General features: G+C 38.2%; 2 protein-coding genes across 8 annotated transcripts; both read left to right on the plus strand.

The window, feature by feature from the left end:
* Positions 1–25,215: 25,215 nt before the first annotated feature.
* Positions 25,216–42,741, plus strand: PSMA5 (proteasome 20S subunit alpha 5). Of its 2 annotated transcripts, none has more exons than XM_051993147.1 (9): positions 25,216–25,397; positions 28,279–28,345; positions 30,514–30,640; positions 32,396–32,463; positions 33,352–33,459; positions 33,569–33,627; positions 35,174–35,276; positions 36,922–37,008; positions 42,486–42,741. In XM_051993147.1, the coding sequence occupies exons 3-9, from the start codon at positions 30,592–30,594 to the stop codon at positions 42,561–42,563; spliced, it is 552 nt and encodes a 183-aa protein (XP_051849107.1). In that variant the 5' UTR covers positions 25,216–25,397; positions 28,279–28,345; positions 30,514–30,591; the 3' UTR covers positions 42,564–42,741. The 2 variants fall into 2 exon arrangements, with proteins under 2 accessions (XP_051849107.1, XP_051849106.1); XM_051993146.1 differs by lacking the exon at positions 25,216–25,397 and adding an exon at positions 25,721–25,853.
* A 4,479-nt stretch (positions 42,742–47,220) lies between these two features.
* Positions 47,221–119,957, plus strand: SORT1 (sortilin 1). Of its 6 annotated transcripts, none has more exons than XM_051993148.1 (20): positions 47,221–47,587; positions 80,871–80,930; positions 82,117–82,190; positions 87,081–87,183; positions 87,838–88,002; positions 91,138–91,211; positions 96,458–96,507; positions 98,682–98,812; positions 103,112–103,256; positions 103,781–103,936; positions 106,732–106,841; positions 108,190–108,292; positions 108,579–108,747; positions 109,423–109,613; positions 110,924–111,113; positions 112,352–112,468; positions 112,938–113,058; positions 114,683–114,789; positions 115,194–115,317; positions 115,537–119,957. In XM_051993148.1, the coding sequence occupies exons 1-20, from the start codon at positions 47,270–47,272 to the stop codon at positions 115,549–115,551; spliced, it is 2,523 nt and encodes an 840-aa protein (XP_051849108.1). In that variant the 5' UTR covers positions 47,221–47,269; the 3' UTR covers positions 115,552–119,957. The 6 variants fall into 6 exon arrangements, with proteins under 6 accessions (XP_051849108.1, XP_051849110.1, XP_051849109.1 ...); XM_051993150.1 differs by having other exon boundaries at positions 98,685–98,812; XM_051993149.1 differs by having other exon boundaries at positions 47,222–47,587; positions 106,735–106,841.
* The last annotated feature ends 13,203 nt before the right edge of the window (positions 119,958–133,160 follow it).

Below are 133,160 nucleotides of genomic sequence, written 5' to 3' on the forward strand. Positions count from 1 at the left end.
GCAATTGGGGTTAAGTGACTTGCCTAGGGTCACACAGCTAGGAAGTATTAAGAGTCTGAGACCAGATTTGAACTCAGGTCCTCCTGACTTCAGGGCTAGTGCTCTATCCACTGCACCAATTAGCTGCCCCCTCTTCCTCATTTTCATATACAATCAATGATTAAACGCTCTCTATTTCTCATCTGCAATGTCTCCTGTCCTCTCTGTGCCCATTCCTACTGCCCTAGAACAGGCTTTCAGTACCACCTGCCCAGACTATTACAGTTGGCTGCTAATTGGCTTTCCTGCCTCCACTCACTCTTTGCTCCAATCCATCAAGCATACTGTTGCTAGAATAAGCTTCCTTACGCACAGATATAGTAATGTCAAGCCTGTACTCAAATATCTTCAGTGATTCCCTATTGCCTACTGAGTAAAATTCAAACTCCTTTGCCTGGTATTAAGGTATCCTTCACAATCTGGCACTGGTCTAACTTTCCAGTTTTATTTCCAGCTTTACTGCCTAGCTAAATTGGACTATTTTCTGCTCCTGAACACACCCCTTGCTTGGTTACCTCCATGCCTTGCTTTACACACTATTTTCTATACTGGAACATACAACTTCCCCATTTATGTCTGTTGAATTCTTACCCATTATTTAAAGCCAAAGTCAAATGTTTCTTCATTGAAATCTTCCCTGGTTTCCTTGGTCGATACTGATTCTTGCCCTCAGAGCACTTTCTTTTGCAATTCTTTATTTCACCTATATATAATAAATATAATTATGTATACCATAAACATATGTATTTATATCTTATATATGTAGTAACCTATATTTCTATTAGAGGAAGAACTGTGTTTAAGATAAACTTATGTCACTGAGGAGAGCTATTCTGTATACAGTAGATGACTAACAAATGTTTGAAGACTAACTGATAAAAGCAGGGACTGTCATATCTAAACTTTATACCTCTTTCAAAACATTAGAGGAACTAGGGGTATTTAGCAGGGAGAAGAGAAGACTTGAGAAGACTTGGCAGGTGTCTTCAAGCATCTAAAGGGCTGTCACGTGAAAGGGGGATTATATTTGTTCTGGTTGGCCCCAGACGTCAGACCTAGGACAGATGGGTGGAAGCAGCAGGAAAATATATGCTCAAAGTAAGCATAAACTTCCAACAATGAGAGCTATCTCAAAGCAGAATGGGCAGCTTCACGAAGGGAAAGGTTCCCATTCATTAGATGTTTTCAAGCATAAGTCAGATGACCACTTAATGGAGATATTTTTTAGTATGGTATGGGCTACATAAGGATTGAGGTATCTTCCAAATCTAAAATTCTGTGATCCCGTGATTTAACACAATGCTTTGTATGTGTTATAGACCTGTTTGTTAGGAGGAGCCAGTAGAAAGGGAAGACTAGAAGAATCATAAGAAAGAAGAAATTTCTGGTGAGGTGGAGGACCCTCTTTCCTTCTGAGTCTGAAGGGAAAGAGTTAAAAACATAGACAGCATAGAGAAGGGGGAATTTGAAAAAGTTTACATCAATTTGGCCTCATTTTACTTAAAGAAGCTGCCTCTCTTTTTTGACACTCCCCAAAAGATCAGCCATCTTTTTCTTCTTCATCCTTGAAACATTTTCTAAGCCTATTTTTCACTTTTGGAAAATTTTACCTAACTACTTTATACAAAAAAATTCAAGCTTGGTGAACAATTATATTCATTTCAATAGGACTCACTCTTTGATTCTTCACAGAACTTTGATTTTACTGTCCCATATGGCATTCCCTTGATAATAGATTTTAAGGATTTTGTGGTCATGAGTGCTGTGGCTAAAAAAAGTCCATCTTTTTTGGCCATCATCTGGAGATGACATGGCATAAATATAAATAACTATAATACAAAACCACATATGTGCAGTATGTAAAGTAAGCCACAAAATGTTATGTGAGATCAAAAGGGGAAAGTCATTAATGCCTGGGGTGAAGGGTAAAGGGAAATTAAGAAGATTTCATAAAGAAAATGGCATTTGAGTTTAGCCTTAATGGATGAGTAGAAACTCAACAGGTAAAGAAAGGAGAAACTGATATTCAAGGTATCGAGAATAGTATGAAGAAAACCATAGAAAATAGATAAGGACAGAAGATAGTTTACTTACAAGTCATAGAATGGAGTAAAGACTCAGATCTGGGGTTCACAAACTCCCAAGAGGGTCAGTAGATAGATTTCAAGGGTTCCATGAACTTGGATAAAAACCAAATTATATCTTTATTTTCATTAATCTCTAACTGATTTTAGTATTTCCTTTGCCTATTGTTATTTTTTGAAAAATAGAATTCTTCTGAGAAAAGGTCCAAAGGAGTCTACAACAATAAAAAAGATAAAGAATTCCTGGCACAGAGTATGTGTACATATGACTAAAGATGGCATTCTGATACCAAATTATGAGAAACCCTAAATTTGAACTTTTACTTGGCAGGCAATAGGAAGACACAGAAGATTTTTGAAACTGTAAAGAGCCTCATAGAAGATCCTATGTTAAATAGTGATAGACTAATATGTGTTTATTAAATTGTCATGGTATTTAGTGGGGGAAGACAGAGAGATCTTTTTCAGCTATGCTCTGGGTCATTGAAGCTGTTAGATATGACCTCCATACAAGTAAAGTGTTATTGGAATCTGATATCAAAGAGGAATATGAGCTAAAAATGGAGAGAGAGCTAAAAATTACAACTGCAGGTGCATCATTGACAGGTGGCCTGGCTTCCCTTTTAAAATAATACAGATCATTGAGGGCTGGCCATAATCAAAGCTGTTCCATAACCTCATAACTCATTCTCCCAACTGATTAAATAAGATCTGAATCATTTACTATTTTCCAAGGGAATTTTCAAAGTTGCTCAAATCTTTTAAAATACTTAAGAATAACATCTTATGATTCTTTAACTTTGTTTCATCTTCAAATGGTTATCTCTTAAGCTCAAGGAAATTCTATAAAGCCTCTCAGCTGTATTTCATTTTTTTCCTTTTTCTGTTGAGACAATTGGGATTAAGTGACTTGTCCACACAGCTATTAAGTAATAAGTATCTCTTTAACATATTTAACATGTATTGGTCAACCTGCCATCTGGGGGAAGGGGTGGGGGGAAGGAGGGAAAAAGTTGAAACAAAAGGATTTGCAACTGTCAATGCTGAAAAATTACCTATGCATATATTTGTAAATAAAAAGCTATTTTAAAAAAGGAATAAGTATCTGAGAGCTCATCTGAGCTCAGGTTTTCCTGTCTCCAGAACAGTGCTCTATCCATTGTGCCATCTAGCCACCCCCTCTCTGTTGTATATCATGTTGTTTCATGCCATTCTTATGGACAGAACAGATAGATGTGGGTGATGATAGTAATAACAATTTATTTGTATAATGCTTTGAGATTTGCAAAGCATTTTTTTTGGATCTTCACAACAATCCTGTGAGTTATTATTGTCCCCATTTTACAGATGAAGAAACCAAGGCTCAGAATAATCAAATGATTTATTCATCACCATGCAGCTAGTAAATGCCTGAAACAGGATTCATACCCAGTTCTTCCTCACTTCATGTTCAGTGCCCTAGCTACTGTGTCATGGTTCTGGTTAAGTCTATTGGAAACAGGTTGAAAAAAAAAATAAAACCCAAGAAATAATGATTAATAGTTGAAGCCAGCCTAAAGAAGTTTCTAGTAGAGTGCTTTAAGGATCTATTATAGTTGAGTCTGGATCCATCTCATATCCATTAAATAATGAAAGAAATAGCATTTCACTTAATTGCAATAGTTACAATAAGCATGTGCAAAAAAGACCATCAGGGATATATAATTGCAGCCTCCACACCATCATCTATTGTTAATTATAAAGATATAGAGAAATTCTAAGAAGAACCCAATAAAACATCCAAATTAAATCAACTTACATGTTAATGTTTGGTGATTTCAAAACAACAGTGACAAGAAAAGAATGGCAAAAGAGAAATGATGGTTCAAGAGAAAGAAACAGAGAGAGACAGAGACAGAGAAAGAGACAGAGAGAGACAAAGACTGACAGACAGATAAAGGTCAAAGCTGTGCACACTATGTAGAAAATGAACTCTTTTCTTAAGAAAAGCATTGACATACTAGATATGACAAATACCAAATAATATCACAAGTAACAAAACTGAGCATATTCTAAGTGACAGAAAATTGTAGTGACACAAGACTAATTTCTAAATCAACCTACCTGTTTACATCCAGACCACTGACTTATTAGAAGAAAGCTCAAAAGCGATATCAAATCAGAAGAACAAAACATAAAGAGAATTTAATGGCTTCTAAATGACCAGCTCCAACCTAACTTAATTAAGCAAGCTATTGATACAAAAACAAAACAAAAGAAAAAAATTAGAATAAGTATAAGACTAGACATAAAAACAGACTAATCATTATTTCCTAAAAAAGTTTAACTGATATAATTATATTGTCACAATAAAGAGATAAAAACCAACTAGTAAACTTGATCTTCTTGCTAAGTGAAGAGGTATAAATAACAATAAAATACAACATTAGTTTAGAATTTGTTGATAAAATCTTACAGAGAATGATGGTGGCATATTATAAGCAATAATATTTCTTTATAAAAGATTCTTTATAAAATAATATATAAATATTCTTTATATTTTATTAAATTATTATAAATAAATAAATATATGCTTCACATGTATATATATATTTAACCTTAGACTTTTGAAGCATACTCTTCCTAAATGAAGGCAGAGGAAGGAGGCTCAACGTAGCTCAGTTCTTACACAGCATTGGTCCTTCAAAGTCCAAAGATGGCATCCCCATTTAATGAATCCTGATCTTGGCTTCCATTCAGCAGAGAACCTGAAGGTCTGTCCAAAGATCAATCCTTGCTCCCTGGAGAATAAATATTGGATTGGCTGAGAAACTATGACTCATAGATTTCTTTGGCTTAGTCTCCCAACCTTATGAAATTCCTAAATTTTGAGATTCCACCCCTTTCATCAGAATCATAAGTCGAGGAATCACCAAGATCTCCCAGAAGCAAACGAGGCAAAGAGATGTTGGCCTTTTTTGGATATTTTCTCAGCCAAATAAAATGTTTAACATGTAATTAGTAGACTGAAACCAGTAATAGAATGTTTATCCATATTCAAAAGTCTCTTTCTCCAAGGGACTTTCATTTCACATCTTCACAAGGCTCCTAGAATCAGCTTTCTAGCAACCTCATTGGAGAGACATCATTATAGGACAGAAACTCATTACACTGAAAAGAAGCAGCAGAGAGCAAAAGAAGTTTACAGAGAGACCAAATGAAAGTATGTAATCCTGAGAGCACTTAGGGTAGAAACTGAAAACAGGACAGCAGATTAAATGATTTCTTTAACTACTTTCCCCATCGATGATGCAGTGGAAAGACTTCTCTTTTTTTTGGATCCAGGAAATCCTATATTCTTCTTTTTTTTTTTTTTTTTAAGTGAAAATGCTATGTTGTGATTCACAGTCCCCATAGTTCCCTCTTTGGACGCAGATGACTTTCTCTATCATAAGACCATTGGAACTGGCCTGAAATCACCTCACCTTTGAAAAGAGCCACATCCATCAGAATTGATCATCACATAATCTTCTTGTTGCTGTGTACAATGTTCTCCTGATTCTATTCGTGTCACTTAGCATCAGTTCATAAAAGTCTCTCCAAGCCTTTCTGAAATCATCCTGCTGATCATTTTTTATAGAACAATAATATTCTATAAAATTCATATACCACAGTTTATTCAGCCATTCCCCAAATGATGGGCATGCACTCCGTTTCCAGTTCCTTGCCGCTACAAAAAGGGCTGCCACAAACATTTTTGCACATGTGGGTCCTTTTCCCTTTTTTATGATCTCTTTCAGATACAAGTCCAGTAAAGATATTGCTGAGTTAAAGGGTATGTGCAGTTTTGTAGCCCTTTGGGCATAATTCCATATTGCTCTCCAGAATCAGAATCTCTCAGTTCACAACTCCACCAACAATATATTAGTGTCCCAGTTTTCCCACATCCCTTCCTACATTTGTCATTATCTTTTCCTGTCATCTTAGCCAATCTTAGAGATGTGTAGTGGTACGTAAAAGTTGTCTTAATTTGCATTTCTCTGATCAATAGTAATTTAGAGCATTTTTCATATGACTGGAAATGGGAAAATCCTAGATTCAAACACTGACTTTGTCATTACCTGTTTGATTGAGTGCAAATTATTTAACCTTCCAGGGCTTGAGTATCCTCATCTATCACAAGTGAATTGGATCATGATAATAAAACCATTTTGACTTTAACATCATATTACCCAATTTCTATATGAAGTGGAAATGACATTAAATAGAACAAAACTGGTCAGTCTACAAGCACATATTAAACTTTTATGTTTGAGATACTATGCTAAGCTAGCTGTGTGACCCTGGGCAATTCACTTAATCCCAATTGCCTCAGGGGAAAAAAAGATACTATGTTAAGTACTATGCTAAGTCCCTGATCTCGAGAAGCTTGAATTCTAATGGGGAAGATAACAAGCAACCAAGGGAAAATCCTAATAGTGGGCAGAGACCAGAAAAAATTTTTGTAGTTGTAGTGTTTAACTGAGTCTTCAAGGAAACTGAAAGAGCCAGGAAGCTGAGTTGAGGAAGGAGAGCATCCTAGGCATGGAGAATAGTGTGCAAAAGGTACAGAGTCAGGAAATAGAATCTTATGTACCAAGAACAAGGAAGTCAAAGTCACTGGGTTATAGATAAGTGAAGTAATATATGATATAGGAAGGAACCATATTATGAAGGGCTTTAAAATCCAAGCAAAAGATATTATCTTTGATCCTGTAGTTTGATAAGGATTTGATAAAGAGCCTCTGGAGTTTACTGAATAGGGTCAGACCTTCTTTTCAGAAAGATCACTTTAGTAGCTATGAGGAGGATGGACTGCAGTGGGAAAAGATCTGAAGCAGGCTATTGCAATAGTCTCGGTGTGAGGTGGTGAGAGTTATGTGAATGGATAGGAAAAGACAAATATGAGAGGTGTTAGGAAGGTAGAGACAACAGGACTTGGTTATAGATTAGATCTGGGAGATGAGCATGGATGAAGAATGAACCTGTACTTCGAGTTTCAGTGACTGGAAGGATGATGGTACCTTAGACAGTTAGGGAAGTTTGGAAAGGGGGGAGAGTTTGAAGGAAGAAAATAAATGCTGTTTTGGTCATACTGAGTTTAAGATGTCTACAGAACAGTTGGCTGTGTAAGACTAGAGATCAGCAGAAAGGTTAGGGTTAGATGAATAGATCTGAGCGAGCGAAGTGGTGCAGTGAATAGAAGCAGATCTGAAGTCAGGAAGACCTGAGTTCAAATCCAACTTTATATACTTATTGGCAATATGATTCTAGGCAAGTCGTTTAACCTCTATCTTAATAACCTCAGTTTCCCCAACTGTAAAATGGGGATAATAGTAGCATTTACTTCACAGAATTGTTGTGAGAATCAATGTGATAATATTTAATTCCCCCTTCAATTACATGCAGAAACAATTTTAACATTCCTTTTTTTAATTTCAGATTTCAAATTCTCTTCCTCTCTCTTTCCCTTCCTTCTTCCCTTCCTGAGATGATGAGAAATTTGGTGTAGGTTATACTCATGCAAAACATATTTCCATATTACTCATGTAAAAGAAAACACTGACCAAAAAACCATGGGAAGAATAGAGAAAATAAAAAAACAATATGCTTCAATACATATTCAGACTCCATCAGTTCTTTCTCTGGAGTTGGATAGTATTGATCATAAGCAAGCCCTTCAGGATTTTCTTTAATCTTTGTATTGCTGAGAATGCTAAAATCATTTGTCATTGATCATCATACAATATTGTTTTTACCATACATTATTATCCTGGTTCTGTTCTCTTCACTTTCTATCAGTTCATGCAAGTTCTTCCAGATTTTTCTGAAAGCATCATTCAGTGAGATAATATTTGTAAAACACTTAACATAACGCCTAGCACATGGTAGCCTTTATATAAATGTTCATTTTCATCCCTTTCCTAAGAATCATCCACATAATAATGATAATGAATGCATGAGAACTGATAAGATTACTGAGTGAGATAGGACTGAGGGAAAAGAGAAGAAGATGATGGACAGAACCATGGGAGAAATCCAAACTTAATGGATATGACCAAGTTAAAGATCCAGCAAAGGAGAATGACAACAATTAACAGATAGCAGAGCCAGGGAAGAAAGTGTCAGGAAAATTTAAGAGGCTAGAGTATCCAAGAAAAAGAATTATTAATAATAAATATCAAAGGCTGAAGAGAGGTCAAAAAAGTTGAAGACTGAAAAAAGCCCATTAGATTTGACAATTAAAAGATCATTGATAGCTTCGGAGAGAGCAGTCTCAGTTGAATAATGGAGATGAAAGCCAGAATGCAGAGGAACAGGAAGCTCAAGTATACAAAAGAAGATCTATGTTAGAAATGATGAAATTTTGAGGGCATGGAGATATTGATTTTCAATATCTGAAAAAGGGGAGGATATATGCTTGGGGGAAAAAAAGCCACAGACCTAATTATTACTGATATTCATTGGATGAATATCAATAACTACCACTTAACATACCTTTTTTCCATCTTCATGAAATCTTTAAAAATTATTAACAACCATCAACAAAGACAAACTCTGAAACATACAAAGAACAAAAAAAAAAAACTATATATGAAGCTGTGGACTTTTGTTATATACATGTAATGGCTCCTCTGTACCATTCCTCCAAATATGTACAAAGGGCAACCATTCCAGAGATAACCCTATAGAGCTCTAGAGAGCTGGACTTTTAATACTACTTTTTCTCTTTAAGAGTCTACCAAAATGTTTTTCATTAACAGTCAATCAATAAGGTTAATGTATAAGAATAGATAGCTCTCAAAGGAAAAAATTAAGCTATCAACAGAATTTTGAAAAATTATACAAATTACTAACAACTATAGAATGCAAATGAAAACACTCTGATGTTCTATCTCACATCAGCAAATGTGAGACAAGCAAAAATTACCCAAAAGGTAGGCTACAGGAAGACAGGCATACAAATACATTTTTGATAGAGTTTTGAATGGGTACCGCCATTCTGGAAAGCAATTTTGAAGTATACTGAAAATATAACTGAACTGTGCATACCCTGTATGACCTAGAGATACCACGTGTAGGCCTAAAGCTCAAAGGGATCAAAAAGGAAAAAAAAAAAAAACCCATATGTACAAAGATATTTATAGCAGTTCTTTATATAGTGGCAAAGAACTGGAAACTAAGAGAATACCCATCTGCTGTGGAATGGTTGAATGAGTTATGGTATATAAATTAATGGAATATTATTGCACCATAAAAATGGCAAAAGGGATAGTTTCAGACAGGTGTGAGATATAAACTCATACTAAGTGAAATCAACAGAACCAGAAGGACAATTTATGCATTAACAATCACAACCCTATAAAGAAAAACAATGTTGGAAGAATTAAGACCTCTGATCAGTGCAATGACCAAATGTGGTTCCAAAAATCTGATGTTAAAAAAATTCCCAAAATCAATCACATAATGAGCTCGAGGTGCAGAATGAAACATTATGGGAATTTGTCCCACTTGACTATACCTATTTGATAGAAAGGTTTTGCCTTTATTTCAATTTGGAGGAATGGAGAAAGTGAGTTGGAGGAAAGAGGGGTAAAAAAAGGAGAAAAATAAGAGAAGAAAGTCATTGAAATTTTTTCAAAAGAATAGAAAGGTTAGTAGTAGGAAACACAAATCAGTAGGACAGCTTTGAAAATAATGTGTTAAATTTGTTTATACTTAGAGGGACAGCAGACTTTCATGCCAATCTTTTTTTTTTTTTTAATCTTGTCTTGTACATGGAAATTCTCATCTTCTTTGATAGTTATTAAGTTCACAATTTTTAAATAGATTTAGCTTGGGCAAAGGCATTTACTAAGAATAATTGGTACAAAGTATTTTTCTATAAACCTGTGGTTTACTCTCTTCTAATACACAGTGTCTGTACAAAGAGTGGGCTCAAACTTAGAGTACAAAAGTAGTGAGATGTACATGTGAAGAATAAATATGGCACTGGCATAACTCTCCATTTCTGCTCTTTCTTCCTTCATAGAGTCCTTCCTCCCCTTCTTATGCATGTCTCTCTGTTGGGTAGGCCTTTCATCTGGTATTTCTCTCTTTTAAAGGTAGAAATATTTCCTAACTTCCCTTTATGACAGTCTTCACATATGTCTTTCCTTAATGTGTACTTCTCCGTTTTTGATACAGATGCTTCCCCTGCTGGGGGATACTATAACTGCTGCTGCCTTGCAGAACTCTCAGAATCTTTGAACCTTTTAGAACTCAAAAGATTGCCTGGAAACTCTGCTTTAAGATTCTTATTCACATAAAGTCAAGAAAAAACAAACACAAAGGGACAGAAATGGGCATTTACTCGACTGTTCTGGCTGAACAGGGAAGTAGGACCAGTTGTCTCTCTCCCCCCTACCCCTTGGGAGGTAGCTCAAACCAGAACTACCTTCCTTTTCTCCTCTCCCCTTTAACCAGGAGCAGAGGGAACAGTTGCCATTTTTGTACATTTACTAAGTTCGGGATCAGAAGCCAATTAGGGAACTCTATTATCACGCAGTACAAGTCCCTATGCATGGCCAGAAATAGGGTCCCGTCCAAGAAATATGGAAGGAACAACTGTGCATGCTCCAAGGGCTGCCCCCAGAAGCCAATCTACCCCCACTGCAGTTTCTTTCTCTTTTCTTTCTTTCTTTTTTAAAAATCTCTACTACTTCCCACTAATTCACCATCCACACCCAAAGAGAAGTCTTTCTATAATAGCAGTTTCTTTCTCTTTTCTTTCTTTTTAAAAAATCTCTATTACTTCTCACTAATTCACCATCCACACCCAAAGAGAAGCCTTTCTATAATAAGTACAGTCTAGCAAAATAAATCAAAACATTGGCTGTGTCTAAAAATGTATGTCTCATCAAACACTTCTAGTCCATCACCTCTGCCAAGAGGCAGCAGACATGCTTCTCATCATCAGTCTTCTGAAATAATGATTGGTCACAGCATTGATCTATTCTCAATTTTTCAAAATGGGTTTTCTTTTTCTTTTCCTACATAAATCTTTGTTAAGAATAGCCTTCGCAAGTATTGAGTGCATGGTTAATGAAGGTATAAAAAGGGAACTCTTAGGATTTCTCAAATAGTATTCTATAGCAAATCACATCTTTATAGATAGAATGAAAGGTACAAAGAACAGAGTCCCAGAATGCTTATCATTTGCTGGCTACAAAAAAAAATTTTTTTTGATTTAATAGAGTAGAATGTCTTATTAAAGCTTCTTTTTCAACAAGGTACCTTTCATGCACATTATAAAATATAGAAGAGTATTTGAAAGATATGACTACAGAGATAAGTTTATTTGGTAACTCTAATCAATATCAAGCAAGACATAAGATAAGGACATGTATACTTGCCAAAAGTGTTTGCCCCTGTTATGAAAAATGTCTAGCATATACCTTAAATTAAAGAGCGATTCCCTGATAATGGAATAATCCTCCATGGCAAGTGACATGGCAAATCTTCTTCAATGAGATATATAAATACAGAGTTTGGTTTTGAAAACCAGAGGATTTTTAAAATAATATTTTCCTTGTCTTTTAAAAAGTATTATAATCGCTTTTTTATTTTCAAAATACATGTAAAGATAGTTTTCAACATTCACCCTTATAAAAATTTTTCTCCCTCTCTTCTTCCCACTCCTCCCCTAGACAGCAAGTAATACAATATAGGTTAAACATATGCAATTCTTCTAAACATATTTCCATATTTATCATCACACACAAGAAAAATCAGATCAAAAAGGAAAAACATTTAGAAAATAAGGCAAGCAAACTACAACAGCAACAAAAAAGGTAAAAATACTATGTTGTGACAATTTTCAGATGAAGAAATTGAAACCATTTCTAACCATATGAAAATGTGCTCTATATCACTATTGATCAGAGAAATGCAAATTAAGACAACTCTGAGGTACCACTACGTACCTCTCAGATTGGCTAAGATGACAGGAAAAGATAATGATGAATGTTGGAGGGGATGTGGGAAAACTGGAACCCTAATGCATTATTGGTGGAACTGTGAACAGATTCAACCATTCTGGAGAGCAATTTGGAACTATGCTCAAAAGGTCATCAAACTGTGCATACCCTTTGATCTAATAGTGTTTCTACTAGATTTATATAGAGATCTTAAAGAAAGGAAAGGGACCCACATGTGCAAAAATATTTGTGGCAAGAAGTTGTAGTGGCAAGAAACTGGAAACTGAGTGGATGCCCGTCAGTTGGAGAATAGTTGAATAAGTTATGGTATATGAATAATTATGGAATATTATTGTTCTTTAAGAAACAATCAGCAAGATGATTTCAGAGAGGCCTGGAGTTACATGAATTGATGCTAAATGAAATGAGCAGAATCAGGAGATCACTTATACATGGCAATAGCAAGACTATGTAATGATCAATTCTGATAGATGTGGCTCTTCTCAACAATGAGACAATTCAGGCCATTTCCAGTGCTCTTGTGATGATGAGAGCCATTTACACCCAGAGAGAGGACAGTGGGAACTGAGTGTGGATCACAACATATATTTTCACTCTTTTTGTTGTTTGCTTGCATTTCGTTTTCTTTCTCATTTTCTTCTTTTTTGATCTGATTTTTCTTGTGCAACATGATAATTGTGAAACTATGGATGGAAGAATTGCACATATTTAACATATTTAACATGTATTGGATTGCTTGCTATCTAGGTGAAAGAGTAGGAGGAAGGGAGGGAGAAAAATTTGGAACACAAGATTTTGCAAGGGTGAATGTTGAAAATTATGCATATGTTTTGAAAATTAATATCTTTAATAATAAAAAAGAAAGATATCCTCAGCCCTGTGCTGTTTAAAAAATTTTTTAGCAAGAATATGAATGAAGGAGTAAAGGAAATGTTTAACAAAGCTGCAAATGATACAAAATCAAGAGGGATAGTTAACAAATTTGGTGATACCCAGTGAAAGAACTCTGAGAAATGACTATGAACCACTACATAGAATTCCCAATCCCTATATTTTTATCCACCTGATTTTTAATTTCCTCCATATGCTAATTGTACACTATTTCAAAGTCCAATTCTTTTTTTATGGCAAAATAACTGTTTGGACATGTATACTTATATTGTATTTAATTTATACTTTAACATATTTAACATGTATTGGTCAACCTGCCATCTGAAGGAGGGAGTGGGGGGGGGGAAGGAGGGGAAAAATTGGAAAAAAAGGTTTGGCAATTGTCAATGCTGTAAAATTACCTATGCATATAACTTGTAAATCAAAAACTATAATAAAAAAAATTTTGGTGATAGTAACCCAAAATATTTTAACAGACTAGAATGATAAGCCAAATCTATTAAGATAAAAAAATTAATACATGTAACTACAAAGTCCTATATTTTGGTTCAAAAAATTTGATTAACTAGATTAGAAGGAAAGCAAAAATCTGGGAAATATTTTTTGCAGCAAATAAAATTTTTGCAGCTGATAAAAGCATAATTTCTTAAATATATAGAGAATTGAGTTTAATTTACAAGAATACAAGTCATTGGCCAATTGACAAATGGTCAAAGGATATGAACAGGAAGTTTTCAGATGAAATCAAAACTATCTATAGCCATATAAAAATGGTTTAAATCACTATTGATTAGAGAAATGTAAATTAAAACAACTATGAGGTACTATCTCATACCTATCAGATTGGCTATCATGATGAAAAAGAAAAATTATAAATATTTGAGTTGTGGGAAAACTGCGGAAACTAAAGCATTGTTGTTGGAGAAAGGAAAAGGACCTACACATACCAAAAATATGTATAGCAGCTCTTTTGGGGAGTGGCAAAGAATTAGAAATTGAGAGGATGATCATCAGTTGGGGAATGGCTGGACAAGTTGTAGTATATGAATGTAATAAAATGTTACTATACTATAACAAAGAATGGGCAGATATATTTCAGAAAAACCTGGAAAGACTTGCACGAGATGGAGTGAAGTGAGCAGAATTGACAACATTGTGCAATGATCAATTATGATTGATTTACTCTTCTTAGCAATACAATGATCCAAGACAGTATCAAAGGACTCATGATAGAAAATGCTATCCACATCCTGAGAAAAAAACTAATAGAGACTATAGATCGATCAAAGCATATTTTTTTTCACTTTGCTTTTTTCCCTTTTGTTCTATATTTTCACAATATGGCTAAAATAGAAATATGTTTTACATGATTGTACAAACATAATATATCAAATTGCTTACCATATTAGGGAAGGGAAGGAGGGAGAAAGGGAGAAAATTTGGAACTCAACATTTTACATTAAAAAGGAATAATTAAAATTGTCTTTATATGTACTTGGGAAAATAAAATACTATTAGAAAGAAGAAAATTCAGCATGAAAATAAAAAATTTGGGCAAAAAGATAGATAAGTGGGTAGATAGAAGGATATATTAAGTGCTCTTTAAGTTCCAGGCCTTGTGCTAAATATTGGGAGTACAAATATAAGCCAACAAGGAGCTGTCCTCTAGTTTACATTCTAATGACAGAAGATAAGCAATAAATGGGAACTGGAAAGTAGGACAACAGTGAGGTTGCATAGGCATGATATAGAAATTACCAAGATTATTGACCTTCATTCTCAAAGAAGACCAAAATGATATCACTATGTCAGGGTTATGGTACAAGGTGTCCAATTGTGACTCATCACAAACTCAGAAGGTTCCACTAAGGTCAGATACAAATAGTCTATATAAATATTAGGAGTGGAAATGTCTTTAAATTTACACATCTCACGGGTTTTTTTTTTTTTTGAGCTACTCTAATTTTGCTTTGCTCCTAAAGCACAACACTATGTTGGACGATCCTGTGCCAGTGTCTCCCATTGTCTCACAATCAACTCAAAGTTCTTCACAGAAACCTTGAAAGTTGTTGTTGTATTACTTCTGACCTCCATGTGAGTGCTTGCCTTATAAGAATTCTTTACAAAATAGTCTGAGCATTGAAACAACAGGTCCAGCCCATCTGAACTGTGTTCTTTGCAGCAGAGTTCGAGTGCATGACCATTCAGCCTGAGAAAGTACTTCAGTGTCCAGTATCTTATCTTGCCAGTTGATCTTGAGAATCTTCCTAAGACAATACAAATGGAAGTGATTAAGGAGAACTTTGGCCAGGAATCTTGCCAATAATGACTAAGAGAGAGGATTCCAAGTCATAAAGCAGGATAACCTACTTTCCTTTCCTTTATAGACATGGATGATGGAAGCATCCTTGAACTTCAGGGGGATAACATCCTTTTGCCACATGATCTGGAAAATCTCAGCCAGTTTTTGTGTGAGAAGCGGACCCTCTGCCTTGTAAATCTCAGCTAAAACAGAATCAGCTCAGACATTTTGCCACATAAGAGGAGCCTAATAGCATTCAAAACCTCTTATTCAGTTGGGAATTTGACAGGAGATTGACTTCAACCTGAGGTATATAATCATTAGCTACATTATGATGATGATCTGTTGAGAAACTACAGAAGTGTTTAGCCCAGGATCAGGTCCTTATCACTGATCAATGTGGTTCCATCAGAATTGAGTAGCTGAGTTGCACTATAGGTCTTTGGCCCATAAATAACCTTCACAGCATCACAAAAGTGATTTTGGATGATTACTAACAATGGAAAACTGAACTTCATCTGCCTTTCAGCTGAGCCAAGAATCCTGTCTCTAAGTTTCATGTGTATTTTACTTTTCATGAAGTTAAATGCTGCCTTCTTAGAGACAGATGGACTACCCTGTGAAGCTCTCATTTTTCATTTAGCAACATCTGATTTTCACATCATTTTCATCAACCCAAACTTGACATTTGCAAGTATAAAAGTCCAGATGAGTAAATCCAATGCTGTGCACCACATCCCTGAAAGCTGCCCACTCCTTTTCTGCTCTATTTTTGTCAACCCTGTGTTGACTTAGCTTTCCCTCCAAGTTAGCAATGAACTGTTCACCTTTAGAGAAGTGCTCTAATCTGTTGATATTGAGACCTCTGGAACTCTTCTGCCTTGGACCAGCTGTTTTTATTAAATCTGAATATTTAGCTTGGAGAGAATGTCTTAAAATCGGCCCAGCACTCTGCATTACATATCACTTTATCATTCTCCCATCTTTTCTCCTTATAATGATGTAGTCTATTAAATGCCAGTGTTCACTGCAAAAGTGCATCCATGAAGTTTAATTGCATTTAGGTAAAGCGAAGACTGTTGTTGATTTCATGAGACACACACATTTTCAGACTAAGTGACCATTGTGGTAGTCATTTCTCCTATTCGTCCCCAGGACTTAACTGTGCCTTCTCTGCAATTTAAGTCACCCAGAATTATAACTTTTTGACTTTTGTTTCCTTTTTTTCTTTTTTTCCCCCTCTTGATCTGGGCTGTTTTTGTTTTTGTTTTTTGGGTTTTGCACAGGGTAACAAATATGGAAATGTGTTTAGAATAATTGCCCCTATTTAACTTCCTTTGGCATATTGATGAGTTTCCGAATCTTCATAAATTGTTTTCTTTGAAACTTATCAGGGCTTATCGTGGTGGGAGCATGCATACATACACGCTGATGGTGATTGTGTGGCCCTTTGCTGCAAGGGGCAATCACACTGTCATGAATCTGTGCTTCGCTCCTTCTGGGAGGCATACAAGCTTGTTGAATAGCTTCTGCGGAACCCAGGCCAGCTGAGTTCATAAGCTGGCTTTCATTTGCCAGCCTTGCTTCACTGCGGGCTACCACTTGTGTGCGACACCTTCGGAGTACTCTTGCAGCAAGAGTATCTTTCGAGTCTCCTGAATTTTGTGCTGTCCACAGTTGTGCATCCATTCCATGCACCGATGGCAAATGAAATCTTCACAACTTGTGTGTTCCCACCTCCCACAGCAAGCAGGCCCGGCGATTTTTTTTTCCTAGCCCCTTCCTTATACTAGGAGATGAACAATGCAGTCCTTCAAAAAGGCTGTTTAGACAATCTAAGGGTTGCTAAATCCCACTTTTTTTAATTCAGGGAGATCACCCTCTTGTCCGGCCCACCTGTGTGCACCATAATTCCCAATGTATCCACACTTGATACTCTGTCACTTACTTGTTGTCACAGGACTTTGAAAAAGGTAAAAAATGGCAAAATGGTATGGTTGGTGTCTTTTGTCCCAGGCATAACTTGGATTTGGGTAGAATTGGGAGAAGCTGTTGATTTCATTATCTTTCAGAATCATTAAGTCCAATGGTAAGACAAAAGTCAAGATGACTGGTGACAGTTCAGGATGCAGTGGGTTACCTTGGTATTTTAATGTCTAGCCAAATTAACTGTGTCTAGTTCCTGTTTCAGCTGCCTTCATGGCTGTTCTCATTTGTTCATTCTGCTGGAGGATGTGGCTCATTGATGGGCTTGAGACCCTTTGGTTACCCCCTACCTCATTTAGCTTCCTGTAGCCACAGGTGGGAGTTGAGTGAGTGAGGCAGACACCAAAGATAGTAAGCAGCCATGAAAAGGGCAGCCCTCCTATCAGAGGTACTAGTCTTTCCTGAACACTCTATACCCAAAGATATGTGTAAATGGGGTCTGTGAAAAAAAGTCTGGAATTTTTGGTGGGCTACAAGATTAATATGAATCGAAATATGAAATGACAGTGAAAAGGGCTGCTTTGATCCTAAGTGTCATTAATAAGGCATAATATCTAGAACAAGTGAGGTGAGAATTTCGCTTTTAAGTTACACTGTTTCATGGTATTTCACAACCTATTGTAATTCACATTGCAATCTTTAGGACTTTTTAAACATGTTCCTTGGTTGGGCTGATTTTTTCTTCTTGTTTGTATTTAAAAACTATATGTCATTTCTTTTTGAGGGATAGAGGGGGAAAGGATGCTGGGATTTTGTACTCTGCCATACTCTCTCTTAGGTTAGATCAGATCTGAAGTACTCTTGTTTTTTTCTTTCCTGACCACCACATTTTAGAGGGATGTTGTTAAACTAGAGTGAATCCAGAAAAGAACAATTCAAAATGGCTGGAGAACTGGAAACTCTGCCAAATGAGAAATGTTTGAATGAACAGAAGGTATTTAACCTAGAAAAGGTTAGACTCAAGTTGTATATTGGACATATGTGTTTGCAGAAAGGTACAACATAAAAGTGTCCTTGACAGACTTTCAGATAGTTTTGTTCCATAATTACAGTGACCAAGAATCTTGGTCATAGGAAGAAGGGTTGAAAAAATATACCCACCTCCCTTCTTTGCAGAGAAAGAACTCTATGGATGTAGAATGCTGCATGTACTTTTAGATTCGGTTATAAGGTTATAGGATCATAAATCTACAACTAGAGGCCAACTAGTTCCTTTTTCTTGTTTTACAGATAAGGAAACTGAGGCAATAAAAAAATTAAACAAAAAGTTTAGTTTTTTGCCCAAGGTCATATAGTCAACGTCAGAGGAAGGATTTGTTAATTGGTTTTGCTGAATTAATTCTCTCTTTTCCCATCATTCCCCTTTATTACAAGAAAAGACTACTCAGTGGGTAGGGAGATGAAGAAAGAGACATCTGAAAGTTAAAGTGATATAAAAACAAAAAAAATCAACATTTAAAAAATAAGTTTTCATAACAGTAAGACCAAAATAAGATAGCATAAAGCAACCCAGTGAAATTGAAAACATTCAGTTTATATAACCAATAACTCAAAATCTCCAGATATAAGTCTGAACAGATGGATTTGGGAAACACAAGATCCAGGAATAACCAGTAGACCTAGACTTATAGACAACATCTTGTGTATGGCTTTATTCTTTAATTGACTATCTAGACAGCCTGCCATAGAGGTTATTACAAGTGACATAAATGGTAAATCTCAGTATTCATAGGATTTTTTTTGGATTATTAAGATATCCAAATTGTTCTGTTTCTGAGTTTCCTCCAACTCTAACAGTCTATTATTTTATAAGTCAAATTTTGAAAATTCAATAGTTATTTTGCATAGGAACTCTAAAATCAAAATCAATCAATAAAAATGGCAAGGTAGACAATTTTTAGTTGGAAAAATGTTATAGTTCATTGTAATAATAGATAAAACCTCTATGCTTTCTCTCTAAAGTAGCTATGGCAACTCTATGCTGAAACTAATGTTTCCATTTTTTTGCAAGACTCTCAAAAAATTACATTAAATTATAGCATAATAATTAAGAGTCTCAGCTCTTAATGTAGAACTAATTTTAATGCCAGTTTGTTCTTTCCTTTCCAACTATTTGCCTAAAGGGATTATAAAGCATTAGAAATAGTAAAGTTTTAAGTCTGTATTGTCAAATAATAATAATTTAAATATATATTTATATCTTTTGAAATAATAAAACTAATAACTAGAAAGTTTACATAATGCTTCACAGAGATCTCTTTTGGGCTTTATCACAAGTACTACCATTATTATTTCTATTTTGCAATAAACAGACTCAGAGGTTAAGTCCTTGATCCCAGAGCTTGTAAATATCAGAGATAGGATTTAAACCCAGGTTTTTCTGAATTATCCATTGTACTATGCTGCAGCTAGCTGTTAATTATCAAGATTGGGAATCTGAGCTCCTGGGTTTTCTGCTGACTTCTCCCAATTGCCAGTAATTATTTTTTTATTTTTCATCTGTGTGGCTAACCACATACCAGCCACACAATAAAACCTGTTGATAGTTTTATCTGCAAACTAGGAGGTTCTCACTTTCCCCTCTCAAAAAGGCACCATGAGGCTTCCTAAATTAGATTTGTGGTTCAGTATACAGGGAAGTACAGCAGCTGTTTGATAGCTAGTTTGCTTGCCTTTACTGCCACCACTCAAAGTCCAGAGGGCTCCCTTGTGGTGACAGCTTTGGGAATGTAGCCCATCCCATATCTTCTTTGCCGTTCTGTACAGTAATCATCAGGCCAGTAACTTCCACATGGGGCACTCTTCTTGAACATAGTAACTATTATTTTATGACAGGCAGTGAGACTAATACAAAGACAGACTAAAGGGTCTAACCATGACAATGCAGAGAAGGGGATCAAGCTCCTAGAAGAGATCTTAGAGATTATCGGATCCAAATTCCATATTTTACAGAGAAATTGAAGTGCAAAGATAAGGAATGATTTGGCCAAAATCAAATAAACATTAAGAGATAGAGACAAGTTAGGCATACGGGTCCTTTTAACTCCAAATCCCAGCAACTTTAGCTCTAAAGAAATACTTCATACTGCCCTTAATTGGTCTAGATAACACTTTCTCTAGAACTATTCTGATCCTTCCATCTCTAAGTACAGCATATACAGAGAGGGAAAAAAACCTTTATAACAAATATGTTTAGTTAAGCAAAACAAATTCCTACATTGATCATGTCTAAAATATGTTTCTCAGGCTGCAGATGGGATGTTTGTTGTATATTATTGGTTTGGGAATTTGATTTGCTTGACAACATATTTGTTTTATTTATTTATTTTTTTAATTATAGCTTTTTATTTACAAGATATATGCATGAGTGATTTTTCAGCATTGACCCTTGCAAAACCTTCTGTTCCAACTTTTCCCCTCCTTCCCCCCACCTCCTCCCCTAGATGGCAGGTAGACCCATATATGTTAAATATGCTAAAGTATATGTTAAATACAATATATGTTTACATAGCCATATAGTTATTTTGTTGCATAAGAAAAATCGGACTAAGACATAAGGTAAAAATAACCTGAGGAGGAAATAAAAAATGCAAGCAGGCAAAAACAGATACATATTTGTTTTAAAAGGGCTTTTCCCCCCTTTTTAATGGAAGGGGAGAGGAAAGAAAACTGATTATTAGTCATTGGAAAAAATAAAACTTAATTTTTTAACTAAAATGAAAAAAATTTATCTTTTGTGAATCTTGAGTCCATTACTTCTTTGTCAGGAAGTAATAGTCATCATTATCAGAATTCTGAAGTCTCAAAAAATGTTAGTGTAAATTGTTCTCTTTCTATTCAGTTCACTTAATCAATTCTTGTCAGGTTTCCCAAGTTACCCTGAAATCATCCCTTTCATTATTTCTTATGGCACAGTAGAAATCTATAATATTTATGTGTCATAATCTGCTTAATCCTCTCAAAGTTGATGGGTATACCCTTGATTTCCAGTTTTTTACAATCAGAAAAAGCTGCTCTGAATTTTTCTACATATGGGTTCTTTATCTTTTATCTTTTCGGGGTTAAAAGCCCTAACAATAGTATCCCTGGCTCAAAGGGTATGTGTAGTTTAGTAACTTTGGAGGCAGACCAATTCACAGCTCCACCAAGCAGCAACACTATTTTCTGCAACCCTTTTAACTTATGTCATTTTCTTTTTTTGTCAACTTTGCCAATCTGATGGATGTGAAGTGATAGTTTATTCTTAATCTAGGATTCTTTAGGCTAGCTCTTCAAGACATTTATAGTCTATCAGTGTCTGTGTCTGATTTTGTTGGCTTGTAAAGAAATCTACAAATCAACCCCTTCCCAATCTTCTTTTGGGGATCAAATGAAATATGTAAAATCCTTAGGCTTCTATAGAAAGGTATAATAATTGCAGTAATCATCATCACCATCATTAAAACTATCTCACTATCTTACTTTTTTCTCTTTTCTTAGGGATATATGTGGCTCTTCTGTTCTTTATTTCATTTTGGGGAGGAGGGAGAAGGCATGAAAGGGAGGGGAAGCAATCGGAGTTAAATGACTTGCCCAAGGTCATACAACAAGTGTCAAGTGTCTTTCCATGGCACACTAATACTTACCCCCAGCCTCCTTTGGAAGCAATATCCTCTATTCAGTAATGAACTCTTCCACCTCATCTTAGCCATAAAGATAGTAATTAACCATTAACCACAACTGCACCAGCTCTACATTCAAGAACTCTGAAATCCCCATAACCAATCATAATCAGATGAAACTTTTCACCTCTCCCTCTCCCTTTTCTTACAGAAACCTCCTTTTTATCTGCCCTGTGATCTCTATGCTTCTATTCCACCATTCTCTCCTAGATCATTTTCCAATCTTCATCCCTTGGTGAATCAATTCCCTGTTCCTGAATTGCTAGCCCCTTATTTCATTGATATATCTTGACAAATCTTAGCTTTCATCACTCCCACCATTTTCCTCTTTACTCTTACTACACTTGTTGCTAAACAAGGGTGAAGAAAATCACATAACCATTCTGATTGGGTCCACTACAAATTTAAGTTACACAATTTCAACTGGGTCCTCATTTCCAGGTAATCCTTCAAGACCTACCTTATCTACTCACTGTTTTAACTTTTTTTTTTTTTTTTTTTTTTGCTTAGGCAATTGGGGTTAAGTGACTTGCCCAGGATCATACAGCTAGAATGTGTTAAGTGTCTGAAATCAAATTTGAACTCAGGTTCTCCTGACTTCAGGGCTGGTGCTCTATCCACTGAGCCACCTAGCTGCCCCACTATTTTATTCTTTACAAATCTTTTCATTTCTTCTCAAATCTTGAATGGCTCCCCTTTTCTCCTCTCCTCTCAGTGGGAATATCTAGCAGGGAAATTTGTAAGAGAGATTGTGTAAGAGGAAGAAATATAAAATAAGGCTGGAAACATAAGAGGGAGCCTAGCTGTGAAGACATTTAAATGCCAGTCTGAGGACTGTGTTTATCATAAAAGCATTAGCGAATCACTGAAGATTTTTTTAGTTGAGGGGTGGAAGTGGGATTAGATCTATGTTTTAGGCATATTAACTTTTCTGCCTTTTGAAGGATGGGTGGGGAGACACTGAAAAGGGACCAGTTAAAAAGCTACTGCTAGAGTCTCAGTGAGAGATGATGAAGAACTAAAACTAGGAGAGGTTGCATGGGTGGAAAGACAATGACAGTTGTGAACAATATTGCAGAGAGAACTGGCAAATCTTGACAATTGATTGGGTGAAAAAAAAGTGAAGAGTGATTCCAATGTTGTGAAATTAGACAGTTGGAAGAATGATGATCCCTTCAATAGAAAAAGGGAAATTTGGAAGGGGGATGAGTGCTATAAAAAATGGATTCTTTTTCGAATATAAATTTGGGAATTGACATCCAAGAGGAGATGCTATGAAGCATTTGATAATTCGGGACTAGAGGTCAAGGGAGATTAAAGATAAAAAGACTAGCTGTTACTATATATGTACTGTGTACTATGCACTATGATGATAACTCAATCCTTGGGATCACCAAGGTAAGTACAGATATTATAATCTAAGTCACAGCTTTCGGGAGATATCTATACATACTAGGGAGAAGTATGATGGTGATCCAGTAATAGAGATTGAGGAGCAATACAATAGGCAGGAAACCAAGGTATAGTACTTCTACAAAAGTCAAGTAAGGAGAGAATAACTAGAGATAGCCAAGTATCAAGAAGAATGTGGCCTGAGAAAAGACTAATGGATTTAGTAGTTTAGAGACTGTTGGTAACCCTGAAGAAGTTGAATATTACTTGAATGTTATGGTTAGAGAATAGATTGCAAGCTATTAAGAAGTGAATGGGAGGTGAGTCATTGGAGGCAAAGAGTATAGACAACCTTCCACAAGTTTGGTTGTGAAAATTGGAAAAATAGGATAATCGTTTGAGGGAATGTCAGAGTAAAGTGAAGTAAAATGAAGAGTAAAGTTTTTAAAGGTAGGGAAGATCTGGGTGTATTTGTTAGCACCAGGGAAGGATCCAGTAGATAAAGGAATGATTGAAGTTGGGGGGGAGGGACAAAGAAAGGCAATTATTGAAGCTACTGAAGGAAATTTGATCAAGAAGACCTGTGGGCATTAGAAAAATCCAGTTCTTAACCAAAGACTTGAGTAAAGAAGGGGAGAATTGGGATGGGATGGGCTACAATAGACAACTCCAAATGGATGATTTCTATCTTCTCAGTAAAATATGAGGCAAAATTCCCTAAGATATAAGGGAAAGGGTGGCTTAGAAGGTCTGAATGGAGAGAAATTTTGGAATAATATCTCAAAGGCTCAATAGAGCTAATCATGAAAGAATAAAAAGATGTTACACATGACTGTGGGGCTTATCAAGATTAGATCACATGAATTTATAGTGACATGATGGGTTACTGGTTTTTTCCCAGGAGGGTTCAGAAACACATGAATAGTACCAGAGGAGATGGATGCTGGGGGTAACCAAAATTAGGACTTTGGCAAGGCTTGATTACTGATAAAACAAGAGATTCAGGGGTAAATGATGGCATGTGATCAGATTGGTCTGCCATAGCACCAAGATTATAGAGAGAAGGGAGATTAGAACAGGAGTGATAGACTGACTAGGAGAGCAAGAATGGCTGGCAGGACTGGAGGTCATTGTGAGAATAGATTTAGGAGGGTTGAATATGACAGTGGTAGATTAAAATAAGGGTCACAGAAATTACTTATAATAATTATTATTAACCAGGCTGCTGGAGTATAGGACTCTGAGAAGGGATATCCACACAAGACATTGGTGCAATGGTCTAAACCTCATCTATTACATTTTTAAAAACTTCATATCCGGTAATTTAAATTTTTTACAGTATTCTTAGAGGGTTGTGATGCTATTTTTCTCTTTTTTTTCAGATGGGGTAAATGGAACAAGAAGCACTTATTAAGTACATAGCTATATTGGTATCTTTAAAATGTGCTTATATGTTATATATGTGTGTGCGCACACATATACATACGTATACATATATATGAAATAAAGTATCTTTATAATGTACTCATAGCACCTAACTGCAATCTGAAATCAGGGAAAGAAATTGAGGAAGCCAGATTGTCAGAATTGGTTTTATCTTAGTATAGTGGGAAAAAGATCAGGATTTACTGATCCACTACTTGGATTTGGGTTTAAGCTCTGCTACGTATTGGGGCGGGGAAACCTTGACCAAACTACTTCTTGTCCCTATCTCAGTTTCCCCATCTGTAAAATGAGCCACGACAGCACAAGCTTTGTTTGGGCTCAGGCACCCACGGGGCCCCAGCGCATGCGCCATGAGTCAGGCTGGGAGTAACGGGACTCGCCAGACTTTAGCTGCAGAGCCGGGCGTCCGAGTCCGTAACGGCCCACAGCCAGCCCGGTGCCCTTTATCGTCGTTCCTCACTGAGCCTCGTAGCCGGGAGGACCAAGGAGCCGCGGCTCGGGGAGCCTATTCCGGGGTTCGCCGTCCAGGCCTCGTTCTATATTCCAGGGCCTGAGGAGGTGCTCCCGGAGCAGCAGAAAGAAGTCGGGTCCTTCCCAGGTAAGGGAGCGGCAGAAAAACCATGGGGCCAGCAGGTGCGTGGCACTTCGCTTCTTTCTAAGACGAGGATGATGATCCATCTTGGGCTTCTCTACAGGACAGGAATCCTTCACATTCTTCCCAGGCCGGGGTGCCCCTAGCAACCATCCGCTTTTCCAAGCGGAAAAACGGTGCTTGACCCGCCCCTCGCCTGCGCGCCCTAAGCCAATCGGAGCCATGCCGGGAAGACTTGGACCCAATCTCCTCGGGAAGAACCATGTTCAGCCAATGAGAGGCCGGAATCAGAGGGCGGGATGTAGGGGTCGCAGGCGCCTGCGCTGTTTGGGCCCAGGGCGCTCCGTAGGGGATTTTTCTGTACGTCCGGGGCCGGTGGAGGCACGTTGGGCCTGAAGAGTGTCTCTGTGGCCGCTGATTCCTGCTCCTCACCATGTTCCTCACCCGGTCCGAGTATGACAGGTTCGTGCGGGCGGAGGAGTCCCAGGGGGCAGACGGGTGGAGAGAGAAACCCGCAGAAAGGCAGGCCACGAGCCTTAGCCTCGGTTCTGCCTTGTCATGAGGCTCTCCCGGAGCCGGCTCGGCGCGGGCTCGGAGACTTACAGGCCGCCGACCTCGGACTCGGGGCTCGGTCCGTACTTCATGCTTTCGGTCTCTGCTGAGTCATCGTAAGCGGGGCGGAAGCGAAAAGACCCGACTTGGGCTCTGGCAAGGGGGCAGAGGGCCCGAACTTTAGCCTGTGCTCCGGAGGAGGGCAACAGGAAGTCCTCTCGAGCGCTCCCGGCCCAGCGGGTCGAGCTGTGGAAGTCGAAGTGAAAATGAATGAGAACTCCGTGGAGTGCGGTGGGACCCCCAAATTCCCCCTTCTGTGGCGTTTTTCTTTTCTCTTAGGGCTAAATGAGCCCCTCGAGCTGCACAAGTGCACTGTGGGATTTGTAGTCTTTGCAAGTTCCAAGCACAGTCTCTTAGCCGATTGCTTTAATCGGAGAAGCAGGAGTTTATTTACATGGTTTTTATTTTACTGGTGATTCCCTTTGCAGTCTCTATGAGTGGATATCATTTTTAAAAGCCACTTTTATTTTCTATAGGAAAAGTTAGGCCAGATTATAGATATTAAGTATTACAGCTTCACAACCCGCATATTTAGAATTTCATTTGCTGGGCCTCAGGAGGACGCCAGAAATGTAACATTTATGCCACGGACGTTTTTTCTTTCAGTTTCTGATTTTATCAGTTTCGTTTTGGCATCCCAAGTGTCCATTCCTGCTTTTGAAGCTTTTTGACTGTAGAGTTGGACATTTTCCTTCTACAAGTCTGAACGATAATAAAGTTGAGAACCAAGTTTGATATAAAATATATTTCCTGTCCCTCAGTCCCATTAAAGGAGGGTAATTTTCCTTCCCCTTCCAATTCAATGAAAGATATGTGTAAATATATAAATCTGAAATTTCACCTTTAAGTCCAAGCTTACATCTTTTTTCCCCAGGGCATTGAGAATGACTGTCTCTGTGTTACAACATAAGAGAGTTAGATGAGCGTATTTTAGAAAGTCGTCATCTGCACTGACCTTTATTAAATTCCTATTTGCAAATCATAGAATCTTTTGTTTTACTACTTTACATTGAGGAGAATGCAATGGTAAAATAATCTAAATATAAGAGTAGTAAGAACAAGGTGCCCCTACAATTCAAAGGGAAAGAAACCATTTGGCTGAGAGAAAGTTTTGTTTAAAAATGTAGCATTTGATTTAGGCTTTTAAGGATGTACGTGATTTGGCTAGATGGAAATGGGAAAGGCTTTATTTAGGGAACAAGATAGTAAGAATATAGGTTAGATTAAGAGAGTAATGTTTGATAAAGGTTAATAAGGTATTTTTGAGGTCCACTCATGGAATGCTTTCAAAACAGAGTTAAGTTCAGATTTTGTTTGGTAAGCAATGGAGAACCACTGAAAGTTTTTGAGCAGGAGAATGACATGATGACAGTTGTGCTTTAGGACAATTAATCTCTGATGTGATGGATTGGGATAGAAAGAGACTGAAATCAGGAAGATGATTTAGAAGATTGTCAGTATACAGGTGAAATGGAAATAAAAAGTAAGGACCTAAACTGGGATATTGGATGTAGAAATCTACTGTGGTAGACGGATTAGAACTGAATACATTTAGGAAGCATTTTTGTGTAGCATGGTAAAATAGGGCACTGTTAGAGTCAGGAATGCTGATTTTTAGCTTGACTGTCTATTTCTCTAACTCCTTCAAGTACTTCATCTGTAAAATGGGGAGAAAAGTACATGTACTTTACTTCCATGGGGCTGTGTGAGAAAAGCACTTTGTAATTTGAACTTTTACAAGAATACTAGATTTAGAATTAGAAGATCTAGATTTAAATCTGAATTATGCTATTTACTATCTCTGTGACCCTTTAGGTAAGTTATCATTTCTCTGGACTTCAGTGAAGGGGATTATTCAGGTCTTTTCTAGAGACATATAATCTAAAACAGATAACATGATTGAGGCAAATAGGTAAAAAGAATAACTAAAAAGCAACAATACATATCTATAAGGAGTAATTACAGCTTAGGAGGGCAAGAATAAAGTCATAATCTTGGGATACTGCCTAGAAAGACATGAGGCATAGAACAACCCAAAGAATTCTTTTTCCAGTTAAGGCTAAGCAGTGGAAATCATTGATTCAGTCTGGAAAGAGTCTTCTCTGCTCATAGGTCCCATTCTTTTGAGAGTGTTATTTAACATGTAGTGAATTTGCTGTCTAGTAATATGGAAAAGAAAGTAATACCACCCTGATTGTGCAAGTGGTATAAAAAACTCAGCTTCATTGTTTGGTGACATTTATTGATTTATTTAATGACTTATTTTTCACTACAGGGGTGTGAATACTTTTTCTCCTGAGGGAAGATTATTCCAGGTGGAATATGCCATTGAAGCCATCAAGGTATGATAACAATCAACCTATTCAAAACATCTCTTGGTAATTATATTGCAAAATACTTTGAAATTGTTCTTTGCCCAAGATCTTTTCAAAAGTTCAGCTTCATGACTCAGTCCCCTTATTTGGAAGGAAGAGCATTTGGGATTTGCTGGAGAATCATAACAGCAGCAAATCTTTATATAAATCTTTATGTCTGTTTGCCGCAATACTTTCTCAGAATTTAGTGTCCTTTATAAGTGCTTTGGGCAACAATTTGTGGAAAAAAAATTTGTAACCATTTCAACTCTTTGTTTTTTAGATCAGATGGGAGTAACTTCATAATTACATTAACATGTTCTTTGTAATATTTTGATATGGGACCAGGATAGATACAAGATATTAATATTTTTGGCATTGTTCTATTAGTTTGATACCTGGAGATTAGTCATTAGGGTGAGGAAAAATACAGTTTTCCCTAGAGAGAAATAATGAATGAAGAAGAGAGAAATATCAGAATGAAGATAAGAATGTTCTTGAACTTGGACAGGATATTTTGTACAAAGCAAGTATTTTGTATCTATTTTTGGAGCTACCTAAGAATTGTGACATTTGTTGAAAAGAAAAACTAGTGAAGGAATGCTATTTAGATTTTTGGTATTTGGAAAACAAAAAGCCAGTCCTATACATTGATTTTGAGAGAAGAAATTCAGTAGCCAATACTTGTGAGGATTTATAATCCCAGCACTGTGCTGTTACACGCTTTCAGTGGGGTGGGGGAAATAAAAGGAACATAAGATACCTATAACCTTAAAACTTATTTGGGATAATTAATATACATTATACAGGGAAAGGAGATGGGGAGGGAGGGTGTTAGTATTCGTTAAGCATCTACTATCTGCCAGACAGGTTGCTAAGCTACTTGGATACTAAACTTATGATGAAGATTTTTAAGTGCACTTAGATTTGAGAAGGGGGATAGTAAAGTCAGGAAAGCCTTAATTAAGAAGGTTGGACTTGAACTGGCCTTTGAAGTATGAGCACGATTTGGATAAAGCAGTAGAATTTCCCCAGAAGGGAAGCAATTTTTTGGGAAATCATTGGTATGTTCAAGACACTGAGGAAATGGCTTAGATTGGAGTTGAGCTTTTGTATTGGGAAAGAGGGAAAGTTTGGGCATGATACCAGAGGGAATTGAGAGTCATTGTTGATGTTTCAGGTAGGAAAGAATATAAAGAAAACAGTATTTTAGGATGAGTAGAACATCAATATGCAAGATTGATTGAAATGAAGAAAAACTGGAAGGGAAATAGGCTATTACAGCAATCTATTCAAGAGGTGGCAAGGATCTGGACTAGTAGTGGCAGTTAGAATGGGAAGAAGAAGAAATCTGAAAATTTAGAAGAAAAAATTCATGTCCTTCAAGTTACTATGTTTTGTTGTTTTTATCAGGTTTAAAAATCCAGTTTTAAGCAAAAAGAATTGTGTTGCTATGCGCACAAACCTGGTTAATAGTATTGGATCAGAATAGCAATAGCAGAGGGCAAAAGACTGTCTTAGGGAAACAGTGCAGAGTTTGTCTGAGCTTTCTCATTTGGGCTGTTTAAAACCTGTTTCTAAATCTAGGGCTGGAATCTTCCAGTTTATTTTTTAACTTAGAATTTCCCCTTAATTATTAGCCTTAAAGTTGATCGCTTTTTTAATTTTCTACATCTTAGACATATTAAAATAACTATTAATAGTAGCTAATAATAACATACCCCTTCAGAGTTTACAAAGAGCTTTCATGTATCACTTGTTGGATTCTTACAACAGCCCTGTAAAAGAAATGGTTTTGGTATTCTTCCCATTTTAGAGATGAAACTAACTCAGTATAAATTTAGTAGTATTCTTTTCATTTTACACATCTACTTGATTTACAAAGGTCGTTTCTTGCCCAAGACCTGGGATCTTGTACATGGCAGGGCCAGAACTCAGACCTCTGATTCTGAAGTTCTCTTTTCGTGAGACTCTATAGCAAGTATGACTCACGCCAATATAGACCTTTCCTGGGAGCTCTGGTTCCTCTTGATGAAGAAGTGTACTTGGTTGAAGTGTCAGTCTTAGCAAACCCTGTATGTTGCTTTATGCCAGCAGGTATATTACCCTGTTTTCCTGTTTATTGCGGTCTATAATGAGAGTTTCTCTGTCCTTAGCTTGGCTCCACAGCTATTGGGATCCAGACGTCAGAGGGCGTGTGCCTCGCTGTGGAGAAGAGAATTACCTCCCCACTCATGGAGCCCAGCAGCATTGAGAAAATTGTAGAGATCGATGCTCATATAGGTAAGTGGGAAGGATCCGTCCTGTGAGATCCGGCCAGGCATAGTCTTCCAAGATGCTCCAAGGCAAATTCGTGAAATGGGAGTTCATCAGGGTAGACCCTAGAAGTATGGAAACTCTCCTCTCAGAAGGTACTGGCTTGTGATAGCTGGTTTTCCAGGCATCAGGCCAATGGGGCATAACTGCAGGAGCAGGAAGCAGCAGCTGCAGCACTCATTTGTATTTAACTTACTCCCCAAAGTGCCCTTCCCCCACAAATTTAGACTTGGCAGACCAAAGAGTTGTTGAAATGTGTAAAGGATTGGTCATGGGCCAGCTCCCTACGGTGGCTGTGTCTTCATTGGTGCATAATGTTAGCCCTGGAAGGGGGCCACCTGCTCTAAATGGAGATGATCAGATATAGCAGGCCACGGTTGTCCCCTAGGAAAAATGAGGGCTCTAACAACAGATCTTCTAAGTGACAAAGGTTAAAAGGAGTATGAGTAGAACAGGTCCTTCCACTGAATGTGGCTTTCCTCCCTTTTCTGGTGGTTTCTCTTATTTTACCTTGTCCCTGTTACTACAGCCTTTTTTCTGTAGCTGTTGGCATCCATGTGGCATTGCGGGGTGAACAGTTGTACTTATTTATAGCATGGCATTTGAATTCATTATCCAAAGGCAATTTTGTGATGACCTCTCTATTTCTTGGACTAATGTCTCTCAGGTAAAATAGTTTGGTTGCCTTGCCTGGGTGGTTTTCAGACCACAGAATTGGATTTTCACTTGAAAAAGCTCCTCTTAAGAGCTTGATATTAAGTGGTATTTATAGAGAGGAAAACTGAGTCCCCAAGAGGATAGGACCATTCAAGGTCATTCCAGCTCTGAGCTAAAAATTGTGTGCCCTTTTTATGTGGTTACCTATTCTATGGAGGTAGCTAGTGGTCACCCTTGCCTGTGGTCTCCTTTTAGAGCCTCGGCTCATCATTTGGGAACTGTTCACTTCTAATATAAACCCCTGGTCTGAATTTGGGACTGAGAAGTGTATAGGGCCTTTGCGGTAGCTATGGGCAGGATTGTTTGACATTGGTGTTGGGAGAGAAATGGTAATTAACTCCTCGTAAGTAAGTGTATTGATATCCTCAGAGTAAAAGAGCTGAAGAAATTGCTCAGGAGTGTTGTTGTATATGGGAACTCTTTCCTGTTGTATTTGGTCAGTGCTCTGGCATAGTGGCATAGTGGATAGGTGTTCTGCTGCACTTGAGAGTCAGGAAGACTTGGGTCTAAATCTAGCCACTGACGTGTAATAGGGGTATGACTATAGGCAAGTCATTTTAATTTTTCTGAGCCTCAGTTTTCTTATTTGTAAATTAAGGCTAAATAGTAATTAGAGGGATGTTGGAAGACTTGAATGAAATGTCTGCAAAGCTTTTTGCAAGTCCTTAAAGCAGTTGAGCCACTTAGTAATCCTTTAAGGTAGATAATATAAATATTATCTATTTATTTTCAGTGTGTTATATAAATATCAACTTGACAGCTGGGCTTCCAGTTCTATTTCTGCTATAGGTTTTTCCCCCCATTTTTTGAAACATGATTTCACTTGTATATAAAGTGGATCACTTATTCCCTCTGTTGGGTAGTACATCCTGAGGGTCATTGAACAGCTGCCATTGTTCCACTCCAGAAATTACAACATTTCATTAGTAAGTGAGATGTTATGAAGCATCCAAGAGGGAAACTGGAGAGATTTACCAGTGGGTCACTGTTGCTTCTGCATTGCAGGTTGTGCCATGAGTGGGTTAATTGCTGATGCAAAGACTTTGATTGATAAAGCCAGAGTGGAAACACAGGTAATGAATGCTTCTAGACATCTCTTCTCTTTAGCATATAGTCAACATACTTTCCCTAATGGTGACATAACCACCCCAGACTGCATTGTACTTGTTTGTGTCAGTGTCAAATACTGAATGGGAATTTTGGGGGGCTGAACCCACAGTTTTCACTTGCCTGAGGCTCAGAGCCTAGTTAGTCAAACCTCCTAGATGAAAGGATGCCCATTTTTTTGTTACAAATAACCCTTTGCTTATGGTGAATAATGATTTGTGTTGAGTGTCTGATCCAGAAATACTGATTTTAATGGGATCTTTTTGGTTGTGCTTTTACTCTTAGTGCCTGCTTGAATCAAATGAAATAATTATGTAAAATGCTTTATAGATCTTAAAGTGATATAGGTCAGTTGCCATTATTATTGTTGTTGTTATCTGAAGGAAAGGCTAGTAAGAAAAAAAGTCATGAACTCAAAAATTCTTTGAACTTATTTATAAGGTCGCTTCCAGTACCTTTGTAATTAAAGGTAAATTTTGATTTTAATACAAAAAAAAGGGTTATATGAGGACCTTGTGGGAAGTGCTTGCATTTATTCTCTAAAAAGATGCATGTTTAGTTTTCTGAGATTAGCCCTTTGTATATAGATTGGGGTTAACCATCACTTATTGTTTAGAGCCTTGAGACAGCTTCTTAAACTGTACTAAGGTTTTTGGGACATTTTTGTATTGAAGGGTTATTTCCAGAATAATTTTCTTCATTTTCACTAAGTCCCAAAAACTTGAGGTCATATATGTTGAGCTTTCTATTCCTGGTTCCATCAGCCAAAGGTACTTAAGCCTTCTGTTTACAACTGTAGCTGTACAGCAGTATGGTTAAAACAAAAGTTGTGTTATATTTTGCCATTCCCTTAGAACCACTGGTTCACCTACAATGAGACAATGACAGTGGAGAGCGTGACCCAGGCTGTTTCCAACCTGGCTTTGCAGTTTGGAGAAGAGGATGCAGATCCTGGTGCTATGGTAAGTATATTGTTAGTGTTGAGTTTTCTTAATTCCTTATGTGACTTAGGACTCTGTTAACAATCAACAATTTCTTACTTCTGTCATACCTCCTGCTTTCTCTTTCTAGTCTCGTCCATTTGGAGTGGCATTGTTATTTGGAGGAGTTGATGAAAAAGGACCACAGCTGTAAGTAGGTTTTTTTGTTTTTTGTTTTCCGCCTTTTAAGGGATTCTTTTTGTTTGGCAAAATAGCAGTAGCTTTCAGTCACTAGGAGAAGATATTCTTTAAGCCTCTATAGAAATTGTTCTATAATTGTTGGTAGAGGTCTTCTCAGAACAGAAGAAACTGTTTTTGCTTTTTACCATGTCTTTCTTCTCAGGACTTAAAATTAGTTATAAGAAAAATCTCACTCTATTAAGAAGTCAGTGAGAAAGTTAGGAATTAATTAAATTATTGTCCAGGAAGAAAGTCTGTGCAGTGGGGTCATTTTAAACTTAGGAAAACATCTATAGATTTTTTTTTCTTTCATTAGTTAATAACCTCTGTGGCCCTCAGAAGGGTTTGGCCTGGTTTATATCTCCCTTTCTCTGTCTCCCCCCATTCCTTTTTACACACACACACACACACACACCTCAGAATATATATATATACACACACACACACACATACACACACACATTAAAAAGAGAGAGAATTGAGAAGGCTTTTGTGCAGCTCACTTACTGGGACAAATTCTGTTTGAAAAATAGGTTATATTTCAATTTGGTTGTAGTTTTGTGTTTCTAGACATAATGATGCAGTGCTTAGAGAGCCAAATTCTTGCTCTCAAAAAAGAGAGTTTTGTGTCCAGTGGGTTTCACATGTATTCTTTGGAATATTTGCACAGTATGATGCTTAGGCAATTGGCTCTCCCTCAGAAGGTAACCAAAGCTCCTTGCAGGAAGGTTTTCACAAGAGAACTAGAAACCAGGACTAGTTGGAGGCAAATCCCACCTCCACTTCATACTATAATTCCAATCAAGTCATATCCCCTCTCAGTGCTTAAAAGTCACCATACCCTACATAAGAATCTTATAGGCCATATTGATTTAGAAAACCACATATTAGTATTATCTATGTTTTATTATATTTTTAGTCTGGTTTTATACTTGGGAGTGTAATAGGCTGCATATTTCACTCCTCAGTTCCAAACAACTCCATAAGACTATTCTAAGTGGCAGAGAAGGTACTAAACTGAATTGGTAGAGACTTTCCTCTACAGATGAAATCAGAGGTATATTCCCTCCCGCTTTTTCTTTATTTCTTGAAGATACAAACTTCAGAATTTTTTTTTTTTTAATGACTGCATTTGCAGTGGTTCTGTGACTGCAATGATTCTATGACTTTAGGGTAAGTCATTTCATATGGCCCCGTATTTTCATGTGAAAAATAAGAGTATTGGACTAGACCATCTCTAAGATCCTTTTTCTTAATCCTATGATTAGATATTTCCTGAGCATCCTCAAATGTTATACATAAATGAAGATTTCTTTCTTCTAAATCCCAGCTGCTGTCTGTTTTCTTAAGCACCCTAACTAGCTTTGTTCTCTTAACTGTATCTGTGTCCAACTGTGTTTCCCTTTATTACTTGACTGGGTACTTAAGAAATTGTGCTTGAATCTCATAGACTTGTGTGATATCAAATGCTTATTCAGATGATATATTTTAATTCTCATCTTTTTACAACTGGTAGGTTTCATATGGACCCTTCAGGAACCTTTGTACAGTGTGATGCTCGAGCAATTGGCTCTGCTTCAGAAGGTGCCCAGAGCTCCTTACAGGAAGTTTATCACAAGGTATTCAGATTCAGTCAAAGTGTTTTGTGTGTAGGCTGTGGCTGCTTCTTAAAACAGTTGGTTATTCAACTGAAACACTCAAGAGTTATAGGATTATTTGAGATTTCTCAGTCTCAAAGCTAAAAAAACTAACTAAATTAAAAGCCTTAAACAACAAGAAAGAAACACTTTTAATGTCCATGCTTCTTTTTTTCTCCTCTTTAATAGTCAAAAGGGTAAGGGCAGTGGTCATCTCACATAATCCCCAATAATATCCCTGAATTACTTGAGTGTCAAGTAGACTTTATTTTATGGTTGGACAAATTTAGGTTTCAGAGATAGATCACAGCAAAGTAGAGAATACACTTTGTGTTCTGGTTATGAGCCTCCTTCTTTGACCTAATAGACATAGCCTATTGAAATTCACCAAGAGTACATAACTTTTTTTTTTGATTGCAGTATTAAATTATTGTTCCAATTACATGTAAAGATCATTTCCAACATTCGTTTTTGTAAGATCTTGAGTTCCAAATATTTTTCTCCCTTTTCTTGTTTCTCCCCTCCCCAAGACATCAGGGAATCTGATATAGGTTTTTACATGTACAGATATTTTAAACATATTTCCATATTAGTCATATGAAAGAAAAATCAGAACAAAAGGGGAAAACCACAAGAAAAAAAAGCAAACCCCCCCAAAAAAGTGAAAATAATATGCTTCAATCCACATTCATTGCCCATAGTTCTCTCTCTAAATGCAGATGGCATTTTCTAATTCAAGTCTATTGGAATTATTTTGGGCTCCTGTACATAATTTTCTTTTTAAAGTAAACTTAAGTAACTAAAGAAAAAAAGTACTTTTCTAAAAATATCTCTCCAAGATAAAGAACCATAGAAGAATTATCCATAATTCTTTTGTCTTAGATCAAAGCCCCATTTTGTGAATCTCTATATATTCAAATATACTTTAATACAATTCTCCAATCATCCTCTCAAGGTTTAGAATTTGAGTGGATAGTTGATTTTTGTTGTTGCTTTTCTTAAAGATAGAATGAACTTTTAAAACAAATATTCCTCTTGATTCATTAGAGGTTGTTTTTTTTTTTTTTTTTATCATTTTCACTTCCAAATTTCTATCCCTTGTCCATAATAGAATCCTTTTTTGTGAAAAGACATAAAAGCTATACAAAATGGGCTAACATTTATGTTCCTCTAATAATCTCCCCCAAGAGGAGAGGGAGATGTTTTTCTATCCTCCAGTATCAGGACCGCATTGGTCTAAATTTCTTTATCTTTTAGTGTTGTTTGCCTTTAAACTAAAGTGGTGGCTCTGTTCTTTTAGCCTTACATGTATCAGTTCAAATAAACGTTACTAAGCACCTATGAATTCCATATATTTTGTCATTTATATGATACACTTTTATCCTATTACATTCAAAAACCACTATTTGTCCATTTTCCCACTGATGAGTACCCACTTTCTGTTTTTTTTATCATGGTGTTGTTGCCATGCTATGTTTATATACATAGGATCTTTCGTACACATGCAACTTCCACAGCAGGTAGGCCAATTCACAGTTTAGGACAACCTTTTTAAAGGGAGGGTGATTTGCTTTCTATGTATTACTTTATCCAAACTCTTCTTCTTCCTTCCCCTTTTTTCCTCCAGGCTATGACCCTGAAAGAAGCAATCAAGTCATCACTCATAATTCTCAAGCAGGTGATGGAAGAAAAGCTGAATGCAACTAACATAGAGGTACCTTGAGGGTGCATTTCTTTTTCTTCCTGTATTATATCTCTATAGGCCCATATTAAGGACTTGAGGAATATTGTAGGCAGACCCTGCTTTTTACCTCTACATTCTACTCATTTAACATGTGTAATTTAACAAAGCTTCAAATATGGGAATGATGAACTCCTGATCAGGAATGGATTATATCTACTAAAGGCTTATAAGAATGTATTTGTTTAAAGTCTTTCAATCAAAGAGTGTTTAAGTTGAAGGAGAGGGGAGGCGTCCAGCCACAAGGAGCTCCTACATCCCTGACAAGCTAGATAGAAAATAGTTACAGTGTATGAAGAATGACCCCATCTTCGCAGATAAGATCCAAGAAAAGAGCCAAGCACAAACCATGTGTAACAAATAAAGGTACCTTGTGATATAATGCAAGGAGGTAAATTTGACTTCCGGGGCACAGGATGTAATGGGAAAAGTCCCATGACTGAAATCTGACTCTTGAACAGTGTACTTTATTTAAAAAACAAAACAAAACAAAACAGTACAGGTTAAATCAGGAGGGTCAATGTGGGTGAGGAAGACAATCATTTATCAGATGCCTGCTGTATGCCAGGCTTGGAGGAATCAATAGGAAACATTCAGGTGAAGACCAACAACCAAAAAAGAAAGAATATTGTCATTGGCATCTCCTTCAGACCATTTGGAAAAAAAAAAAAGAAACAGATGAGGAATTCTGGGAATAGATCATGAACCCAACCCCCAAATGTGTTCTAGCAGCAAGGGGGTCTGAGGTGATTCACATGTCTGTACAAATCCTGTCACTGTTCAAAACATCCTCCTTAGTAAAGTACATGGCTTAGATGGGTACTGGCCCTGGAATCTGGAGGATCCATGTTCAAATCTGGCCTCAGATATGGACTAACTCTTAGCCTGAGCAGTTCTTTTAATCCTGTTTACCTGTTTCCTTATGTATAAAATGAGTTAGAGAAAGAAATGGCAAAACACTCTAGTATCCTTGCCAAGCAAACTCCAAATGGGCTCACAGAGTCGGATACAACTAAAATGGTTCAATAATAACAAAAGAAAATCTTGCCTTCCAGAGACTAGAGGAGCTAATAACACTGGCAGTTTCTCTTCTGGTTCTGATTCTCACCAAATGCTTCAGGAAAGATCACAGGATCATAAAATGGCCTCAGAAGGCTAAAAAGTTGTCAGGAATGAATAGTGACGTAGAGAGGAGGAGCAATGAGGGAAGTTATCTGAGAGAGAAAGACAGAATTTATTGACCATCTGAAAGTTTATTTAAAAATACCTGTATAAAAAGTAGAAGCAAAGACAGTAACAAAGAAGAAATGCAAAAACAAAGCGTTGACCTGTGATATTAAGAATGCCAAAGCTCGGAATAAACTGATACTGATGAGAAAGATTAGTGTGAAAAATGTTGGGTTTTGGATTTTTAGCTCCATTGAGGGCAAAGAGTTTCAAAGAAGGGATGGGACCGCTTTGGGCACATACAGAACAGTAGCATGAAGAGAAGGCAAGAGAAACTTCATCTCTTTTCATATTGATTGCCTCTTAAAGGAAAGTGATTTTTGGACTAAAAAGATAATAAAAATGATTAGTAGCACGTTGATAACTAAGATAAGTAGAGAGATATAGCATATCTAGTTTCCTTGAATCAGATTACCAGGCCCAGATGAACTACATCCCAAGATACTGAAAGAACTGGCAGACGTGATTGCTCAGTCAGTCAGTCATCTTTAGAAGACTGTGGATAAGATGGGAGAAAAATAAATGTTCCTGTTTTCAAAAAAGGAAAGAGAATGAAGTCCACCAATGGTAAGCTGGTGAGCTTGAGAGTGTCTTATTAGAGGGGTATAAGTAGTGACGTAAAATCCATACAGTGTCATCAAGCACAGATCATTCTAGGTAACAGCCTGGTAGGTTAGGGGAACACTGTATATAGCTAGATTTTAGCAAAGGTTCTTGATACATTTTTACATTGTATTTGTAGGAAAAATGAATGTTTGTAGCCAAAGAAAGATCATTAATTATTTAATATTAGTTTGAAAGGAGGGCTCTAGTGGATGGCCACACTCAAAATAGTTATTAATGTTTCAGTATCAACAAGACAAGAACTCTCTAGGGTTTTCTGCCTTTTTTTTTTTTTTTTTTTTTTTTTTTTTTTTTTTTTTTTTAGAAAAAATTTTTTATCAGTGACTTAGATAAAGTATAGATTGGAGGCTTATCAAATTTATAGATAACAAAAATAAACATAATGGGGAGAGGGTAACTAATATACAGGATAATCTTTGTCCTTCATTCTAGAAAAGGACCATGGCATCAGGGAAGTGATATCATGGATAATAGTCAATATCCAAAAGAATTTTGGTAGGCTAAAATATTGGGCTGACCCTTATAAGACAGAATTCATCAGGGATAAATATAAGGCCTTGCCCTTGGATACCAAAAAAATCTTTTCCACTAATGTCAGATGGAAGCAGCATAAGAAAAGTATCTGGGGCTTTTGGCGGCTTGCAAACTTGAAACATCATTTGTGATAATCCCAGTGCCCCTTGTCCTTGTCATACATGGCCTGGAGTTTGTGTTTGATTCTGGGCATCCCAGTTTAAGAAAGATATTGATAAACTAGAGGAGGACACCGAGAATGGTGAAGAGCTTTAAGTTCATGACATGGACATTGTTTGAAAGAAGTAGGCATTTTTAGTCATTTTGGAGAAAAGGAAGACAAGATGTGGTTAAGGGTGGAAGAGTGATTAAGCCCATTCTGTCAGTCTTCACCAGGTCATACCTGGAGCAGCAGGTGTGTTATGGAGGGGACTGCCAATCAGGTCTAGTAGGTGGTAGTGGGGACTCTTACAATTCTAAAAGTCTGATTTCTGTGAGTATTGAGCAAAGAGAGAGATTTGAAAGTACTTTGAAAAAAGTTTATTATTCAACACAAATGTGACAATGCAACATTTGTTGCATTCATGTCTGTTTATAATCAATGTTACATTTTTAGCACACAAAAGTAAAGAATAACTGTTTTTACCAATTCATATTCAATTTAACAAACATAAGCATTGACATGAGCAGAACATAGTGCTCAGCTCTGGAGAAGGTACAAAGGATAGATAAGACACGATCCCTGCCCTTGTGGAGCTTACAGTCAAATATGGGGAGGTGATGTGTAGAGTAGTAAGCATATCACAGTACCAGAGTAGATATTTGATTTCATTTAGGTATGCACTCCCTCCAACAATGCAGAATGCAATCCATCTATGAGTGCCCACTCTTTGCAAGTCTTGTCTATGTGGCTATTCCTGAATAACTATAATATGATAGGAAATAAAAGATGATGATGATACCAGTAATAGTATATTTGTGGTCCAAGGGAATGGTTTGCCTAAAGGATGATATCTTTGCCAGGAATATTATTTGCAATTTTATGATATTTTTGACAGCCTTTATTTTGCAGGCCGACTTTGTAACTTAGCTTTCTCTGGTGCTTTCCTGTCTCATCCACTTACCAGTTCCTCTTCCTATCTATTTAGTACAATAATTTCCAGGTCATCTTAAGTGGACTATTATTAAAAGTTTCTGGTGGATTTGATTATCTCTCTTTCCCCAGCCTTCCTCTTTTCTTTTCTACTGGTCCTATGTGATATCATTCATTGAGACAGGAAAGATAAAGTGGGGAAAACACAATGAAGTTTTAGGGAGAGTAATAAATAGTATTTTGTAATTATTTGAGAAGAGAATTCACAGCTTATGTGGAATTTTTATATTATATACAATTTATATACAAATATTTTGCAATTGAGAGGGGCAGGATGTGACATCATAGACAAAGAGCTGGCCTTGAAACCAGGAAAACTTAGGAGCCAGTTCCACTGATGAAACACACTATGGCCCTGAACAAGTCGCCTAACTCATAATGCTCTAGGCCAATAGTTTTCAAACTTCCACTCATAAAAATTATTGAGAATGCCCCAAATAGCTTTTGTTATATAGCTTATATCTATTTCTGTCTACTATATTCAAATTTAAATATCTTAGATTATTATGACAATTATGAAAGTTGTTTTGATCTCTGGTTCTCCCCTTGAAAGAATGTAGGGAATCTTCAGAAGTCTTCATACCCTTTGAGAACCACTGCCATAAGCAAATTTCTAAGACTCTTAAATTGCAGAGAAGTGGCTGACCTGCATGAGTAGAAGGAAATTCTTACCTGGGGAGTTCCCTGTAATGATGAAGTGCTAAGTGAAAGTCCCATCCCTTATTCCTGTTTTTTAGACATATTGGTGCTTTTCTTATATCCAGGCACTAGTTGTGGCCTTTGAGACTGTAGTGGAGACTGGGATGAGAGTGAGGGGAACACTTCTTTTCTTAATTTAATACAAAGCAAAATCTTCAACTCTCCATGATATTCAATTCCAGCTTTCTCAAAACTTTCAGTACAGATGAAATAGAGACAGATCCAGTGAGAATATAGTTGGAGCATAGATTTGGAGTTGGAAGATAATCAATCCCAACTTTATCATTTTTCAGGACAGGAACCAAATACCTAGAGTAGTGAAGTGACTATTCCACAGTCATAAAGGTAGCAAGTCACAGTTCAGGCCAGTCACCTGAATGCCTTTGGTTCCTCATTGTAACAATTATAAAACTTACTAAGTAGCTGGATTGCTCACTTTTCAAATAATACAGGGACATATTTATAGAGAAGCCATTTAATTTAAAATTTTAAAAGTTGTGTACTATGATTTAAATGGAATGACTTTAAAAACCAAATGTAGTAGCAGGTTGGACTACTTTCAGCTAAACATTGAGATGATGCTAATGCATGTGTCCCTAGCTATCAAAGTGTAAATTAATGATTTTGAAACTAAGGAAGAAATGCTGAAAACTCTATAGTCTTAGCTAGAAGAATATCCTGCCTTCCTCACTTTATATCTTGATGGTCAGAAGGGTCAGAATTGTTCATTATCACTGATTTCCTGTTTCATTGGTCAAATATCTTTTTATTATTTGTGTGTTTTTTTTAATATGTAAATGTTAACACTAGTGAAATTGCCACATGGTTTTCATAATCTTCAATAGAAGTTCTGTATGCAAATATGTGAACATTCTTAAACCTACCAACCATTCCTTCATGCTGCTAGCTTTTGGGTATTTTTCTTATTGTGGGTCCAAGACTCTCCTTGTACAATCTCCTAGTCAGCCAGCAAGTGGTAAATCCATTTTAAAGGAAGAGATTTGGTCAACAAAAGTTTTATTTTAGAGACCTAGAGCTATTTTAGTGACCTGCAGAGCTCTGGTCCGCCTGGAAAAGTTATCCTTAGGACAGCAGATCCTTTAGCCCCTAATGAACAGCTGCACTCCCAGTGGGCACCCCCTCCCCCATCAAACAGGACATGCCCTGCGTTTTGCCCTGTGCCCGGCAGGATGACTAGCCCAGCTCTCTAAGCCCTGCCTTTTTTCTCTTCTAGCTGGCCACTGTGGAGCCCGGCCTGAAATTCCATATGTTCACAAAGGAGGAACTCGAGGAGGTTATCAAGGATATCTGAAGGAAGAAGGACTGCAGAGTTTGGCCATGGCTCTCTTTAACTTTCAACTTTCCTGATTGCAATTTTTATTTCCGCTCTCTACTCCTGGGAAGACTTTCCCATGGTAGTTGATGTGTGTGTGTTTTTTACAATTTATGTACATAAAGGAAGACTGAAATAAAGAGAAACTGAAAACTAATTTGTTGTACTGTCGTGTGTGTGTGTGTGTGCGTGTGTGTGTGTGTGTGTGTGTGTGTGTAAGTATGAGGTGCTTATATTGGGAGGCAAAAGAAAAGATGACCTATGCTGTGCTTTCCTTAAGGTAGGGTGCTCTCTCAAGTCTCTTGAGTCTTCTGGCACTTAGAATAACTTTGGAGGCTCATCCATGGAGCCCTTGGAGTTTGTGAGTGAATTCCAGCTAGTGAAACTCCCCCCTGTGGCCTAGAAGGTTCAGTGCCACAGAACATCCTTGTCAATCCAACAACTTCTATTTAATGGATCTTAGAAAGATGATAGCACTGATCTCCCGGTCACTTCTCCTCCATACCCCCAATTAATCTAAATAATCATGAAGGAGAATGATAAGCCATGTACTACTTTAAGGCTTGTTTTCCCAAGTGACCAACAACACAAGATGGCTCTAGTGAAAGAGTATAATCTGGTCAACTTTCTGTGAAATACTAATTAACTCCTGATAAAATTCATGATTCCAATCTTGTTAGCATTAGAATTTAATCAAATTATGAAGAATAGAACTAGGTCATTCTTCAAATCTTAACTATCCATAGAGCAAAGCCAGGTATATCCAAAAGTTACTGGGAGGGACCTTTGCATTTAGTATAAAATAGGGTGAAAAGAAAAATTAACCTGAATAATTGTGGATAAAGAAGAGTTGATTTTGTAATTCACTTCCAGGAACCTCAGAATTATTTCCTTGGCTCTGAAATCTGTATTGATATTTAAAGAAGAAAACATCAATGAAAAATGTTAGACCAGTTCTAATTTTTGGAAGTAGGAGTATGGTATATTGAATTAAAGAGTTGGTCCTGCCTCTAACATATACTGGTTTTGTGACTTTGTCACAAAAACTTGTGACACTTGTCACTTGAATTCAGTGTCCTAAGCTACTCTTAAGACTAAAATAATTAAACGTTTGTTGCTCTGCATTGACAGTCAAAGTTTTCTCACTGAGGAATAGTGTACACTGATGAAATCATACCCATGAGGGAAAGAATCAGTGAATAAACTTTGGTTCTGACTGTTGGAAGAAACTAAATCTGAATCTAATTTTTAGCATAAAATTAGAATAGGTTACAGAAAGGCCCTTGGAGATAATTCAGTTTAGGAAAAGTGGGGAAAGTAGGAAAATGGGGCCTATGGAGATTCATTTGCCCAACTTCATACAATTAATGAAAATCAAATTGTTACATACAGGGACAATTTTTATTATATTTGGAAACCAAAGGATTTAAAGTAATTTGGAATTGAATTCTAAAGAGATACTTTAATATACTGTCAAATTTACCTTCTGGATTAATTTCATGTTCATCTTCATTTCTAGGTAAATGATAAAAGCTGGAACTTTAAATTATCTTTACATTCTTTTCCCTCTTTGGTTGGGAATTTATGGCTTACAGTTCAATAATTAATTATGCAAATGTTTATTGAATGATGTTCTGTCAAAGAACCCAAAGTTTCTAGCTTTAAGCTCTACAAGGGCAGGAATCCTGTTCTTTTAACTAGGGCCTACTTAGGTAAATATATTTGATGAATGAATCCATCCCAGTTATAGTTGTGTGATAACACAGATGAATGAAAACCAGGATAGAAATTATCATTCATCTCACTCTGAGGAGAGATGAGAAATTTTTAGAGTGTCTGATCTTGTGCTTTAATTTGGGAAGAAAAATAGCTAGGAGTAACACTTAGCCCATAGCTCTAAACAATATGTAGCTCATGTTTTATGAGTTCCCTTTGAATACCTGATGCTTCATTTTTAGTAAGAGTACAACCATTAAAACCAAAATGAACTTTGTATCTTAAATAATTACATGGTTTTGAATAGGCAAACTTGGATGTATTGTCAATTTCAGATTTAAGATTTTCTCTTAGGTAGATTTTGGAACTATTAAGGTGACAGTTATTTAATTTCCATTAGCTTTCAGTATTTTAAGGTTGTTATCCACATCCATTCATTCACCTGGCAAAATTTTCTTGGATAAAATATAAAAGTTTAAATAGAAAATATTTGTATATCTTTTGACTGGGCAAATGAAATGGAATTTAGAGTAAACTAGATAAAATCAATTAATTCCAGCTTTTGTATTGAATAAATTTAATACATTGACAAAATTGAATATATTGAATAAAAAACAGAACAAATAAAAAAAGGAAAATGTAATATAGAAATATTTACAAATTATTACAAAAATATAGTAATGTAAGGCATTGTGGAAAAAGATAAGATGATACTCTTGCCCTTGAATTTAAACTATAGCTGAAGGGATAAGTCACATACTATTATTGTTACAAAGCTTCATATATTGAATCATATATGTAAAACTGGCAAGGATTCCAGAGGTTTTCTAGTTGAACCTTTTGTTTATAATTTATAATTATATTTATTTTAATGTTTATAATAAATATAATTATAAATTATAACTGAGGAGAGTAAGTGACTTGGTCAAAGTTAAAGCATCCGCAGGGGCAGGATTTAAAACGTTTCCGTAGCCTGTTTATCCTTAAACCCTCTCTTCCTCTCTCCTTCCCTCTCTTTTCCTTCCTTTTTTTCCCTTTCTTTCCTTCTCTTCTCTTCTATTTCTCTTTCCATTGTACCAGTCTTTCTGGTAAATGCGAAATAAAGATAATTGTAAGATAGTTGAATTTTTAAAAGCAAATACTTAGGACTAAATTTGTGCAGAACAAACGAGTTCCCGACTAAAATAATCTTTAATCAAAGGTAAGCATGTACTTTGGTGATCTTTCCAGGAGGTGGCGCTGTCTTTTCCCCCAAGTCAGACAATAGCCCATTCATCCCTGAGTGTCACCCAAACAAAGAAATAATCCTTTATACCCTCCATTAATCACATGGCTACTACTAGCACTGTCTTGTGATCTGTTTTATAGTTGGTACAGATTAAAAGTGGTAGATGGGGGAACAAGAAATAGTCAATCATACCGGTGTTGTGGAAAGGGACAAAGTGTTCTGTTTTTCAGGGAGTCTCTTGTCAACAGGCATTATCTTTTTGTGCCTTAGCAACTGGAGACTTTGATTCAATTTTCTTCAGTTATCGGCTTGAAAGTATATCTTCACATTAATGTTCCATTCTGTTATTTTGGGAAATTCCTGTGCACAATGTTTGCTTTCTGATTAAATTACTGCCAAAGAATCTTGATGTAAACATCAAGATAACGCATTATGTGTTTTCTAATTTGTTCATATTTTTTCTCATTTAGATTTACTGCTAAATCTGGGGGGGGGGGAAGGGGAGGCGGAGAATCACCTTTCGCCCACAAATTAGCTTTTCCTGGATGAAAGTTTCTATAATTGCTATGCTTTTGCACGTTTTCCATCATGGTGCACGTTTCTTCTTGGGGTTCTTTACACCGTGAAAGAAGGGAGGCACGCAAAAACTTTCTCACAGTAAGGGCGGAGTCGGTATACAGAATGCCCGAGAACTGGTTCTACCTGAGGTGCATCTCTGAGCATCTTGCTCAAGTGGGCAATTCCTGAGTTGAGGGAAGCAGTGCGGCTTTTTTGGTTGTTGTTCTGCAGTGTCCTAGAAATCAAACGTGGACACTGAACTACAGAATGGATGGCGCGTCCTGTTTGTAAGCGTGTGTGAGCTTGAAGTTATTCACGCAGAAGTGAAAAATGCAGGCGATCCCCTTTCCACAGTTGTACCCCGAAGCACCTTCCTACTTCAGTAGGGCCAGAGTTTGGGCTTCCTCCCGCCTCCCTGCAGGGAAGGAAAGCCACCATGGAGTCTCGAGGCTTGCTCTGCTGTCGGGGATGTTCTGATCGCTATCTAGCTGGGCAGGTAGGCTCAGGCCTACGCGGCGCCCCTCTACCCCTTAGGCAGCCCGGGCTGCAGCCCAGCAGCAACCCTGGGCTGGGGTTCAAGTGTGCGGGAGTGGAACCCGAGGCACAAGTCATGAGCCCGCCGCCCCCTCCAGCCCATAGCGGGCTACTCGATTCCCCTGGGAGGGTTTTGTTGGTTGATTTAACAGCCTTCTACATTCGCCAGACTTTGCCTCGAATGGAAGTTTGGGATAATCCGGGAAAGTCGGGGGCTTGGCTTTCAGATTTGAGGGGGCGAGGGGAGGGGGAAGGGCCACTACGGCAAAGTGGCGGAACGAGGACAGCAGCCTCCCCGGGGTCTCCCCCAGCACTAACTCGAGGAGCTTAGCCACGAAGACGCGGGGCAGGGGGAACGATGACCTCAGCCCCTTTCGACCAATCAAAAAAGCCACTGGAAAAGCCTCTCCTCTTGGCCAATCGGTTCCGTGCCTGGGCGTCCGAATCGAAGACGCCCGAAGCTGGAGGCGACGCCGGCCAATAGGGAGTGGCACCGGCGAGACGGACTTGCAGGCTAACCTAAGGGGCCGGAGAGGCCCGGCAGGCAGCAGCCAATGAGGACGAGGATCAGTGGAGGGGGTGTGGCGGACCGCCGAAGAGGGGAGCGGGCGTTTGAGGTTGCAGGTGTCGGCATCGGCGTCTGACAGCGATGGAGCCGCCCCGGGGAGCTGCTGCAGCCGCCGTCGGTGGTCTCTCGCTTTGGCTCCGTGGTCTCGGCCTCCTCCTGCTGTTGCCCGCGGTCCCGGCCGGCCCCGGTTGGGACCTGCTGGACGCTCCGCAGCCGCTGGCGGCCGGGACTCGGACTACACTGCTGGCCGGCCAGCCGGGCCCCTCGCTGGGGAGCCCTCTGTGGGAAGCCGAGGTCAGGCCCGGCGGCGGCCGGCAGCGGCGGAGCCTGAGCGGGGAGGACGAGGGCTGCAGCCCGCTACAGGGCTTCGAGGCCAATCTGGTCAACAACACGCACCAGGTGAGGCCACCCCCCAGCCCGGACCCCTGGCCTTCTCTTCTACCGCCCCTGCGACGCCTCCCACCGGCTGAGGCGGAGGTGGGCTGGGACGCTTGACGTGTCAGCTTGGGGCCCTCCCTGCCGCTCCCCGGGTTGGGAAGCCCCGGGCCTTTAAACTCCCTCTTCTATTCCCCCTCCACCCCCACCCCCACCGCTCTCCCGTCCCCCAATCCCAAGATTTCGGGGGAGGGAGCATCAGATTCTGGAGACTTTCTTCTTTCTTCCTCCTGCCCCAGCACCCCCAGACGTGCTGTCGGGCCTCCCACGATGGTACCCACCCCTTGCTGCGGTGCACCGCCGAACCTCGAACTGGGCATTACCGGGGTGGGGGCAAGGGGGTACGAGCAGTTTCTGGTTTCGTTGGTTTTGTATTTCGCCATTGGGGTGTTATCTTGTGTCTTTATTTTCTCATGTGACCTTTTGGTAATTTGTGCGGGATGGGGAGCATAGTTTTTCTCTCCTTCTGTTGCCCCCTCCCGTCCCTCTCCATCCTCCGAGAAACTGAAGCCTTAGAGTAAGGCACTTCAGCACCTTTCCCCAGTTAGCAACCAGTATCAACCTCCCACTCCCTCACCTCCCCCAAATTGAGCGTTTAATAGTTACTCTTTAAGTACTGGATCCTAGGGGGAAAGAGCTGCAGGGAAACAGAACTGTTTTGTTAGTTTGCTGGTATTATTTTTGTGTTAGTTCTTCTGAGTGCCTTTATTTGGGCATTCAGAAGTTGAAGAGTAAGTCTTTTGAACTTATTTTAAAACAAAAACAAAAATCAGAGGAACAAAGTTACTTAGAAGAGAAAGGATGGGGTCTTAACTCTGTTCCATGATATCTGATCTCCCAAAATACTAGGAGCTTTGACCAAAATGTCCAGAGCCGGGTTGAAAATCTTTGATATAATTTTGCAAATAAGATACATTCAAAACAGCCATTCCTCCTACACTGGGCCAGTTACTGTATTCAGGAGGCAAGGATTATACAATTTTGATCAACTCCATTTATGTAGAGTTTTATAATTTACAAAGCCATTTTCCTCACAACTCCGCTAAGTGAGTGGTTACAGATAAGAAAACTCGGCTGAGAACTTGACTAGTCACACACTAGGGGCAGAAGAACTCACCTCCAGGTCCTCTGGTTCCAAGATCTGTGTATTTGCTACCATGCCATGCTATCCCTCCATAGGAATAAGCTACAGATCAGTTTCTCTTTGGTAATCCAATCATTATCTGGCCCTTGCCTACTTTTGTTTAATTCTATACAACATAGACATCCTTAGCCTGTGTTGTTAAAAAAAAAAATTAATGAAGTCTTATTTTTATTTATTTTCTTGTCTGTCTTTGGTATATTTTATTATCTTATTCCCTGATATCATTTTCACTCATCTTGGAGAAAAACTCATGTTCACTACTACTTTCTTTCTTCTATCTATATCCATCTTGCATATATCCAGATCCCCAAATCAGAATCCAGAATATACTCTCTCAATGTGGTGCTAGTTATCTAACCATTTACATACCATTTGGCTCACTATTTTCCTGTGTAATAGGTAGGTGAAGAGGAAACTGAAGGTCAGAGAGGTTAAGGGATTTGTCTCACTCTAATAAGGGTCAGAAGCAGAACTCAGTTATAATAACCATGCTTTTCCATTATGTCATGTTGCCCTCACATGTCTTACTGAGCTAGAAGACTCAGAGCATTCACAAATTTTACATGTAGAAACAGTCTGACTTAATATACAGTCTGTGGTTGTTTCAAGGTATCTAAATTGAGTTTTTAAGAAGGCAGTTGATCATAGATTTGGGAGTGGGTGACAGTAGGATGATATTAACAGTAATATCATCCTACTGTTGAAGATGTGGAAAGTCTCTGTAGACAAAAAAAAAAAAATTGTTTTAAGTCATCCCTTTCCTGTTTAGGGTCTGCTAAGAACTAAGGTTTACATCTTCTCCATTTTTCCCCTTCACAGCTTCTTTCCTTGGGTCAGCTAGTCTTTTGCATTCCTAGTTCACATTCCTAATTCCTCCCTTGGTGGTTACCCCGCCTTTAGGGCTGCTACAGTTGCTGCTGTTGGATATACTCCTTCCAGTGAGAGATTTCCCTTTTCCAAACCACAGTATCTGTAAATATGTCTGGCCTAAGCAGTTTTTTGTTTGTTCATGCTTATTTGCCCTCTGTAAAGGCAACTTTTTATTTGTTCACGCTTATTTGCCCATGGTGAAAGGACCATTTTATCAACATTATCCTTTAAAGCAACAGGTTAAGAATTAAGAAAGCTGGTCTGAAAGAGTCTGGAATCTCTTATACCAAATTAATTGAAAAGAAGATGTAAGATTGTGAGGAGAGGAAATGCATTTTTTTAAGTTCATCTATTAACATAATATTCCTTCAGCTTTTAATTTGATTATTATAGTCTTACTGTGATCTTGTCCCTTCCCAATATCTTTATAATTGTTTTACACTTCAAGGATCTTTTCTTCAATTTATTTCACATTAATATGCTCTAATAAAAAAACCGGGTTTTTTTAGTCTGATGCTACTTTAAACTTAGGATATTTTGATCAGGGCAGCTAACTTAGTAACCAAAAGTTGCTCTTTAATAATCATTCCTTTTCTATCTTTTAGTAGTTCTAGATTTCAGTGTTTGGACATCATTGTAATAGCAGCTGTAAAATAAAAATATTATTGTAGTGCTAAAGCAGAAGTGTCAAACTCCTGCAGAAGCAAAACTGGCAAAATTCTAAGTGAGAATACAGCCCAAACCAGATTAAAATGTACTTTGGTAATGTTTAACAATAAATAGCAATTCACTATAACATAGGTAAAGTGAATTTAAGATAATGTACAGCTCCAGGGATATGTTCCTTTTTGAGTTTGACGCTGCTGAGCTAGAGCAATTTTGAATTGTATCCCCAGTTACAAAGGTGAAAGAGGACTGAGAAAATTTTTCTTGTCTAAGATCAAATTGATTCCTTGGTAAAAATGGGGAATGGAATCACAGTATTTTAGAACCTGGAGCAGTCAGTCTTAGAGATCATCTAGTCCCTCCCCATTCTTTTGCAGAAAACTGAAGCCCAATATTAATGTCTGGGTCACATCAGTAGTCAGTTTTGGTGCCATGTTTCAAGTTCAGGTCATTTGGCAACAAAACCACTGCTCTTTCCACTATCGGAAATGTCTGGATTCTATTATCTAACTTGGATTGGTACTTCTTATGATTTCTTGCTGTTTACCATAAAAAAGAGCAAAATACTACAGAAAAAAAATTTTAAACCCCAGAGGTCTTACCAAGTTATATGTCTATATAAACTTTTTTTTCTTAATGGCTACTATTAATGGTACTATATATCATAACACTGATCTTGCTTTTTAGAATACTGGTCTCCAATCTTCCATAAAAGAAAAATCAAATGAAATATTGCAATATATTTAAAAGAATGATATTTAGTATTCCAGATTTTTAAAAGACTTGTAGATACAGTTTATAACTTGACTTTCTAGTCATTTCTTTTTGGGGAAAATTTTCCTGTATTTTTACTCCTGTATTTTACTGTATTTATTTTAAAATTTTTCAAAATAATAATAGCTTTTTATTTTTCAAAATATATGCTTTCACGATTCACCCTTGCTAAACTTTGTGTTCCAAATTTTTCTCTCTCCTCTCCTTCCTCTTCCCTTAGACAGTAAGAAATCCAATATAGGTTAAAAATATTTAACTGTTCTTCTAGGAGAACAGGGCAGTTCTTCTAAGCATATTTCCATATTTATCAAATATATTTTGGTTAATTGGAATTAGTATTTATCTTTTTCATGGAGGAATCGTTCATTATAAGTTTCTTGTGTAGAGAAATAAAGCGATTGAGTCCTACTAAGAACAAAGGGAGAATTGCCAAAAACCAAGTAGAAACGATTTCTAAAATTCCTTAACTGAAAAGAAAAAAAATTACTACCTGAAATATTGGAATTCTGTTCTTTCCATGCTGTTTTCCTGGGTCTATTACTTGTTTTCATACTATGCTCTTAAGTGATACTCTTGAACAAATTGTAGTATTTGATTTTGATGGAGTACCATTGTGCTATAAGAAAGACAAGCACAAGGAATGGTTTCAGAAAAGCAGAGAAAGAGTTATATAAATTGATGCAAAGTAAAGTGAACAGAGCCAGGAGAACATTGTACATAATAACAGAAATTTTGTGCCATGATCAACTGTGAATGACTTAGCTGTTTTGATCGATGTAATGATCCAAGATAGTTCTGAAGGACTTATGATGAAAAATGCCATCCACTTCCAGAGAAAGAACTGATGGAGTCTGAATGCAGATTGAAGAATACTTTTTAAATTTTATTTTTATTATTTTCGACATGATGATATGTTTTGTATATTTCTTGCTTTCATTAATGGGTGGGGGAAGGAAGAGAATTTGAAACTCAATTTTTTTAAATGAATGATAAAAAATATACATATACATACACATATATAAAATGACTGATAGGAGCAAAAGTTACATTCATGGCATGGATAACGTTTTGTATATATGAAAGAAAATTTGATTAAGTTCCAGATAACTTATTAATATCTGTTGCTTAAGTTGTGTTGCTTCAAAACATTCCTTCTTTAAGAACACCTTTGGGGACAAGTATTCATCCCGTTTTAAAGCAGTGTCTTGTCTAAAGCCAGAACATTATCTAAGTTGCATTTTCTTAATTTCTGAATCTACATTCAGATCATTCGACAATTTTTATCATATTTTCTGAACCCCTGATTCACATAGCTATGAATTGTTCCTTTAAAAAAAAAAAACTACTCCCCCTGTTTCTATCACTAACTTCTTTACACATAACTCCACAACTTCTACAAAAACATCAAAGCATTTGGTTTCTTAAATAAACAGACTCCGGAGAGAGGCTGTGTTGTGTGGGGCGTCAGCACAGAGAAGAATGTGTGTGTTTGTTTGCTGGTGCTGGCAGGGCCGAGGCCCAGCCCTTTCAGGGACTGAAGGTGCCTGTTGGAGACTTCTGGGATCCTCAGCACTAAGCCTTTTATCCTGGATCACCAGACTGCCTTCCGGGCTGGGAAGCCTGAAGGTCTTTGCCATCTTGATTTCTTTTGGTTTCCAAATAAGTAGTGTTTAAACTTTTTGTAGTAGAAAAACTATTTTAAATAAACCTTTCGGGTAACCTTGTAGTAAACTCTTTGAAATTTGAAATTGGTCCTGTATAAGATAGGAATACTTTTTAAGCTTTGTTTGTTTCATAGCAATTTTTATTCAAAATAGTGGGGTTTGGTGGCAAAAGTACTAACTGGAGACAAAGGACTGAGGTCTAAATCCTGCCTCTGACATATTATCTACTTTCTACCTTTAACTCTTTGATCAAATTACTTAACCTCCCCAAGCTTTTATTTCCTCCTAAAATGAGGGGGTTGGGCTCTTTAACAGTTCTAGCTCCAAGATCCTATGGAAATTTGACAATATTAGAAACAAAACTTAACAAAGTGTTATGTCCCCACTATTAATAACATTTTTATAATTGGGAACAACTTTGTATGTGTTAGATCACCTAGTAAAACAATTTACAATCTTTTTCATTTTTCCTTTATATAAACACATCTTTTAGAGAATTATTTCCAAAAAAAAAAATCACATTTTTCCCTTATGAATTATTGTTTCTAAATTTACTTTTCTGAAGGTAAACTTTGCTAGAACTTTAAGAAAAGTTTGTGACAATGTATATTCCATATCAGAATCACTAGAAATAAATCCACATTACAGTGAACTGTCATGTTTGCATTTCTTTTGTATTTGTGATTTTGTTACTTGTTTCATCATTAAGTGTCCAGTGTTAATAATAACACTTTTTTTGCCTCGTCATACTTTTTTATTTTATCCACTTCATTTCAATGGGCACTAATATGAAAATTTTAGTAATAAAATTAAGAATGTAAATGGATGCCTATTAACTTTACATGTATCCTGATAAGAATTGTTCCTCCATCATACACTATTGGAACTGTCTGTGACCTAAGCCAATTTTTGGTGCCATGGATTTAAATCAATTTGTGATCAATCCCTACAAGACTGAAAGTGTTTTGTATTGAGTTTTCACATTGTCTTTTCATTTTTTTTTCTTTCACAACACTATGACTGTTTTTGCAGAACATTGCAGGGATCTGTGCAACATAAATTGAGAAAGCTTGGCCTAAATTAGAGAAATGCACAGCCTCTCTTCTCTTAAGGCTCTTATCTTGAGAGGTGCTTCCTCTACTAATCATTTAGCAGAGTAGAGTTCATACAGAACCAATGATCATATTTCCTTATTGAGCGTAGCAATCCCTGATTGACCCATCTTTATGACTTCCCAAACCTTTGCTAAGTGTCATCCTCTCTAAGCAATTATCCTTACCATGATTCTAACTGTACGATTTTAATGGCACCAGAGTGACTTATGTAGGGATGAAGCTTCAATAGACTGCAGAAGTAATAAGTAGTTTATTTGAGAAAAGAAAGTTTTAACAAAGAAATGGGGAAGGGGGGACTGGGACCGAGGATTTAGAGGTACAATTTAGCACTACCTAATGCTACAATAATTACTATAAATTTGTGTTTTGGGATTATTGGCTTGGTTTTGGGGGATTTGTTTTGTTTTCGGCAACTCAGACTATCAGTTTTGTACATGATCATTTTGACAGTTTGATAAGCCCCTGAGTATGGATTTACAAGCATTTTTATATTTCAGAAATTCTATTGTGATGATTGACCTGTTCATAAAGTGCAATCCTTATCCACTTTTGTATTCTGGGATTACAATCTCTGTGCCCTGTTCTCCTCCCTCCCCCCAAGGTAGCAAAATGATTTTCATGTTTTGCTAATTCTGCTCTAACCCACTAGGTTCTTGATGGGAGTCTATAGGAATTTTTTTGCTGCCTAACTTGGTTTTCTGTTTGCTTCTGCTGTAAAATCCAGGGTTAAGTTGGCCAGATCAGGAGGGTAACTTTCTCTGGTTAAAATATTTCTACTCTACTTTTTAGTAAAGAAAACCTGATAAATTGCATTTCCCATTGACTTAACATGATCAAGAGTTAATATCAGAGTAGGTAAAACCTCCTCTCTTGATATGTAATTAAACTCAAGATACAACAAAGATAGAGCTTTGTCTGAAAACATCTGGGCCTCTTGCTGCTGATGTCAGCACCGAGAGGACTGAGCTGGAAGAATGGAGAATTACCGGCCAGTGAGATTCTGGTCCTGAGGAGCTTTTATGTGTTATTCTCCAGTACTCTTTCTGTCCTTACATGAAATAGCTCAGTATTTAGCCTTTTTGTTGTATCTCCCTTCTAGCACAGTGACAGCTTCTTGTAGGTAGTCGTGGGGGTGGAGTGAGGTGGTGGTCTCTAGGTAGTTCTCAGGCTTTTGGCCCTCGAGCAAGGAGGTTCTTCACCTGGGTGTCTCCAAAGTTGTTGGCTGCTACTGTTTTTGTTTTGAAAACTCTTTCAATATAATTGGTTTCCTTTGTAATCTTATATATTTTATTTTGTGCCTTCTTTTGAGAAGGGATTCATAAGCTTCACCATCTTCTTTAGGGGACCATGATACAACAAATAAGAACTCTAGAGTCCAGGAATAAATGACCAGTTTGATTAGTTCTTGACAGTTTTGTCAATGCATCTATTACTACATTTGTTGCCAGATATTTAGATGCACTGTGGCTTAAAGCTGGGTTGAGTGCTTCAACACGATAAATACTTCATACCCATAAAGGATTACTAAAGGTGAATATTGGAAACGTGACTTTTTAAAGTTTGAGATTTGGAGTTTTCTCTTTTTTTCCAAGAAACTTACAGTAAACACCAAATCCTTGCATTCATGCTTGTTTTGTTCAACTAGAAAAGTTATTTTTTGTGTGTGAATTTTATTTTGCTTTCTATTATCCTTGCGAAAAAAAAAAAGAAAGGAAGAAACCAAAGGCTACTATCACAAATGTTTAATGGCTGATCTGGCATTAGAAGGAAATCGAAGCTGGTCTGCTTTCCAAGTTGCTGAACTTGAACCTAGTACAGATTTTCACATCTGGGTGTAATTTGTTGCCACCTCCTGATCTTGCTTCAGTGAAATGTGACTCTTTAAAAAAAAACCAGAAATATTCCTTTCATTGTACACTAAAAAATGTAGATGATTCTTCAATCATTTCTGTATAAAATAAATTTAATACTACTAATAAAAGCTATTAGATTTAGCTGTCCAAAAGCTTCACACTCTTAGTATAAGTAGCAGTATGTTTTGGGGGTTGTTGTTTTTTTTTTTTTCCTTTTCATACAGACTTCTGCCAAAACTGAGAATCTTTTCTTCCTGGCTGGCTGTGTGTCTGAAAATAGGATGATGAACACATACTGTTAGTGTGTAGTAGCATCTGTAGCCTCTTACTAGGACTGACTTGTAAACTAATTGGCTCAGTTTATTTTCATGGGAAAAACATTTTATGCTTTCTCCCTTTCCAAGGTTTAAGATTACTATTGTATCTGGTTTTGGGTTTTGTTGATAGCTTAATTTTTTTCTTTACTTCTCTGAAAATTAACATAAAAAGGGAAAGAGACCAGAAGGATCTGAGCATTTACCAAGTTTGCCTATTCTGTTCCAGGCATGGTGCTATATGTGTATTTTTTACCAATATTATTTCATGATCCTCACCACAACCCTGGAGATAGGTGCTAATATTAGGGAAATAAATGAAGTTATATTTTGTTTAGCTGATATTTAGCAAAAAAAGATAAAGTTTTTTGACTAAGCACCTATTTTGCAGGAAGTATTGGAGTGGATAGAAGTGTAGGAGACTGTGCCTCGTAAGTAATTTTTAAATTGAGATTCCTATAATTTTAAAGTTAGAGAGGACCTTAAAGATAGTTTGTTTCATCCCCCTCATTTTACATATAAGGAATCCTGGGCAGAGAAAGTGAAATGACTGCCTAAAGTCACACAGGGAACAAAAGTGAATTCAAATTCAGGTCCTCAAATTTAAAATCCTGTGTATTTTCTAATATATGACACTGACTCTGAGTGCCATTATTTTAAGAAGCAGCATGGTATGATGGATAGAGTGCTTGGAATCACCAAGTTTTAGGTGCAAATCCTGCCTTGGACAATTACTGGCTACACGGGACTACAGGCAAATCACTTGATTTGGCTAAATCCCAGATTCCTCACCTATACTATGTGGCTAATTATTCCTATATACCTATCTCACAAAGTTGTTTTGAAGATCAAATGAGATTATATATGTCAAACCTTTTGTAAAATGTATAGACAGAACAAATCTACTCCTTTTCCACATGATAGTTACCATGTCTGCCCCAAAATTTTCTTATTTTCAGACTAAACATCCCTAGTTTCTTCAACTATTCCTCTTACAGCACCGTGTCCTGGTCCATCATTTCTTGAATCTCAGAGACTTTTCAGGGCTCACAACTAACTGAACACTATTCTTTACATGTGACCTGACCTCAGGGTATAGTCCAGTGGCTCATCATCTCTCTCTCTCTCTGTGTCTCTTTTCTTTTCTTTTCTGTTTCTTTTTTATTTTTTTTTAGACTATACATGTACACTAATTTAGTTGTTTTACAAATTTCCACATGAGTTATGTTGGGAGAGAAAAATTATAGCAAAAGAGGAAAAACCACAGAAAAGAAAAAAAGGATAAAAATGATGAAAGCAATATGCTTTGATCTATATTCAGTCTTCACAGTTCTCTCTCTGGCTTGTGGATGGCATTTTCTTTACAAAGTTATTGGAATTTTCCAGCCTTAGATTGCTCAATTACATAGAAGAGCTATCAGTTGATCATCACATAATCTTGCTATTGCCATGTAGAATATTTTGCTGGTTCTGCTCACTTCACTCAGTATCAGTTCATAATAAATCTTTCCAGGTTTTTCTGAAATTAGCCCATGTGTCATTTCTTATAAAACAATAATATTCCATTACTTTCACATACCATAACTTATTCAGTCATTCCCCAAGTGATGGGCATTCACTCAGTTTCCAATTCTTTGCCACCACAAAAAGGGCTGCCACAAACATTTTTTGCACATGTTGGTCCTTTTCTCTTTTTGATGATCTCTTTGGGATACAGACCCAGTAATGGCACTGCTGGATCAAAGGGTATGCACAGTTTGATGGCCCTTTGGGAACAGTTCCAAACTGCTCTCCAGAATGATTAGATCCATTCACAGTTCCACCAACAATGTATTAGTGTCCCAGTTTTCCCACATCCCCTCCAACATTCATCATTATCTTTTCCTTTCATCTTAGCTAATCTGAGAAGTCTAAGATGGTACCTCAGAGTTGTCTTAATATGCATTCCTCTAATCAATAGTTCATCATCTCTTTTTAGGACTATTAGAATACCTAGTTTCCCAGTGTCCAGGCTCTTTCCATCCCTTTGTGAAATACTTCTCTTTGCACAATTCTGACCATCTCGGTCCTCCACTGAAAAACCTTTGATGCTTCCTATTGCCTGTGGGATGAAATGCAAACTCCTTTGCCCTGCCTTTCTAGCCTTATTTTCCAGCTCTATAATAGCTGGACTAGGGTACTACTTTTTTCCATATTATTCTGCTTCCTTTCTTCCCCGTGTCTCTGAACCAGCCTTCCCCATATCTGCTAACCCCCTTTATTTAGGGCTCTGTTCAGTCATTGGCTCCTCTCTGATGCCTCCAGTTAAAAATACTCTTTCCTCAGAAGTTCCTATTGATTCTTTATCTGTCTGTATCATAGTCTACCTTCTGTTATATGTAACTTCTTGGCAAGCTATAAGTTCCTTGAGGCCAAGGAATTTCATCCTTGTATTCCCTATGCTGAGCATGAGGCCACTTGTGCTTAGCCCTTTTCAGTCAAGCCAGTTTTTTCACTATTCTTTCCCATTCATACTCAGGTCTCTGATTCTTTTTCTCATCTGGAATTTATTTTTATAGCTGTCCAAATCCTACCCCTCTTTGAGGACCTAGCTCAAGATCTGCCTCATTTATAAAGACTCTTAATTATTCTGACTATGAGTGATCTATTTTCCTTCCATCTCAACTCCTTCTGGCTCTTCTGCATCCTGACATCCGGCACTCTGGTGATAACCTTGTTTTATTTCTGTTTTCAGATGTAGACATTTTAGTTCTCCCAGTCAGGATATTAGACTACTTCTGTGTTCCTCTGGTGCTCGTTAAATACTTGATTGAGTTATAGATCTTTAATAGAACTCTAAGGCAAGCTGAAACCAGTCACTTCTCTAAATTTCTAAGGTCATAGAGGGACTTCGGAAGTTGGCTAGTCCAACTTCTTCATATTACATATGAAGAAACTGAAGTCAATGGAACTTAAATGTATTTGCCCAAGGTTACATAGGTAATAATCATCAGAGATGGAATATGAACCCAACTTCTATTTGCAGAGCCAGTGTTTTTTCCATTGTCATTAGAGTGTTTCTTATTTTCCCTCTCATAAAATAAAATTAAGATGCAAAAGCTAAAGGCAATATATCATTTCAAGACTAAAATGATTAAAAAACAGAATACTACAGTTCCCTTTTATATAACATTGTAGGTAACTTTTGCTACTAATAACTTAGAAGTATTTATGATAACAGAAATAAAGCCTTTTAAGTGCTCAAACTTATAATTTACTTTAACCATTTTTATTCAAATCTTCTAAAATCATGACTTCCCAACTTGTTAGGCAATATACTGAACAATTTATTCTGCACACCATTTAACCTATTCTTGATAACTTCTAGTCATTAATTTTAACATTCAGCATTTATTAAGATCCTAAGGTGTCCATCTGTATGATACTAAATGCTTGGGTAATTAACATAGATAATATTACGAGATCTTCAGTAAATTTTGGTCTAAGGAATATTATGCATATATAAATATAGTTCTCTGTAATGTTACTTTCTAGAGAGAGAGTTTAAAAGTGCTATTTATTAGGTCTGGGATGGGAGAGGAGGGTTGTTACCAAGAAGGACGTAGGAAAAAGCTTCATAGAAGAAGTAGCATTTGAATTGAGCTTTAAAGGTTCATTGGGAACTCAACAAATAAGGAAGGGGATATAAACTACATTGAGACTAAAGGTGTGGGCAGAAAAACATGGAATGTGTTCAGAGGAATGAATCGTCCATATTTGCTAAAGCAAAGAGTTCATGAAGAAGTAATAGGAGAAAATTATGGGAGAAAAACTCAAAATGTTTATAGATTGAAGACCTTGAATGCCATGTAAAAGAGTTTGAATTTTGTTTTGTTATACATAATTACTAAAGGATTAATAAGTTCAGCCATCCGTCCAAGTGGAGATATAATGTAAGCTGTTGGTATCCTAAAGTCATAGGATTTAAACCTTAGCATTAAATCAAACTCTAGACATGGGCAGTGAGTTTCTTAAGGTTACTCTTCCATATGTACAATGGGGAAATGGAGACCTAAAGAAGCTAATTAACTGACTTGTTCAATGTCACATAGGTAATATAGCAGAAACAGAATTTGAACCCAGGTCCTGTGACTTTAAACCTAGACCCCAATCTCAATTTAGAAACCATACTAGGCTCTCTAATTCCAAATCCAGTGTTCTTTGTAGTCCCAGCATCCAAAGTATTATTAAACTACCTATACCTTTTGACCCAGTAGTTCCACTATTAGTTCTGTTTCCCTAGGTCATCAGGGAAAAAGGAAAGGAACATATATGATATAAAATATTTATAGCAGCCCTCTTTTGGGGGGCAAAGAAAGAAAATTGAGAGGATACCCATCAATGGGCAAAATGGTATAAGTTTATAATGGAATATTACTCTGCTATAAAAAATGATGAGTCCTGTGATTTTAGAAAAAACATGGAAAGACTTAAACTAAATAATGAAAAGTGAAATGAACAGAATCAAGAGTTCTGCTGTATTCAGTAACATCAATATTGTTTTAAGAACAACTTTGAGCAAGTAAGTCAAATAACTGCAAAGATCCTATGAAAGAGGTTATTTACATCCAGCAGAAGCATTAACATATACAGTTATCTGACTTTTCTCATTGCAGTCTCACTATATTAGGAGTTGACATAAGACATTAAACAGGAATTGGGGGGGGGGTTTGCAGAAGTCACAGGTGACATGTGATGGCCAGCAAATGACAAGGAAAAAGTTTAGATTCAAAAATGTGTAAAATAAATGTATAGTATTGCATAAAATCAGTATACTTTATCTTTTACTACCATAAAAATTTGGTTTCTTTTCTGGCATGTAAGCAGGGCCAAAATTGTTTACTCAGATTTTTCAGATCTAGGGGATACCATGTGTTTAACCCCCACAGTGTGGAAGGGATAGTTGTTAATACATATTTGTGTCTAATGATAGCCACCTTCAGGGGAGAAGAGAGGGGAAAAAAAAGTTACATAATAACTTTTATATTTAGAAGGTACCTGAAGTTTCATATCCTCTTTTTTCTATTCCATTTTAATATAGAAATGCTTGTTTTATGCCTGAAGCTCAGAATAATAAAAAATATATAATCATAAATATTAGATCAGGAAGGAACCTTACTGGTTATGAAGTCCAACCTTCTTTATAGATGAGGAAACAGCCCTCGAGATGTCAGCGACATGTCCACAGTCACACAGGCGGGAGGATGCTGGGATTCACACCCCAGTTGTCTTGGGATTCAATACTGGTCTGGAGAGCAGAACAAGGATGGAGCTGGAGACTGAACAAAGGCAGGCTAAAGACACAACCAGAAGGAGCATCCATATTGAGGATCACCAAATCATAGGTATGAGATGGAAGAGAACCTAAAAAAATCCAGGCCAAGGAAGCCAAGGTGCAGCCCAAAAGTTAGGTCACAGAGTCAGCATCTGAACCCAGGCTCTGATGTCAAACCCAGGACACTTTGCACTGTACCCGGAGGTGATACCAGCCAAGGGCAGCCAACAGGCTTGTCTGCAAAATATTGGACAGAGAAAAATGGCAGTGGGAAGCAGTAGAATTGGAAAGGTGCCTGCAGAAAGCTTGGCCTGGTATAGCCCCAGATGTGTTATGACTTAGTTACTCCTGATGTTATCAGCCCTGCACACAGCCAGGAAATGTCCTAGGCAAAATTCAAACCCAGGCTCTGCTGGCTGAGACCAGAACTCTCTTCAGCATCTCAGTCATCTTAGCTATGTGCCTATTTTGGTTGTGTCTGACTCCCTGGGACTTCCTTGGCTGTGGCAGTCTGCCACCTTTCCTTCTCCAGCTCATTTTACAAATGAGGGAACAGAGGCAGATAGGATTAAGGGTCACACAGCTAAGGAGTCTCTGAAGCCTGGTTTGAATTCAAGTTGAGGTTTCCTGACTGGTCTGGCTAGCGCTCTGCCCATGGTGCCCCCCCAACTGCCCAATGTAATTGAAGATATATAAAGTTCCAGGGAAAGGAAATTGAGGGCTGATAGAATTTCACTGATGGAAAGGACTCAGTGGCCATCTAGAGTTCAACCCATCCACTCCAAAATTTCCTCTACAACCAGCCTGGGCAAGTGACCATCTAACATTAGCTGGGTGAAGAACTGCAATGATGGAGGAGATCCTGGGACCTTTGAAAGGACCAGTCCCACTTTCACTTAACCCTTATTGTTGAGGTTTTTGTCATTCACTGTTTTTTTCCTGACTTCAAGCCTAAAATTGAATCTTTATAACTTAATTCTGTTGCTTCTTGTTCTATCTATGTGACCAAACAAAATGAGTTGAACCCTCCTCCTCTTGACAGTCCTCCTTTTATCTATTTGAAAAAAGCCCTGCTTTCCTCAGTGCCCCTGCCCTGGGTGTGGCCCTGGGCTCAGCATTCATGCCTAATGCTTCCTCCCAAGTCAGGATTGCTCTCTGAAAGCTCTCCATCTTAGCATTGTCTTTCTTAAAATATGATGGGCTTAACAGAACTCATTGTGTGATCCATAAACGCACGGAGTTCCCTCAGCAAGACAAAATATCATGAACTCATCCCCTCATTCCTGGGAGCTGCCTCTCAGTGTTGTAGGGGGGGCTATTAACGCCATTAGCACACTGCTGACTGGAGCTGAACTTGCAGCCTCTGAAAATTCTCCATCTTTTTCAAGCAAACTGTCTTTTGGTAGAGGAAAAAGAGCAAGGACTCGGGTCAGAGGCTGTAGTCCCCATCCTTTTTCCTGTTTTTGAGGCCCTCTACAAGTCACTCAAGCTTCATGAATCTGTGCTATGCATTGTGGAACCCACCTAATTGTCCTGTCATCTAACCTTCAAATAGAAATGGATCCCTGCAGGCAGCATAATGACTTAGAAAACCACAGATTAACATTATCCATGATGGATTTTTGTTTATTTGGTTAAACATTTCTTAATTACATTTTAATCTGGTTTGGCCATCCTTATTTTTTTAAATCATATTTTCTTTTCCCAAATATATATAAAAATAGTTTTCAACATTCATTTTTGTAAAACTTTGTATTCTAAATTTTTTCTCCTTCTCTCCTTTACCTCTCTCCTCCCCAAGACAGCAAGCAATCTGATATAAGTTAAAAATGTGCAATCCTTTAAAATGTATTTCCATATTTGTCATGTTATATAAGGAATTTTTTTTAAAGCCACAAGAAAAGAAAAAACAAACAGGAAAATGAAAATATTTTGCTTTGATCCACATTCATTCTCCATGTTCTCTCTCTGGATGCAATTGACATTTTCTATCCTAAGTCTGTTAGAATTGTTTGGCCATACTTAGTGGACTAGGAGTTTGATTCTTCTAATACAGTTCACATCTCTCCATCTTTTCCACGAGAGTTAAGTATGAGAGTCTTTATGAAATGTTTTGGCAATATTTAAGTAAGCAGTTTCTATAGCAGTGCCCTGATAATACAAGTCTGATGACTTTTGCTTCATCTGACATGAAATGTTCTTGATAACCCTTTTTTCTAGAACTATTAGTAAAGAGAATTAAGAATGTAGGACATGGATGGTCAGACATCTATGAGGGACTAGTTGAGGCAATGACTTTAATTCAATTTCATGACTTTTCCCAATGAAATGACAGTGACTATCTAGGAAAGTTGAGGTGACCTAGGAAGAACAATTGGCAGATAAGGAATGTTTGGAAGGGAGAGGAGAAGGAAGGGATTCTAGGCTAGGGAAAATCAAGTGACAGATCTTAGATAGAAGTTTGTAATTGGAAGGGTGGAGGGTATTTCATACATGGATTGGTTGTGTTATGTTTTGTTTTAAAAAGGAATGTTCTCATCTGTTGATGATATACAGGGTTGTTTGCCAAAAACAAAATGTTTGTAGTTCTCCTGTCAGCTTTTAGGATATATATATATATATATTTTTTTTTTTATCTCTTCTCATTGCTTCTATTTATGCCTGCCTTCAGAAGTTTCTTTTTTCTTTTGATATCTTGTAGGCTAGTGATCCAGATAACTAAGCTTATTAGAATGGTGTATAAAGTGACAGTCAGTAAGTGCTAAGTGAGGGCCTAAAGTCTGTCCTGTTGAGCCAAAGTTCTGCTTGGAGATATTTTTATACATGGATTAAAATCATTCGCTTTAGCTGCTTTTAAGTTTTGCTTCTTTTCAAGTTTTTGGCTGTGTTGAGATGGAGATGAGTTTGGTTGGAGTAGCTGAATGAGTGTAAACGTAGGAGGAACTTTTGTACAGGTAGCACTGGATAATCAACCTGCACTGATAAATGAAAATTCCAACAAGTTTAAAGCTAGTAGCTATCTTGGGCATAATCTAGTCCACCGCCTTCATTTCACAAATGAAACTAGGGCCCTGAGAGGTTAATTGAATTGCAGTGCTTGCTCTAGAATTCAGATCTCCTGACTCCCAGTGCAGGGCTCTTTCTGTCTCCTATGAAAAGCATTACTTAAAATGTTTTGTATTTGACTTTTCAGTTTCTAAAAATAGTCTCTATGAGAGCTGGAACATTTGTGGTCTTATTTTTAGCTCATGTTTTATGAACTTAGCAGTGCCTTGTCATTTAACAGAACTGTATTCTAATATTAAAAACCACATTACTGCATTTTTCCCCACTTGCAAGAATACCACATCCACCATACTTCAGGTCTCTCTTTTGCCTCTTATACTTTCCAGCTAAAATTACAAAATCAAAATCTAAAAGTCCTATCTTAGCACTCCTGAAATTGCATTATTGAACATCTTTTTTTAACTTGATAGTATTTTATTTTTTTCAATTAGATATAGACAGTTTTCAGTATTCATCTTTTTGAAAGATGCTCCAAATTTTTCTCCCTTCCTTCCTCTCTCCCCAAGACAGCAAGCAATCTGATATAGGCTATACATAATATTTCCACATTAATCATTTTGTGAAAGAAGACTCAGAACAAAAGGGAAAAACCACAGGGGGGAAAAAAAAGTGATATTCAGATTTCACAGTTCTTTCTCTGGATGTGGTCAGAATCCCTTAGAATTGCCCTGGATCGTTGTATTGCTGATAAGTCTCTCATAATTGATTATTGCACAGTGTTGCTGTTACTGCGTGCAGTGTTATAGTACTGCTCACTTCATTCAGCATCAATTCATGCAAATTTTCCAGATTTTTCTGAAATCCACCTGCTCATCATTTTTTATAGTATTCTATTAAATCCATATACCTCCCCAGATGGGCATTCCCTCAATTTTCAGTTCTCTGTTACCACAAAAGGAGCTGCTATAAATACTTTTGTAGTTATGGGTCCTTTCCTTTTTATCAACTATCTTAATGGTATTTTGCAGGTATAAAGTATTTTCACTTATCTTAATCTATCCTGATTCTTCCTATTAAGTATATAGAATAAGTAATACCTAAGCAATCTCTTCCTCTTACAAATGAAGTGCATGGGAGGATAAAAAATCATCAGCTTGCTATCTCTATTTTTGCCCTATTTAACGAAGTTTACTTTCTATATTCAGTGATGGCAATCAGTCACTGAATTTAACCAGTAGTTTTACTTGTCAAAAATGTTATTCCTGATGTCATATTATTCTGACCATCTGCAGCCTTTCAGCAGGTGCTGCCACTCATGTGAAAACAGATCTACTTTTACTCTTTCTGGCCTGGATACTTTCAGGGGTTTTATTTGGGGTTTCAGGTATATAACTAAAGATAGGTAGGAGTGTCTCGTTACTAGGTTTTTTCCAAACTTCAGGGACCAACTCCCAAGTTCTCCAAAATATAGTAACATTTACTTAATTAGACCTCTAGTTTAATTAGAAGTAAAACTCATTTAAGTTTTATATGACTTCTACATATATTAACACTTTTTATTGCTTCTCATGCTATGCTGTAAGATATGATGGGAGGATAATCATAGAGTCTTGTACTTTGATCTATTGTGTTGGAAAAGAAATTTCAAAGAAGTCAGTGTATCCTCATTTACTGGGTCATAGGCAATCACTGACCCATGGCATTGTACAGACAACTGTTAAAATATGGTTTGTGTGTGGTGCTTGTAGTATACTATTTCACAGTTGTTTATATATTCCCTTATAATTATTTTTTTGTTGTTTGATGTATCCAATATGGTCATTTTCCTAACTTGATTCCAAGCACTGCAAAGACAAGAACTATGGCTTCCTCTATCCTCTATCTTAGGCTTTTGATAAATAAATTTTGATTGAATAACTGGAGCTCAACAGTATAAGATTCTTTACTATGATATAGGACTCCACAACTCTTATTAAACTATACATTTATCTTTTAATGAAGGAACTTTAAAATATTTAATAGGTATGGGAAATGTCTTTAGAAATAGTATAACTAGATGACTGAGCCAAGTTTCTTCAGCTCTGTTCTCAGAATAATGAATTACTGTATTAGATCAGGACCATAGGTGGCAGAGAATTGCAGAAACAGGGAAGAAGGATTGGTGAATCAAGATAAAGCTAAGAATAAAAAGTTAATGGCCAGGCATATGTAAAAGACTGAAGTTATAGGTCCAGATGGCTTTGGGGTAAGGTTGTGAGTAAGTGGTCAGAGACCAGTATAAAGACAGAAAGATGGTAGCACATTAGGTACCAAGAATCTAGGCAAAGCAAAATACCAGAAACCATGCACAAGAGACAGAATAATAGATAGAAGATACCATCTAAAAGGAGAGACTGGAGCTAATGTGCATTGTCTATTTCTACTTTGCCCTTTGGCTCTAAGAAATCTAGGCAGTTTTGGTGTTTGTTTTAAGATTTCTTGAGTAATTTAGTGATTTTTTTTTCATGATCTGTTTTTCAGGTCAGTTGTTTTTAATGTGGGATAATTTTTCTAAAAATAATAGTCTTTTAACTTTGTCATAATATTTCTTGTTGTCTCATGGAATCATTGGTTTCTATTTAGTCCATTTAAATTTTCAGAGAGTTTATTCTTGGGCAAGATTTTGTCTTTGTCAAAGTATTAATTCCCTTTTCAGTTCTTTTCTTCCATAGCACTTCTTTTTCAATTTTTTTCCTTTAGCACTCTCATTGCATTAATAAAACAGTTTTTAGGGTCTTTTAAAAAAAATTAATCTTTCTCAATTCTGATGGACCTGGCCATCTTCAGCAATGAGATGAACCAAATCAGTTCTAATGGAGCAGTAATTAACTGAACCAGCTACATCCAGCAAAAGAACTCTGGGAAATGACTAAGAACCATTACATTGAATTCCCAATCCCTATATTTTTGCCCACCAGCATTTTTTGATTTCCTTCGCAGGCTAATTTTACAATATTTCAGAATCCGATTCTTTTTGTACAGCAAAATAATGGTTTGGACATGTATACTTATTTTGTATTTAATTTATACTTTAATATATTTAACATGTATTGGTCATCCTGCCATGTAAGGGAGGAGGTGGAGGGAAGAAGGGGAAAAATTGGAACAAAAGGTTGGCAATTGTTAATGCTGTAAAATTACCCATGCATATAACTTCTAAATAAAAAGCTATTAAAATTTAAAAAAATTAATCTTCCATTTCCCTCAGGAATTACAAGTGAATTTGTGTCCAATCTGCATTTTTTCTTTGAGGCGTTAATGTTTTAGAGTCATTCTTTTCTGGATTTGTATCTTAAGCTTTCCTGCCACCATAATAGCTTTTTATGACAGGGTTCTTTTTTCGTTTGCTTCTTCCAGTCTATTTTCTGACTTTAGACTCAAGAGCTGCAGCACTTGGGAAGTGAAGGTCTGGGCTGCTCTTGTTGACAATTGAGTGGTTTGTTGTTGCAAGCTCTTGGGGACCTGCAAGCTTCTTGTACTGCCAGATCGATTGAATGAAAGGCACAGTTGCTAACCCATCTGAGCCTAGGTAGATTTCTGCTGAACTCACACTAGCCAGCTAGTGCTGTGCTCTTGGATTCTTCTGAAGCTACTCTGCTATTACTGGTTTCTCAGCTGCTCCTCTCAGTACGCCACCTTGGTGCATGAGGGACCCTCCTCAGTTCTTCCTGGATCTGATAGAGCTGTCAGCTGGCCCATATTCCCATTGCGAGGCCCTGGTATGCATCTGGGACTTCCTCTTGTCCTGCTGCTACACAGTCTCTCCCAGCAGTCCTGGCCAGACTCTGTTCTCAGCAGCTGCAGAGATCTGCTTCCATGGGGAAATGACACTCTGTGACTTTTTTCCCTTGTATTTTCCCATCAGCATTAAGTCTAGTGCATTTTCTAGATCTGTTTGGGGGAATCTAGAGAGGAGCTCCCCATGTCTTTATGCTATTCCACACTCCTTCAGATCATACATTCCTGCCTTGAAATCCCAGCTCTGTTTCTGTCCAAACTCCATCCAGTTTAAGCATTTTCCCACCTAGAAATGGATTTTCCTACATTAGGCCTGCCTGGTTTCCTCCTCCTCCACCCTCTCTATAGGTTACTAGAAACTCACATGTTTGGTACCAAACTGTGGTTTAGAAGCAGTGAAGGGTATGTATGTGGTTCACTTATCTGAGACAGTCACCTAACCATTTATTACAATGAGTAATGGCTTTCTTTGGCTGGCCATGAACACAACACAATCACAACATCTCTCTTAACAAACCTGATGGACCTGTTTCTTGGTCACAGCTTTGGTAAACTCTGTGTAAGTGAATTAGGATTGTGCTTTCTGAACTGACACAGGCATTGGGTTACAGAATTAGGACATGTGGCAGAATTGGACCAGCTCTGTACTCACCACCTGTGTAAACCTCAGCTCGTTCATCACCTGAGTCTCGGTTCTCATTTGTACAAAAAGGGGCTTGGGCTAAATGATGTTTAGAATTCTTTTCAACACTAACTCTGTGACCTGGGATCCTTTAAAATCTTTCTTATTCACTGGAGAATTTTGGTCCCAACTAATGAATGGGGGTGGCCATTCCAAGCTATCATGTATAAAGCTGAAAAAAATTAACTTTCTTATATAAAACATAGTTTATAGTTACCCTCACCCATGTCATAAACCTATTTATTCTTATTTCACTACTATAAGTTTCTTAGTTATAATATTTGATATTGTGGATTCTGACAGTAACATTGTCTAGAAAGTTTGGGTTTCAGTTTTATCAAGGGAACCTCTGCGCCTTCCAGTCCATCTTTATGTATTCCAGAAATGTCTCTTCCCTTTATTTAGATATCTCTTTATTCAGTTCATTTTACCTTGATTAGAGCAATTGAACCGTGACTTGTTTGCTAATTATATACAGCTGTATATTATTTGAAACCTTTTCTGCTCCAATTGAATAATTCTGTGGCTTCAGCTCAGCTTTGTTTACTTCCTCTTAGGTAGAAGTAATTTTCTTGAACTAGAGAGAGATCAAAAGTAGACTTAAAACCTATGTTTCTACAAGGTTATCTCCCATTGATGTGAAGTTATATAAGATTTCTTGGAAATACAATGATAAATATAGTGATGTTCTGATATGACAGTATCATGTTATTTGCATAATTCAGGAGATTGTTCTGTGTACCCTACAGATAGGAGAGGGATCCTTTAGAGATGGTGAGTGCCTCCAGTTGTTCCTATTTGCATATGGCATTGAAGTAATTTTGGTTAAGCTCTCCTATATAGTATAGGGTCTCCTTAATGAGATTCATGACCACTTAAAAAGAGATTGACTTAATAAAAAGACAAAACCTCCTATGCCAGAATATTCAGAATGGTACATTTTATATTAAAAAAGAACTAGAACCAGTAGATGTCCATCAACTGGGGAATAACTAAACAGTTATGGTACATGAATATAACAAATGATGAATATTATGAATGCAGAAAAACATGGGGGAAGACATAAAGCAAGCATGCCTCCAAAGAAAAGATAACAGAAGATCCTATACTGTCCAAATGCTCATTTTGCTACAGAGACCCCCATATCCCATTGCTTTTGCCAGACTTTGTATTTCTGAGGAAGAAGAAATTTATCATTAGTTTTCTTTTTTCTCAATAGTATTTTATTTTTCCAAATACATGTAAAGATTATTTTCAACATTCATTTTTGTAAGATTTTGAGTTCCAAATTTTTTCCTCTCTCTTCCTTACCTTCCTCCCATTCCCAAGATAGCAAGCAATCTGATACAGGTTATACATGTACACTACTTTTAAACATATTTGTTATACTGTATAAAAAATCAGATCAAAAGGGAAAAAACTAGAAAGAAAAACCAAACAAAAAAAAAGGTGAAAATACTATGCTTTAATCCACATTCAGTCTCTCTCTGCATTTAAATTTACCTGTGAGATGGGTGCTATTATCATTTCCATTTTACAGATAAGGAGGCTGAGGCAGGCAGCAATTAAAAGGTTTATTTGTATATTTGACACAGTCCAGTCATATAGATCAGATTTGAATTTCAGTCCTCTTGATTCCAGATTTAGTGTTACATCCAATGCACCTTTCAGCTGCCTATGTGTTTTGTTAGAGTAGGGACAGGGAAACTGTTCAGATACCTATCTTGGCAGGAGGCAGAGACATCTAATTTTGTTGAATATAATATGGTAGTCATAAAATTAGCCATAATACAAAGCAATGATAAGTGTCATGTGCCTGGAACAGAGAATAAATGTTATATGAATTAGGGGATGAGAGGCTAATCAGAGAACACTGAGCAGGAGTTAGGATCTTAGTTGGACTTGTTGGTTGGATCAAAAAAGGGAAAGGTATTCTCCCTGATGAAATGAGAGTGATCATCTCCTATAATAATATTACTGGGTTGTTAAGAAATGGTGAATATGTATTTTCAAGGTGCAAAATAGTAAAATAGAGCTAAGGAAACAACAGACGCAATTATTAAAACAATATGAATAGAAAGAACAGTGACAAAGATAAATTAGAAGTGAATGTTGTAAAATAATAAAGGACTAGCATAACTTGAACAACGAGATAATGAGCACACACTTGCCCCACACTTTTGCAGAAGTGAAAGTCAGCAAGTGTTGCACATTACTTTTTCTGATTTTTTCCTTTTTTTTTTTTTTTTTTTTTTGGTCTTTAAAAAATAATTTGTTATGTGGAATGTCTCATCAGGAGGGAAGGATTGCTAGGGGAAAAAATGGTGATGAAGAAAACAACCCAAAAGATCAGTAAAAATGTATTTTTAAAGAGTGCTAAAAAGTTGGTGTGTATGATACCTTTCTTTTTGTCATTGACTTAATGATAATTGCTAACGTTTATATAGTTGCTTTAAAATTACAAAGCACTACCCTGTGAAATAAGTTCTGTTACTGTCCTCATTTTGTTAGATCAAGAAACTGAGGTCTAGAGGGATTAAGTGGTTTAGGGTTGCCCAAACTACTCTCTAAGTCAGGGTTTAGGCCAAGTCATCCTGACTCCCCATCCTGAGCTCTCATCTCTGTGCCCCTCCCCCCCAGCATTTTCCACTTCCATGGTTTATATATACTTAACATGAAGTCTCTGAGTCATTCAGTCACTCTTTTAATATCATTCCAATGCTTAACGCAGTACCTGTCATATAGGAAGCACTTCACAAATCTTTGTTGATTGATTAATAATTTCAAATTATTTTCCAGAACAATTGTACAAATTCTTTTGCTAATCTTCTCACCACCCCTTTAACACTGCTAATACATTGCCTTCTTTTGTCATTTGCCAATTTACTGAATACAAGGTGAGACCTTAGAATTGTTTTGATTTATGTTTCATCTCACTTGGTTTACTTATTTATTGGGCAGTGGCTTTTGGGCTAAAACACATTACCTACATTTCTTGTATATCAGGCCCTTGTTAGTGTTATTTGAAGTAGTGATTTTTTCCCTAGTCAATAGATTCACTACTCACCAGAGTTGGAATGACCCAAATCCAGAACTAGATTTCTAGTCTTGAATTCATCAGTTATTGTCCTTGACTTAATTTTTCCCAATTCAGTCTTACTTCCTTCATTGAATGGCAGGATAGAAGGAGTAGCCCATTGGGTCCACAGGGGCCCATTCAGTTCCCAGGCAAAGCAGTTTTGAGAGTGCTGCCTCCACACCACCACCTGAGGTTGTGTTCACCCCTGAAAAATTGCCAGAGCTGCCCGCAGGTACGTACTGCCGGACTCCTAGATTTTGAAATCTTTGATCCTGCCGTGAAAGGCAAGCTCATGGATCTCTAGAGCTCAGGGGCTAGTATAGCCTGATTTATTCCTTCTTGAAGGGAATGGTGGAACAAAGCACTGCAATTCTCCCTAGCAATGTTATTTGGGGGACAGGATGATCTTGCACTTGAATTCACTCTCATGTTTTTTCATACCCAAAGGGAATGGTATTATCTGAGCATGGGGCAGTCCTTAACACATAGAAATAGAAATTTTTTTTTTGTTCAAACTCTTTACATAGTACTTTAACAATTCTTCCTAGGCATTGGTGTCTATAGCTTGCCCTGAGTCCTAGACTTGACTCCAAATCTTCCTAAAAGAGCTATCTAAACGTCCCTTGTAGCAAACTAAACATTATTCCAAATTGGACAGGCAGTTTCATAAAACCCTTTCTCTATCAAGACACAAATACCTATTGTAACTATTTGCTTACAATTAGTCAAACCTCTATATTCTATAATTTGATAAACATCAAACTGAATTGTTTATGGAGCAGCTTTTTCAGTATTATTAACCCAAATCTTAATTCAATGTCCTCATCCTAAGGCCCAAATATCACTGCAGCAGGGGAATAGCATTAATCCTATATAACTTTCCCCCTTCCCAGGATTGATGAACTCATATAGTTGCTTTAAAATTACAAAGCACTACCCTGTGAAATAAGTTCTGTTACTGTCCTCATTTTGTTAGATCAAGAAACTGAGGTCTAGAGGGATTAAGTGGTTTAGGGTTGCCCAAACTACTCTCTAAGTCAGGGTTTAGGCCAAGTCATCCTGACTCCCCATCCTGAGCTCTCATCTCTGTGCCCCTCCCCATAACACTCATATACCACAATTTATTCAGCCATTCTCCAATTGATGGGCATCCACTCAGTTTCCAGTTTCTGGCCACTACAAACAGGGCTGCCACAAACATTCTTGTACATACAGGCTTCTTTCCCTTCTTTAAAATCTCCTTGGGATATAAGCCCAGTAGTAACACTGCTGGATCAAAGGGTATGCACAGTTTGATAACTTTTTGAGCATAATTCCAAATTGCTCTCCAGAATGGCTGGATGTATTCACAATTCCACCAACAATGTATCAGTGTCCCTGTTTTCCCACATCCCCTCCAACATTCCACATTATCTTTTCCTGTCATCTTAGCCAATCTGACAAGTGTATAGTAGTATCTCAGAATTGTTTTAATTTGCATTTCTCTGATTAATAATGACTTGGAGCATCTTTTCATGTGGCTAGAAATAGTTTCAATTTCTTTGTCTGAGAAGTGTCTGTTCATATCCTTTGACCATTTATCAATTGGAGAATGGCTTGATTTCTTATAAATTAGAGTCAATTCTTTATTTATATATATATATTGGAAATGAGGCCTTTATCAGAACCTTTGACTGTAAAAATGTTTTCCTGGTTTATTGAAAAGCAATTAATGTTAAAAGAATTTCATTTAACCAGCAAGTGGCGGGGAGGGGGGAGAGCAGAAGTTGGGCGGTGATCTCCAGTGGGTTTATTTTCTCACTTCTAAGGAGCAGCCACACCAGTTGAGGGAAGGATGGACTAAGCCTTCAGTTTCACAAGCCAACAGATCATGCAAATAACTAGAATAGTTTTCAACCCTAAATTTCAGATTAACTTTCAAAAATCCCAATCAAAAACCTTTAGAAACTTAAAAGTGAGGAGACTGGAACTTTGCACCCAAAACGAAGCTTTTCCCAAATTTGACAAGTTGATAAACCAGGGGAGTGGACCCCAGAGCCGGGGCTGAGTCCCCCTCCTCTGCCTCTCCAACCCAGAGACAGGGAGGCAGAAGGCTCTGATAGAGTGCCAAGGTCCCACCAGAGCTCTGGGGAGGACTACAGTCTGAACCCCTTATATCAGACTCCTTAGTCTCCAGCAGTCTCCCCCTGCCATGCCAGTCAGGAATCTCAATCATATCTCCGAGGTCAAATTTTCCCTATAAAGTCTACTTATCATCCCATGGAACCTGCCTTCCTTTGGGTCAGCCCAGCACTATGAGCTTTCCCCTTCCCCATATCACATGGTATTGCTACCTCCACTTTGCTTCCCAACCCCACTCCTCTTTCTTAGAGCTATCTCTTTTAGGGTGCTAAGTGCCCCCAGCTAAGGGCATACCAACCTAAAGGGTTGTTTTCCTTTCTCCTGACATTTCTTTCTATCATTAATTATAAAAACTCCTTTCTATGTTCTCTACTCTCATATTTACCATTCCTGGTGTCTGTTGTATCCCTCCATTTTGTCAGTAACTCTCCCTTAAATAAATCTACCTTTTGCCAAAGAGAATGGCCACTGTGAATTCTTCACATGATAGAACCCCAACTTTTGGTGCCTGCCATCATCTTTTGTCTGCATAACCCACATCATTTTGAGGCATTTGAATCTCATTATTTGGTGCCAGCCCAACATCCCACTCCTCTGTTCTGTGCTCAACATCATAATCCATATAGATAAGAGTTATTTTAGATTTCAATATTATAATATACAAGATTACAATATTAGATTTTCAATATTACAAAAAAAGTAGCCACTTTTTTGGTAGTGGCAAGGATGGAAATTCAAAAGTACAAATTACTTAATTGGCAGTCTCACAGTTTTCATAAGTGATAGCCCAATGCAAGTGGCATAGCCTATTTCACAAATGGATAGAAATGTCATGTAATTTACAGTCGTTTCCAATTTTAATATACTCACAAATTAGAAAAAACTTATTTTAAAAATCAATACTTTAATCAATTGCTTTTGCAAATCAGTTTTTCTTGTCCTTTGTTTCTAAAACCATCTTTTTTAACTTTTAAGATTCACAATATAGGTAATATCTAAATAACTTTGGACCAAATTTCATAAAACATATACATATGTCCAGCAGAGCTGACAAAATTTTGAAGCATAGCTCATGATTTTTATGAATTGTCCAATATACAATTTAGAAAACAATATATTTCATCTAATTAGGAGATACAAATGTGACCTCTTTAGGTAGGTTACTAGAGAATTTTAATAACAATTGTTTTTAACTTAAAATCAAATCAAATACAGACTTAAACTTCTAATAGTAATACTTAAGTATTAATAAACACATATTTCTAAAATCTTTTTCCCAAATGCATCAATTGAAAGTAATTCTATCATATACAATTTAAATTTAAACACACAGTAATTTAGGTCACATTTTTGTGAGAAAATTCTTCCCCCTCAAAAACTGCATTCTCCTAGATTGCCTGAAATCTTGAAAATGGCAGTAAACTCTTTGAGACCTGAGATGAAGACACAGGTCCCTGGAAGCAAAATGACAGTGGCTTTTATTTCCCCGCTCAAATTTTGTGGACTGCGGTATTGAGAAGGGGGGAAGATTTTAAACTGCAAAATGAATTTTCCTAGATTTCTCCAAGCCATGTGGAGATAGACCACATTTTTGTAGGATCCAGAGTCCCCTAAGAAGTTTTGGGACTCTGGGGAGTTGGGGAGCCTGGGGACTCATCTAGAGAAAAACTGAGACTGACTCCATAGCATGAGGTTTGGGGGAAGGGAACAGAGGAGGGCTAAAGACAAAAAATAAAAGATTCTTTTCAAATCTTGAATCTTTTCAAATCCTAAGGAGCATATATTCTTTTGGGGGAAGTAAACCTCACCCTGGATTTCAGTTTTCTAATTTGTTTCATTTCTCCAATTTAATTTTCATAACTGTGAAAATCAAATGCTCATCTACATCTCATAAGTTGGTAGTTTGGTATAGGACTAAATCTTTATATTACTCTAGGTGTTTTTTTCAATTTTATCATATTGCTATGGTGTCTTTTAAATCATATAGGCATACTTATGTTTTTAAAAAGTATTCCATAATTTCCAAGAAATGTAAAAAAACATATAAACTGAAACAAAATGAAGTAAAAAGAATAAGAAATACACTTTTCTCAATGACTTATAATGATATAATAGAAAGAACTTTCCACAAAGACTGAATGTTGTATAATTATAATGATTATGCTCCACCTCTGAGAAGAGATGAGAAAATGTCCTTCCTTTCCTTCTTGACAGAGGTGCGATAGACACTTTGGGGTATGACCCCTATAAAAGTGATTGGTGTACTTTTGGTTTTTTTCCTCCTTTTTAATCGTTTATTACAAATGTTGGGTCCCAAGAGAGGGGATAGGGATATACTTGGAAATTAAATCTTAAAAATTTTGTAAAAGCAAAATATTAAGAAAAAGTTAATTAAGAAAAGTGTTCCATTATTTGTGCAAGCTTTAACCATAAATTAGTGATGTTTTGCTACGTATTATACAAGTCATCTAAGAAGCCATCAGGCTTTCTGATAAGGCAGCTCAAGTTTATTTTCCATCCTTGAAAATTAATAAGATCCAGAGCTCTGTAGTTTTTATTCTTGACTTCACTGCCTGAAACATCCCCTTACCTATGATTCTGTATAGGAACCATGTAACTTTTAAAACCATAAAGATAGCCCCCTACCCTTAGAGGACTCATTCTTTAAAAAAATTTTTTTTGAGTGTGTAGGTATGAGTGCGGTTTTTTTTAATAATTAGGCAAAGATGGATTACAAAATGTTCTTTCACCATCATGTGTTAATTTTTTTTTGTTGCTAGGTGCCAGGAAGCCTTGTAGAAAGGTGGGCAAAAGATGGTGAATGGGAGATTGAGAAAGTAAAGACAGAAGACTGGGGATAAGTGGTTTGTCACAAAAGATGGAGATGCCCTAAAAGGGAAGGAAAGAGGTAATAAGTGGAACTTAAAAATGTGTTGTTTTTTTTTTTTAAAGGATAGCTTATCAGCACCCTCCCTACATTCTAAATCAGAAGTGGCCAACCTAAAGAAAAACATATCATAATTAATGAGGCTGACATATTTAAAGTGATTTTCTGCTCTTTGAAAGTTTTAAAATATTTATTATACAGACAGGAAAACTTTAACAAATCCCAGTGTTAGAATTCTTAAAAACATGTTTGCAGACATTTTGTCAATGATACTTGGGGAGGCTGGCTGACTACTTTTTGATTACTTTTTCTCAAACTTAGGTAGTTTGTATTTCTTCTGCTCTTGAAGACTTGGAGGATAAGCATATACTTAACATAGCTTTTCTTGGGATTGTCTCCAGCTCTGACCCTAATTTGCTCACAGACTTTTAGGCACTTATTAGAATTTTAATTTTCATCCCAATCAAGGTGTCAAAATTAAAAATATAAATGAGTTACATTTACACTGAAAACCAGATTTCTCTCATTGGAAACTTTATGTTTTAAAAAAGAAAATACAAAGAGGTATTGAAGTTAGGAGAAAAATAATATGAGGGCAGAACAAAAGAACAGAAATAACTGTAAATTCAGTTTGCATTTCCAAGATGAATCTTTAGATGTTGCTTTCTTTCCTGTGTAATCAATTAATAGAATTTAGTTTTAAGCTGTTTACAAACTACTGAGCGCCTCTAACTCTAGAAGTATTATAAGGCAGACCTCCTGGACACTGACATGATTTAGTAATAATAAGTGTTTTGGGGCTGCATTGGCCTTATCTGGATATGTAGGAATTAACTAAAGTGTAGGGCATTGCCTAACATTGTAAGGCCGATCTGACAGGACCCAGATAAAAGTTAGTGTTAGAGCCAGACCAAAGCAACCACAAGTCACAGAGCCACCATTTGGGGAATTTTTTTCTTCTATCTTAGTTGTTGCCCATAAGACCCTCTTTGGAAAGATAGTCTGTGTTCTGAATCAGCATTCCCTGGTATGGTTTGTAGTTCAGATTTTGTGGGAGTCTCTGCATTTTCCCACTGTTGAGTCTCAAGTGACTGCTTCAGATGATTTGGGATTGATGAAGTGAGCTTATGGCTGTGCTGTATATGCAGCCAATATAAATCGCCATAAAAGTTTAAGACTTCAGATCCAGATAAACCATTCAGGCCTCTCTTTTTTTCAGATGCGTAGTTTGTGTGCAAAACTGAGCTTTGTGTTTCCTGAGATTCGTGAGATCCATTCACAGTATCCACTGACGTTGGCCAGTGGTATGTCTTGAGAACCCATTGAGTGCATGGCCTTGGCCATGCTGCTTAAAGCATGTGGAAGACAAGGGGGGAGGGAGGGAATATAAGTTTACAATCATAGGATCATAGCCTGAAGAACCAGAAGGGCCCTTAGAGATCATATAGACTTTTTAAAAAATGGTTATTTTTGTGTTTATATTACTTTTATTTCTGAATGCAAGTCTTCCCCTTTCCCCCTAATGTAGAGAGTAATTTCTTGTAACAATTTTTTTTTAAAGCAAGGGGAAAAACAATTTAACCTAACAATCCAGTGCATCAAGAGGCCTAACAAGGCACATAGTGTTCCACACCCGTGCTATCAAGGGAAGGCTGTGCACTTTGTCCTGGACATTGTAACTAACATTTGGTTGGTATAGTCATGGCATTAGGTTTGTCCCAGTTCTTTTTATTTCACCTTACAACTTTTGACAATTGTTTTCTTGCTTCTCTGAATTCTTGATGTTCGTGGTTTCTTTTAGCATTGTAATATTCCAATTACATCTCATGTAGCATAGTTCGTTTAGTCTTTCCCCAACTTCAGAATATCTACTTTATTTTCATTTTTTTTTCTGCCACAAAAGATGGAGCTGTGGATACTTTGGCGTATATGGGACCTTTCTTCCTTTTACCTTAGGCTATATGCCTAGCAGGGGAATCTCTGATTCAAAGAAAATAGGCATTGTAGTCACATACTTTTTAATAGTATTTTATTTTTCCAAATGCAGGTAAAGATAGTTTTCAACATTCATTTTTTAAAGACTTTATGTTCCAAATTTTTCTCCCTCCCTCCTGTAATGTTCTCTTCTCTAAAATATAATGTTCTCTGGGAGCAGGTTTCTTGGGAAGCTTGTGGAGGCAGCCTTCGTTTCAGTTCAGTGTAATCATCACCCCAAATACAGCCAGGAGTTAAAATCCAGATCCTTTATTTTGTCTTTCCTTCACTGGGGCTCGGCTAGCTTTCTGGAGGCCTTCCCAATCTTGGTTTCAGTGTTCTCCACAGGACAGCCTATCACCTCTTCTCTGTCTTCCTTCTTTCTGCCCAACTGAATCCTGGCTTTTCAATCTCCCAAAAGTCTCTCTGACTTGTGAATCTTGTAGAACTACAATTAGTATTAAATACGTTAGTGAGCTAGATAACTGTTAAGTACCATGCTAAATTAGATAATTGACTTAGCACCTTGTAAGAATTCTAACACCCTCCTCTACCTCCCTCATCCCCAAGACAGCCATCAATCTGATATAGATTAAATATATGCAATTCTTTTAAATATTTTCCATATTTATCATTTTGTGCAAGAAAAATCAGATCAAAAGGGAAAAAATATTGTAATTACAATCTTAAGCGTAATTAAGTTTTTCAAGACCAGTTCATGGTGTTCCACCAATATCATATTAGTATATCTGTATTTTTAGAGACCCTCCAACTTTGAAACACACGATAAAATAAAAACCCTTAAGTTACAAATGGGAAACTGTAATCATGGGAGAGAAATGATTTGTCCAGGGTCATATGGGTTACTAAGTAGCAGAGCAGGATTCATCTATTAATAAAATAGGGACCCTTCTCCAGAGTCTGTGCGGGAGAATGAAGGAAAAAGATTCTGTGTTTTGGGGGGTTGTTTTAAGACTCTAGGAGGGGGTGTTTTGAGTCATCAAAATTGTTGGCAGATCTAATATTTTGTAGGTGAAATAATTGGGAATCAGAATAGGAAGTAAGTGCATTTTCATCATCATGTATTGTAGTTCTGCTGTGTGAGGGTAAAAGATGGTTCCTTCCTAGCCCAGTTGTTAGCTGAGGAGTCAGGAAATGTACTTAAAACAATAGCACCTACATTTCTAGTTTAAAGGGACAAAATAATATCAACTTTGGGCAAAACCTAAAATAGTCAGCTTATTATTTCCATGTTTCAACATATAGATCATATTTTGGATTCTAAAGAAGTTTTAAGCTAGTTGAATGATAATCTCTTTCCTTTCCCTCAGCACTCTACAGGGTACTACGCCTTTTTTTTTTGCGGGGGGGGGGGGGGGTAGGAGAGGGGAAGGAGAGGTTGATCCTGGATTCAAAGTTCTAGCCACAGAATTTTTTTTATACCATCTGAGACCTTTTTTTTTTCTACTACTGTTATTTTGAGTCAAAGCAAAAGGAATACAAAAACTATGTAACTGTATATCCTAGAAAAACTAGGAATATTAAAATTGTTCTCATTGTGTTAATAAGTTAATCAAGGTTAAGTTCAATAGATTTTTTTTAGGTTAATTAAACTTTAGTGTTTGATTATCAATATGCGCCCTTTTAAAACATCTTCAAAATACTTTACTAATTCAGTCTTTAAGGTGATTGGGTAAAAGAAACTAAGTTCTTTCACCTGGTACAACTAGAAGACTTACCTGCATGACTTGTTTGGGGAAGGAAAGGGAATGGAATGGGGAAATAGAGAGAAACTTAAATTTTCCAGACCATTGAGTATCAGAATTAAGCAGCTAAATCCTATAATCCCTATATTCTGTTCTAGGAGTCAAAGTGTTTCCCTATTAACATTCTTTTAACTCTTGGTGAGGAAAGACTTTTTTCAAATTGTTTGAGTAAAGCAGTGACTGGTGTGAGATTGGTATAATTCTAAAATAGATTCATTTTCTTTTCATTTATTTCTTGCAGCATATATTTGATGATCTCAGTGGCTCAGTATCTCTCTCATGGGTTGGAGATAGCACTGGGGTAAGTAACTCTTGTATGGTGTGGTTAGCAAATATGTTCACTTTCTGGATTTTAAACCTTGTATGCCATTTTGTGATGTTTTTAGAATTTTTCCTGATTTGTAGAAATTTCATCTTGTCCAAAATACAAAATAACAGAGAGCTGTAATATTTATTGTCTCTTTAGAATGGAAGAGTGGGGTGGTCAGTCACTCAATTCTTCTGCCTTCAGGATGATCTTCATCTAACCAGCTTTCTGCCTAATATTTAGAGGGGGAAAAAAAATCTCTGAAAGTTTCCAACTTCAAAAATGATCTCTTGAGAATTGATTATATATCTTGGAATTGCTTTTAGCAGACTCAAGATCTGTGACCTGAGACTAGTTATCTTCTGAGAACTAGAGATTGCATAAAATTAAAACAAGTGAGTAGGCAGAATGGAAAACAGTATTTTGGGAGATCTCCAGAGAAATGTGGATACTGGGGAAGATGGTGGAGTATCTGGTGAGACAGAAACCTGGGTCTCACTTGTCATAACTCTATCTGAATGGCACTCTTCTTCATAATATAGGTTATTACTCAAGGGTTTCTGCTGAATAGCCGTTCCTACCCATTTGCAATCTTGGATGTTCTTATCCCAAGTGTAGTGGAGATTTTTCATCATAGGCATTGTTGCTAGACACTGCAAATAGAGAAATCATGAGAAATACTTCCTCAAGTCAAAAGACCAATATAAGTGCCCCCTTTTTACTCGGGATAGTAGTCAACTGACTCCACAGTAATTTTAGGTTTTCTAGCCTGTCTAATGCTATCCTAAAGTTGTAGTTCATCATAAGTACACTGGCTTCATTATTACCCTATCTGCTTACAGCACTTCCCCTATCAAAGCCCCCGTCAGCAACCTGAGGAAATGCAAGAACTATTCAGAAGTACAGTAGAATTTATCTACAAAGTAGATATATATTTCCCTTATTAAAATCCATAAGTAACCCTAATTTCTCCTATGTAGAAGCTGGAAACCATTCTAACTTCATGATTTAAAGTCCTCTTAAATTTTGATGAGGCTCTATATGTGACTTAAATTGGTTCTTAATGTGGTGATAATTTGAGGTTTAACTCTTGGCATGTCTTATTTACCAGTCGCTGATTTATTTCTGTAATAAATGTTTCCGAATCAATTGTTGATAGCTTGCTTTTGTCTCTCTCTAGGTCATTCTAGTCTTGACCACATTTCATGTACCATTGGTAATCATGACTTTTGGGCAGTCTAAGCTTTATCGAAGGTGAGATTTATTAATAAGTGTATTTGAGAAGTGAATATACATTTGAATATTGGCAGTTTTGTACTAAAAAGGGCCTAACAAGCTGCTCAGAGCTTCACAAGTTTGTACAAACACTCTCTCTCCCGCATTGTGGTTGTCTCTCTGACATAGCCTGAGAGTTGTTAAATCATTAAAAGAAAGAACTCCTTCCAGAAGGACTGGCTAATCCCAAAGGAATTGGTGAGCTTGAATCAGGAACAGAACAATAAAGATCCTATTTTGGGGGCAACTTTGCTATATATGTGTCTAAGGCCTAATGTGCTAGGTTTATTTTAAGGAATGAAGTTTGAGATTTATCTAGGTTTTTGTTTTTGTATATAAAATTCCATTCATTCAGGGTACCCCAAAAGTCTTAGAGTAGTTAGATAAAAAGGATACTAAAAATGATACTAAAGCTGTTCTAGTGTGTTCTAAACTTGCCACAAAAGTTTTTGCCTTTCAGGCATGAATGCCAGTGTCAGTTTCCACCAAGGGATCAAAAAGATGTAACCTCACAAATGTTTTAGAGACTGTCTCTGACAAAAAACCCTCAAAAAGCCATTGTGACTTTGTCTAATCCCTATTCACAATTCACTATGGCAGATCCCATGTGAAACTCTATTGCAATCTTCTGAGACCATGGAGAATCTGTTTTAGATCTCGATCTACAGTAGTGGCTTTCCAATAGATAGATGAGAAGCTTCATTCTTATTCACTCTAGAACCCCTGCTTCAAGGTCAGGAGTCACTTTCATAGTTTCCTTTCTGGCAGAGTGATATTAGTTTGCAAATTGTAAATACCAGTGTAAGACCCAGAAAGTATTACTTAGAATTCTTAGCAATTTACAAGAGACAGTCTATTGTGTTTTGGAAAGCAACCACAAATTATTGTTTCTTGGGTCTAGAAGAGGATTTTAAAGCTCATTTGGTTTGCTGTCCTGAGTTCTAAGCAGTGTGGTACAAAAAAAATGAGCCCAGAATTTGAGATTAGAAGACCTGGGCTCTTCCCCTATCATATCATTGGGCCTTAGATCCTTTATTCGTAAATCAAAGTTTGACCTACATGACTTGCAAGATTCCTTCTGCAACTCTTTGTTCCTTTGAATCTTCCTAAACAGAGACAATCTATATGGCTTTTTTTTTTTGGGTGGGGGGGAGGAGGGCAGGGGACGGGAAAGATTTGATAGCTACTCATTTTATTTCAATGTATATTCGTGTATATCTAAATTTCTTAGGAAGTTTAATGTTAAATTATCTAGTTTTCATTGGTAATTAAAAACATTACATAAGTGATCTTGATGTTTGTAAAAATTAGTGAATTTTCTTTCAGAATTCTTTAAGTATTAAATATCTACTGTTTATCATAATGCTAAGCACCAGAAATGAGAAAGTCCTCATCCTCAGTGAATTTATATTATTTGAGATAGAGGATGCAATATAAACACAGAGAAGTAAATGTGGAATAGATACAAATAAATAGAAGTAGAGTTAGGGGGCTGTGGGCATTCATAATAGTGGGAATTTGAAACTCCTTGAGCTAGAATTAGGGGTTCCAGGGAATGAAAGGAGAGGCATTTCAAGCTCAGGGAGGGCAACCTGATGGAAGGCTCAGAGCCAGCAGATGGAACATTGTGTACAACCAACAGTCAGGAACCATTCTGCAGGAGTACAGAGTTGCTGATGGGCAGTATGTGTGGTCAGCCTGGAGAGTTGAGCCAGAGCCACTGCCAAAGGGCTTCCAGCATTAAACAAAGAGCTCATCCAGAGGCAGCAGGGAGCCATTGAAGTTTGTGTAGGTCATAGTTAGATCCACATCTCAGGAAAATCACTTTGGTGATTCTGAGAAAGAGGGACTGGAACCTGAGGGTCCTTAGGCCCCAAACCAAAGAGGAGGCCAGAGATAACAAAGATCCCAAGTGAGATGATGCAGGAATGGAGAAGGGGTTTAAGGAGCAGGCTGTGCAAATGATTGGTTCTGTGGAGGGAGGGAAGAGAAGGCTAGCACAAGACTCCTGGAGGGACATTGGTGCTCTTAGAAGAGCAAAAGTGGGGAGAGTTTTCAGGCAGGGAGACTGAAGTCCCTTTTCTTCAGGCTGGTCTTTGCCTGACAACAGCACAGTCAGTTTTAGGCTTATGATTTAAAGGTGAGGCTTCCCTAATTTCTAATTCAGTGCTCTTGCCACATATGCTACTTGGCCCTATGCTTCCACTACCTTGTACAAGGTTGCTTTGCAGATTGGGACTCCATTTGTTACATAGGACTAATATCAAGGTGTGGCAGAGTAAAGAGCAAGGGAATGACTTCTCTCATTCTTTTTTAAAAACAACTTTTAAGTTAGTGACCAACATCAGAAATATTCAAATAAATACAGCTACATGTGGTACACAAAAACAAATCCTAAATTATCTATAATTTTTTGATTTTTAAAAATGTTCCATTTCTTCTTTATGGTTCTTTCTGTGCATTTTTTTCTGTATATTTACCCCCAGATTTTCTTCTAGTCAGAGTTTATATTCCATTTGATTTCTTTATCTTAACCATTGTGTTAATTCATTGTATAAAAATTAGAAGATTTTTCTTGATTTTCATGTTGGTCTTTTTTATAATACAATAGCATCCTATTACACTTGTATAACACAGCTTGTTCAAGCTGAATATTGCGTTTTTCTACATCTTCTGTGACTAGTTCTTTTTAAGTTCTTGACATTCCTCCTGCATTGTGTAGTCCTGAATAGAACTTTATGTTCTTGGTTCTAAACAGGTAGAGAACATGATAAGAGCATCTCTTTGTTTTTTCTTCTTTGTGCTATCCATTATTGTGGCTGCTTTGGGGAAAAAATGCAACCTTAAGAAAAGATGTTTTTCCATTGCTGCCTGAACATCAAGTGACATAGGCCTTTCCCATGCTGGTTTCATATGAATTTTTTTTTTGCCAATATAAACAGTTCTTGTTGAATAGAAGATCTATTTTTTAGATATGTCACTTTACCAAGGTCACTTTGAACTCTAATTATATCATAGGATCATAGTTTTAGAGCTATACTGATCCTCAAGTTTTCTTTTAGCTCAAACCTTCACAGAAGAAACTGAAGCCCGCAAAAGTTATCCAACTTTCCAGATCTCATAGAGGCAGAATGAAAGGCTGAGCAAGAATTTGAACCCAGGTCCTCCATTTCTAAATTCAAAGCTCTTGCCAATCTGCCAGATCCAGAAAGACCCTTCAGCATTTCCAAGTTTCCAGTTCCCAAACTAATCTTCATTATTCTCTATTTAGCTGGTTATAGGACCAGGTTTTGGAGTTTTGGTTTGTTTGGCTTGTTTTTGTTCTTTGCTTTTCTGAGGAGTGAGTATATCTGTTTATTGTGCCGAATACTTAAGAAGCAAGCTGACCTGAATCCCATTCAAAGTTTTCTTAGGTGTGGCATAAAGGCAGAAAGTTTTAAAACCATGTCATGTCATGTCATTGCAAGGTCATAAAGCTGTTAATGATTGCTTTATATAATAACCAGGAACTGTTTAACTCGTAAATATAACTAACCCCTGAATTTCTGCTTCTGTATACACCTGCTATCAAAAGATAAATACTGATTTAGAGTCACAGCTCTAGAGAAGTAAGATAGAAATCTGTTTGTAATACCCATTCCCTCTTCAATCTCCTTTTTATCTTATACTTATGTTGTGTTAACAGCAAGACAATTTCAGCTCTTTCTCCTCAGCAAAGTGAGAGGGGAATAGGGGGAAAGTATAGCTAATACCCAGGCCTATGTATATGTGGAGTGATAATTTTGCCCATTAGAAGGTATTATCCTTTGGGACAGGTACTTTTTCTTTTGGAAGGGGCTATACCTGTCATTCCATCAATGTAGGAAACTGGTATAGTAACTTCCTTCCACTGACACAAATCAGCAGCTCTCAGAGAATTGCTTAGCACTGAGAAGTCAAATGATTAGACCACTGTCACTCAAGCAACACACAGCAGCAGCCAGGACTTTGTGACTTTCGGGCCCGGCTAGCCTTTGTCCACCTAGAGAAGCTGCCTCTTCAAGTACAGATTAGCTGGAGTCAGAAATCTGTTCATTTCTCAGCTCATAGTCCCTTGTTTTTTTTTTTTTTTTTCTTTTACCATATATTTTCATACAAAGGAAGACCTCAAGTTGTAATAAATGATTTGCTTACATAAATTAAAATGACTCAAGTTTTGAACTGAAAATCTTCCAGTTAATCAGAAATTTGATCTTGAGCAAATAACTTAACCTTTCTATTTCTCAGTTTCTTGATATAAATTTAGGGGATAGAACTAAATGTTTAAGGTCCTTTGTAGCACTATTATTTTATTATTCTTTGCCTTAAGCGTCATTCATGGAATATTTACTTTTGTGCCTCAGGTTGTACTATTAATAAGCCATTGAAAACTACTTCTTAATTGCATATTAGTTACCCAGTAGTAAGAGTCTAAAGTTGCCATTGGAAGCTTAAATTCTATGAAAATTCATGATGCAATATACTGTAGCAAGACTTAGACTGAGATGGTAGTGATATTAATAAAAATAGCCCATGTTTGTTTACATCTGCTTTTCAGGATTTTCAGATTACTTTCATCATCACCTTCTGAGCAAAAGATGCTCCCCTTTTGACATAAGAGTCTGAGAGGTTAGGTGATTTGCATAAAGCCACTCACTACCTTTTTATTTTCCCTTATCTCCTGGGAGTGTGGTCAGAATGAATAGCTAAGTATTCTCAAAGTTAACATGAAGAACTTTACTTTCTCTAGGTGTATTCTTTCTGCATTACAGAATTGTAAAGCACCTCGTTTGGGAAAGAAACTGTGTTTTAAATGATTTTGTTTTCTGTCTCTTTCTCTTCCTCATTCAGTGAGGACTATGGAAAGAACTTTAAGGATATCACAAATCTCATCAATAATACTTTCATTCGGACTGAATTTGGAATGGCTATTGGACCTGAAAACTCTGGGAAGGTTTGAGTCTTTTCTTTCTAATACTGAAGTATTTATATAGTATGCCTATGGGGGCAAATTTCATCACTGTAGAAATGCATTAATGCAACAGTAAACTTTTATATGGAGATGGAGAGTTAAATGTCTAATTTTATAGTGTGTTTGATACTCTGTGTAGTAAATAGCAAAACAGTTGAAGCTACAGTTGAAAACAGTTGAACCTCACTATAATGCTGTTCTCTTTGTAGTTCATTGCAGAATAAAGAGGGCTCTGTTAGGATGAAATTCTGTCCAAGAGGGTTTAATTATTGAAGTACCAAAAGACTTTTATTACAAGTCAGTTTTGATTATAAGTGGGTGCCACCACATGAACTCACCAAAGACGGCCTTTTAGTGAGAGAATACAACACAAACTCTGAAGATTGATATGACTTAGTTCATATTTATGGAATGCTTAGAAATCATCAAATGGTATTTGACATTTCAAGTTTGTAGATTGCACACACATTGTAATTTAAGAGCATAGAGGAACAAGCTTATTTATTTTAACCTGTTGCTTTTTAACTTTCTTCAGGGTGTCTTCTAATGCTTGTTCATGATCTCAGATTGTTCTTAGCTAAATTCTACATTATATGCAGATTTTATCCTGATCTCATGATTCATTTTCTCTTTCAGGTAATTTTGACAGGGGATGTGTCTGGAGGAAGTCATGGAGGAAGAATCTTTAGATCATCTGACTTTGCAAAGAATTTTGTTCAGACAGATCTTCCTTTTCATCCTCTGACTCAAATGACCTATAATCCCCAGAATTCTGACTACCTTTTGGTTGTCAGCTCTGAAGTAAGTTCAGTCAAATCTTATATGTTTGTGGTCTCAGCATAGATAAATTGAAATGGGTTTTCACTATCTGTGTAATGTTTCTGTACTAAACTTCCTATACCTGGAGTATGAAATATGTCGTTCTACCTTCCTTCTTTTTTGTGAAGGATACTTCATAAGTTACTGAGTTGCCCCACTTCCCCTGATTTGGGACACAAAATGAAGATGTCTCTTAAAGTGTGTTTTAGAGTGTATCAAAGATTGGCTTTTAAAAATTTCCATAGGTAAGTATGACATTTGCTGTTACGTTCTTAAAGCAACAAAGAACTGTTTTTATTAAGAAATGTTTTTATTAATAAAAAATTAAATTCTTTCAATCAAGCATTTGTTAAGTATCTCTTATCTACCTACCAGGTTTTATACTAGGCTTTGAGGATACAAAGGTAGAAATGAAGTAGTCCTACCTTCAAGGAGTTTATATTCTATTGGAGAAGACAATATGTTCATATAAGTATGTGCACACAAAAAAGATAATTTCTGAGGGGAAAGTCACCAGCAGTTGCAGGGAGTCAGTAAAAGTTTCATCTAGAGCAGAAGATCTTCACTTTGTCCCATATCTCCTTTAGGCATTCTGCCAAAGCCTGTCGACCTTTTCTTAGAATAATGTTTTGAAATACATAAGATTAAAAAGGAAGTCAATTCTATTGAAATAGCTATCCAAAATGTTTTAAAATAAATTCACTTGTTCCAAATACAGACCTGCTCATTTAGAAAGTAGCATTTGAACTGAGTTTTCAAAAAACTGGGGATTCCAAGAGCAAACAGTTATGAGGAAGGATCATATTCCAGTCTTGGGGGTACCTCCCACCTGGACAAAGACTACGAGGAAGAGATAAGAGCACTGTGTTAGGACTATCAGGGAGGCTGCTTGGGCTGGAGCATACAGTACTTGGCAGGCAATAAGGTATAATAAGGCTGGAAAGGGGCTGGGCCTGGTTGTAAAAGGTTTCAGAGTCAAAGTTTGTATTTTATTGTAGAGATAGTGGGGAGCTGCTAGGATTTATGAAACAGGAGAGTGAGATAGTCCCTTCCAGGCCAGCATAATGACTGGGGGAGGGAGAGGTGCTGTTTGGGTACTGATGGTCCAAGAGAGAAGTCCTGAGAGCCAGACTTGGGGTGAGGACCAGAAACATAAGGAGTTATGGGGGCAGTTGATTAGGTAGGAAGGATGAGAAAGGTAGAGTAGACTAGTTTTGTCTCTGAGGTGGCGCCATCCACAGAAATACGAGATGTAGGGACAAGGGAGGAATGGAAGGGGTGACGATAATGACTTAAGTAGAGTTTGAGATGCTTGTGGAATATCTTGTTCAAAATTCCTAATAACCACTTGGCAACAGATAGTTGAGCCCCTGAGGTAGCTGAATGCATGAACCATTCGAGTTGGTGAGGTTGCTGAGAGTGCTGACAAAAGAGGTAAGCCCAGGCTCTGGCCTTGGGGTACGTGCCCCATTAGGGGCGTGCTGATCCCACACGGGAGGCCAAGGAAGGCTGGTCATACAAGGAGGAAGAGAAAACCTAAAGAAAGCAGTCGCCAGACATGGAAGCACCAAGAGCAGACAGACTTTCCAGGAGCTCGGCTGTGAAAAGAAGGATGGTTGTAGGCTTGTTGTTTCAGAAGATCCTAGAGTTCAGTCGAGATTCTCTTTTAAGCATAGGGAAGCTTAGACAGGTTTATAGGCAGCAGAAAGGGAGCCAGTCATGGGGAGAGACTGAAGATAAGAGAGGGATTGGGGAAGGTTGGGAGGGTGGCATCAGGGGTGCTTATAGAGGCCTAGCAAGAAGAAAGGCCCCCTGTCGTGTATCAAGGAGGAGGGGATGTCAAAATGGGGAAAGAGGGAGCACCTCGTGAATGGCCTCTGTTCTCCTCACAGCAGAGGAGTGGAGAGGGTGCCATGGAAGGCCCCAGGAAGGAAGAGGTTTGGAGAGAGGCAGAAGGGAATTGGCTCGGCCAGGAAGGGCGCAGTTGAGATGAGTTAACATAATTTATAGTGGGCCCCACAGGCCCAGTTGTAAGACTTCTTCAGTTCTGTTCACTACTCTCTCTAAGGGATCTTATTAGCTCCCATGAATTCATTTTATTCCGTGCTGATGATCTACATGTCACACTCTTAAGATCTGTCCTCACCTCTAGCAAATCCTGATCTGCCTGCTGGGCCCCTCCCTCTGAGGTAGGTATCTCACCTCAGAGACATTCAAAACAGAATTCATTTTGCTCTTTCCCCAACCGTGGGCTCCTCCAGACTTGCCAAAGCCCTCCATACCCCAGTTAACTGCTTCTGAGTCATCCTTGGCTCTTGCTTCTCTGTCTCAGATCAGGTCAGCCACCTGGCCTGCCTGGGCCTTTGCTCGACAGCTTCCTATGGTCCAGGCTCTTGTTATCTCTTACCTCCTCACTCCTCTGCAGTCTCTCTTCTTCTCATCATACCTCTGTAATTGGTTCTCTGTGCTCCAGTTGAGTTTGTTTGCCCATCTGACCTTGAGGTGCTGTCGTACCCCAGAAACTCCTGAGCTTCCTCATCCTCCCTGCTGTCATACCCTAAGGACTAACTGGGCCTTTCCTTGGGTCCTGCCAGAGAAGCTTCCCATAGATAATGTATTATCTCCCCTCATTAGAATGTGAGTTTCCTGTGAGCTGAGTTTGTCTATAAGTATCTCCATTGCTTAATATAGCACTTGGCACATAATGCTTAATCTATTGCTTTTCCATTCTGTTCTCTTCCTCCCCATCCAAGTAAAATCAAAGTTCTTTGAGGGCAAAAGCACTCATTTTTATCTTTATATCGCCAGTGTCTAGCACAGTACTTGTACAAGAGAATCCCTTATTGAATTCCCTTAGTGAGAGAAAACTTCAAAAGCAGATAGTCCACAGAAATTCGCACCAGTTAATAAATTAGAATGGAGGAAAAGAGGGCAGAAAAAGGGAAAGTGGAGGCCCTGAAGATACTCTCCCTGTGACTGGTTAGTCAGATGTCAAGAAAGCCCACAACAGCTTGTCTCCTTAGCCACAGTCCAGTACTGCGCTTTCTGGCCAGATATCGTGCCTCTAGCTAGCTCCCTAGGCTCGGTTTGGGCTAACAATAATTTGTGATTTTTCAGAATGGCCTATGGATATCAAGGAACTTTGGGGGGAAATGGGAAGAAATCCACAAAGCAGTGTGTTTGGCCAAATGGTAAGTAACTAATTGAGGGTGACGTGTGTGTGTGTGTGTGTGTGTGTGTGTGTGTGTGTGTGTGTGTCTGTCTTGTCTTTCTCAGCTCTTAAGATTTTCTGGCAGGAGAGCCTTTCAGGATCTTGCTAAAATTGTTTATACCCAATTCTTCTAAATTTAGCTATGAGATTTCCCAACCTACATTAGATTAGAAGGGAATAAGCTATGAGGGACAAGTATACTAAAAATGTAAGAATTGTTATATAACTTGAGATAGGAAAAAGCAAATACAGGAACTCAAAAAGTATAGCAATGAGAGGTCACATAAGTATCAGGGTGAACAATTTTATACAACTCAGTAGCCAGTAAAACCATCAGTGTTTCTACAATATTGATACAAGAATTGAATATGTCAAGAAAATATATTTTCTGCTTGTTAATTGGAAGACAAGGATATGTATTAATACCTTTTAGTGAGATTTTGATTAAACAATACTAAAAACAAAAGACTTTGGTATGAACTTCAATGATTGGAAAATATTCTTACAGACCATCAAATTCCTTTACAATGCTGTATAAGAATTAGTATATGTATACTCTTCTTATTCTCATGATATAACCCTACCCTAGTTCCAAATAATTTTTAAAATTAAAAGTTGTAGACATTTTTAAAAGCAGCTAAATAATGAGGAAAGAGATTATCCCTTCAAGATAAATCAGATGCTAGCACACTTGCTCTTTCCTAATCTTTAAAATCAAAGTGCTTTGTGTTAAAAATAAATAAAATCCATTAAATCTTATATCCAATGCAAGGATTTGTCTCTTATAGTTATTTCTAACTTCAATATTCCAGTGCCTATACTGATGATAGCTGCTTGCTAACTTATTATGGCGATGTTTTGTTTTGTTTTTTGGGGGTTTTTTGGTTAGTTTTGTCTTACTACAAAATGATCCCACGCAACAAATACAAATAAATAGAATATGGAGTATAATCATAAAATTCAAACAACATTTTGATCAAAATAGAAAATGTATTTAACAAACACTTTGAACAAGCCACTGCTAGTTTGCTTTCTGACCTCTCTTGCATATTTAAAAAGCTTTATTGCTGTTTCTGTATGGTCATGGTAAATGTATGTGTTCTCCTTCCTTTCTGGTTTTGTTTAATTTTGTATCTTTCCTAATTTTTACAATCTACTTCATATTTGTTGCTTCTTATGACTTTGTGATATTTGAAATCAACAGCTGTCTAATATCATCCATTGAGTTATAAAAAAATGGCCACCAAATTACAGATCCCTCAGGCACTGAAGTATTTCATTAATGTTGATTGGCCACAGTTTATTTAGCCATGTCCCAGTGCTTAGACTATTCTGGTTTCAACTTTTCACTCTTTCCAGATAAAGTTGTTATGAATATTTTTTAATAGATAGGTGTTTTTTTTCTTTTAATAACTTGATAATCATGTGGTCAGTTTTTGTATCTTGGGTTGCTCTGGCCACGATGCTTTTGCCATAAATCCGGCATAAATTTGTAGTCTTAACAAGATTGTAGGGCTCACAATAATTTTTTGCTATTTTGTCCATTTAATGAATATAATATGGGATCTTAAAGCTGTTTTAATTTACATTTCTGTGATTACTAGAGTTTGAAAAGTGTTTTTTAATATTTCCACATTCAAAGATTGCCCTTAAATCATTTTTTTAATTGGAGAATGGAAGTGGTTTTTATTAATTTGTATCCTTATTAGTTCTTTAGAGTTAAGATGTCAAATTTTTGTCAGCTATATTTGCCGCAGAAAAATTTTCTCTTAGTTTCTTGTCTTTTCATTTTCAAAAATCCACATTTTATCAGTTCCATTTTTTTGTTGTTATTGTTATTGTTCAGTTGTTTTAGTCACGTCTGACTCTTGGTGACCCCTTTTAGCATTTTCTTGGCAAAGATACTAGAGCAGTTTGCTATTTCCTTCTTCAGCTCATTTTACAGATATGGAAACTGAAGCAAACAGAGTGAGTTGTTAAGGCTTACATGCCTAGTAGGGCTCTGAGTCAGGATTTGAACTCAGTTCTTCTTGACTCAAAACCCAGTGCTTTATCTACTGTACCATCTAGCTGCTCATGTCAGAACTTAGTAATTTAGTTTTGTCCACTAGAAATTATGGAGTTTTTATTCCCAAGCAGACAGGTTCAGATCTAATACCCTCTTTTCTATGAAGGTTTCTTTTTTTTTTTTAAATAACTTTTTATTGACAGAACCCATGCCAGGGTAATTTTTTACCCTGCATTATCCCTTGCACTCACTTCTGTTCCGATTTTTCCCCTCCCTCCCTCCACTCCCTCCCCCAGATGACAAGCAGTCCTTTACATGTTAAATAGGTTACAGTATATGCTAGATACAATATATGTGTGCAGAACCAAACAGTTTTCTTGTTGCACAGGGAAAATTGGATTCAGAAGGTATAAATAACCCTGGAAGAAAAACAAAAATGCAAGCAGTTTACATTCATTTCCTAGTGTTTTTTCTTTGGGTGTAGCTGCTTCTGTCCATCCTTGATCAATTGAGACTGAATTAGCTCTCTTTATCGAAGAGATCCACTTCCATCAGAATACATCCTCAAACAGTATCATTGTTGAAGTATATAATGATCTCCTGGTTCTGCTCATTTCACTCAGCATCAGTTCATGTAAGTCTCGCCAGTCCTCTCTGTATTCATCCTGCTGGTCATTCCTTACAGAACAATAATATTCCACAACGTTCATATACCACAATTTACTCAACCATTCTCCAATTGATGGGCATCCATTCATTTTCCAGCTTCTAGCCACTACAAACAGGGCTGCCACAAACATTTTGGCACATACCGGTCCCTTTCCTTTCTTTAGTATCTCTTTGGGGTATAAGCCCAGTAGAAACACTGCTGGATCAAAGGGAATGCACAGTTTGATAACTTTTTGAGCATAGATCCAAATTGCTCTCCAGAATGGCTGGATGTGTTCACAATTCCACCAACAATGTATGAGTGTCCCTGTTTCCCCACATCCCCTCCAACATTCCGCATTATCTTTCTATGAAGGTTTCTAAGTGGACAGCTAGATTTCAGAGTGGCACCTGTAAGTTGAAATTCCAGGTAACTTGCAAAAGCCTCAGATTGAAGTCACAATAGCATTACTTAATGAGAAATTCTACTTAATCTTTTAGCAAAAGATTTAAATACAGAAAAATTAGACCCTAGACCTAAAGTTATAATTTTCAATAATTCAGAGTCCTTATTCAGTTGCCATTCTTAAAATATTGGTAGCCCTTTACATGGGCTAGCTTTTGTTGAAATAAGGTCATCAGTGTGTGCCCTTAGCCCAAATCTTGTTTCAATGGGCTACCTTAGAAAAACAGACCTTCTGTGCTCATAATTGGCATGTGACTAATGCTGTTTTGCAAGGTATGGTGTTCACAGAACATCTGGGGATACGTTTTGCATTTGATATTTTGCTATGTAATCTAATTTTTAATTCAAGCAAGCATGACCTTGCCTGACATTTCCTCCAGATAATCTCAGTAGCTTCCCACACCGACTACCTTATATAAAATTCAAGTACTATTTCAGCACTCTGGCTAACTTCCACATTGCCCTAAATTTTCATCTTTCTGCTTAGATACATTGAGCTCATCTTCAGTGCTACTGATCTCCAGTGTTTATATCCCCTAATCCTACCCTTTACAAAAGAAGAATCATTTGATCGTGGATCTAGACCCCTTATAGATATGCTTGTTCCATACCTGGATCCTTTTGGAGGCCTCAGTATGTACACAAGTGTATATGGGGCACAACAAAGGGCACCAAGAGGCAGCCCCATGTTCAGGAAACTTGGCAAACTTGAGAAGGGAATGTAGGAGGATATGAAAGGAGGTGCCAGGCTCTGGAACTATAGAGACAAAAATGAAACAACTTTGCTCTTAAGAAGCTTACCTTCTATCATAAGGGCAAGGAAGGGTCTGTGGAACAGATAGTTTTGAACTGATTTTTTGAGGGATAATAAGATTTTGATGCTTAGGAAAGGACATTTAAGGGAAGAGAACAGAATAAACAAACAAAAAGATGCCAGCTATAGTGGGTTCATAAAATTTGACTACAAAAGATTTTCCTGGGGGAAAGAATAAGAGATAAAACTGAATGATACCTTTAAGTTATTAATATCTTATTAATTATCCTTATTAATATTTATTTTATTAATTTATTAATATATTTAAGGTTCAAAAATAGAGGTTGCCCTGTATGTATAGTGGGTATTATGCTTGGAGTCTAGAAATCTAAATTCAGATTCCTCCTATGTGTTTTCTGTGTCACACTGGAACAAGTCACTTAATTTTTTTCCCCCCTGAGGCAGTTGAGGTTAAGTGACTTGCCCAGAGTCACACAGCCAGTAAGTGTTAAGTGTCTGAGACCAGATGTGAATTCAGGTCCTCCTGACTTCAGGGCTGGTGCTGTTTCCACTGTGCTAGCTGCCCCAGATCACTTAATTTTTATGTGCATGAGGCATCTCCCAAGGATTTATCTATTGCCTTGGTGAAAGGAGCCCCCCAAATGAATGAAATCATAGATCCTTTTTAAGATTTAAAAACATCGTGGATGTTTTTAACTCAGTTACCTGGAGTTTAACTTTAATTCATTTAACCTGAGTTCAATTCTGGCCTCAGACACTTAACACTTCCTAGCTGTGTGACCCTGGGCGAGTCACTTAACCCCAATTGCCTCGGAGAAAAGAAGATTTAAAAACATCTTCAAACTGTTATTTAATTAGCTTGATAGGTTGGGACCATTTTTTGTTGGTCCCTGAATGAATTGGGAAGATGTATGGATCATATGATCCCAGATGTTGAGTTGGAAGAGACATGAGTACTTATTGATTCTTGTGTCATCGAGGAAACTGGGTGCTGGGGAGTGATTGATTCAGGTCACACAAGGCACAGGTCTCCAGCCTAAGGCTCCAGCCCTCAATGTCCCCTGCTGTGTTTGACCTGTGATTTTAGAGTTGAAAAAATAAAGGTCTCTGGACCTTTAGAGAGAGGTCCAGACTCCTGCACTTTACTGATGAGGAAACTGAAAACCTAAGAAGTTAATTGTCCCATGGGCGGAAAGGTTGGAGGAGCCAGGGAGGAGATGGCTGCAGGAGAATTGGGGCCTGGCAGACCTGCATTAACTTGTTTGTCAGAGAGACAACATAGGTGGCAGATTTGAACTTCAATATTTTTCTTTCTTTGCCTTGTTTTAGGGGATCACAAAACACCATCTTCTTCACTACCTATGTGAATGGCTCCTGCAGTAAGTATGTCTCATTTCTGGAAAGGATGTCTCATTAGGATGCATGTCATCAAGGACCCAGCCCCAGGGAAATGAAGATCTCATCCAGGCTTTGGAACTAGTTGTGCTGCCTTAACTAAATCCCTCAGCTTGCCTGGACCTTAGTTTCCTCATTAGTTAAATAAGGGAATTGGACTAGCCAATCTCTGATTCTGTGCCCACTGGAAACCATTTGGACTGAAGAAGATGGAACCTTGGAAGAAACTTTTAAGTCAATTCAACAGATTTGCATTTTTACATCCTAGGCCCCCAAAAGAAAGTTGTATTGGCCAGAAAACAAACCCAAGTTTCCCATGTTGCAGGCAGGAATTTTACCACCAATCTATTGGTGTAAAACTAAGCTTAACATATTGGAAAGTCTTAAACCAAATTATGATATAGTTAAAATACTTTTTGCTGACATGTAGAGTAGGTAATTTTTTTTGTTATTTTTGAAAATGGTTAAGGCAAAAGTTTGCTATTTTCTTTATTAATAAGAGCAAATTGAATTAATTTCAAAGAGCATGTTTATGGTTTTGTCAGAACAAAGTTTCTTTTAAAAACATTTTGTTAGTGTTTTTGTATGTTCATTTCCAAATACATCCCTTTCTCCTCCTCTATTCACAGAGCAATTCCATGTGACAAAGAATAAAAAAGAGATAGAAAAGCCAGGCCAACAGAACTAGCTATCCCCAGTGACCAAATCTGATAGTATAGACAGTGTTCCAAACCTGTAGGCCCTTCCCTGTGAGAGAAGGAAAGGAGGCACATGTTCTCTTCCTCAGGACCACCATTGGTCCCTATCACTGGACAGCAGTCCATTTTGTTGGCATTTTTCCACGTATATTTTTGCAGCCATAGTGTATCTGCTTCTTTTAGTTCTGTTGATTTTACTTACTAAATGTAAGTTCACTTCAAGCTTCCTACAAAGATTCTTCAGAATCTCATTGTTTATGTGGTCAATAAGGTTACATTTTGCCCATATTTTCTGGTGGAAGTGGAACCTTAGCGAATGTCTCTGGATGTGGGGTCCCAGGATGGAAAGATGACCCTTGTAATTGTCTTGGAAAGATCAGACCGACACTCAGCTTCACCAACTTCAAGCTTTCTGCAGTCACTCCATCACTGACCATTCCACCTCTTGATGTCTCTGTCAGTCTGCTGGGTGGAAAGTGAAGCTTCAGAAAATGGTAGCCAGATTTTGCTGCCCTAACTTTGAAGGAAAGGGTACTTTTTATTTTGTTGTATTTTCATTTTAAATGTTTTAAATATTTTTTTTCTTCCCAAAGGCACTTCCCCTCTAACCCCCTGCCACCATCTCTTGTAGCAAATAATACAAACAAAACAAATCACATTGGTGATACCTGAACAGTGCCTCCTTCCACATACTCCCAACAAGAGGAGAAAGATGTACTTTGCCATCGTTCCTCTAATTGAACAGGACCTTAATCCAAATTCTGACATCTTTCAATGTAGTTTTCCTTTGTGGGCATTAGTATAGTTTTCATATTTATTGTTTTCCTGATTCTGCTTTATACAAGTCATCCCAAGTTCTTTCTAATTCTTCACATCCTTCATTTCATATGGTACAATAATACTCCATTTCATGGATATACTACAGTTTGTACAGTCATTCTCTTCAACAGATAAGCTTCTCTTTTCCTTTGAGGGCCTTGTTACTTCAAAAAGTACCGGTATAAATATTTTTGATATGTAGGAATTATCTATCTTTGACCCCTTAATCTATGGCTAGTTAGTGGTATTACTGAGACAAAAAATTTGTATGAAGTTTTTAGTATAGTTCCAAATTGTTTTTCAGAAAGATTGGACCAGTACACAATTCCACCAATAGTGCATTATTGTGTGCAAAGTATACACGATATGTGTGTGCTTTTTTTGTGACAAATATAAAACATTTGTTAATAGAAATAAGCACATGATATATAATCTCCCATATGATAGTATATCACATCAGCATCATAACTTGATCAATTCTTCCTTATTCATAGTAGGCATTCTATAATTACACATAAGCTCAGAGCAGCCCAATGGCAATTATTTTGTACTGTACATTGTTACCTGTAAAAAAGAATTCAAAACCACTTTAACCTGCATCATTTTGCAAAATTGTTAATTCACATTTTGTTTTCCTTAAGAAGCTGATCTTGGAGTATTGGAATTAAGAAGAACCTCTGATTTTGGCAAAAGCATCAAGACCATTGGAGTAAAAATCTATTCTTTTGGCTTGGGGGGACGATTCCTCTTTGCTTCAGTAATGGCTGAGAAGGTAGCTCTTTTTTTTTTTTTTTTTTTTTTCCTTTTCTACTTGAGTTTTGCCATATGAGGCAAAAAAAAAAAAAAAATGAGGATGATCTTAAAAATCTTTTCTGTTTAAGGTTCAGAGATTTACTTGTCCTATTTACATTCAGAGTCCTCCAAAGATTGAGAATCCAAAGAAAATCCTCTTAGAGTTTAATTCTTCCTAGATCCGATACTTTTTCTTTAATTACCACCAAGTCAATTATGGTACCATTTTGCAATTTATAAACTCAGTATTCTTCAAATATGGATAGCTGAAAATAGCTGTCCATTCAATTTGTTGGGTACAAAATAATTGTTGTTGTTGTACTAATAACATTTTTTTTTAAATCTCTAGATTCTATTTTCATACTGGAATAAAATTTAGAGCAAGGTTCAAAATATTTCGACACCTACCTGAGTTTAAATTATTAACTCTTATCATTGAACTTGCTCTTACTTGTCAACTAATAAAACCCTATCCATATAAATGGTAGCTATTAAGATTCATAAAATGTTTTCCATATGTTAATTTACTTTATTTAACTAAGACTTACCTAAACTTTTCCTTTGCCCACTGATCTGCTTCAGGACTTATTCTTAGGTCCTATCTCCTTATACCTCATAAATAATATTTATTGCATGAATGAATGTCTACTATAAGATCTTTATTGGAATATAGGTATTAATGACTTCTTAACCATCAAAGAGTATCCCTTCTGTTTGCCTTTAATTTCTTTTAGCAGCTATTATAGTTAGGCAGCTTTTCTGAGCTCCCAACCTCTCTGTATTCTGAAATTTAGATCTCCAGGACTCTCAAAATGGAGTCATATTCCATTGTTTACTTCTTTTGGTTTTTCTAGTAAGAGAATGGGGAAAGAAGAATTGTTTTTTTTGTAACCAGGCCCCTGATGAGACTTCCAAAGAAAAACTTAAAGGTTTAGTTAGTCTTTCTTTAAGATTCTTTAAGTTGGGATTTTTAAATTACTGTACTCAATAGAACATTGGCTAAATCAAACCAAGGACAGTGTCTTCACAGTTTTAAATACATTTAGCTCAGCTGAAATGAAGGTCAAGAGAAAAGTAGCAAGGTAGATCCTAAGGGAAGTGTACTTAAGGCAACATATCTTGGAGACTATAGAGCTATCCTTGGAAGTCTTAGGTTCATGCTCTGTCTCCAGGCCTTACTGGCTATGTGGTTCAGAGCAAATCACTTCTCTCAGTGATTTAAGCAGTCCTCTGAGATTGCAAGTTGCAGATAAGGTACCAACAAATATTAGATACAGTCCAAAAAGTTTAAAAAACAAAACAAAACACAAGACCCTCTCCCCGAAAGAGTTAAGTTAAAAGATAGAAACCAAATATATTATTAAAAATTAATATCAAGTTGCCATATTTTTTTTTGCATGAGAATTCAGCCAATAAAGGTTGTGTGGGTTGTGCTCAAATGGTACTGTCTCAGTAAGGTAATTAAGAATTTCAGTGAATACACACTTTTGCCTCATCACATCATGTTGACCCAAAAGAGCACAAGCTATGACAGATCACATTTTGAAAATTTGAAGGGACTGCAGTGGCCATCCAACATGTTTCCTCAGAAAAATTTCTTCTACAACATATCCAACCTTTGTTTAAAGACTTCCAGAGGAGGAGTGCCCCTACTTCCCAAGATAATCCATTCTGGTTTCGGACAGCTCTAATTATTAGGAAGTTTTTCCTTGCAACCAGCCTAAATATAGCATTGTACTGATTGCTAGTGATTCAGAAACAAAGCAAATAGCCAAGGAGCTTAGAGATGGAATACTACATTTGCACAGATAAATAAGTTAAAGATAACTTTAGGGAAGCAGAAGAGTTCTGACGATTTGGGAGCTCAGCAGAAGATACCATCAGAATTGAACTTTGAGGGCAGTTGAAGATTTCCAGAGGCGTGGGGGCCAGGTTTTGCACTAAAGCAGGATGAGGAGGGAGAGGAGAGGTGATTGGGGAGGAATTTCAGAGTTGCCATTATAAATCATTTACTAGCAGATGATAAGATCTGAGGTGTGACTGTCTCTGCTGAGTTGAATCAGTGTGTATGTCAGTGAGGATTAAGGAAGCTGATGATTCAGTGTGCTGAAGTGACATTGACATGTATATTGAAATTTCCAACTAGATTTTTGGGGAAGAGAGAAAGATTGAACTTGAGAAAGGAGAAAGAATCTCCCTCTGGGCCATTATTGTAGGGAGGATCTCAGATAAGCTCTTGAAAATGGGCAGAGTGTATCCCAAAGAAGGAAAGATTGAGTGTTGAAGTCAGGAGGAATGCTAACAGTCTCATGAGAGAGTTAAAGCGTGTCTGCTCCTTCTGGCTTAGTGGGTTGGAGTTATGAGGAAAAGTATATCTGATAGCAGAGAGGGAAACCCGATGCCCCGTTTTCTTGAACACAGGGAAACCTGACCACCCCAGAAAGGGAAAGCAGTGTGAGAGGACATGGTCTAAGATAAAGAAAAGTGTGTTAACAGTAAAATGGGAACTAATGCAAACAAGATTAGAAGGGAAGCAACAAACTGGGAAAACATCTTCACAGTTAAAGGTTCTGATAAAGGCCTCATTTCCAAAATATATAGAGAACTGACTCAAATTTAGAAGAAATCAAGCCATTCTCCAATTGATAAATGGTCAAAGGATATGAACAGACAATTTTCAGAGGATGAAATTGAAACTATTACCACTCATATGAAAGAGTGTTCCAAATCATTATTGATCAGAGAAATGCAAATTAAGACAACTCTGAGATACCACTACACACCTGTCAGATTGGCTAAGATGACAGGAAAAAATAATGATGAATGTTGGAGGGGATGCGAGAAAACTGGGACACCAATGCATTGTTGGTGGAGTTGTGAACGAATCCAACCATTCTGGAGAGCAATCTGGAATTATGCCCAAAAAATTATCAAATTGTGCATACCCTTTGATCCAGCAGTGTTTCTATTGGGCTTATATCCCAAAGAGATACTAAAGAAGGGAAAGGGACCTGTATGTGCCAAAATGTTTGTAGCAGCCCTGTTTGTAGTGGCTAGAAACTGGAAAATGAATGGATGCCCATCAATTGGAGAATGGCTGGGTAAATTGTGGTATATGAATGTTATGGAATATTATTGTTCTGTAAGAAATGACCAGCAGGATGAATACAGAGAGGACTGGCGAGACTTACATGAACTGATGCTAAGTGAAATGAGCAGAACCAGGAGATCATTATACACTTCGACAACGATATTGTATGAGGACATATTTTGATGGAAGTGGATTTCTTTGACAAAGAGACCTGAGTTTCAATTGATAAATGACGGACAAAAGCAGCTACACCCAAAGAAAGAACACTGGGAAACGAATGTGAACTATCTGCATTTTTGTTTTTCTTCCCGGGTTATTTATACCTTCTGAATCCAATTCTCCCTATGCAACAAGAGAACTGTTCGGCTCTGCAAACATATATTGTATCTAGGATATACTGCAACATATCCAACATATAAAGGACTCCTTGCCATCTAGGGGAGGGGGTGGAGGGAGGGAGGGAAAAAAATCGGAACAGAAACGAGTATCAATATAAAGTAATTATTAAATAAAAATTTAAAAAAAAAAACAGTAAAATGGGAGTTAGTTAGAGAGGCCATAAGAAAGAAGGCAGAATATTGTGAGCAGGGGAAGCATTGCAAGAGAGGGATTTCATTCTGGGTTTCAGTTCCAAATCACAGGCATTAGAAGAAGAACGTGGTGGATTAGATGGGAATTTAGTATTGTTTGGTTAATAAAGAAGATGTTGAGACTGCTCTTAACTATCCTGGACATTCTGCTCTAGATGCTCTCCAGCTTGTCAGTGTCCTTCCCACAACATGGTGCCCCTGACTGAGAGCAGGGCTCCAGCTGTGATCTGACCAGGGTTCAGTACAGCACAATGCCCCTCCTCTTGTCATGGGCTGTGCCTGCCTTCGGAAACACATTAGAATTTTTGTCTGCTGTGTTATCCCATTGACTTTTAATGAACTGCAGTTTACCAAAACTCCCAGATCTTTCCCAAATGTGAAACCCATGATGGTGCGGGTTACTGTGTTACTGCTCATTTTTCAAGTTACTGATTTTACCCCCCCATGTCATTCATTGTTTATCTGAATGAATGGGAGATTGCTGACTTTATTGTCTCTCTTTCTCTGTGTGTGTGTGTGTGTGTGTGTGTGTGTGTGTGTGTTCCTGTGCATGTGATCGGAGTGGGGGGTTGAAGAATAAATGTTTCCCTTTTTGCAGGGTGCAACAAGAAGGATCCATGTTTCCACAGATGAAGGAGAGACGTGGAGTATGGCTCAGCTACCTTCTGTGGGACAGGAACAGTTCTACTCTATTTTAGCAGCAAATGATGATATGGTGTTCATGCATGTCGATGAACCTGGAGGTGAGCTCATGTTCATCACATGTTCTTCAATGTATTGCTATTTCTATTCAAAGCCAAAGTTTTTCATAATTTTGCTGCAGAGTGTATGAATTTGTGATTTGGTTGGGAATGTCTTTGTGAAATATGGTCTTAGAGAGGGCTGCCTGAGGTGCCTCTGGTCACATGGCTTGTTTGTAGCAGAAACAAGGCTTGAGCTTATTTTGTCTGAATTCTGAGGCCAGCTGTTCGTGTCCTTCTCAGTGCTGCCTCTCAGCTTCGCGAGTGTCGATGGTTCTTTCCTACTCATCTTCCATCAAAGAAACGTGCTGGCTTTTCTTTTTAAAAACGGTCCCCAGCGTGAAGCTGCGATGTTCATCTCTTTGGGAACACAGAGGCTTAGAAGGAAACTTCCTAACCCTCATGCCGAGTGGTACAGAGACCTTTTACATCCCAGCATCAGCAAGGGGAGGGCGTCTCCAGTGTTTGCCAGCAGTGGCCTGTTTTCCCTGATAGTCTCTCCTGAGAGTTGGTTCTGTTGGTTTCAGATACTGGATTTGGCACAATCTATATCTCAGATGATCGCGGCATCGTTTATTCCAAATCACTGGAGCGGCATCTTTATACTACGACAGGAGGGGACACAGACTTCACCAATGTGACTTCCCTTCGCGGAGTCTACATGACCAGCGTCCTCTCTGAAGGTTGGTTATCTGCCTGGGTGCACTTTTTGGGCACCTTGCTGTGTGAAGGAAAGGCCTAGCTTTGGGGGATGGACTCTCTAATCCCCTCAGTTCTAAAGAATCTTAGCTGATATGACAAGACTCTGAAGGGTGAGGTCTTAAATTTAACTCGGGTTTATAAGTCTTTGCTCCCTATCGTTGCACCCATGGGTACTCTGGGCCTCTGTCTGAAGCAGGGTTTTCCTGAGAGGTTCAGGCGGGTGGGAAAGTGGACAGAGCTGGGCTAAAGGAAAAAATTTGTCTGTAGCTGTCACATCAAGAGCCCATCCTAAGCCGGAACCAGCCTGAATGATCCCACCACAGTCTTTTGGAAGATGGCTGTGGGATAGAGGGGATGGAGAAACTCCTTAGATTTTAAATCTCAAGTCTTTCAACTTACAAATTTGTATATAGCAAAACTAAAAGCCAGGGAACCAAATCCGCTGTTATTTGTTAAGTTGTTTCAGCTGTGCCAACTTTTCATGACCCCATTTAGGGTTTTCTTGACAAAGATGCTGGAGTAGTTTACTGTTTCCTTCTCCAGTTCATTTGACAGATGAGGAAACTCAGGCAAACAGGATTAAGTGATTTGCCCAGGGTCACACATCTGAGAACAGATTTGAACTTGGGAAGATGAGCCTTCCTGTCTCTAGACCTGGTTCTTTTTCTATTGCATCACCCTGCTGCCCTTCAGCAGTTTTTAGATACTTACTACTTATCCAGAACAATGGTAGACACTCGGGGTACAGAGACAAAAATCAAATGGACCCTGCCCTTAAGGAGCTTAAATTGTATTGGCAGAAACAAATGTGCATATGGATGGTAATTTTGATTAGATGGCAGTAGCAGCTGGGGATTATGAAAAGCCCCATGTAGGAAGTGGATGGGGAGGGGGATTCTCAAAAGTGAAGATGAGTAGAAGGGACTCCCGGTGCAGGGAGAGGCACATAAATGGCTTGGTGAGTTTGGGGGCCCCCTGGTTGACTTATCTGGCTGGAAGTTGGAGTACAAGAAGAAGAGGAATTTGAAATAAACTGCAAAGATGTGCTGAAGTCAGCTTGTGGGATGTCATGAGAAGGAGTTTGCAGGTTATCCCAGAGGGATCAAGACCCACTGCAGCTTTTTGAATGTGGGAGTGACAGCCCTGTACTTTGTACTCCCCTCCATCCTCTGCCAATAGGGAAGAATGTGAATGGGGGATACCCAATGTGCTGTCAGGCTCAGTTAATGTATTTGTTTTCCTGAAGTATTCTCCTACCCCCTCCCCTTTTTAGTCTTTGTTCCAAAGAGATAGTCCCTGGGTAGGAAGAAAAGAAAGGAATATATTTGTGAATAAAGGTGTTGCCAAAAGAAAAGATACCAATGAAAGTAGTAAAAAGAAAAAAAGGGAAATAATTGGCAGGTGTGTGTGTGTAGGACAGATTGGCAAGAAGAGCCAGACCGCTGTAACCAGTGTTACATTAATCCTTGTAAAAGGCAAGAAGGCCAGACCTTAGGACCTTAGGACAGTGATTAGAGGAAAGGGGAACAGATAGAAAAGATATAGCAAAAAGAGAAAAGATTGGGCCACTGATTTAGATGGGAGGAGTGGTAGGAAACGAAGAGCATTTGTGGCTCCGAGGTTCCTGAGTGACAGGGAGAAAACAGGCAGCCACATGAGGAAGAGGGAGATCTCCTCATCCCCTCTCCTCCACTCGGCACACAAGGCTGGCTTTCCTCATCTCTCCTCCCTGTGGGAAACTTGTCTCAAGTTTTCCAGCCTCAGTCACACCCACTCCACTAAAGGCAGTTCTGGCGGTGGCCCCGGGTAGATTTCAGTAAGTCCTCCTCTTGGCAGCCGCAGCTATCACAGCCTCTCCTGCATCTCCGGCCTTCTTTTCTCCTCTCCTTGAACTCTGCTCTTCCCATGCAACCTTGCTGCTCACCTGCCCTTTCACTGGCTTTTTCTCCATTGACTCACACTCACTCTCTTCTTATCTCTCCCTCTTAGAATCCCTTTTTTCCTTTCTATATAAAGCCTTTTCCTGGTACCCAGACTTCTTTCCTCCCCAAAAAAACAAATTATCTTCCATGTAGTCTGTGTATTTTGTATATGCTTATACCCTTTGTACATTGTTTCTTCAGGGAGAATATATAAACAAAGGGTCTCATTTTTTCCTTTATATCCTCAGTGTTTAGCTAGGTGTCTGGCACATAAGAGGAACTTAGGGTATGTTTATTGATCGATGAAAATAAAAAACAAAACTTTGATAAGAGGATGAAAGGCAGTAGAAAGAGAAGACTGCAGTTTGTTTAAATTTGTAAATTTGAAATAATAGCTAGCCCTAAGGAATCTTTAGAGCCCCTTAAACTGCCAGAGATCTATTTGAATAAAGTTCATAGTGGTTTTCCTGGATGACTTTACCTCGAGACAAGCATGAGAAAGCGCTGTATATCTCTTTGTTTACTCAGGTTAGGGTGGGAAGTAGAGGAAGATTTTCAGTTTAAGATCTATGGGGGAAAAAAAAATCTATGGAGATCTTTTTACTCCACCATTTGATTTCCTTTGGAAATTCATCATCCTGTAGTATTGAATGGTAATTCAATAATTAAAATAGAATTATATTCACTTGCTAGTGAACATTTAATTAGTTAATATATATTGGGATCTAGAGTTTAAGGTACTTCAAAAGTTAAGAAGCCCTCCATAAACTGTATTCTTTTTTAGAAGAAGAGTTATAAAATGAACAAATTTGGGTACTTGAGGGCTGTTCATACTACGTGTCTTTTTCCCCAAGCAGATAATTCTATCCAGTCCATGATTACTTTTGACCAAGGAGGAAGATGGAAGCTCCTGAGGAAGCCTGAAAACAGCAAGTGTGACTCAACTGCTAAAAATAAAGAAGAGGTTTGTTTAAACTTTCTTTGCTCCCATGTTATATCACAGGCTGATCTCATCATACAGACTAGCAGAAGAAACTTGAGATCATTATTTTTGCTATCTAATTAATTAGGAGCCCCAATTTAATGAAATGAAATACTTTAGCTGATGAAGAATAGAAACTCTGAAGAATGACTAAAAGCATTTGCAATTATTCATCTCGGAAGGAAAGTAGATGAAGGGTAACAATTTCTTCTATTGGTCTAATTACAGTCTGTTCTTTTTTTGAGTCCAGCTCTTTCTTTTAAGTCTGTCTCATTTGGGGGTATAGATGTGTTTAGTTGAGTCAGTAACAACTTACATTCTGTTCCTGTGGCAAATGAACATGTGTTGGCAAACTAATGACAACAAAGTTTTAATATGAAAACCTCAGGTGTCTGTCAAACTACTTCAAGGTTCTGCAAAATGTAGGAATATTTTGTCAAGTAAGAGCAGAATAAAAGTTGCTCCTCTCCTTCACCTTTGTAGCAGGAAATCAATCAAATATTAAAGCACCTGCTGTGTACTTTCAAGAGCAGTAAATGAAAAAGACAGTTTTAGGAAAGAAATCTAGAAGCCATCTATTCCCTGAGATCCCAGAAGTGGATACTTGAGTGTTGACAAGAAAGGAAGAGCCAAGCATCTGGTTTTTGATTCTACAGATCTGAGTGAGGTCTTCTATAACTTTATGAAATTTTCCTTCAAAAATTACCAGTTAAATGGTTTTTTTGGGGAGTCACTAGAATTTACTACACAGGCAGTGAGATGGCCAGACGTTGCCTCAAAGATCACTCTTTCAGCTGAGTAAAGACTTGGAGCAGGAGCCTTAGGTGATGAGAGCCTGCATCAGGGGGTGGCAGGGTAGGGGTAAGCAGGGAACAGACACATGTAAGAGATGAAAGTGGGATTGACAGTCCTGGAGAGTCCTTGCTCCCTTGACGGGGGAAAGTTGATTCGCGTAGTTTGGGCCTTCGTGGGTAGAAGGTGTTCTTGGGACATCCGGTCTGAGGTGTCCAGTAGACTGGAGATGTGAGACTGGAGGTCGGCAGAGAGGATGGACATGATGCCTGTGGTTTCATCGCAGCTGAAAAGGGTCCCAGACCTTCAAGTCTCATGTCACACTGCCTCCTGGGAACTGCTTCAGGAGATTAATTATTTCCTGGTTCCATTATTGTTCTCATTTTGTATATAGGCCTAAAATAGCAAATTATATGCTTCTGAATGAGGGATATTTTATTGAAGGTGAAGTGAAATTCAAAGTTTTGTTGAAAAAAGCTATTGAAACAGGATAATACTTCTATCTCAACTGAAACCTCTTCTTCTGATTTGTTTACAGTGCAGTCTCCACATCCATTCCTCCTACAGTATTTCCCAGAAGCTGAATGTTCCAATGGCACCCCTGTCAGAGCCCAATGCTGTGGGCATAGTCATCGCTCATGGTAAGGAGGCAGCTACTGGTACTGCACTCAGCAGTCTTCTAGGTTACTTTCTTCTTTGCATTTCCTTGAGAAATACAGCTCGTGAGAGTGCTTTTCGCCATATTCTAACAAAAACAGTTTGTCGAGAACCTGGCCAGAGATTGCCATGCTTTTCTATCTGTACCCACCTCTTAAATAGTCCTTTCTGAGAAAAGATCAGACGAAATTCATTCAGAACTGCTGGCAATAGGACCCTTTCTGTTCCCTCCCTGACTGTGCTCACGAGAAGGGGTGGATTGTGTTGCAGGTAGTGTGGGAGATGCCATCTCCGTGATGATCCCGGATGTTTACATCACCGATGATGGGGGCTACTCCTGGACCAAGATGCTGGAGGGACCTCACTATTACACCATCCTGGATTCGGGGGGCCTGATCGTGGCCATTGAGCACAGCCGCCATCCTATCAATGTGATTAAGTATGCATGAGCTCCACTCCACTCACACTGTCCCCGGACAGGGCGGATATGGGGATGGTGCCCAATCTGGAGGCGGGAGGGCACAGGAGGGCACAGTCTGGCTAAAGTCGGACTTCAGAGCCTGCAGAACATCAGGGAGGGCTCCTTGAAGGCGCTGCCAGCATATCAACTCTGAATAAAAGTCATTGCTTGTCTTTTCTTCCTTGCCCCTTCCAGAAGTTTTTAACTAAGAGTTTTTACCACTTTCTTCAACATCCTTACCCTTCTGCCTCAAGATGTTATGAAGCTATTCAGGCAATCTAAATTAAAAATAAATGTTCTAAGTGCTAAGTTATGATGAAATAATTTATATTTGTTTTTGGAGCCCATCCTTACCTTAGGCCATAGCTACCTGCCCTCACTCTCCCTTTTTCATTAAGAGAATTTTTCTGGACCTTTTTCACTCTAACCTTCCTTGTAGAGTAATCACTGAATGAACCCCCTGTTCCTCTCCCATTAACTGTGGGCAAGAAGAGTGAAGTTGGCAGACAAATAAGCCTCTGCCCAGCTTGAGCTGCTTCCCCCAATTTGGGGCCTGCCCGCCTAAGGTGGCTCCTTATTGTCACCCATCTGTACTGGATTCTGTTGTTAATGTTTCAGAACCTCCATTATAACTCTCAATTAATGTATGTTTAGGTTCTCCACGGATGAAGGACAGTGCTGGAACAAATACTCATTTTCCAAAGAACCCATTTATTTCACTGGCCTTGCATCCGAGCCTGGAGCTAAGTCCATGAATATCAGTATTTGGGGTTTCACGGAATCTTTCTTGTCCCAGAAATGGGTTTCCTACACCATCGATTTTAAAGACATCCTTGTCAGGAACTGTGAGTGTTTCCTGTCTCTTCCCTGTCTAGTCAGTCCACTTGGCCAGGGGGAGGGAGTTGGGGTGGGGAGGAACAAGTAACTAGTAGGGGCTAACCTTTGAGGAGAAAAAAGTTATCTGAGTCTCCAAGCAGTGTTTTCTCAAAACCAAAATGGAAAAAAGTTTCAGAGTTAATTATTAGCATGTCAGGAGAAATTGCTGCTTTGCTTTGTGAGCTTTTCAGAAGTTTGTGTGATTGTCATAGATAGACATGTGAGAAGAGATTCTGAATATTTCAGTCATTTTCATAGAGAGCTTTGATTTAGTTGCTCTGTCCACAGGACGGACTCCAGGACAGGAGCTTGGCGGGCTTGAAGCTTCCTGATTTGGGAACATATTTAGATCAGCCTCCAAGGGCTGCATCTTCAGGCAAGTGTCCCAGTAGGTGACAGGAGGGCTTCAAGAAGGAACCGGACTGATAAGTGATGTGGATTGTTGGCAGGGGATGAGACAGCTTGTTTGATAGCTGGTAGTCAAGGAAGATTATCAGATTCTAAGCCTGACCATTGATAAGAGATTTTTTTATCCAGTCTCTCAGAATCCGAGGTCAGTGATTGCACAGAGGCCCAAGACTCTAGTTTGATTGTTGCTTAAAGATTGATTTAGCATCTATGAGTCATTCTGCTCTAAATTCATTAAATAGTCTGTGGGAGGTGACTTAGAAGCTTTTCCTAGAATAGATAGCTAAAATGTGACCATCCTACAAAAGCATTTATGTTAAATTGGTGCTAGATTAGCAGTTTCATGTACAAGATGATCATACTAATCCACTGTCATCAGGACATGGCCTTTGGAGTTGTTGTTCTAGTAGTGGCCACAGATTATTCTGAGCCTTGGATTGTCTCTTCCCAATTCACAATCTGCAGCACACATTTGCAAAGTGATTGGCCAAGATTAGAGATGTGAACCATGAACATAGCCAAGCTCCTCCTCTGTACTCCTAACTCTCTCTGCTTGGAAGCTGACATATACTAGGGTTGGACTCATAGTCTTTGCCTTATTTATACTTGGTTTTAACAACCAAATCACTGCCCCTGAAGTGAAAAGAGAATTAATTCTGCACTTCAGGGGCTTAGCCCACATTGGGGGCACAGATATGGACAGTTTGCAAATAAATGGAAGTCTGGTGAAACAAATGGAGACTCCAGATTTTTCAAAGGGTTCTGTTTTCACCCCCGAAGAAAAGCTGAGTTTCTCCCATTCCCCCTTCTGATGCTCTACATCACAAGGTTCTATCACTTCCTTCCCAACTTTCTTCTGTCTTTCCCTCAGGTGAAGAGAAGGACTATACCATCTGGCTGGCTCACTCTACAGACCCTGGAGACCATGATGATGGATGTATCTTGGGCTACAAAGAGGAGTACCTGCGCCTGCGGAAGTCCTCGGTCTGTCACAATGGTCGAGACTACATGGTGACCAAACAGCCGTCCGTCTGCACCTGCACCCTAGAGGATTTTCTCTGGTAGACATAGCCTTGTCTCTGTCTGGCCAGCCTTTCCCCTTTCTGGCATGCAATCCAAGGAGGGGTCGCTTCCCCTTTGCTGCCTCTGATTTAATAGATCTATTTGTATCTGAGAAAATGTAAATATTTTTTCCAGTGTTTGTGTATCTTTCCCAAAGTAGGCGAGTTGCTATTTGTAGAGCAGATGCCTCATAGACACAGGAAATGGAGAGACAGAGGAAGTAAGATGTTTCCATCAACTGAGTGAGGTTGAGGCAGGGCCAGGAACTTCATTCAGTAATTCTGGCTTGGAAAAAGTGAAAAGAGAACAAAACCAAAAATCTGTAGAAAATACCAGGGGAAAAATACCTAGGAAAATGGGCCTGTGGCGCCTGAGCTTCAGGGGGAACAGGTAGAGCCAGAGGTGATGAAAGCCTCCTGCAAGTTAAGGACAGCATTTCGACAGCCCTGACTAAGCTCCCTGCCCTTCCAGGCTGTCACTGGGCGGGCATTTCTTTCCTTCCGTGCAGGTGCCATTGACTACATAGACTGATTTCTACTCAACTTGGAAATAGTTTCACTGTTTTCTTTTTCCATAGACTTACTTATAAATGCCACCCAGATAATTACCAAAGGGACTGAAGATTCATTTTTGTTGTTTTAATTAACAGTGCTAAAAATACTTTTTCTGAAATATTTTCTTGGAAACCTAAAAGTTCCAGCCATGCCGTTGGAAGGAAAAGGTTTTCCTCAAAAAATGTGATCATAGAAATGTGAGAAAACAGTCAATATTCTGCTTTAAAACACCAGTGCGCCCCTTAATGAAGATTTCCTGCTTAACCTTGTTTCTTGTGTGGGTATTCCATTAGCCCATTATAATTCAGAATTGCCAGACTTAGTCCCTGTGTCCTTGTTGACCTTGTAAGAAATCTTGCCAGCTCACTTTGAGGAGCTAAAGTGATGGCTGTTGTATCTTGGTGCCTCTCATATCCATTCCAGTCATTTTTTCTAAAGAGGCTGAAAGTTTCCTTTTTGTTTTTTTTTTTTTAAGGGAAAAAAAAAAAACTTCCTAAGGGATTGAAGATGTTTTCCCATATTCTTCTTCTAGAGAAACAGGAATAGAGTTTTGTTACTTTCTCTTGCTTCCCTCCCCCCTCCCCGTTAAACAAACAAACAAACAAACAACTGTTCCATTGTTGACTGTTTATTCCTTTCCATAGAACTTTGGATGGCGCTCTTATTTATTCTGTCCCTTACAGTGATTTTGGCTACTTTCGTCCAGAAAATGATTCCAAGTGTGTGGAACAACCCGAATTGAAGGGCCACGATCTTGAGTTCTGTCTATATGGGAGAGAAGAACATTTGACAACAAAAGGGTAAAGTGGATGCATCCAGAATGGATGATTTGCATTTCAAAGTAAAAGGTACTAAGATTAAACCCATAATCTTAGTTTCATTTTACACCTGTTCTAACAGCCAAATGACCCACCCCTGAAGTGAAGAGCCCTTGTCATCCACACAACAGTTTCGAATTTTTTTAAAGCTCCCTAGCCCAGGAGAGGCCTACATTCCTTTGGCTTTTTCTGGTATTAGGTATTTTCCCCAGGGGAACATGTCTTTGGCGCAGGCAGGTGAGCAAAGAACAGTCCAGAATTCTAGTTCTTCATGGGCTTCAAAGTGAGAAGTTCTAGCTAGGACACTGTGGGGATGCTAAAACCAAAGGGTTATATGGGACCTTAAAATTTTGGGGTGGTTGCTAAGGGTTTAACTTCCCCTGAATGAGTAAGAGCACCAGGAACACACCCTTCATTTCTTTCTGTCAGAGCTCCTCTTTGGAAATTTCAGGTACCGGAAAATTCCTGGAGACAAATGTCAAGGGGGGATGAGTCCAGACCGCCAGGAAAAAGACTTGAAAAAGAAGTGTACGAGCAGTTACTTGAGTCCAGACAAGCAGGTACCAATGGAGGTACTATCTCCTCCTTAGAAGGTCAGCCGTCAGAAGGTCCCACTGGGTTGGGAGTGCTCTTTAACTGGGCATTCTGCCCAGCAACTAAACAGCTAGATTGCAAAACACATTGAATGTGTATTGCAGTGGGGGGGAGGGGGGTGGGGGGGAGGGTAGAGCATTAGAACTGAAAGCGCAGAGATTAGTGAATTTACAGAACTCATTTGGGAAAAAGGAAGGCCCAAGAAGCTGGGGTCATAGAGGATCAAGTTACAAGGCAAAAGTTGCTGTCGAGAGGCTATGCATAGAATGAACTGGATCAATTTACAGGTCCGATTAGTTTAGAACTGTAAATTTTCAGAGGAATTCTTTGACTGCAGATCGTGGAACACTGAGAAGGATCAGGTAATATAAAACCAGACAAAGCATTATGATAACTGAGAAGGCAGGGAAATGGGTGGCGACGAGGGACAAGACTCCCATCCACAGGGAAAGCTTGTCCTTGAATCACCTAATGTGCAGGTAGAAAATCAACATTCCCAACCAGGTACTACGATATGAAGAAGTTACAGAACAATACACAGTGAGAGAAGATGAAATCGGTTCCTATGTAAGACATCACTGGTATTCCTAGTTCCCAAGTATAGAATTCCTAGCCTCAATTCTGTAGTTGAACTCCCTCATTTTACCCATGAAGCAATATCAAGAAGTTAAAAAGTCTTGTCCAATGTTACATTGATTGAAAATAATACCATTAATAATATCTGGTATCTGTTTACCACGAGATAGGATAGGGGAACATTGCAGCTGTTTAGACTGGTAGGGCACTAGCACCTTGATGGTGGAGCCAGGATTCAGACTGGGGTCCTCAACCTTGAGCTCTCTCCTGTGTCTACTCCCCAGTGAGACTCCAAGTGACACTCCGTTATGATGTAGTCCCAAGTCACACCTACTTCCATGGCATCACTTCTTTGACTTCACCACTTTTAAAATTTTTTTTATTATAGCTTTTTATTTATAAGATATATGCATGGGTAATTTTTCAGCAGTGACTCTTACAAAACCTTCTGTTCCAACTTTTCCTCTTCTTCCCCCCACTCCCTCCCCTAGATGGCAGGTAGTTCAATACATATTAAATATGTCAAAGTATATGTTAAATATATGTATACATATGCTGCATGAGAAAAATCGGACTCAGAAATAAGGTAAAAATAACCTGAGAAGGAATCAAAAATGCAGGCGGACAAAAACAGAGGGATTGGAAATGCTGTGTTATGATTCACACTCATTTCCCAGAGTTAATTCATTGGGTGTAGCTGGTATTGAACTAATGGAACTGATCTGGTTCATCTCATTGTTGAAGAGAGCCATTCTGACTTCACTACTTGAGGCCACTGTGCCAACAACCCGGAAGCTGACAGTAATACGTCTTATCTGGCTGCAGCTTGACCTAAGATATTGTCATCTTGCACGTTGCAGCTGCTGAGTCTGTGGGACAGTAGGGAATGTCTCTTCTCTTCAGCCCAGTTTTAGTAACCGGGAGCACACTTTACAAAAGGAAAGAGGGAGACGTGTCTGATTGTTTGAATCTGCTGAAGAATATTCGTGATTATTAAAAGCATTTGTATGTTTTCTGTTTACCAAGAAATCTTCATCAAATTCTACTCCAATTATCCTGGCCATTGTGGGATTGATGTTGATCACAATCATAGCTGGAGTTCTCATTGTAAAGAAATACGTCTGTGGGGGCAGGTAAGGACTGTGGAGCAAAGAAAAGATGCTGATTCAAATGGGAAAAATAGCCAGAATATGGCTGATTGGCCATGAATAACCTGAGTGCATCCTTGAAATCAACACATATAGAGGGATCTTGTTGAAGAATCACAGCCAAATCTTTTTGTGATTTGTTCTGTTGAAGTATTATCAATCAAGAATTGGTTAAGCACGTATAGTGTTCCAGGCAACGTGCTGGCCAGTGAGGATATGGAGATATAAATGAAACTCTCAGCCCTCTGAGAGTTTACATTCTAAGCACCTGAAAAATAGGTCCAAAATCAGTGATGGAGGTGGATTGTGTTTCCTCTATGTTTGACCCATGACTTAAGGAATCGTGTCCCTACCTCAGCAGAACATTGACAGGGATTTTCTATTCGCAGGTTTTTGGTGCATAGATATTCAATTCTACAGCAGCATGCAGAAGCAAATGGTGTCGATGGAGTAGATAGTTTGGACACAGTCTCCCATAACAATAAAAATACTTACCATGATGACTCGGATGAGGTAAGGCAATCTCTTGCTTATCTCTTTAATGGGGCCATGGGAGAAATGAGCTGAGAGAGAGAGACAGGGTGGCTACCAAAACACCAAACGTGGCTTTTGCTCTCCTGTTGAGCACAATGGAATAAGCTGCAAACTGCTTAGTAGTGGCAAGACTTAGTGAACCCAGAAATTGAATGATTGCTCTCAAGACATGAAATCTCGCTTTCTCTTTTTCCTCAGGACCTGCTAGAATAGTTGTCTGAAGGAGTTGGGACAGACAGGCTCAAGTGCTGGTGATGAATCTGCATTGCTTCTCATGATGCCTGTTTCTCTGATGTGGGGAGCATCTTTCCCAATATGAGGAACCCAGCTCCATTTTTTTTGCTGCTTCCATCCAGACCCAAAGGACCTTCACAACAGAAAAGCAAGACAGGGATGGGAAACCCCTAAGACTCTTCAGGGTTCAATGCCTCTAAGAAAAGAAGTTCTTAAATAATTTCTTTTTATTTTAATTTGTCCTTCTGCTGAGTGTGGTAGGGATTTTCTTTTTTTTAAAAGGGAAATGAAATGGAGTTTGAAAGGAACGTTTCACTAATGCTATTATTGCTGTATTTTTACATGGTGCCTACCTCAGGGTAGCTGCCAGCTCTAGCATAAACTCTCACATTGTGCTCCATGCCGTCATTGAGCTTTTACATGAAGCAGCTGCGAGAATGAGGATGGAGGCTGCAAAGACTGACATGGGCCTAACAGGTTTTCTCCATCTGGGGACAAAGCTGATCCAAGAACAGCAGGCACTAGCTCGGCACACAACTCCCCCGGGATTTTACAGGGGCCATAGACCACAGTGGTTATTTCCCCCATTTTCATCAGGCAATACCCTTATTTGTTGCTCTCTGAGTTAAAACTGAGCCATGAGCTTCTGAATTACTAAATCAGGAAAACTTAAAAGGGAAATATTCTTAATTGGGGGGAGGGAGGGAATGGGATAGAAAGGGGTATATTAGATTTAGAATCAAGTACAGAAGAAATTATTGTTCCTTTTGAAGCATTTGTCAGACATGCTTTGTATTTTATGTGCATGCTAATGAACTTGCTGCAAAGTATGTATTTGATATGGTTGCTTGATTGGGTTAAATGATTTCTTCAAGAGCTAATTTTTTGAGTGAGCAGTGCAACCTCTGTAGGAGTAGGCATTGCTGTATTCCATTTCTTTCATTTTTGGCCCTTTGTACCTCACTGAACCATTCGGTTGAATTATAAAAAAAATCCTATTTTAGTTTCTTTTGAGTTGCTGTTTATCCATCCATCAAGTTAGAACCAAGATTTTCAAACTTACAGGCTTTAAAAAAAATGTATTCCTGGATTGCCCTTCTTCTCTCCGTTCCTTATTCTGCCAAGCAATTTGTTAGCTCAAAATTTTGGCTATACCCTTGCCCATCTGGAGCCTTGCTGCTTAGAAAACATCTTCCAGTCTAGAGGACAGAAGCTTTATGATACATTTAAAATTTGGGAGGGTAGGGGAACTCTTCATTTGACATTTTTTTCCACAATAATGAATTATGGAATTGGGGGTGAATTTTTTTCTCATATAAAGAAAAGTTGCAATCAGTTAAACTGATCATTTAAAATATTTGCTGTACGTGATACAGTATAATTAGTTCAGTTTATGTGTACTGTGCCGGTCACAGTTTCTCAATTTCCTCATTTTCTCCTTTAACCGTAATTTGGGATTTTTCTGTCCTTAAAAACTGCTGATTTACTGCTAGGCCACAATTGTGGTTAGGAAGTCGGTAAAAATTAAATGTGCCAAATTAACTTTTGTTGACATGTATGAACAGATGGCTAAATTCTCCATCATCGACATGGATTAACAACGGCAGGGTAAAAGTAGGGAAGAAAAAATTCAGGAAACTTTGCAACTGCAGTAAAGTACATGAGTCAGGATTGCTTAGGAAGAAAATGAAACAAAGTTATCAGTTTTTATAAAGGGAGCTAGCATATTTATGTTAAGGCTAGAGAGCACCAGGCTTTTTAAGTGAAAAGCAGTTTTTAAATAATTTTAATCTTAAGTCATTCCAAAAATATACCCTATCTCAAATTAAAATATTTTCAGCAATTCATCTCCTTCCTTTTCTTGCTTAAAACTGATGTTCAGAAAACTTATTTATATTACATTCCCCTTCTCATTATATATTAAATTAAGAACTGGCACTATCTTCCCTTTAATGTAAATGTTAGAAAATAGTAATACAGAATAATAACATATAATGAAAAAGTTTTAATATTTTTATTAGACAGTAATACTGTCCATTTTTACATTTTCATATGCAAAGCACTTACGAGGACATTCACATATCAAAGTCTACATTCCTAAAATATGTGTGCTCTTAGGATTATTCCCATTTTGTAGGTGATAAAATTGAAACATAGAATAATTTGCTAAAGATGACACCGCAGTTAGGGGCAAAACTTGTTGCTGTAGTCTTAAGATAACTTGGACGTTTTACTTCACAAAGTCCTAGGCTGAACATTTGTTGTTTTATCTTTAGCTTCAAATGACTATGGGTCTCTAGAAAAGGACTTGATAGTATTTCTTTTTGTGCCTGTGCAGAAAATAACCCAGTGATACATCATCATCCAATTTGTTCCTGCCATTCTGTTTTCTAATTAGCCCAGTGGGTTAGAGAACAACCTTAGTGAAAAGTAGGTCAAAGGTGCACTTCCCATATGTACTATTTAACTGCTCTTCTGCAGTTGCAACTTCAAGTCACTTTTGATGCTTTTGGACAGATGTGGGATTCTTGTGCAGGAGAGAGTTGGTCCTGTAGTAGAAGTTATTACTTACTACTTGTAGGACAAAAAGGAGCTTGAGATCTGTGACCTCCTGATGTGAATCAGTAGTGCTATCTTCCTTTCTAGACCTTGTGGTAGCGGGAGTTGTGACTTCTGAAACTTTCATTAATGGCATTTGCTGAAGAGAAGCTGGAAGTATGTAGGACTGACCCCCAAGATCAACTGAGTCCTTTAATCTTGGTAGAAAAGTTGCTCTCCCCCGAGAACTGGAAGCATTTGCTTCAAGCAGTCATTTAGGCCGGTACATGGAGACAGAGTTGAGGTTCAGAGATTTTAGAAAAGATTTTGGAGGAGTGGAATCCCTTGAAAGGAGTTCTGGGAGCATTGTCTTCTCTTGGGTGGCCAGAAGGGGCTCTTGGTCAGCTGGAGTGTCGTGGGACGTTGATTTATCTCCCGTCTCTCGCATCTTCCTAAGTTGGCCATTGACAGAGGTGAACTAGAAACTGTGTCAGTAAGAATGCTGCCCCATCCTGCTGTAGACACTAATCTGTACATCATGTTGTCCTCTGGTAGCTTTGGGCTGGAGGTCCTAGAAAAGTACAGGAAGCCTCCAGGCTTTCCTTCTTGGCCTAAGGACAGGCCGGACTAGCCCGGCCCCAGTCCTTTGTCACCCACATGGGGAGAGGCCATCTCATGTCCCGAGAACCTGACATAGCAATAAATCCGGTTGTTTAAGCAGATCTCCTGAACACCAGCACCTCCCTTCTTCAGTCGAGCAAGTGAACACATGTGCTTCTTCTCTGGAACAGAACCAAAGTTAAGATTTGCTGCGTCCGTCAGCACTTACATGGCTTGCTGTCCCATCCTGCCATTGTCTCCCCGGTAGCCAGCCAGCTCCAAGAGCCCGCCCTGTCCTAGGGAATTGATAGCCATACCTACAAGCGCTCCAGGGCTTTCTTCCCTGTGGAGGCGGACTGTCATAACAGGATCTTCTTGATTTCTCTTGCGTTAAAATGAAACTGTCAGAATTGAAATACTAACTTGGTATTATCCACAACTACTTTCTATGTTCATTCTTTCAAACTGGTATGTTCTTAATGGTCCTTGTTTCTACATAGGTCATAAAGCTGATCTCTACCTTTTATATATTATACACACATAAATGTGTATCTATATATTTGTGTGTGTATATATGTGTGTATACATATATATGGACATACAAACATATAAAAGCATGTATATTTTACATAATAGTGATTTATTGACATGCCCCAAGATTTTAATGAAACTTCCATCTTCGGTTTTTTGTCGTAACATGAACAGCTCCCTGGAAATTCAATCCACTTAGCTTCTTTGGAAAATCTAGGACGACTCTCCTGTTGTCCTAATGGATAGGAATGCCGAGGGTCTCCCTATGTCCAATACCTGTGCCTGTTCAGTGTCTCTTCCCAAGCAAGTGGGGATGCCAGTGCTTCCCCAACTGAGAGGCAGCTGCTTTTCTACTAAGGTGTAGGGTAGTACTGGAGATGGTGTCACTGCATGTACTCTCTTTTTCATTTTCTCTTCTCTCGGCACAGCCAATTGCATGTAGGGCAAATGATGTTCCAGTAACCCACGTCCGTTACACAATAAAGCCATCATGTGTGCACGTGAGCACACACACACACACACACACACACACACACACCCCAAGCTCTTCCATATTTAGTATCTTCCAAGAAAGGGTCAAAAAGATTGAAATGAAACTCAAATTTCTTTAGCATTATGTAAATAAATCTGGATGTGTTTAACTTTGTACTGGTATTTTTCTGTATATTTGCAATATTTGGGTTAGAATAAAACAGAATGGACTTTGTGTTACCCGATCTATGAGATGACTGGGCTACAGTTTGTTAAGATGGTCACTTTGTTAGTTTTCTCATCCTTAAAAAATGAAAAAACTGGCAGCCAGAAGAGAAGCTACCTAAAGAATCAAATCTTAGATCTATCTTGGATATATGGGAATGGGCATTTTCAGGGATTCCCTGGTTCTGGCTGGACAAAAGGAGCTTCCTTTAGCATTTTATTGATATCTGCGCACTGAGCCCTCTCCCCAAGCATTCTGTTTCCAGATTATGCTCTCCCTTCCAAGGGATGAAATTACAGCCACTTCTTTCTTTAGCTAGATATAATTATTAGCTACACCCTGTGTATGGTGACTAATCTTGGCCAAATTGTAAGGTGAATATGAGAGGACAAGGGCTCTGATGCTTCCACACCTTTCCCTACTCCGGAGTTCTTTGCCCAAAGGACCTCACTTTCACTTAAATGAGGGCTGAAGAACCAGCTAAGTTTGAGTGACACATCCAAGAGTGTTGGCATTTTTTTCTGAAGCCTTGAAGACAAGGTCCCTAAAGGTAGAATTCCGTATGATGGGGAAGATTTTCATGGTTGTGAGCCCTAGCTTTTTATATAAAACACATTATGTCCATATGTGACTGTCCTCTGGCCAGTTAACTGCACTGTCCGAGGGTCACGGTGAGCTTTTTGCTGGTCACCCACCTGCCCTTTCACATTTAAGGTATGGGTAACAAGGAAGATGACAGCGAGCGGAATCATGCAGGAACAGGGAAGGCTTGGGACCGTGAAGAGTCTAAAGCCATTCTTTTAGCATATTTGCTGCTGGCAACCTTTATGGGCATCTAGAAAATGCTTCTGTCTTGTAACTTCTTTAGATTCCCTCTGATGCTGAGGTTAAGGGATGGTAGAAAAAGCTTTAAGGTTTTAAATTCAGGGGTTTCGTTGTATAAACCAGTATTTTGTCCAAATCAAAATGTTGGACACACTGTTTAGCTAAGAAAAATTAATCCAGGGCAGCTTGTTGATGCAGCCCTGAAGTCAGGAGGACCCGAGTTCAAATTTGCCCTCAGATACTTAACATTTCCTGTGTGAGCCTGGGCAAGTCACTTAACCTGATTGCCTCAGAAAAAAAAAAAAAAGACTCCCCACCTCCCACCTGCTTTGACAGATTCCACAAGGAATGTGCCCTCCAAAGGAGGCAAGAAGGGCCTGGTTTTTATCACCACCGGGTGGTAACAGGGGGAAGACAAACCATCAGCCCCACACGCACTAGTTTGTCCTTGCTGCCTCGGTCTTGTTGGCGTGGGAGCTCGTATTTCAAAAAGTGGTTTCTGGGTTTTGTGTTCTGAAGGCCATGAGCGGTCACTGCTCTCCCTCGGGAGCTCGGACACCGTCGACGGAGGCCCTCATAGTCCTAGTGCCCGATATGTGTCACTGCCTTCCAACCGAGTCATCCCAGAGAAGAGAAACTAGTTTGTCCTCAGCAGATGTGACAAATACCCAGCTCTAGTACATACACAGAACAAATGGCATCCAGATGCCTGCTCAGCACAGAGCCCATCCTGTCCAGTCTCAGGCCACATAGCAATCGGGACTCTGCATCTTAGCCAGTGTGTTCATTGATGGAGAGCGGGGATAAAGATAGATCCTAGGGTAAAACAAGGGACTTACCTTCTTCATCCAAACATCTTACATCAGGTATGGTGCATTGTTCTGTGGATGCTGCAGCCTAGAAGGGAAGTAACACGAAGTAGATTAGGATAAACACAGCAAGAGGCAAAGTGCTCTGGTGGTCCAGATCACAGGAGAGAAGTGGAGGAAGTTTAGGAAGTCTAAATAGAGATGGTAACGTTTGAATTGAGTCACAAAGTCAGATTTCAACAGAAATAGATTTGAGAAGGGGTAGGTTGGCTAACATTCTAAGCAAAAGCAAACACATAAAGGTGGAAAGAAAGGAAAAGATATTAGGAAGCAATATAGAGAATAAGCTGTACCATACTACTGGAAAGGTAAATTCAGACCTGATCATAAAAAACCTCGAATGCTATTTTTTAGGAGTTTAGACTTTAATAAACAATAGCCAGGTAATGGAGGCGCAATCTGTATCCAGGAGTGACAAGGAGATTAGGAAGGGACAGATGCAACTGATTGTATTTGATGGGATGAAGAAGGGGTCAAAAAGCACTCCATGTCTTACGGCTGACTTTGAAGAGCCAGTCATGAACGTTAAGTCCCAGGAACTGCTAAGAGAAGCTACCATTCAAATCCTCCTCTTCATCTCCCCCAGATCCAGTCATTTGCCAAGTATTACTGATTCTACAATTTCATTAGTCTGCTCTAGGTGAAAGAAAGACCTGGGCTATTTCCTTGATGCTGTCTGAAAAGGTTGGAGAGAACATCACCCTTTGTGCCAGGGACCTGGCAATGAACCTCCGTGGTCCCACCACTTGCGATCTGCTCTCTGATCTCCCTCTCTTCCCCACAGCCCACACCTCAGCCTTGCAGCTGGAAATGGCTAAGTGGAAAAGCGGATAGCCCAAGGGTCTACACAGGAGCTGAAGCTGTCAGCCTAAAGATGCAAGTGCTGCATTTCTCCACCCAGATGTTGTGAAGAATCCAGAGCGGAAGCCCAGCCCACCTGCCTTCATGAGGCTGCCAGAGGAAATCCCAGCATAGAAGTCGTCCCAGAACCAGCAGCCTGCACCAAGCTGACCCAATCCGCGCTGTCTTCCTGGCATCAGTCAGCCATCAATGTCCCCTTCCCCTAAAGAGGCTGGAGAGTGTGACTACCTGCTCTAATGGAGGGGAGATCGAGAAGCCTAAGGATGAAGTGAGATAATGGCCATTCTTTTAAGCACACACATACTCTTTAAGATCCATACTGGTTTTGTCCTAATTTAGTATTTGTAGAATCAATGATTATCTCTGGGGAATTTTAACAGTTGGTACAAGGGGTCCCATTTGTTGAATCTATTTTGGAGGCATATTCCTAGAAGGAATCTTGCTGCTAAAGTATGTTTTGGTGTTTTAGTATTTGTGTGTTGCTTTTGATTGAGAAATGAGTGTAGCATTTGCACATTAATTTATAGAGACTTAAAATTCTATTTCTTTATACATTTGCTGTCCTCAAGTATTTGTTTGGAAGAACTAACTTCTATAAGAGGAAGTGGAAGAGGGAGAAGTAGAATCTAATTTACAATTACCTCCCATAGGTCTCTTCTTCCCAGAAAACCGACGAATTACAGAAGAAAATGAAAAACAGAAGTGTGTGATGTTTTGAAATTGTATGGCAAAGGGAGATCCTGAGAGGAAATAGGCAATAGAGAAATGGCAACAAGGCAAGTGACCATAATGATAATATGCTTCCTCTCCCCACGACCATCACCACAGGCATTAGGGAATGTCTGTCATCCCAGAGGTTACTCTGGGCCCAGAGAAAGTAGGGAAGCATTTAGAAAGAACCAACCTTTACTGCTATGTTAGGGACAACTCTACCCAAAGAGGAGGTTTGCATGGGGGTGGTTACTCCTCAAGCTTGACTTCCTGTAGGTTCCCAGCAGACACAACTGAAGGAGGCCACTGTAGCTATCTCCAACATCTTCGTTTTCTGTTCTTAGGCCTTTTAAGGCCCCCACCTCCATGCACTTGGCTATACCCAACAGCTCTGTGATATTGAGCTGGAAGGCTTCTGAGAATGAGTCATTCAGGCTGGGTAACCACATGCTTGAGTGCTGCTGGGATAAAGGTAAGTCTCCTGTTTTCTCCGACAGAGGGAAGAGGAACCTTGGGACTCTGTTAGGAGATACAGAGGAATGAGTTGCCTTTAAAACTAAAATCCTGCACACCAGGGAGAAGCCATGTTTTCTGTTTCCATACAGATTTAGCTTGTTTTCAGTGATCTAAAGGCCAAAGTTTGCTTCTTTGAATAGATGTACCACCTTTCCTTTAGCTCCCAAATCTTTCTTGTGGGAATCAGCAAAAGATCCCCAATAACCATTATATCATATCCAATTTTGTGTAGTATTACGTATAGGCTTTGCCTCCCTCCTAGGAAAAACCCCATAGACAGTTCTTACCACATAGAAGCTCAGAGTTCTAAAACAAAGGGAGATATCAATAGATTAATGAATTGGAAATAAAGTATTTACATCCTCCAAAGACTTACTAGAAAACCCCATTTCCAGACAGGATAGGAAGAAAAGAGAAGCTGTCAACCCGATAACCAAGGAAGAGTTTGTACAAAGAGAATTTCAGGAAGTATAAAAGTATCATGGATTTGGCCCATAATGAGAAGAAAGCCAATGTTCTGCATATTCATTCAACAAATGTGCATTAAGTGTATCAAATATATATTGTGTACAAACTACTGTGTTAGTGGCTGAAAACAAAAGAAATGACAGGTGGTAGGGAAGGGTAAGATGTACACGAGTAACATAAATCAGAATGTGATGAGGCATTAAAGTGCTGTAAGACATTGCACATGGCCTATCTCATTATTCCTTTTCCCTTTAGTTGAATCTACTGAGAACCTTCAGGAGATCAAGCCTCCCTGAGCCAAGTCTCTTCCAAGTGGGGTTCTCCCTGAAATTATGATTTAGGAGCATGATTGCTCCTAAACTATTCCCTGCTTTGTCTCTGCTTGGGCCCAGAATAAGGTCTGGGGTGACAGAATGTTCTCTAATGCCTAATAGCAGAGGAAGGAGGGAGTTTTAGAAGTTTTTACTCCTGGCCTTCCCTCTTAACCCCTGTTGGCCCCCAAGATGGCTCCCCATTTCACATATGAGCCTTGCTTCCAGCTGCACCGGGGAGGCTGTGGGCAATAAGGCCAGCCGGCACACTCTCACCCATTTGCAGCTTGGAGACCCCTTCCTTTTTTGAGTAGCAGCCTTGAATTCATTGGGGGCTGGTGCTGTAGTCACCCTGGCTCTTCTTTTCTGCATCTTGGAAGCCACTGACAAAAAGCTTTACCTCGTGTGTGGATGGGAGAATAGGGAAGACATTGGGTGGAACTGAATCAAGACGACTAGGAGTACCAGAGGTCCAACCTAAGATCACGCACAATGACCTTAAAACATGCTTTCCCAGGCTTTGTCTAGAATCAGTGCTTTCATACAGGAAAGAGTATCGGCTGGGGTGGGGGAGGGGAGGGAGAAGACTGAGTATAGTTCCTATACCCATCCTTGGTCAGTTCACCTAATTCCATTAATGAGATTTAGGCTAGTTTTCTTGCAGGAATGAAGTGGTGATCCCTATTGATATTTGTCTTTTATCCACAATTCTGAAGATTTGGGTATGTGAAGTGGAAATGGATGCTATTAAAATGGAGAGCTGGCCCCATCTGGGTCCCACTGAATTGGAATCTCTAGTTCTCAGACACTTATCTTTCCTTCGAGGAAAAAAAGCATCTCATTGGTCTAGCTGCATTTCCCATCTTTGTTTTCTTTACTACCATTTCACTTTCTTCATGCAGCTTATCTGGAACTGAAATGCTTGATGGTAAACAGTTTATTATTTTAAAAACTAACAAACTTTACAGTTTTTTTTAAATAAAAGACATAAGGCAAATAGACTTAAAAGGAATTGTAGAAATAATCTCCTTTCTCAGTATTTTCACTTGACAAGCAGGGCTTGGCAAAAGTCCAGCAATATATCCACCAAGATTATAAAAGGCCTGTCTTTAAGGAGGTCAGAAATCCTAACCTGGACTAGAGAAGGCAAAGGAATGTTGTGACAGACAAAGAAGCAGGCTTAGGACTTAAAAAGGAAATGGACCTATACTTCAGCAGAAGAAATTAAGATATTAAAGATATCTCAGAATGTATAACTAGGAGTTACTTTTGTCTTCTGGCACTTCTTAAAGTCTCACGTAGTGATGGGTCTGAAACAGCCTTTGAACAATCCTGTTCAGAAGTTAAGTGGATGGAGAGCTTCCCAAAACACGCTCTACCTTGCCATCCTATAGGTATGAAGCAGTGAAAGCTGACACTAGGTGCCACAGACTCAACTCCAGATCAAATCAGACTCATGACTAGTTAAACATCCATTTCTAGGCTTAGTCGAATGTAAACCACTAACAAGATAAATTACCCATCATTGATGGGATTCAATTTATTTCCTTCCCCTTTTCCAGTAATAGTCTTAGGTTTTTATGAAGTGCTTACTAAATGCCAGATGCTGTGCTAGGCATTGGGGATAAAAATACCAAGAATGAAGTCTAGATCCAGAGGGGGAAAATGAGAAAGAAAAAAGACAAATGATGACAACAACAAAGGTCTAACAACAAAAACAAGGACACAACAAAGATCAACAACAAAATACTATGTTGTGATCCTCATTCAATCCTTATAATCCCTTCTCTGGCTACAGATGGCTCTCTCCATTACAAGTGTATTGGAACTGGCCTGAATCATCTCATTGTTGAAAAGAGCCATGTCCATGCCAGGTGATCATTACATAATCTTCTTGTTGCTGTATACCATGATCTCTTGGTTCTATTCACTTCACTCAGCATCAGTTCATGTAAGTTTCTCCAGACCTCTCTGAAATCATCCTGCTTCTTATAGAACAATAATATTCCATGACATAACTTATTCAGCCATTCTCCAATTGATGGGCATCCATTCAGTTTCCAGTTTCTAACCACTACAAAGAGGGCTGCCACAAACATTTTCGCACATGTGGGTGCTTTTCCCTTTTTTATGATCCCTTTGGGATACAGACCCAGAAGAGACACTGAACAGTTTGATAGCCCTTTGGGCATAGAGGAAACATTAAATGCCTACTATGTGCCAAATAAAGACACAGAGTTGGACATGACTAAAATGACTTTAGTGTGTCAGGTACTGTGCTAAGTAAGTGTTCTTGTTCACAGATTAATGGGAGAAATAACTTGTAAATAACTATGTACAAATAAGTAACCTCCATACAAGGTAAATAGAAATAATAGAGGGAAGATACTAGCATTAAGGTGCTTATATATATAAGGTGGAATATTAGTTGGAACTTGAAAAAATCCAGGGAAGTCAGAAGGTAAGATGAGCAGGGAGAATATTCCAGCATAGACAGCCTGAGAAAATGCATAGAATTAGAGCATCCTAACTCACTGTTTGACAAAAATTGCTGGGAAAATTGGAAATTAGTATGGCAGAAACTAGGCATTGACCTACACTTAACACAGTCAACACACTTGACACCAAGATAAGGTCAAAATAGATTCATGACCTAGGCATAAAGAATAAGATTTTAAACAAATTAGAGGAACATAGGATAGTTTACCTCTCAGACCTGTGGAAGAGGAAGGAATTTATGACCAAAGAAGAACTAGAGATCATCATTGATGATAAAATAGAAAAATTTGATTATATCAAATTGAAAAGTTTTTGTACAAACAAAACTAATGCAGACAAGATTAGAAGGGAAGCAACAAACTGGGAAAACATTTTTTACAGTCAAAGGTTCTGATAAAGGCTTCATCTCCAAAATATATAGAGAACTGACTCTAATTTATAAGAAATCAAGCCATTCTCCAATTGATAAATGGTCAAAGAATATGAACAGACAATTCTCAGATGAAGAAATTGAAACTATTTCTAGCCATATGAAAAGATGCTCCAAGTCATTATTAATCAGAGAAATGCAAATTAAGACAACTCTGAGATACCACTACACACCTGTCAGATTGACCAGAATGACAGGGAAAGATAATGCGGAATGTTGGAGGGGATGCGAGAAAACTGGGACACTGATACATTGTTGGTGGAATTGTGAATTCATCCAGCCATTCTGGAGAGCAATTTGGAACTATGCTCAAAAAGCTATCAAACTGTGCATACCCTTTGACCCAGCAGTGATATTACTGGGCTTATATCCCAAAGAGATTTTAAAAGAGGGAAAGGGGCCTGTTTGTGGAAGAATGTTTGTGGCAGCCCTGTTTGTAGTGGCCAGAAACTGGAAACTGAGTGGATGCCCATCAATTGGAGAATGGCTGAATAAATTGTGGTATATGAATGTTATGGAATATTATTGTTCTGTAAGAAATGATCAGCAGGATGATTTCAGAAAGGCCTGGAGAGACTTACATGAATTAATGCTGAGTAGCAGGCCCAGATCATTAAATACGTCAACAACAATTCTATATGATGATGAATTCTGATGGACGTGGCCATTTTCAACAATGAGATAAACCAAATCAGTTCCAATAGAGCAGTAAGGAATTGAATCAGCTACACTCAGGGAAAGAACTCTGGGAGATGACTATGAACCACTACAAAGAATTCCCAATCCCTCTATCTTTGTCCATCTTCATTTTTGATTTCCTTCACAGGCTAATTGTACACTATTTCAAAGTCCGATTCTTTTTGTACAGCAAAATAACTGTTTGGACATGTATACATATATTGTATTTAATTTCTACTTTAACATACTTAACATGTATTGGTCAACCTGCCATCTGAGGAAAGGGGTGGAGGAAAGGAGGGGAAAAATTGGAACAAAAGGTTTGGTAATTGTCAATGCTGAAAAATTACCCATGCATATATCTTGTAAATAAAAAGCTATTAAAAAAAAAAAAAGAATTGGAGCATCCTGTGTCAAGAACAATAAGGCTAGGATAACTATAGTGTAGACTATGGGGAGGGATGTAAAGTGGAAGAAGACTGGGAAGATTCAGAAGATGCCAAGTTATAAAGACCTTTAAAAGTCAAACAGAAGATTTTGCATTTTATATTTGTTTATATTTACATTATCAATTTACATTATCAATATATGTGTGCGAATGGATGTCTACATACATACATATACATATTGTATACCTATATACATATGTGTATATATTTCAATTTTTATACATGTGTGTATGTGTATATATACACATACATAGAGGTTTGGGGTTTTTTGGTACTACCTACCCTAGAGTGATTTTTAAGAAAGTGCTTTGTCGCAAATGGGCCACCCTGAATCTGAATCCCTAATGCTCAGACACTATCTTTTCTTCTAAGGAAGGAGGGTATTGCTCATTGGTGATTCCCTTAAAATTCTACAGAAATATGAGTTGTTTCTAATACCATTTGCTGGGATTAAATTTGCTTCTCTCTTGTTATATGAATCAACTGAAACAATTTTGCTTTGACTTTTTCTCTTCCCCTTGGGCCCCAGGGCAGACCTGTATACCCTCAGGTACTTCATCAAGTCACTCACTACAGTTGACCCTGCCATCTTCCAGGCCATGTGTTTCAAAACTAATTTCTAATGTGATTCTTCCCATCCTAGGGCTGGAATGGAAGAGAGGAATCTCTGGGTGCTCCTACCGGATTCCCCTCATCAAGCTTTGCCTTACTCTTCTCCCAACCCTTCTTCCTTCACTCCATTCTGAGATTTTCAACATTCTGAGGCAGGCTTTCTGAGCCCCTGGTTCAGCAGCCCCCTTAAGGCAACCTCTCTTTGCACTGGCCTCAGCTGTGAGAGCAAGAAGAAAGAAAAGAGGGAACTCGAGGGGGAGTGATTATGGGAATGCCTTTGGAAAGCTTTTTTTAATGAAGTCTTAATGACGGTTCCATAGTTGACTATTCAATGGAGCCAGAGAATGAGAGACCTTAAAATCTAGGGGGAAAGTTAAGGCTACTCAGCAAGGTCCTATGTGTGTAAGAAATGCATCCAAGAGTCCTGTGAATGAACATTGTTTAATAAGGGATCAGATATCACTTATTTGCTAATGTAAATGAATCTAAGGGTTAGCTATGATGAAACAGCTGGAGCTGATCTGGTGTTAATAGGGGCATCTGGGGTTGTCAAGCATTCTTCTGCTCCCTCTAGCACTTTGCCAGCTGCTTCAACCTCATGCCCATCCTCTTCTCCTGCTCTCTCTGGTGCTGAAGAAACTGTTAAGTGAACCCTCAGCTGTTAAATCTAAGGAAGATGGAGTGCTCTGTTCAGCCAAGCCTGTTAACCTTCCTGTTCATCATGGTGAACTTTAGGACCCTGCTCTCCAAAACAATAAAATAAAATAACCCATTCACACATCTTTGATTTGCTGACAACAATGTAATTATACTCTAATATTTCCTATCTCTGAAGCAAACATTTTTTAAAAATTTTTTTAATTATAGCTTTTTATTTACAAGATATATGCATGGGTAATTTTTCAGCCTTGACACTTGCAAATCCTTTTGTTCCAACTTTTTCCCTTCTTCCCCCCCACCTCTTCCCCCAGATGGCAGGTTGACCAATACATGTTAATTATGTTAAAGGATAAGTTAAATACAATATATGTATACATGTCCCTACAGTTATTTTGCTGTATAAAAAGAGTTGGACTTTGAAATAGTGTACAATTGACCTGTGAAGGAAATCAAAAATGCAAGCAGACAAAAATAGAGGGATTGGGAATTCTATGTAATGGTTCATAGTCATTTCCCAGAGTTCTTTCCCTGGGTGTAGCTGGTTCAATTCATTATTGCTCTATTGGAGCAATATTGGAGCAAATCAGTATTGGAACTGATTTGGTTCATCTCATTGTTGAAGATGGCCAGGTCCATCAGAATTGATCATCATATATTATTGTAGTTGAAGTACATAATGATCTCCTGGTCCTGCTCAGTTCACTCAGCATCAGTTCATGTAAATGTTTCCAGGCCTTTCTGAAATCATTCTGTTGATCATTTCTTACAGAGCAATGATATTCTATAATATTCATATATTCTCCATTCTCCAATCGATGGGCATCCATTCAGTTTCCAGTTTCTGGCCACTACAAACAGGGCTGCCACAAACATTTTGGCACATACAGGTTCCTTTCCCTCCTTTAAAATCTCTTTGGGGTATAAGCCCAGTAATATCACTGCTGGGTCAAAGGATATGCACAGTTTGATAACTTTTTGAGCATAGTTCCAAATTGCTCTCCAGAATGGCTGGATGAATTCACAACTCCATCAACAATGTATCAGTGTCCCTGTTTTCCCACATCCCCTCCAACATTCCGCATTTTCTTTCCCTGTCATTCTAGCCAATCTGACAGGTATGTAGTGGTATCTATGTAGTGGTATCTCAGAGTTGTCTTAATTTGCATTTCTCTGATTAATAATGACTTGGAGCATCTTTTCATATGGCTAGAAATAGTTTCAATTTCTTCATCTGAGAATTGTCTGTTCATATCCTTTGACCATTTATCAATTGGAGAATGGCTTGATTTCTTATAAATTAAGAGTCAATTCTCTATATATTTTGGAGATGAGGCCTTTATCAGAACCTTTGACTGTAAAAAATGTTTTCCCAGTTTATTGCTTCCCTTCTAATCTTGTCTGCATTAGTTTTGTTTGTACAAAAACTTTTCAATTTGATATAATCAATTTTTCTATTTTGTGGTCAATAATGATCTCTAGTTCTTCTTTGGTCATAAATTCCTCCCTCTTCCACAGGCCCTGAAGCAAACTAAAGCGAGTTTGTTTAACTTTGGGACTCTTGAGTTAGTGACTCAAATTGTTCTAATGCTCCCACTGATTTCCTTATAAAAGCCAATCGGGTTTCAAGCAGCTGTTTCAGAGGGCCCGAGTCTAAGTAACAGAGATGATATACCGTTCATTGGGGAGGGGGAAGGGGAAGAAATGTAATACATTTAGAGGTTATTGTCCTTTGTGCCCAAGAGGACCAAAATGACATCACTGTGTCAGGTCAGGGTACGAGGTGTCCAGCTGTGACTCATCAGACCAACACAAGCTCAGAAGCTTGACCCAGATCAGGCACAAATCGTCTGTATGAATATTACAAGAGGAGATGCCTTTAACCTTGCCCTTCTCATGTATCTTTTGAGCTGCTGTGGTTCTGATTTGCTCCTAGAGCCCAGCACCTGCTTTGATGCAGGCTCACTCATCATCCTGGGCACTCCTGGGCCAGGTCTCCCATGTCTCCCAATCACAACCTTAAAAGTGTCACTGTATTGCTTCTTGAGACCGCCGTGTTGAGTGCTTGTCTTGAGTCCTTCATAAAATAGTCTTTTAGGCAAAGTATGATTGGCATTCAAATAATAGGGCCAGTCCATCTGAACTGTGTTCCTTGCAGCAGAGTTTGAGTGCTTGGCAGTTCAGCTAGAGAAATTACCTTTGCCTCCAGTCCTTATCTTGACAAATCATCTTCAGAATCTTCCTAAGACAGTTCAAATGGGAGTGATTTTTGATTTCCTGGCATGGTGCTGGTACACTCTCCAGGTTTCACAGGTATACAACAATGAGGTCAGCAAAATGACTCTGTAGACTGGAAGTCTACTACTGGTAAACAGTCAAATTAATACATCTTCTCTCCCACACTTTCCTTAGGGATCTCCCAAACATGAGATAGATCTGGCAATGTGCGTATCAACTTCATCGTCTGTACTGCCGAGGTATGGGAATGTGTCTCCACATTCAATATTTCTCCATTTACTGTAACTAATGCTTCCACACATTGAAGATGTGGTGCTGGCTGGCAGAAAACCGGTTTTCTTGGTCATCAGAACAATACTAGTACAAGCAGCAGAGAATCGATCCGTTGTCTGTTGCTTCTCAAGTGTAAAAGTGACAGATCTTCTGCAAACAAAAAGTCACACACCAACTCTTCCCTCCATTTTGCTGTCAGTGTGGGAGGAGCAAGCTCCCAGCCCTGCTTCACTCCTTTGGTGACCGGGAAAATGTGAGAGCATCGTCCACTATCCAGAACCCATGCAAGCATGCCATCATGGAACTGGCATATGGTGCTGACGAGACTGATAATTTTTCTGGGGAATTATGGCATAATTTTCCACAAGCCCTCATGACTAACAGCAAGACTTTGGTCAGATTGACTAACATGGGGTACAGACCTGTCTTTCTCTTGCATTTCTCCAGAGTTGTCCGACATCATGTCACCATTCTTTGGCCCTTTCTGAAGCCACACGGGCTCTCTAGTAGATGATCATCTTCCAAAGTAAGGAAGAGCCTATTAAGAAGAACCCAAGCAAGAATCTTGTTGGCAGTAAGAGAGAGACCTGCATGTGATTGTTTACCTTTATAGACAACAGAGGAATTCTTGAACTGGGGTTAACCTCTTCTTGCCATATAAACCATGAAATTTCATTCAGCTTTTGTATAAGCAGTTGAACCCCTACCGTGTAAGTCTCAGCTGGAATAGAATCAGCACCAGGTGCTTTGCCACCTAATGGCATTAAAGGAGCCTAATGACATTAAACACCTCCTTCTTTAAAAGTTTGGCTAGGGAAGAAATGG

The sequence above is a fragment of the Antechinus flavipes genome, chromosome 4 (genome assembly GCF_016432865.1).
Source record: "Antechinus flavipes isolate AdamAnt ecotype Samford, QLD, Australia chromosome 4, AdamAnt_v2, whole genome shotgun sequence".
NCBI lineage: Eukaryota > Metazoa > Chordata > Mammalia > Dasyuromorphia > Dasyuridae > Antechinus > Antechinus flavipes.

Coding starts and splice junctions, on each gene's coding strand:
- SORT1 (XM_051993148.1), top strand. CDS start 47,270: ATGGAGCCGCCCCGGGGAGCTGCTGCAGCCGCCGTCGGTGGTCTCTCG. Junction 82,191..87,080: donor CAGTCTAAGCTTTATCGAAG/GTGAGATTTATT, acceptor TTCCTCATTCAG/TGAGGACTATGGAAAGAACT. Junction 114,790..115,193: donor AAATACGTCTGTGGGGGCAG/GTAAGGACTGTG, acceptor TTCTATTCGCAG/GTTTTTGGTGCATAGATATT.
- PSMA5 (XM_051993146.1), top strand. CDS start 25,825: ATGTTCCTCACCCGGTCCGAGTATGACAG. Junction 32,464..33,351: donor AAGCCAGAGTGGAAACACAG/GTAATGAATGCT, acceptor CCATTCCCTTAG/AACCACTGGTTCACCTACAA. Junction 37,009..42,485: donor TGAATGCAACTAACATAGAG/GTACCTTGAGGG, acceptor TTTCTCTTCTAG/CTGGCCACTGTGGAGCCCGG.